The following is a 132,041-nucleotide window of genomic DNA, read 5'->3' as shown; positions in this document are numbered from 1 at the left end:
CAAAAATGAAAGCAATAATTTGCAAACGCAAACTACAGCATGATCATACATGGGCCTTTAGAGAAAAAACAAATGATATGCATATACATCATCTATATTATATACACACATCTGAACATCCTTCACAACTACTGAGAACTCTAAACTGTACAATATATCTGCTATAAGAACAGTTGCTCAAAATACCATTTTGATATACAGTAATACTTCTTTTCTTTTACAATGTACAAGTTAAAACTGTCCACACCATAAAATGCAAAGCACAAGCCCCAAAAGGCCACAAAAGTGCATGTTATCAGGTCAGTTGGAAGCCACTAGAGGAAAGGACTGGCACGAGAGTGGGAACGAAAGCTGCCATGTATCGCACAGGAGCTTTTCCACGCACACCCCCAAACCGCAGCGTCTTGCAAGATTAATAGTTAGTGGAGGGAAATCTGGAGTAGATATTAATTATACATGCAGGCACACATGACTACAGATGCACGCACACACACACACACACACACACACACACACACACACGCGCACACACACACACACACACACACACACACACACACACACACCATCACGGTGGAAGTTACCAACATGTTAGACATACATCGGCTCTGTTCGGACCTGGTATTAACACGAGTCCTGGGTGATCTGATCAGGTGTGAACGCACCCAGAACACATTTGACATCCATGTGATAATGTTGTTTTAGCAGTGTGAACACAATGTGTCCTGGGCCACGTTACTTTATACTCCGCTGACGTTTTGCAGGTACATCATTCGGTTCATTGTAATGCAACTTATGTAAATACAGCATTAAATGTAAATTGTTTCTTTCTTTGTAATAACAGTGTTGCACTCGGACACACACTTTTACTTTCTCTGACTCTTGTCATTAATGCCTTTCTCCGTCATCTGATTTCCACACAGTCAGAGGACGTAAAAGTTCGAGTCCTGCTCATAATTCATTTATAAAATCCCAGCGCACCACGGAGCATCTCCACCCGGCTGCTGACAGCGCAGGTAAAACACGAGGCTCATTACGGGCTGAAAGAGGAGGAGTTAAGTGGGCCGCTGAAGTTTAATCTTCCTATTGAACAACCAAATGGGCAGTAATGAACATTAAACTGACACAACAGCCCTCATGTTTATTTGCATATAGAGCGGGGAAGTGAGATCTGATTACAAGTGGTCACTTGAGACGCATCTGGAGAAGCAATCTAATGCTAGGTGAGAACTCAGAGCTGTCTACTTGCCCAAGATGCATGTTAATACCAGGTGTGAACAGGCTCACACACACACACACACACACACACACTCTCACTCTCACACACACAAACAGATGATGGGGTAACAATGAAACTCCATCAACATTCTCCCACTCCCAACGTTTCCCCACACGGTCACATTATATTCAAGTAGTGGCACTCCAATGGTAGATACTTAGTCATGGTACCTCTTGGACAATCACACACTTCACATCTCAAAAAGGACACGTTGGTCTTGTGTTTTCACACAAGATTTTCACAACCTGAGCAGTGACTGTGTGCAGGCAGAAGCTGGCCTCGTCTTCAGTTTTAACAATGAGAAACTATGGGCAGAAATACGTGGCACTAGAAACTGGACTGAGACATAATTTGGATTTGTATTGTTTAATTTGAATAACTGCGCTGAAAAAACAAATTGGAATAGCTTATTTTGGCCTGGAACTGGATTCTAATAAAAATGAGTGTCATATTATGAAACTGAAACTGTATTTGATTGCCACTGAAAATTGAACTATCTATATACTTTCAAATTCAGGTCTTGCAATTCAAAATCACTTCAACAATCGAATGCAGATTCACAAAACTTGTTTTTCCAAAAGCCTGAAGTGTTTCTCTATTTTATGTAAAATCTATAGTTTTATATTTACGTGCTGATTAGGAGAAAATCTTCTTGAAATTTGGCTCCCATGATCCGTCTTGTTTTTCCACATAAATCGATGCTTAAAGTCAGCAGGTCAGTGGGAGTGAGGGAAATGGTCAAAAAATTCAGCCAAATTTCAACATCAGGACCTTTGCCCAGGGACTAGGAACTGTTAGAAGAACTTAGTGCATTTCCACCACACGGACCAGGGTCTAAATTAAGTTCCAGAGACATTATTTTACCCCCCAAAAAGTCCTGCTCCTGCTCAGGGGGCAGTACTTTAAAAAAGCAGAGGAGTTTGCAGTGGTGAGCATTTCTGATTGGTTGTGTACTTGCAGCTTTTTATTTCAGACGGCTTTTTTTTTGTCTGTTGTCGCTGTTAAGTTAAACAATGCAGATTCAAATTCACTGTCAAATCAAATTATTCAAGATAAGCAATTCAAATTAAAATATACAAATTCAGATTCGAGTGACAAACGTTTCTGCCTGTAAGAAACTTAAGGCCAACTTCAGCCGAAGCATGTCACCACCAGGCACCGAGTTACAGAGGAATAAAACACTGAACGAAATTCAGCTTTTCAACCCACTCTTTGTAAACACAAGCTGGTTTTCTGAGGCGTGTGTTTGAGTGTCAGGCCATCACAAGCTCATCACTGTGTTTCCTTGTGTTGGGTCACTAAGCTCACTGTTGTGTATGAACTTCAGGCCATCGAGGGGGGAGGGTTGACTGCAGTGTTTTCGGAGGGGAATGCTTGAAGCCAAACCGTCTGTAGTGCAAAGATGGGTGGTTCAAGTGCCTCTGTTTTAAATGCCAACTTCTTTCTGACATTCTGCTTTAAATGAACATTCCTTATCTAATCGTACAGTAGTCTCACAGCACTGAGAGCAAGTGCAGACAAAATAGTACCAAGTAGAGATTTTTAGACTGTTGAAATTGGCTTACATTTGGTTATAAACCTGTTCTGTCATATTGAGTTGCCTCCAAGCATTCCCCTTTTACAATATCATCTCAATCCGAGAGTGAAAAAGACTTTTCACTCCTCACTCAAAGAGAAGGACGCAAACTAAAACCCTTCCGTTTAAGGCCACTGAATTGTGCTTAAAATCTTTTCCTTCAGAGTAACCCTTCGTTTACCAGGTGCCAAAATCTTTCTGTGTCAGTGCCTCCTTTCTTTCCCTACCCAAATTACCTCTTCTGTGAACTGTAGCGCCCTCTATCTGTTCCAGCAGTCTGATAAAGGGAACTGGAGGTGATGATGCTGATATGGTAACAAAGGACTTTCCTCCTTCCTTTCCTCCTTTGTCTTTTTGTCCTCTTCTGGTCCACTAGAGTATGTTTTTTTTTTCCTTTGGTCTTCATTCTGTCCTCCTTGCCAAAGGGCCTCCTTCTCAGTCATTTGCTGGCTGCCTCCCTCTTATAACAGGAGGGAGACATAGCTGGTGGGCTAACGGCCGAGCAGGTAGACCACAACTTCATAGGTGCACATCATGATGGCGGTGTTAGGGATCTGTCTGACGAGGTGGGTGGTGAGGCCGCGGTACAGGGCCCGGTATCCCTCCTCCCTGGGTACCGTCAGCAGAGTTTGGAAGAAGGAGCGATACTTGCTGCCTTCCTCTCGTAGCCGTGTGCGAATCACCTCTGCAAGTTGAAAAGAGAGAGAAAAGTGTGTTAAGTGTGTTGCAACCCTCCTCCAAGAAGACATGTGCAGCAGAAAATTATTATGCTCTGCTTAAAGTTTTAAAAGGATGTTACATCGCCCATTTTTGAAGATTAATTTTTTATTCAAGTGAACTCATCCCCTCTTCGTTGTGTGCAGCCAGCAAGGCATGTTTTTTTATTTCATTGTGCATATTTGCAGTCAATTTGTGTGTAATATTAGTGTCTGTTTATTTTGTACATTGCCATGTATTTTGAACAGTTTTACTGTGGATTTGATGACCATGATGTTGACTGAAGTCCAGTCCCACTGATTTATACCTACTGTTATAATCTATTTATTGATCCATCAACCTGTCTCATCTCAGCCTTCAACTAGAGACACTGACTGTGTCCCAGAATGACTTCAGACAAACCCAACAGGACGTATCTGAACTGCTGCATTCAGCTGCGGGCTGCACGGAGGTGTAGAGTGATCGTGATATTTATAGCATGAGTGGCCCAGGATATTTTAAAATAAGAAAAATGACTCACTGCCTCACTCAAAATGAAACATGTCTCAATGATTATTTATATTTGAACTTTTATCACATGTTTTGGACGCTGGAACAAATGAAGAAATAGGATTGGCCATTTTGATTCATACGAGTTACAGTGATCTAATTTGATCAGTGATTGACTATGAAGATTTTATTATTTTCAAACCTAAAAATAATCAGTCAGAGGGGATTCCCTAAGACAAACTGGGGTTGGTGATCTAATGATCTATTACTGGAGGGGTTCGTGATGTGAAGGTTTGGGAACCCTGGTTTTAACTGATGAGCAAAGACAGTGTGGTATTAATCTTCTCCTCTAACTAAAGTGAATATACTCATATCCAGGTATTAAATTATTTCTTTAATGGTCTCGCCAGTTATATTTAGGTAAAGTAATTACTATAATTGGTCTTGGTTGTATGCCACTCAAGTTGCAATTTGCATTTGTGTCGTGCAGATTTTGAAGGTATTAACTGTATTTTCTGGCAAAAAGACATTCATTATATTGACACTCATGACTCCACTTGTACTACTTGTACAGAGAAGTACAGAGGACTGACAGAGAGCTTCAAGTGTTTTTACTGAACATCGTGATGTCACAGTGAAATTGACCTTTGACCTTTTGGATATAAAATGTCACCACTTTATGATTTGATCCTATCAGACACTGGTGTGGAATTTAGTCATATTTAGTGTATGAATTCTTGAATTATGGCCAAAAACCTGTTTTGTGAGGTCACAGTGACTCTGACCTTTGACCTCCAAATTCTAATCAGTCCATCTTCAAGTCCTAGTGGACGTTTGTACCAACTTTGAAAAAATTCCACCCAGGTGTTCGTGAGATATCGCGTTCACAAAAATGGGACGGACAAACGGATGTTTGGATGACGAAAACTTGAGAAAAAAAGAAAAAAAGACCCTAATATTCTTATATTTACATGTTGGATTTGTTCTTTGAATTTAAGCATGACTTTATAACTAAGTATAAAAAAACTACGGGATAAGTCTATACTCTATATCTCTTTGTTTTGTTTTGTTTCTTAATGAAACCCATGAAAAGACCAAATCCAACAGAGTCCCCTGACGAGTATTGGCCATGTAACCGGAGTTGATGTCATGTTTTCCCATGTTTGCCGTGGACTTCATTTGTTTTTCAAAAACAGATCAATGAACCACACTGTTAACATGTTCCTCCATGTCGATGAACAGGTCCACTGTAGTTTGTTATAAGCAGACGCTTCATCCTGCTGCCATGGACACTCATTAGAGCACTTCAGGGAGACTAAAGGAGTCCAGAACAAGCGCTACCACAATTTTCTTCTGTTTAACAATCATTTAAAAACCACTGCGCCCAGCTGTTGGAGGAAATGAATAAGCATTTTTAAAAAAAACTAATGGAAAGTATATCTTCCAGTGCCACAGAGCAGACTGGACAAGTTGGAAAGTATTCAGAGACGGACTAACACATTGCTCGTTGTCTTTTTAAGGGAAAATAAGGTGAGCAGGACAGAAGGTTACCGTGAGGGTAGGCGATGGAGGTGGCGCAGGTCTTGGAGGTGGCTGCTGCGAGCATCATGCCCACAAAGTCCGAGGCGTCTTTGACGGACTCGTCCTCTTCGTCCATGCTGGCCTGGGCCTTGGACTCCAGCAGTTTACGTTTGATGCTCTCATATATGACAAAATGGATAACAGTCTCAGAGATGCCAGCGTACGAGGCCGACATGCCCCTGTAGAAACCTCGCAGGCCGTCCATCTGGTACACCCGCCGCACGCACTCGAATGCGTTCATTCGCCGCTCACCCCGGTTTCTGTAATCATACAGAGACGTTTTGTTTAAATCCAATAACGATTAGTTTTTATTCTCATTGTTAATCATAGGAAAATGAATGAGTCAACCCACTGAGGTTCCTCACCTGGTTTCCAGCTGCAGACGGGTCTTGATCAGCCAGATGGGGTTGGTGGCTGTGATGGCGGTGAACCCTGGGAAATTCAGAGGAGGTCAGAGGTTCAGACAGACGCAGAGACATTTGGAAGAACACAATCTAATCAGCTACATTAAATTCTCTATTACTGTACAAGGACAGTGAGAAAACACTTAACTAAACAGAATCAGAGAATTACTGTATAGATGATGTGAGAACATGTCTGTTAATTTAATCTTTCTCTGAAAAATCATTGAGTTCCAGACAAAAAAAAAAAAAAAAAAGCATGCTTTTCCGTAGTCAGATATTGATCCTCGGCTCTCTGATCTCTTCCTAAAGTAAAGTTTATTAATTTACAACAGAGCATGAAGGAAGCAGCTGTGAGCTTTTTTTTTCATATATTCAATCTATCATCATTAAAAAGAAAAGCTGACTGCAAACACTGGGAAATGAGAACAAGCAGCAAATTCATTTCAGGTTGTTGAGTGGGGCAGATTATTATTATACTGCTGTAAATCATTTATTTGAAATGTTAATGAGAGCTCTTGTGTTTCTAATAAAAAATAATCTGCTGTTAAAATGGACACAGTCTGTTTTTTGTTTGTTTTTAATATAATTACACTTTCAATGTGCTCTGTCATACACATATAAGTACTGACAAGTACTTCTGACAAGCAAATCTGTCATTACACAACCTCAAGTAACAACACAGTGAGTTTGATTCACACTGTTCTCTCATTGTTGGTTCTGCAATATGAATGTGTCACTGTTGTTAGTCAATTAATGAACAATGTTTAATGTCATTTTAGTGGAGACACTACAGTGAATATTATTAGCACAGAGATTTAACATATTAAGTATATATATGATATTTTATGTTTAATATGCAAATGAGGCAATATCTACTTAAATATGGTCTAATTTGCTGAACAGAAATCTGAACATTTGATAAAGCCAGATTCAAAATTCTTGTTTAATAATGTTGACATTTGGCTTTTAGACATCTCAACTTCCCCCGCTGATTGCTTACATCAAAAATATTTATTGTTTTCTGTATTAAAAGTTTTCTGAAATTTTATGTTCAAATGTACAAATGATGTATTATTTAATGCTATCTAAACTTTTGGTGAAGTCTACAAATGCAAAAAAGACAAATAGTAGTAAAATAAACATCTAAAAGTTTATTTTGGATGTTTTCTTTCATCTACTCTGAAAGAGAACATGTTATGAAAACAAAATAGACCACAAATTTGGCCATTGCACGAAAGAATGATGTTTTTGCCTGTGGTGCCTTCTTGCCGTGACAAACCAGCGGATAACTGTTTAGATATTAGAGACAAGCTGTAACTGCATGAAGAAACAAAATGGTGTCTGGAGGAGATTCTTCAATTATTCAGCAGGACTAAAGTGGAAAGTCTCTGACGTGAAGTTTACTGCAGTCTTTACTTTCTAATAGTAGTGGGCTACACTGTTCTATATGTTCATCTGCCTTCAGTAATGATTTTAATGTTAGCTTTGTTTAAAACTTGGCTCAGTCAATAATGAGGTTATGCATTAAAAATACACTTGAATGCACAGAATAGATTTCAAGCAGCTGTGAGTGTGTGCATGCACCTGCTTTGAGTTATCTGCAGGGGATGAAACTGTGTTTTTATTAAAAGGAGCAATGTGTAAGATATGGTCAAGTGTAACTCCTGCTAACTGCAGCTCACAATAGTTTTTGCTGCAGCCACATCTGGCTGTATCTTAGCTTTTTTTTTAGCCCTGTAGCTGGTGGCCCTTGTTTGACTTAAATGTGGCCGGACCTGTAGGTCAGAGCACTGGGAGAGTGTTCGTAAACACTGTGGGCAACAGAACCAGGCTCAGCAGCCTCTCAGTGAACACAGCCAGACCAGGACCCAACGCTAGTTTGACAACGGGGACTACTGTACTGTACCGAGGACTCTGATTACGGGACGACAAAGACACGGCAGGCAGGGACAGGAGAGGGGTCAGGCAGAGAGAAGCAAGAGTGGAGAGAGGCAGAATATTTTGATATTTAACAGGGTGGGTTAAGTATTTTAACCTAATTTTATTTTGTTTCTATCGAGTCTGAAGTGTGTTTTATGAACAAGCTCATCTTAGTTTGGTAAAAGAGAGAACGTTGAATTCAGAAACTGTACAATTTATCATGGACAATAGGTCTTGACATTTTGTGAGTTTGTTTTTATTTATTAGACCATAAAAGCTAAAGAAGCTTGTGGCAGACTCAGATTGGATTGGACTGCCGCCTCTTGAGGTACACAGTGGTACTACTAGACAGGACGGTCCAGGGCTAGCTGGTTAGCATGCTAACGTCAGTCGATATCTCTGCAACAGAATACACAGACATCTATGATATAGTATCATGATGATAATGTTAGTTCATTTTTGAATGTTTTAAATTAAAATTCTGGCCATATCTCACACATTGCGCCTTTAAGAGAGAGCTGTAGACAATATACAGTAAAGTTTGATATTGAGAGTGTAAAGCTAATTAATGAGCACTTTGTATCGTTATGAAATGACACAAAGACTCTCTAAAAGTTTTAGATACAAATGATGTGACGTAGAGGAATAAAGCATGGCCATCGGCAGAAAACAGCTAAGACGACGGCGAATCTATAAAGAGACCTGAGTCACATCTAGTGTAACAATGCAACAGAGCCCTACGTTAAGGCAACTGCGTGAAGAAGAGAGGATGACACAGGTCAGAGAAGAACAAAAAGAGGAAGAAGAAGAAAAAAGAGGGAAGTAGAAGGAAGTAGCGTCTATGGCGTGTACTCACGAGGGAGGGGCAAAGCTCCTCCAGCTCCTCCCCGCTGCAGCTAGTAGCCTGCAGATATGGGGGGCTCAGATGGCGGGGGTCTCCCACCCAATCACGCAGGGGTGAAAGCTTTACAGTAAAGCCCTAAAATAGACACAGGCTTTTCTGTACCACAGTCACACACAAGCAGCAGTCACATCCACCCCCAACCCCACCAACCACCCACCCCAAACCCACTGGTACTGTACAGGCAGATGGAGAAGAGATGGGAGGTGAAGGACTGACCTCCCATCCATCTTTCCCCAAACTATAAGCCCCATCCACTTCAATTTATATGCTGAGTTTATATATATTTTTAACATTTATTTTACTTTCATTCATTATAGTTTCTCTCTACCGTTATTCATTTTAATAACCGGAATAAAGAAAATATTGACTGATTAGAATCCAAAACTCCAGCTCCATCTCAACAGAGTGAGGTACAGTACAAATACAAAGGCAGAAAATAACATTTAAGATGTTGTCTTCAGTTAATAATCTACATTTTAGAGAAAGAACGAAGATAAAATGATAAAATGAGGCAAGTGGAAATGCTAACCTTGTCGTTGTGTATTACAGACTGAAAGCGGTGGACAGTGGTGATGAAATGAGTGAGGAGATCATTTTATGAACGTATGGATGAAGTGATTGATCATAGTGAATCAATGAGGTGGATCAATGAATGAATGAACTCTGCCAGATCTCCCTGGTCCAAACCGGATTCTGGAAAAACTGGGATAAATTTAAAAAAATGTCCTCACATGGGGAAAAATGTGTCTGAAGGAGTTATTAGATAAATCCTCTTTAATGTCACACAAAAATACACTGGAAACGGCAAAATGCTTTCTTTTTTTCTTACAGTTATTCACAGTTACTGAAGATACATGGGTACGACTCAATATTCAACATTAATACTGCTTTAAAATTAAAAGCTTAATCTTCATAATCGTGAATAATAAAACTGAGGGGCCTGTTCGGTGTAGCTGATAATTTAACTCTTTGATAAGAATGGTTTCAGTTAGAGCTACAGCGATTAGTGGATGAACAGTTTCGTCGTTTTTTTCTTCCAAAATGCAACATATTTCTTATTCACAATCATCTTAACAGGACAATATGAACTGATATGTGTTAAAATATCAGCACATGAAAAAACTATTACCATTTTGCCTCTGAACCAATGACGTAGGGTTGGAAATCTGATGATTTGAGATTGAAATCTTGATCTAATGCTTCCAAAATCTCCTCTTCAGGCTAATTTATGGTATTTAATGTCCTCTTACTTGACATAACCTCATTGACTAGTGGATCCACACCACGTGAACAAACCAACAGGCTGCAGCCACACATGTGGAGTTTGGTGTAATCACAGCCTCAACCAAAAGAAAAGATGTGCGTGTGTCGTCCCTCTCGGCCATAGAGGGATGACGCCAACCAGATGACTGGACAGATTACTTCATGTGGCTCTTCCTACAGTGATGTATTGTAAACAATGTACTTAAGTTGTAGTGCAACAGCAGTAAAAGTATGATTTTATGTTATCTTTTGGCTTCTGTTTACAGCTTAAACTTAGGCTTTAATCACCATTTTAGTGCGATACCGTGCACTGATGCAAATGGAGTAATTCATTGGCCAAGTCGGCCTACAGTTCAGAGGGCATTTCAACATTGAGAAAAAAAGACTGCTGTTTAGATGGTGGATCACAATCTCAACATAGATTTTTCACATTTATTGCATGATGGAACAAAGAAGCAATAGAATAAGTGAACCACACCACTTGATAATTTAGAGCCATGAAGAAGATACATACGGCGCCCCTGGAGGTTAACTAGTCCTTGAACTAATCCTTGAGGTGAACCTCTGAAGAGCTGCATCAACACATGCTGCTGCTGCATGCTGTGAATTATGATGCTTCTGTAAACGTAATCCCCTGTACGTTTTCTCCAGAGGAGTTTGACCTACATTCAGAGAAGCCAAACATGTTTTAGATTAACTGCTGGAAGGGAAAAGAAGTCCAAGTTCAGTCGTGGGACTCGCCTTCCTTCCCTCCCCCTGAGCGCAAGGAAACCCGCAGTTCACAGCGGGGGAGGCTGTGAGAGGCAGTGACTCCGCAGAGCTACTTGACTAAACTGGAAGCAATTATCCAGACATCAGGGGTAAAATTTAGCTGTTCAGTCACTGGGGATTTCCTTAATTCTGCTATGTCTCTGTGCTGAATATGCATTAAGTGCATATGGAAAAAAGAGACAATAGGTTTATCTATCCAGTCAGCTCAGGTTCAGATTACTTTATCTAAACTCTTGGGTATATTTGTAGTACAACTACACAGATACTCGCCTGTATTTAATTCAAAGTACTATAGATAAATCAATGCAACTGCCATGTAGATGCAACATGAAGAAAAGAAAACAATTCTCCAAAATTAAATATTTTTCCAGGTTGTTTTAAAGTTTCCTCAGTTCCAACAGTGACCTGTCTGTGTCTTCACTGTGTCTTGTCCACATTTGAGTATTAATTTGTGTATATTAAACTGGAGCCAATACTGTTCAGGTCAAACAGACGGTAAATTCTCTTCAGGAGTTCCAACTTTATAAAGAGGAAGTCATGATGAAACAGTGCCAGCCTTTTGGATGATGGACTGATACCGATTCTCCTTGAAAACACATGACTGAGGCGCGAATGGTGTTGATGGATAATGACAAGAGACAAAATGGAGCACATCCATTACAACCCTCTGTAGCAGTGACAAGGTTAGCATTTCTTTTGTGCTGCTGACAACATAAAATCCACAGAAGTATGTGTCATTACTTTACCTTTACTATTCTGATGGAACAAAACAACAGGCTAAGGGGGCTAACAATAACAAAACCTTATATTAAAAACCTAAAACTACAAACCAGCAGCAAACACATTGCCGTGAGCAATGGTAATATCATTACAAATGAATAACCATTATGAATTTTCTAATATTCATAAAAATCACCATGGTTTTCATCATACCAGTGTAAAGAAATGGGGTGCTACCTGACGTGTCCGCCCGAGTGCCAGGGGCCCCGGTTGACCTTTCGGGGCCGTGCTCTCTCCTCTATACACACAGAGCAAAGAAGGGGGCCCAGACCACACTGTTTAAGTAACAACTGGGATGTTAAACCATTTTACAGAGGCCTCTGGAGAGGCCTCAAAATGAAAGAATAAGAAGAGGGGAAAAAAAGGGCGAAGAGGAAAAAAAATATATAATGGAGGACAAGGGGGACAAAGGGGCTAGGAGAGGAGGAAAGCACAACCTAAACTTTGAGGACCACGTGGTTTTCTTCTTTTTGTCAAACAGCTAAAGCTGCTAAAGTCATGTGCCACACCAGCAATGGCATGTTATAGCCTGAAATTACCTTGGTGCTGCGTCTCATTTTAGTCTGAGACTGCTGATATAAGGATTTGCCTCCATGAAGAGATAAGATACTGTATTATCTATATAACAAAGTCGTAAAGATATGCTACGTGGCTGTGAGACCAGCTGGGAGATTAACTCCTTACTTTGAAATAATTTGATCGTATTCTGGTTGTACAGTGTTTGGATGAATGAATCCTCCATGGCTTGGTTGTACAGTAAACAGCGAGGCTGTTTTCACCACAATCGAGGTCAAGGTCAGTTTGATCCTGAGAGTCTCAAATTGTGCTTTCTGATAAACCCCCTGTTGTATATTTAATATTTCTATACATGAAACAGCTACGTAATGACTACCTATGACAGACGTTATTAGTTAGCTTTAGCATGCTTTAGGTATTCACAAGCTTTTAAATTTGTGAAGATCCCACCATCCCACACATGTATATGGAAAGGGGAGGGGGAAGAGGGGAGGGGAAAATGAAGTGCAACTCTGGGATACTTAAAATTGTGACCAAAAAAACAAAAGATGAGAATATAAAGAAAAATGAAATCGGTCTGATGAAAACAAACTGAATAATGTTTTTTATATAAAACCCATCAGTGAGTTACACTGCCCAGGCAGACTGACAGACTGACAGACAGACAGATATAACACTCAGCGACAGACAGTGACAAACAGACAGAAGGGAGGGGGAGAAGGAGCCATCATTACCTGCCATCCCAGCGGACACCATGTGCACCTGGGTAGAGTCTGGCTCCAGCACCCCATTCAGCTTCTCCTTGGCTGTCGAATAGGCCGCAAAGTAGATCGCCCTGTAGCAAAGACAAAGGTTAATAAAAAAAATAAAAACACTGGGCAGGTTGACTAAGAAATACTACTAAATAGTAAGGAAACATTTGGGAGGAATCAATGCTTTTCCTCATTAGCCTGTAGGGTTGTCACAATACCATTATTTTAAACTTTGATTAATTACTAGAGTAAAAAAAACAAAACACTGATGCATCTTTCCTCTTGTTTAGCTTTGCTACAAGCCAAATTTCAGGCAAGACAATAAAGACTGAACTGAGGTCTTGAATGAGGTCTTTCTGCTGGCATCACATGTAGTTTTCTGGTAGATAAAAATGTCAAAAAAAAAAAACAAAATCCAAAAAAGTCTAGTGTAAACTCTGGCACCATGATCTGTTTTTTTTAGCTTCAGTATTTTCGATTACTAGAATGCAAATTGCATCATTTTAACTGTAATACTGAAAAAGTAATACTTTTGCCAATCTTATTAGCTTAGTTCAGCTGATGAAAATTATAAATTTGACACTAAAAATGAGTGATGAGCATTCAGGAATTCAATTTCACTATAAAAGATGACTAACTGGAGCCACAAAGTAAACTAAAAACACAAATTTTAATAACTGCATGATTTCTATAAAGAAAAGCATTAAGGTAACTGCATTAAATAAGAAAACATTTCAATTGCCTGAAATAAAATAGTGCCTAAATTGTACATGTGGGTATGCAGAGCTAAGCTGAGCTAATATGCAGTCTAAAAGCAAGCCACTGAGAGACGTTTATCTCTGTGTGTGAGCACATCTCAATCTCATAGCACGCTTTAGTAGCAGATTTATCTCTCATGATTCTAGCTGCTCCTTGCTAAATAAAATCACAGGATTTAGTCAACATTTCTGCTGAGCGGAATTAAACCCGGCGACCTCCCTGCTCTGCCCTCGTTCTGAATTGAGAGCACGCATGCACATCATAATCATGCTGCACTGCAGATGAGGGACAAATTATGTGAGTGGATCTGAATGTGCATGTGCATCTCTCTTAAGTAATGACTGGTGATGCTGGTGCAAGCTATTCTGCATGCACACGTGTTATGTGTGTTTGTCTGTGTGTGTGTGTGTGTGTGTGTGTGTGTGTGTGTGTGTGTGTGTGTGTATGTGTGTGTGTGTGTGTGTGTGTGTGTGTGTGTGTGTGTGTTGCTAATGAACGCCAGCAGCATGCCCAGTGGACTGTGCGCTCATTAGCATCAGAAGATGTTTTTTCAGCGTCTGAGTGCTGTTTCCTAATTATAACAGCAGAGAATAACTTTGTAGCCCAGCAACTCAGACCTCCCCGTGTAGATAAAGTAATAAATCTGTTATTTCATTTAATTATATTGCATTGGAAGCTAAAGCTTTATCTAAATTAGACTGTGATTAAATGGAGTGGAAATGTTATGCGTTACGTTGCCATACATCTCCAAGACTGGAATCTTCCACTGTAACCGTGGAGACATTGATGGCAGCTTGTTGATCAATAACCAAGGTGGGAAATCAACACCAGCCAATAACTGGTAAAATATTAAAGTGGCTGGTACATTACAAAATGATGAAACTATTGAGTGCCTGGTGAATTTATTAAACATTTATCTGTCGGTGGCTGATGGTACTTCACATTTTAAAAAGTTAATTTCCCACCTTGTCAACAACCCAAAGTAACTTCCTGTTTCCATAAACAGTAAGTAACCATCTTCCTTGAAGAGTCACGTATACTTTTCCCGCCTGCAGCCGAGGGCTGAACTGATGATTTTGGCTGCTCTGAATTATGAATGATGAAAGATTTTAAAGTGTTACTCATTACTACTTGAATTAAGGAGTTTTTGAGCACTCAAATTATACTTGTAACACACCTGCAACATTTAAAAAAACAAGGCTGCTTTGCCACTGACAAACCAGAAGAAAATGTCTAAATCTAATGCACATCAGAATTAATTTTAAATTCTATTCAAGATCCTTAATTTTCCACAGATACAGAATAAACCATTGTGTGGTTGAATTTTGACATTTAAATATGATTATAGTACATAGTTTTATACCCTGGCCTATCATTTTGCTGAGTCCCGCCTACTGTTGGTTTCTATTGGTTACATAGCCTGTCAATCAATCAATCATTCCTGGGAGATGTAGATTGTATCTGTTGTCAGTCAGAGATTCAGGACGACAAGTGAGCAGTTATTTAAGTTGAGTGAAAAACTTAGTTAGCAGTGCATAGTTTGGAGAGTGGGAGCCTGTGTCTGTCCACTGAGAGGACAGAAGTTTAGCTTGGCATTTAACGTATGTGTGAGCTGATGCATATACGTCAGCTGTGATAAGCATCTTTGTCATGAAGCCTTAATGCCAAAATGCGATTGAGCCCGATTGAAAACAAAGTGCCTGGAGTTTTTGTGATTTTTATAATGATAATACTGCTGAAAAAAAAATGGTCTAAATTTGGTACTTTTAAAATCTATTTTAATGGGGAATATTGGAAAACATAAGTGGCTAATAAAACTGCACATGAGACAGTATTAAAGCTCACATGCGGCCAATGAGTTCATCAGGCTCATCTGTTATGTAACAATATCTTCCTATAGCACAGTTTGCTATAGCTGTCGTGTCCAGGAGACAAGCTGGCATTTCCACAGCTGGACAACTTGCCCGTGGGACACACGCATACACACACACAACACACATCCGAGGGCATTTTTTGCTCCTCAGAGAGTCTGAGCCAGACAGAGCGAGACAGCATAGACAGTGAAGGACCCAAAGGACAGAAAAAATCTGAATTGATATAGGCAAAGAAGGACAAACATGGCGAGTGAGAGACAGAAGATAAGAGTGTGGAAAGGATGACTCAGATAGAGAGACATAGAGCACAACGAACCAACGGGAAGAGGATGACAATAGCCATGTGATGCAGCAGTAGCTAGGGAGAACCAGACAGGTCAGGGAGGGGGATTAGACACAAACACAACTGTTTCAATATAGGAACTCCATTGTGATGATACACAACAACAACAACAGTCACATGATGAGAGTGTCACAGCTGGCTGGTGCCAGCTGTCGCTGCTGTTTCATTCAGACTTTGATTGACTGAGTTCAGGCTGTTATGCAACCCATACCAGCCATGCTAACCAGAGGGGATCCTGCTGATTTCCTACAGAATTCAAACCTCAAATTTACACTGTGCGTTTTGTGAGTTTATCTCCATTAATTTATATATTTGTGGGCTGCTATTCTTGCTGCCAACACGAGTTCAGAATGAGCCAGAAGCTTGAGAAGAACTGGCAAAAAGCAAATACATTCCTCAACGAAAATGTTTGCCCAGGTTTGATGTAACATGTGAAGTGAATGACGTAGAAATGCCTTCATTCTCCGATAAGAGCTTATACTAGTGCTGATAAGTGTTTCATGTTTAAGATTTCTTACACACATCAAAGATCGTGCTGACCCACTCTACTGTGCCGGCTATCAGATATGCACATTTTCATTATGTTCTTTCGGCTTCTCGGTGGACATTTTTGTGGTATTGCTAAAGGTAGGCAGGAGAAGACATGCAACACACCCAGACTCCAATAGTACAGATCGTACTCTACATACCTGGAAGGTGCCACACCCACAAGGTTAGGTCCCAGTCCTCTGAAGAGTGAACGGGGTCCCTCTCTCTCTAGAATTAACCTGCAGATGAGAGAGAAGAGATATTTCAATTCATTGTCTTTTATTCCATCATGCATACAGTTACATCATGTATAGAAATGTATACTATTGATTCTGAATTCACATCCACCACAAATTTGGTAGATTCAGTCAAAAGGTACTGTCTGCAAACAGATATCTGCATATAAATGTGACGACTTTGTTTTTTATTAGATTTTTAAAAATGTACCTGCATTCATATAATGATAACTGCTTATAGAGATTAGGTAGCTGTTGACAAGCAAAGTCTGAAGTTATTAATTAGACTGTAAACAATGACTCAGACACAGAAGAGGAATATTTGGCCTGGATATCCGCTACACCGGCTAAACCAGAAGCCCAAAACATTCACCACTGTCCCCAGTGGTTAAACTGTTAAATATTTTAGCCATTGGGTTTGGAGATCGGCAGAAAGGTGTCTTAGCCAAGCGTGCAGGTGTTGCAAATGAAGTTTCACTTTGTAAATTTTAAATCAAAATGTTCAACAAAAAAGTTTTGATGCTTCTACTTTTTCTTGCCAAGAGTTAGATTAGAAGATTTATGGCACTCATGTCCTCCTGCTAAATATGAAGCTAGCACCAGTAGCTGATTTGCATAGAACAATGACTGGAAACAGGAGGAACAGCTGGCTTGATTCTGTACAAAGCATGGCACTAGCTTTGTATTTACCATACAGGTGCGAGGCTGGTATCTTTCGGCATGAAAATAAATTGTCTACAGAAACACTTTCTGCATGCTGTACGATGACAGAAAAAAAACCCAGAGCTAATACTTCACACTGATGTTCATAGGGCTTCACAGGAAACAGAACGGAAATCCACCAAATCACAGCAGTCAAACTGTAGAGACTGCATTTCATTGTGCAAAACATCTCTACTTGTAGCTAAATTTATATCCAACGTGGGCACCCGGAACACGTGGAGCAGTAAATAATACTTTTTAGGAGGTCTGCCATAACCTGACAGCCTCAACCTCAGCCCAGCCTCTAACATTAGACACAGATCCATTATCAACATACTGGAAGATCCAGAATAAATAAAATAACAGGTGTCCTCGCTCTCGTTCTGTTTATGGTGGTGTTATGAGCACAGCTCACATGTCATCCTCTGTTGTCAACTGAGTTCAAAGATTGTTCATCGGTCCTCAACCTAACCCACTAACCTCATTTGCAATGACCTCACCTCTATTAACTGCACGTTTTCACATAAACTAACACAAAGTACAGTCAAAGGAAAGCATCAAGTCATCCTGGAAAAAAATAAAGAAACCCCAAAAGCAAGAAAATTGTCCTTTGGGTCAGATAATAAGCTGATCCTTTGAGGGTATGACAGCGGCTCAACTTTAGCTGTCCCACACAGTTAAAAACAAGACGTAGCTCTGATCTTTCTAGAAGTAGCTATGTAGCTCTGTTTTGTTCAGCATGTGGGCTGCGTCTTGCTATTTTGCCAAGTTCTGCTCATAGCAAAATACTCCCAACTGAAAAATGATTCATAGTAATATGGCATCTTGTCAAGAATAGAAGGATCACCTATACTTATAAAACACACAGAGCTTGGAATGACAGGGTAAATCAGTGGTTAACATGCTCGGCACCAAAATGGAACAATGCCTGCACCTCACTGCATGTTGACCCACTTTGACTCGTCTTTTTTTTCCTTTTCCCTTCCATACCGCTCTTCCCTTTTCTGCTCTGCTCTGCTCGGCAGAGCTGCAGTGGTGGTGTTCAGTTTCTACCAGTGGCTTTTCATCTCAAGGACAACACAAGAACCCTTGATTTATGTTGAGCCCAAAACAACACAGATTCAAGTGCATTCGGAAGAGGCCGTCAGTACAATGTTATTTCTCAAAATCCTGATTGTTAACAAAGCCTTGTTAATGCAGGCAAACTGACAGAGGAAACATTCCTGGTTATTGCGACAGCCACTGAGAAGTGAACAAGTCATTTTTAAGCCAAACAAATGTAAGAAAAAAAAAACAACTTCTGGTTAACAACTTTGGTGACAAAAAGGATTCTAATAAACTGTGCAAAGTGCAAGATTAGAATATACTGTATGTATATCTTAGCTAATCTGAATTTAATGTTAAAAAGTGATATTTTTCCTGAGATATGGGATAAGTAAAACATGAGAGGTTTCTCCAAAGATTTCTAATTTGCAAGATAATTAGCGCAAGCATTTGGCTGTGGAACATTCTACATACAGCAGCTTGTTGATTATGCCATCCTGTATGTTTAACACTGTGTGACATGCATTGTAACAGTCATCGAAACAGGCTGCCTGAGAGCAGGAGCAGAGCGCTGCAGCCATGTTGAACATTTACTTTAACACCCTCAGTGTCCAATGCCAAACCATCATCCAGTAGGTTCCAAATAAACACCTAACCAATGTTGGATTGCCCAACGCTCTCACTTCCCATCTTTCTGGTAACTTTCCACTGTTTACTGAGAAGAAAAACGACATATCAAGCGGCAAAAAAAAGGAACAACTCATTGTGGATTTTTTTACATGGTTTCTCAGTAATCGTTTAGAGAAAGAACCTAAAATATCACAGAGATTTAAGGTCAAATGAGGCTCAAAGCTGCAGTAGGTCATGTATTTTGAAAATATCATGTTATATTTGTCAAAAATTCTCTTTACATCCTGACAGCAATCCATAAATTAAACGCTCTGAAAAAATATGGAGAAAAAAAAAATCTTTTTTGTGGCTGTCAGCCAGTCCGAAAGATCTGATTGGCTGGCCTACCTGCCTTTCTGTTTACCTACGTACATGCCTACCTGTGCACGCTCTGCCGGTGCACATGGCCCTTGACTGGAGTCGTTGACAAGGCAAGGCAGACATATTACAGAAGCTGTAGCAAGCAGGTTGCACAAGAATTACAGAGAACATGCAGCCGAAATTTCCCAATACTAACATCAGTGCTAACAATAGCCATATTCTATGTATGCAGCTCTTTAACAAACAAATAAGTAGATGCAATAAAAGAAAAATCACCGGAAAGAAGAAAAAAAACAAACAACATGAAACCCCTTTCCCCAGGGCAAGTTAACCATTACTACAAACCACGTCATGTTTAGAGCAGCATGTTCTTTTTAACAATTTTAAGTTTTACAATATGGTGATGTAACTCTCTGTTTCCTGGTGCATTCAAGGTGTTGAGGCAAGTAATTATAAGCTGATAACACTTTGCTCTTACGAAGTAATGCAAAAGGATGTAGAGTAAAATTAGAGTCAATGCAAACTCACAGAAGGTTACAGTGACACAGGAAATTCAAACAACCTGTTTCATTATTACTGTGGATTCACTTTAGGGTAACATAGAGAAAGTCTGTGTCTTTTGGTCATTAAAGGCCTATGGACAAGTTCACTAACTGACATGGACATTTGCTGTGACAACAAACACGGACAGCCCGTCTGTGTCACACCTCTGACTGTTTACAAAACTTCAGCTAATTTCTTTTAAATCTTTCAGATGTTCTTCGCTCTTCTCCTGTCTTTGCACATTTATTCAGCATGTTACTGCGAATGTGCTGACACATTTTCAACTTGGTCAGAAGTGTGTTTGCCTTTGCGCTGCAGATTTTCATCTGTCCATTGTTTACATTTTGAGAAAGCACTGAAGCTATATCACAATATTAAGAAATCTCACATGATATTCATATAACAATGTTGACTGACAATTTAGAATATACTGTCAGAAAAAAAAAAGATTTGCACACAATAGGGTTGAGACCCCCATATCCTGAAGTTAATCAGAATTAATCGTCGTAAGGTTCGGTTTTGAAATGATCCCCAGTAAAGTAACATTAACACAATTAACATACAGCTTCATTGTGCTTACTTGAGACAGTGCAGAGGCCCTGGTGGAGCGACACGGGCCACACTGGCTCCGTTGACGGTGCTGAGCTGGACTTCAGAGATGTAGAGAGTGATGGAAGAGGACTGCAGTCTGGTCTTCACAACCTCCAGAGGACAAGTCAAAATAGCGCCCACTGTGCCACCACATCTGGAAGGAAGAAGAGAAGGGGATAAGGATGCAAAATAAAGAGGATGGTGGGAGACAGTTTGTTTTAGCATTCACGCTGGTTAAAAGAGAGAGGGGGCATAAAATAGTGATGTAAATGAATATCTATATATCACATATCATATATAGTGCTTGCATTGCATTTTGGTTTTCTAGGAACTTTTTCCTCATTTAGCTTGTCACGTTAAATGTTTCTGAGTTCTTAAAAAGGGCTATATAAATGCTATATATTATTATTATTATTATTATTATTATTATTATGTTTGGTCCAAGTCACGTCTATATTTTTTTATTTCTCCTCTGCCAGTGTTTTTTTAAACCCTTCTTTAACACTGATGTCCAAACTACTGGTAACACAATCTGTTATTCCTTTGAGCTCTAAAATTATCTAGGAGCAGGCAGACATCCGCACACCATGACCTGGTGTTATGATATGCAAGATACTGCAATGTGTAAGCTGCCAGCTAAGAAAAATACGACTGTTTTCATCGTGCAGTTTGGTGGAAACTGGCTACGGCGCAGTGAAACTGTAACCGTCTTGCTGACTTTTGCCACATGAGAAGGCAAGTATGAGGTGTCATGAAAGTTAGGACTGTTGTTTAGCTGGCTCACAAACCTCTCACAAACATATCGTAAATAAAAACATGACCGCATACACACAAACTTAAGACACTTGTGATCATGTTGCTCAGACTTTGACCTCTAAACCATTAGCATGTAAACAAACTAAAGCCAGTCTAATTGCAATCAATTTCAACCTTATTAATGAAGAGATCACAGATAAATATTATTTATCTGTTTTATTGATATGGTATAGAGTAGTACTTTTTTTTTTTTTTTTACAAGCCAAATGCTACCAGACGTCATCTCAAAACAATGTTTAGTCCCTGTGCAACATGCACGCGTCCGTTGATCCGCTCTGCTTTCACTAAAGGCTTTCCACAAAAGGACTTGTACAGACAGAGCTGCTCAATCCAACCCCCACAAAGCTGGAAAGTGCTTGTTGACTACAGCAGTGACAAACCATACGAATGCTCTACAGGTTGGGTTAAGTGAAAACTAGTTGTAACCCTCCAGTGGTGTATTCTGACATCCTGGCTGTTGGCAGTGAATTCCTCTGGCTGCAGTCTCTTTTGAGTAGCACCAGCTATATTTACCTTTCAAAAGACCGACCCACATTCATGCTCGCAGGCAGCGGTGACCCTTGGCCTACTTTCAGGGCTACACTGTCTGCTGCAAGCATGTGTTTCTCTGAGGCTGTGAGAGGAAGCACTGTGCCAAGGCCTCCAGCTCAGGTTTTTGGGGAAACCAACTCTGATTTTTTGCTTATTCAAGATTGCAATGTGCCTTCTGTTGTTCTCAAACTTTAAATCCCCAACAAAAGACCTACCAGAAGATAAGATTAGCATATTTAAATGTCAGTGGTTTGGTGTTAAGATGAAAGCAGAGGTTACAGACATGGAGAAACTGAAGACAAAGGATTAATGACAAGACAGACATACTGTGTCTACAAACTGTCTACTTTTACACCTGTGTTTACATTTTCTCTGATGAACAAGTTGTTGGGCCTGTCTAAATGACTGTGAATGAGAATCTGTTTAACCTTAGCAGTGGCCTTTTTTTTAGAGGTTCACAAAAGTTGCAGGCCTACTTTGGACATTTATGCAATACAGCCCAAATCTTCAGATGATATTTTTTATTAACAAATATTATCAGGTGGTTCACAGGGGAACGCTTGTCAGCAGTATTCTAGGGGTCTTTGACATCTGTCGATTATTTTCTGCATTAATCAATAAGTTCAATCAATCAATAAGCTCTTAGGTAGTTGCATAACACAGTTTGCAGGGCAATTCTCGTGTGCTGTAATTGGTGTGGAAACCCCTAAATGACACTAAAAATAAGTTACAGGAGTTGCGGTCTCTGCAGTTGTTAATATAAACTAATAAAGAAACAACATATAAAGAATTAAATTACACTGTTGGCTCCACTTAACCAGGGTGCAATTTTTTTTGTCCATAAGCCTAATACTAGTTAATGTTCAGATTTTACCAGCCACTAAATAGATTACTATTTTTAACTTATTTAGTCATTTATTGTTTGATTTTTGTGGCTGGTGAATAACGCAAATCTACTGCCCATTTGCATATTTTAACAGCTTTTGCCTGGTGGCTGGTGCTAATTTTGTGCCAAGCACATAATGTTACACAGACATGTCAGTGGCATTTAGTTTCATTCATCTAATTAATCTTTCAGATTCTTAAAATCTAAAACCTCTAGAAAAACAATGAGTGACACTGCTGCTGCTGCTGCTGTTAGAGAGAGCAGCGACGAGCCCGGAAATGGACTGAACCTGCCTTCAAGATAAAAGCATACAATCGTTTCACTTGAATAGAAGTCTTTAATGTCATGAATAAAACGACTAATAGAAAGCTAAAACAGACGGTGACCTCACTGAATCACATCTAGCCCTATATACGGTTATGTTAATGTTTTCTTACACAAATTTACTTATTTTGAAACGTTGACAGGAAGTTGGAATTGATGGTTTGGACGTGACTGACGCGCACACAGCTGCACGTGCACGCGCGGCATACATTCACGGTCCTTGTTAGCTAGCTAATGTCAGATAAACCAGACTACTGGTCGTTTATAAACGCGTTTCAGTTAAAAACAACCCGAATAAATGAATAAAATATGTCGTCTGACTTACCCTCCGGCGAACAAATGAACCAGTGTGTCCCTTTGGCTCATTATTTAGCATGCTCTGCCAGGCAGCGCACCTCGGGGCTGCGGCAGAGGGTCAAACACGGGCTGGAGTCCCGTCCCTTCCCGGTGCTTTCTTCCTCCAAGAGGATGCGCACGTAGATCAGACAAACGACGTCGATGATGATGATGATGATGATGAACCAGCGGTGGGGCGAGTCTCCGGTGATTCAGACTGCAGTGGGCCGACAAACCCACCTCCCCTGTCGCTCTCAGCCTGCTCAGGTCCAGGTTCCCCGCCTCTCTCTCACACACAGATAGCTTCTCCTCGTCTTCGGCTAAACCTCCAGGGAGCTGTGAGGTCCGCAGGCTGACCACCGGCAGAAGAATATCTCAGCTCAAACAAAACGATTTTGTTTCACATCCACGGGTTTGTCTCGGTTGAGCCCTCTGCTTTCATCGCTGCACCGAGAGGGAAGGAGGCAGAGCTCATAGTATTTACTGTACAATCATAGGCTGGAAAACACGCGCTGCTATTGGTCAGCCTGACGCGCGACGTCACCACGTCTCCGCCCTGATCATGCACTGTTCACATGCACAACACTGAATGAATCAGAGCCGCATCACGTCTAGGTGCAAACTCGAAACCTTTATCTTACAAGGCCAGAGAAGGCCATTTTTACTTCTGCTTAGTTTAGTTTAGTTTAGTTTAGAGAAGGGACAGTGCAAACCCACAATATATTTCTTTGCTCTTGTGTGCACACTTAACCTCTTCCAAAAATGTATAAAGTTGAGTGGGCGGCAGAGGAAACGAAACTACCCTTGTCCTGATGATATGCCTTGTACTATAAACTGCTATACTAAAATATAGATTTAAATAAGAGAACTAACCAGAAGGTTATTTTTCTGCAGTCTCATGTTAAAAAACGCTTCTAAAAATACATGCGAGGGGGCTGGGGTTTGTATTGTCTTTTAATATCTTCAGGCTTCTGTGCAGGCACCTCACTTCCCTGATATCACTGATGTTCTGTACAGTTTTAATCACCCGCTGAAGAGTTTTCCCATCCCGGGTCGTGCACATCCATTACCAGTTTTTGTGATGTTTCCAATCCAGTTATTTTGCCCTCATAAGTTTCCTTAATAAATACAGCTGTTTCTGAGTCTTCTTGATGCCCATGACAGGTTCTCTGTGATATTGATTCCCAGGAATGTAAAACTGTTCACCTGCATCTTTAGAGCTCCACTTATGTAAACAGGGGTCTGTGTGTTTGCCCTCTTTTTTTTTTTCCTAAATCAGCAATAAGGTCATGGTTTTGCTGACATTCAGCAGAAGGTTGCTCTCTTTGCAGCACTCAGCAGGATTGTTGATTTGCTCCTGATGTCTCATCATTGTCTGAGATGGTAAATCAAGTTTAGTAGCCAAACACACAGTTATACAAGTACAACATAGGCCTAGTGGAATGACTCCAAAACTTTTTTTTTCAATTTTTCAACCTTTTCTTGTTTTATTGTCATTTCTTTTTCATTTTAAGTCTAAGCTGAAGTTTCTTTATTCAACAAATAGCTCCGCCAGACAAAACAATGACAGATAAGGTGCAAACACAGCCATGACTATTGATTAAATATCCATCAATATATTTTTAATTTGTTAAATTCTTAATGGTGATTAATCAATTAATTATTTATTATTGTCATCTTCCCTCCAAACCTGCTGCTGCAGTGTTTGGTTTTGTTTCTATTGTCCATATGTCCTGTTTTCATTGGCCTGTTTGTGATCAGATCACCTGACTGGCTACTAAAATACAGATGAAAGGTTTTGATATTAATTCAAATTGTACTCAGTACTTAACTGTTTTTAAAAGTAACTAATTAGATTACATAGTGTAATGCATACTTACATACAAGTAAAAGTACAGACTTGAAAATCTAATCATCAAAGTACAAGTACCCAAAAAACTACTTGATTACAGTAATTTGAGTATTTGTAATTAGTTACTTCAACCCCTGTTGGGCAGCCACGGTGCATCATCAGGGGACAAACTCCAGTTTTAATCCAGTGCCTCAGTCAAAGACAGTGACAGGAGAACCTGTGTTGATGTGAGCGTCTCATTGAAATCAAGAGCAGATCTTCACATACAGACAAACACACACATAAAAATGTAGAACTAGAAAAGGCAGACAAACAACACCATAAATAAAATTAAACCACCCTATTATATCTAGCTGCATTAAGCCATTGAGGATAATCTTACATACCAATGACTATAGTGTAGCATTATTGGATTTACAGAACTGTGTCATCAATATAATGAAGTACCTTGATATGAGATAATTCAGTGGATTATCCATATCTGGTTATATAATCTAAAAGGGGTTCTCAATGAAACTTACATCACAATATTTAATTATTTTGCGATATAAATTTCGGTATGGTGGTGCAGTGGTTAGCACTGCCCTCAATCCCCTGGCTTGCTGGGGCAGGGCCTTTCTGTGTGGAGTTTGCATGTTCTCCCCATGTCTGCGTGGGTTCTTTCCAGGTTCTCCGGCTTCCTACCACAGTCCAAACACGTATGCTAGGTTAATTGGTGACTCTAAATTGCCCATAGGTGTGAATGTGAGTGTGAGTGGTTGTCTGTCTATGTGTTAGCCCTGCAATGAACTGGCGACTTGTCCAGGGTGAACCTCTGATGGATGTGATCACACATAAGGCTGAGAATGTTCGACTTCACACCACTAACACTCTTAAAGGGTTAGTTTATGCAGAAATGAAAATTCAGTCATTATCTACTCACCCTTATGCTGATTGAAGGTCGGATTTAGTTTTTTAGTCCACAAAACACTGCTGGAATTTCACAGGGAAACAGTACTGCACCGTCTCTCAAGCAATGGAAGTGAATGGTGACCAGTTTTCAAATGTAAAAAAAAACAAAGAAGAACATAAAATGCCTCCATACTGACCGCCTCATCTAATCCAAGTCTCCTAAAGCCCTGACATGTCAAGCTGACTTAAAAATGTTATGTACATCATGTTTTTAACCTGAATCTTCACTGTAGATCTTTAGCTTGGAGCCACGTTCACGTGCACATACACACTGTCTGAACTGGGTGTGTGTGGTGTGACGGTGTTGAAAATGGCATGTCGGGACTTTTAACTATCCCTTTAGTCTATCCCGTTTTTTTTTCCAGCAGCAGACTTAAAATGAGAAAAAAAATACAAAAACACTCCAGAAAAATATTGAAAATGAGGAGGAAAAAAAACATGCTTTGTGTCAAATAAATTATTAATGTTTAATCAGTTGTTTGCATTTTCAGTTTCTGGTTCAGGAAAATGTACAAAACTTGCAAAACTAGTTTGGAGAGGTGACTGTGACATCAGCAGTTAAAAGCAACTAATACTCTGAGGAGTTTTTTAGACGAATACTTTGTACTTTTACTTAAATATATTTCTAACACCGGTACTTTTACTTGTAATTGAGTAATATTTTAGCCATGTAATAGTAGTTATACTTGAGTACACATTTTCAGTACTCTGGTAATAGAGCTGCAGCTCACAGCAACATGCAGTTTCACTCTCTTTCCCCAGTGAGACGACTTTTACCAAAACTAGATGATTTTTTTTTTTTTACATTTCTGAAAGCTGCCACACAATCAGCTGACTACACTCAGAACAGTCAGCTGGTGATTTAATAACGGAGTTGAACGAATCCACACAGTTTTGTAATTGGGAGCACAGTATGACAAGTTGGAGTCATGTGCGTGGTTTCACTGTTCACATTTGTAAAGTCAAAACCAGTAAAGTCATGTCCTGCATTAGAGAGGGTATGTTCATCCCATGACTCAGAGATTTAGGATGGATGCTGAGTGAATGTCAGATGGAAGAAAGCGGATGGTGTGCATCTTGTAATTACACAACACACAAACTAAGACTAAATGAACTGGTGTGGCCTTGAATAAATATTTTGCAGAAAGAAATATTCCAGTGTGTGCGTATGTTATTTTTAAACATGGTGTTTGCAGTTCATACCAAACATAAACATTTAAGAGATACGATGTTTTTGATGATTAGTCATCTTCATCATTGGATTTTCTTAGAAGGAAAAGAAATGTCTGAAATTTGCAAAAAATCAATACAGCAACAGTTTTACCTCACATCAACAGGAATACTGTATTAGCCATCTTTTTCTTTTATCATACAATTTGCAAATGAAAATAATTTTTCTGGAGCTAGTCAATTTTTTTCAGTGCCTTCATGGGATAAACCGAGGCTGAACTCAGAAAGGTCTCATATGGATTAGATTTTTAAATAATTGCAAACTGCTTCACATTTTGTTTTGTTGCTGCAGGAACATTCGTATCTTTAAATCAATAGCTACAATCAGTACCAGGTGAAAGTCCAGAACATCAAAAATAAACACTGATGGATAGATAAAGACAGAGAAATACTCAGAATGGTCCTGGATGAAATTCTGCGAAATTCCAGTTCAGTTTCGATTGGCTCTTGAGTGAATGGGAAATAGGAGATTAAATAAATAAATACAAACCTCAACCATAGTGATTAAAATAAATTATTTTTCCCAAAGTATCAAGATTATATTAAAATTAAGTGACTTCAAGGTCTGTCAACGCTGCTGAAAGAGACAAAATAGGTCCAGAAAGTTTCTAATGCCAGTGCTGCATCATATATCTCCAATAAAACAATAGATCTTCAGCCATATATGATGATATTTGGTGTATCCTCCACAGACCATAACATCACTTCATGTCAGTCAAATGCTATGTCATTTACTTCACTGTCAGCACGGTGATTAGATGGATGGGTTATGATGGAAAGCTGCCAGCCCTCCTCTTATACAGTGAATTAAGAAAGTCATGATGTGTCTTAAAATGGAGAAGCTGAGAGACACTTTGAAAGGATCGCTTCAAAAATAAAATAATAACTTTTATTTATATAGCATCTTTCATACATAGCATGCAACTTAAAGTGCTTTACAGTGAGGCATTAAAAATAACATGGGTAAAAAAAAACACAAGGTAAAAATACATACATTCATAAAAATACATATAATCAGAATGAAATTTTAAAAGCAACAGTGTGGCATTAAAAAGAAAGACAGGAATTACAAAAAGAAATTCTTAGCAATATAAGATCAAATTAATGCAAGTAGTAAAAATGACAGAACAAGAAATTTAGAAATATATTACATTAACAAAAAGTAGGTCTTTGATCCATCTGAATCTGACCTGATTCAGGTTTTTCAGTCTCACTTATTTTTTGAGTGCAAATAACTTGTATGATGCATCTTCTGTACTGTGCACCCGCTGGTGTTTTTTTTATTTATTTATTTTTTTTAATTATTTATATAATTACAAATATATACCTGTCCAGGACAGAGACAGTTTTAAAAAATGTCCTTGTCTCATATTGAATGGTGTTAAATCCCTGCAGGGCGTTTAATTGTCACCGCTGTATCCTATTGGACAGCTGTACATTGAATATAGATCTGTAGGGTGAGAAAGTGTGGACATGGTCAAATCAGTGTCCTTCTCGCAAGGACAAGACGGCACCGGAAAATGGGGGAAAGTGAATTATTGCCTTCCACTGGCGCTCATGAGGACTCCTGCTGACAGTTTAAAGGATCACGAGATGGAACGGCAGCAGTTCAATTATACTGTTATTGAAAGCCAAACGCTGTGAATAAGTTCCTGTCTATCTCCACCTGTCTGTCTCTCTGTTTCAGTCAGTGGCTGTCTCGCTCTCTCTCATTTTTTATCTGTGGTATTGTGGTTAAAGGCAGACCATGCAGGATTTTCCAAAAAAAAAAAAAAATGTGCATAGGAAAATCCCCCCAAAAAATCTCAATCATCCTCCACAATCCTCCAGAAGTGTGCAGTGCTCCTGCATCCCCGCCCCTCCGCCTGTACCCTCTTATCATCTCCACCAGGCATGGCAGACCCAGAGCTTGTCCGCCGCTAATCTTGAATATTACCGGACCGATTAGCCTAATATTTTTTGTACACATTCATGACTGTGTGCTGACAGACCTCTGTGATTCACAAGTTTTGAAAAACTTTGAGAAAACTTTTTTTTTTATACCCCCAAGCCATCGACAGCCGTGGCCACAGGCTTTATGTTTTCAGGTCCCGTCCCATTCGTGTGAACGTGACATCTTAAGAATGACTTGAGGGAATTTCCTCAAATTGTGTCCAAATGTCCACTTGAATGAACTGATTAAATTTTGGTCAAAGGTCACTGTGACCTAACGTCGGTCCCATTCTTGCTAACAGGACATCTCAAGAACACTTGAGGTCACAGTGATACCAGAAGTGCTGGAGAGTAACTACATACATGTAACTAGTTACATGTACTTAAATTACAAAATAAATGTAATTGTAATTCTTCAAGTTTAGTGCAGTTTGCATGTAATTAAGTTACAGTTACTAATCAAAAAGTTACATCCAAATATTCTTTTCAGGTTGCCTGGCAGAGATCTACACTCTACTGAGTGCCCTCTTCCAGTTTTCTCATTATTTTACTGTACTTAGGACATTTTACCAAACCAAAACATTGGTATTTGACATCCTGGCAATGAGACTTAACAGGTCATTATCTTTCTCCTGCTCCTGGAAAAGTTCCTTTCTTCCATATCTTAGGCCAAACAAACCATTTAAAAAATGCATGACCACAAAGCTGAAAGCATGGCTATTTTTCTTAGCCACTAAAAGTTGGCCTTTTCCCGGGGCAGTGATGAAATCTTACATATTCTGCCTTTAAATTATATAGGAACGTAGCATTAATGTAAGTTACTGTTGTGCATGTATGTCAACTGATTTCCTCACACCACCCACTTCCTCACTTCCACTTGTGACCAATACATCTAACTGAAATGCAATTAAAAAAACCAATTAAAGTACCATAAATGAGTTTATTTGTGTTCATTTTATCTAATTATTCTTCAGAGATTTAACTTTACAATTGGCAGCAACCCTGCTCATGTGACAAAGGTTTCTGTGCCTGAGCCAGCAGCTGGACGGAGATAAAAACAGTAAAACATGAAGTAAAAGGATAATGTGCTACATGTTTATAATGACTGTAAGTTTACATAGTCAATGCAGACAAAACAGGCTTCTCCAGAAGCTGAGTCAGGTCAGTCTCAGGCGTCATAATTAGGAAAAACGCTTGCAGCAGTGGGCTGGAATTATGACTCGCTGACAATGAAGTAATGAAGCATTTGGTAACACTATTGTGACAAACACCGTCACAATCTCTGACACGTCATCTACACAGTTTGAAAACGTGTCTTTGCTTATTATAGCCTCTGAAACAAACTTTATGGTGATAAATGTCAACATGAATGTTGTGTAAATGAATTGTGCATGCACTTGTGTGTCTGTCAGTGTTAAAGTCCACTAACACATGTCCCATGATATCCCACACATGCAGAGAGGTAGTGTCTCATGATTTCTGTTGGACTTTGACCAAAGTGACGAATTGGTTAACAAATAAGAAACACGCTCCGAGGTGTGTGCGTGTGTGTGTGTGCGCATGTGTGTGATGGTCCTCGTTCTCGGTAATGTATACCCTGATCACTCTGACCATGAGTGGACGCTTCTTTATCAGTGTTTGGGGTCAAAGGGAATGAAGAGGATGAGGCAGGTGGGGAGGGTGAGGCAGGGTGATTTGACAAAAATAGATACTGTTTAACTAATGGCTAATAATTACATGTGGATTTTACTATTTTAGGTCACACTAAAGGGACATGTCAGAATTAGTGAGGGGGTACATTTTAAAAATCTCCAAAGTATCATGATTTTGAATGTTTCTGTTTGATGCAAAAAATAATTGGAATTGAGCATTGCATTAAGGATTTAGATTTGGTGTGGCAGGCTTTAATTTAAATGAATCTGCTTTTTATTGTCCGACGTTACAAATGTTTAAAAAATCACTGACCTGGCTTTTTTTCAGTTCCGTACCTTTGGGAATTCTTTTATTTGCTGATCATCAGGTCTGTTTGTACAATAGTCTGGCCAAATAGAAAAAAAAAAAAGCCAGACAAACAGTAACTCCAGTCCAGTAACCCAGTGGTACATCAAGGATGAAGTACTCATATCAACGTCAAGTAAAACTACAAATATATTATATATGATATTACTGGATTATCAGTGATGTGTAAAGATAGAAGCAGTATTTTAATATAGTGACTTGGGGTACTTTTATGGATTTTATTTAGGCCACTGTCACTGTACAGGAATACATATTTTCTAGATCTCATGTCTTTAAAGCCCGTGTCTCCCACTCCTGAATGTCCTTGGATCTCACCATCTGTCCCCACTGTCCCCTCTGCGACACCCTGAGACAGAGAGAGTTGACTAAATGCTGCCACCTAGCGGTTTTACTTCGGTATAAGTTACTACAGATGTTTTCTCGGTGGATGATATATCATCTCCGTGCTGAAATCAAACCCATATCGACAGGAAAACGAGACTGTAACACCCGAGCCACAGTTTCTCCGAACAGGAACGACCACACGTTTTGCTGGTGTTGTTTGCACCGTGCGCTGCATTCACGTCTCCTTGTAAACTGCAGTTGTGACGGTCGGAGGCGCTATTTGTGTCATTGACCATGGACATCACAACGTCAGGATAAAACTGCACGTTTAAACAAAATTTTATGAACGAATAGGCTGATGATATGACAAAAACTTTTACCGTTTAACCAATAGTTAATAGTTACATGTGGAGCTTACTATTTTAGGTCACAGGTTTAGTGAAGGGGTACATTTTAAGACTGCAAAGTATCATGATTTTGAAGGTTTCTGCTAGATGCAAAATGTAATTTTAATTTTATATCTAGTGACAAAGTAAGAAAGAAAAAAAAAGAAAAAGCATGGCAATGAGCTGATCAAAACAAAGCCAGATGTGCCAGAGCATTGCATTCAAGAGGTCAAATGGACTAATCAAAATATTTGTTATGGCAGGCTTTAAATTAACTGAGATTGCTTTTATTGGATGATGTTATAAATGTTTGAAAAGTCATGACCTGTTTTTTTTCCCATGTCCATAAACTCAACATAGTTCAACTGACTCAGTACGTTAATGAGAGCCAACCATTGGAAATTCTTGTATTTGCTGGTCATCAGGTCAGTTTGTACAACAGTCTGGCCAAAAAGGAAAAAAAGCCAGTCCAGTAACCCAGTGGATGAAATATTGTGTGAATTTAATCGATTTGAACCATCAATTTTGTCTGTTAAACCAACAATGCTTGAAGAATATTCAAACAAAAAGTGTTTGATAGTAACTTTATAACATTATAATATCAACTAACGATTATATTACTAATCAGAAAAGAAAATATTAATATAAAGCAACAAAAATACATCATAATATTACATCATTGAAAAACATGCAGTAACACCAGTGAGGTAACATGACACGAATTTATACAGGGACGTTTCAGCACTTCCTCCGTTTTTGCAGACTGACCCATTTGCCGCTTTAATAACTGATATGTGTGTAAAAAAAAAAAAAAAAAAAAAAAAAAGTCTCCATTTCAACAACATCGCTAATGACTGTGAACGCAGCATCGTGTCACGTGACCAGCGCACAGCTGAGGGATGCTGAGGTAGGCTTGCCCGTTGCTAGCCCGTTAGCCACATTTAGCTGTGTGTAGTAATCCTGGCAGAAGCAGCCGTTTCTTCCCACCTTTCCGAACAAAATCGCCCGTGGGAGGTTCTTCTACACGCCATGGCGAGGACGCAGCGCATGTGGTCGTCGTTTGTGTCCCCTCACACCATCATCTTGTGGTTAGATGTCAATGTCATAATTTGTAGCTAGGGCTGTGCAGTTTAGCTCAGCTAGCCTGTGTGTGGTTAAGCGCAGGGCCAAGGCCAAGGCCAAGCGAGAAAAGAGAGGCCGTCGGGTGAGTAAATTTACGCTAACGTCTGTTATTCACCACGTTTACTAGCTTTTTAATATATTAACATCACATATGAGCTTGTTGTTTGACAGGGGTTCAACTGCTTTACGTGGTTTTCATGTACTGAGATTCGTTTTGCCTTTTGTTGGCGGTTGTACATTAACGACAGTGTATCAATCATGTATCTACACAACGGCCAACATCAGCTGTGATTTTTAACTGATAATCCTCGATTTAAAAGCAGACAGTGTAGATTCACAGAGGTCACACACTCTGACAGCTCAAGGTTTTATTTTCTTGGTGTGTAACGTGATGATAACAGTCCTAAGCTGCTCGACATAAAAACAAATCGCTAATGACAGTCCTGTTTGGTTTACGCTGCTTGGGCTTTAAAAACTGGAATATGTTTCTATACGTAATGTGTGATTATAAAGCCTCTTTTTCAATGAAATTGTTAAGGAATGTATTGGATGTTTATTAGTCTGGAGGGCAAGTTGCAGGGATACACAGCTGGTTCAACCCCCCTGTTCCCAGGGTTTAGTCTGAATTTAAACTTTAAAATATTTTTTATGCACAGTAACGTTTATAAAAGTCATATTACCATTACTTACTGAAAGGTATTCATCACTTATATTAAGTAAAAATACTCTAAATACATGAAATGACATTTTTTATGGCAACATCATAACTTGTATGTATGAGCATGTATTGAAAAGGGACAGTTCACCTAAAAGTCAAAAATGCATGTTTTGTCTCTTACATGTAGTGCTATTTATCCATCTAGATGGTTTTAGAGTGAGTTGCTGAGTTTTGGCTGTAGAGATGTCTGCCTTCCCTTGAATATAATGGAAGTAGATGGCACTCGGTTTGTGGTGCTCAAAGTGGCAAAAAAAATGTATTTGAAAAACTGCCCAGATCGATGGGACGCTGATCGTTGTCTCGGGAGATCAAGATTAATGCTTTTAGATGCTGATTGTGAAAACCAGTGATGATGTAAAAATGTTGAGCCAGTTGTCAGCTGAGTCGGTTGCGTTGTCATATGCTGTTTAATCAGAAAGAGGATGTCACCCCCAAAACAATTTTTATATGAATTACTCACCCTGTGTTGCTTCCACATGACCACAGAATGAATCCAAAACATGCTGTCTAGGTTTGTTGGATTTGATGGCGCTCTTGTTTTTAAAATGGCAACTATATCAAAATACCCAATTAAAAACTCTCACACATCTGACGCAGTATAAGTCTATCCTCATTTATCTAGTCATATGCTCCATACTTCCAAAAATCCTTGCTAATGAAAGTGGTACCAGCTTATCGGGCTTACAGACGATCTGCTGCAAAAAAAATCGGGGCATCCCTGCTCAAGGTAATCCACACCTTGTTGTGAGCAGTTTCATGTAGGATCTATTTTCTTTTTACTGTACTACACCCGCCAAGAGAAGCTCTCATAGAAGTGTGCATCTGCTCATGGATGAGAGAGTCGTGCTCATAACAGTGTGAGATGTAAACATTCATTACGTTGTCCTTGGTTGACCTGTGATGTTAGCACCACTGAGCAAGCTAGCACGTTGAAACGAGGTGTGGGTGTTGTTTAGCAGAAAAAAGATGGATCTTAATTAACCCGGTTATGGTGTCTAGAAAAAAACACTGCTGTTGAGTTTTTTGGTACTTTGGCACCACAAGCCCGGTACCATATAATTCCATTATACTTGAGAGAGGGCAGACATCTATTTGGGTGATATCTCCAGAACTCGGTGACTCACATCAAAACTATTTGTGATGGATAAATACCACTGCATGCCAGAGGAAAAATATGTATTTTGGGGACGAACTGTCTCTTGAACACATTTCTCCGCAGCAGGACTTTTTCGTCATTTTTAGTAATCGTGACATCTTGATTTTTAACACATTTCTGTGGAGCTCAAGCATAACTAGACCTGACAACATTCCTTTGTCCTGATGGTTTTAGTAAATAGGGAATTTTGAGAATTTTCTGCTTTGCCTTGAGGCTTTTTGAAGGTTGTGTGTCTTGTTTATTGTGAGCAAACAATTTTCCAGCCTTTTTGGAGACCTAGAGCTGGAATGTACTTTGTTTGACTCTGTAGGATGTCGTATTGTCTTGTATTAACATGACATCACTGACCCCTATAACATTACTCAAAGTCACCCATACTCTGTCTCCTGTTCATAATCCACCAGGCGTTTGCTCCGTAGGTGGACAGAGAAGGAGACGAGAGGTGTAGGAGATCAGGTTTTGGATCAGACCCTCTGCTGAAGTCGCCTCCACCATCATCTTAGTCACCGTCACTCTCCGCTGAGCCATGTCTTCGTCAGGGTGCTGCCACCTACCAGGCTCTCTTTGTGATTACTCCGGGAACGCCGAATCTGATGCCTCCAAGGATTCGGAGGAGTCTGATTCTACCGCACAGGCCCAGTACATTGCCAAGGTTACGGCTAAAGATGGCCGCCCACTCTCCACTGTTGTCAAAGCGGTGAGCTTGCAGAGGTAAGAGAGGGAAGAACTCACATGGGGCCCTAATGAATATACAGTAATTACATTGTTCTCTGGTTAATCATCACGTTGTCGTCTTCTCTGCTTCTTTGCTCCGCAGCGATGTGGGCATGTGTCGGATCTGTCATGAGGGAGCTGGAGGGGAGACGCTGCTCTCACCCTGCGACTGCACCGGTACGCTGGGCAAAGTGCACAAGAGCTGCTTGGAGAAGTGGCTGTCCTCCTCCAACACCAGCTACTGTGAACTCTGTCACACAGAATTCACCATCGAACGACGACCACAACCACTCACACAGGTTAGACGGTTTTTACCACAAGAAAACTGCTCTCACTGTTGTTTGTGTTTGTACAAAAACAGGTGGAAAGAGCAACAGTAATTTGTTTAAAACAAGTGAGACTATTTTTTTCCTTTGTCCTTGTACTGATATTTGAAGTTTCTGTGAGCCATGTACAGTGTGTGCCAACAGGTAGCATCTAGATCATTTTCTCATAATGATGAGGTGGTCGCCTGACCTTGTTGTAAGAGCTCTCTATTCATAGGAACACTTCAGTTGTGTTGTGTTCATATCAGTCAGGCAGAAAAGTCACACCTTTTACTAGTCAGAATTTTGTTATAACAGAGTGCTGCAGGATTGAGTCCTGAAACAGAAATGAATGAGCATTTCTGCACCTCTTGTCCCCTTTTCTGGAATTTAGTGGGTTTTTTTTTGTTTTTTTTTTTTGGATTGGTTTTTGGTTGGATACCTGAAAAAAGGTCTGTGATGGTTCAGGGCACCCTGGTGGCTCAGTTGGTAGTGTACAAAGGCTGAGTCAGCAGTGGCCGTGGGTATGATTCCAGCCAGTGGTCCTTTGCTGTGTGTCTTCCTCTCACTCTCTCCCCGATTTCCTGTCCATCTAGGAAGGCCCTATCGAGTAAAGGCTTAAAAGCCCTAAAATATTCTTTATTCTGTTAATAACACAAGGTTAAGAGAATACTCACTTTTTGTTGTACAACATAAAATACATCATTAAATACCCCGCTTGTTAATTTTGAAGCTTTTATGTGTTGTTGCTAACAAGTAGCCAAATGAGGCTACAGAGGTTGTTTTGGACATTTAACGTCAGCATGCCAAACTACTGGTATAGTTCGTTAGCTAACATTAGCTTTTTACTTCTGGTGAATGCATTTAGCCTTAAAAAAAATAATAAAAGTGGTGTTTTTGTAAAGATTATCTCACTGAAAAGATGTGTCATCCCTGCAGAATAAGATGGATCAATCAATCAAATGAACACTGGTTAAGGTGATAATGTAGAAGGATAATTTTCATTTGTGCTAATGACCCCTTTCTTTTGCTCCCGCTCAGTGGCTGAAGGACCCAGGCCCTCGCAGTGAGAAGCGCACACTGCTGTGCGACATGGCCTGCTTCCTTCTCATCACGCCCCTGGCGGCCATCTCCGGCTGGCTGTGTCTGAGGGGAGCCCAGGACCACCTGCAGCTGAAGAGCAGACTGGAGGCTGTTGGCCTCATCGCCCTCACCATCGCCCTCTTCACCATCTATATACTCTGGACACTGGTAACTAACGCTTCACTTCAGTTGTTCTCCCCTAATTTAGAGAAACGTTATGACACATGCCCATGTTGTTAAAATAGCGTTATAATAATAACGTTCTTGTGCCCACCTGTGCACCCATGGGTGTGTTGGTCTTAAAATGATGTGTGGTTAGGTGCATTGCTATCAAAAAACCTGGTCTGAAGTCAATGGCACAGTATTTTCCTGCTATTTAAAGGACTAATAGTAAGATGAACCTACATAGGTGGGTTCACAACATGTGTACACACTTCTTCTAGGGCACTGCAGTTAATCCACATCATAAAACTTAATATTCTGAGTAATAGCGGATGGGTTGCAGGAAGAAGCTTTGTGCACATTTACAAACAGCATCTGTAACTTTGGTTGTTTAAATCAGACGGGATCAGGCAGGATGTGATGTTAATTATAGTTATGTGTTCTTCTACACAACCAAAAGGTCCCACACATTCACACACAGAGTCACAAATCCTGACTTCCATCAGAGCTCTCTGAAAAATTATTTCCTCTAGAGAGTTTCCTGTCTTCTCAAATTTATAACTGCAGTTTTTATTGTCGCTTCCTAAATATTAACAATATTTAACACAACGACATTACTGCACACCTGTTTATAATGACTGAAAGCAGCCTCTCTAATCATTAAATCATTTTTAAATGATGTCAAGCAGCACAAGCTGTCCAGGTGATTTCTATACTGTGTGAAGAATTGATGTCTGGGTGTTTTATTTATTGATTTACTTCAATGATTAGAGACACCACATGTTTCCATGCACACATTAATGTCACTGCAGTCATGCTGCTGTGCGTAAAAAAGCACACAGCATTTAATGGGGAGACGCTGCATCCCATTTCACCCACCTGCAGCCTACATACCATTAAGCTCCACCTGACCACAGATTAACCGCAACGCCTCACAGGCTGAATCTGATATTTATAAAGCAATGCAACAGAAGCTGGCGCACCTGGCTCTTAAAGAGAATATGAGATGACACTCTGACCCCCCTGATGACACCCCTTTTGTGCGACGTGTCTTACTTTGTGTCCAGATTCTGTACTAAATAGCAAAGTGGAGTTGGACATGCCTTAAATGCTCTTGCGCTGTGCTCCGGATCATCTAAGTAGGGCACAGATTGAATGTTTTTCTCTCTGGCATCTTCACACCCACAAGTTGGTTTGAAAAACAAATGTGAACTGAACAGACACAATAGAGACACAACCAGACACACAGATTTATGTTCTGCTGTTGATTATCAAAAAAAAAAATTATATCACAGTTTTCTGATCCAAGTTTGACCTTGAATGGCGCTTGAACAAAGTTAGATGGTAGAGAGAAGTGACGGCGTGCGCAACTTGATCATCTTTGGCACAGAGCACTCGCTTGTTTGAAAGTTGACCAGATGGTGCATGGCATACTCATACGTGCATGAGTCACAGAGAATAGAAAGAATCAGCTGTCTCTTATTCTTAAGTAAGAATAAGCTGCTTTTCCTTAACTGGATCATATTCTTTAAAAATAGGATGCATTGTGAATCTGAAACCTTCTTCAGGAACCTAATCCTTTAATCTTCAGCAATACAATCACTAGAAAAGGCAAATTGTGAAAGATTAGCCCTTTTTGCACACAGCTTGTGAGCGCCTGTCGCTCAGCAGTTGCAGCTTCACTCAGCATATTGTTACGGTCCTACTACTCTGTCTCAAATATCTTGCTGTCAGTTGTATTGATGTCAACCTCCTGTCTCGACCCCTCCCACTCTTCTGCCTCAGGTGTCCTTTCGGTATCACTGTCAGTTGTACTCGGAGTGGAGGAGGACCAATCAGAAAGTGCGCCTGCTCATGCCCGACATGAAGGGGGCGCACACCACCCAACGTTCAGTGCCGACCAAGTCGACCAAGAAAATGACTGATGAGACCATCGTATGAGTGCAGAGAGGTGCCAAGAGGAATATTTAAAATAACGCCCACTGGAGCACTCTCTAAAAAAGAAAAAAACAAAACAAAACAAAATTAATCATATTAATGAACTTTTGCACTTCATATGGACCATTCTGAGAGGAGAGAGCTACTCTCCCCTTCTGTTTTCTTTTATTGAAGCACTTGATGTAAACTACTACGGTATTGGCCGACCACAGAAAGTGGTTTTGGAAAGAACTCATTCCGGAGTCATGGTGTGAAATGTTGAAACACAGAGTTGTCACCGGACAGCCCGTGCTGGGATGTGAACGACTTGAACACATGGACAATGGACTAACCACCAGCCCAACTGTGTGTCCGTGACACAAACTTATGAAATACTAAGACACAAGCTAATGTAGCAGGATATAACTGATTCAGCATGCTACTACAGTATAATATGAAACATATTCACTACCTATAAACCCCCCCATGCCCCTTCACAATGTATTTAGCTGTTTTTGAACAACGGGCAGCCAGTAGCCCGGCAGAGGATAATAATCTAAAAACATGATTGACAAAGTCTATCTGTGAATATTCATTCTCGACAAGGTAAAGGGCGACAGTCGCTCATGAAAGCAGTCTTGTCTATAATCTGAAACCTTTTTAAAGGGACAGTTCACCCCAAAATAGACGGCACATATTTTTCCTCTTACTTGTCTTGCCTTTTTTTTTTTTTTTTTTTTTTTTTTGGTTTGTGTGAGTTGCAGAGTTTTGGAGCGATCGGCCATAGACATGTCTGTCTCCTCTTGGAATATAAGGGAACTAGATGGCACTCAGATCGTGGTACTGCCAACAAAGATAATCACAGTAGAGCTTTAGATCTGTGCCCAAACCTGACGGGACCCGATGGATGTGGGTCGGGTCGGGCCATCTTTCTCACATATTTCATGGGCTTATGTTGGGGTTGGGCTGTCTTCTTCTTCTTCTTCTTCTTCTTCTTCTTCTTTTCTGCTTCTGCTTCTTTTTCTTCTTGTTTCTGCTTCTTCTGCTTCTCATTATTATAATTATCAGTAGTAGTAGCATTATGTTTTTCTTTTCATTTTCCTTCCCAATTCTGTCATTGCCACTTCAAATCCCCCCACATGTATTGTCCCTGTTTGTCACTGCCAACTCCAGCTGTTTGGTACATAGAGAGAAGCTTGTTAAGAAAAATGTCGGGCTCTAATTGGGTTTGGGCTGAAATATGCTAATTAGGGACAGGTTCGGGTCGGGTTCAGCCAGAATTTTGTCGAGCTTGGGCCTTCTGGGGCTCAACTTTTCAGGCCCGATTAAAAGTTCTAAATCACAGATCTTGTTGTGAGGACTTTCAAGTAGGAACTATTTACTTTCAAGGGTAGTATGTACCGGAACTAGTTTGTTTCTGCTAGAAAGGAAGTAGTTCTTATATGAAATTGCTCACAACAAGGTCTGTGGATTATCCTGAGTAACTGGGTCATTTGAGGGCCATCTTGTTCCATTACATTTAAGAAAAGGCAGACATCTCCCAAGTTCTGCAACTCACATCAAAACAATCTACATGGATAAATAGCACCACAAGCCAGAGGGAAAGAATGTGTATTTTTGATTCTGGGGTGAACTGTCCCTTTAAAGTTTCCTGGTAAAGCTTTATCATTGCTGTCCGAACAGTGAAAATCAAATCCTTTTTCCTGTCCAGACAACAGCTGAGGCATCACATATTTATCACACCTGTCACGGGGTCGGTGCAGATTGTAGTATACGGGATAACACTACCTGCAGCAGCCGTTAAACGGCGGTGCGGTTTATGTATAAGGAAATAGTATTGAAGGTGTGGAAAAGTGTTTACATTCTAATTGGATGACGTCTCTACTCTTGTCATAAAAGTGCATTAGCAAACGGCCCTGCTCCACTTGTAAATGCACCATTCATTAAATGAGCTGCCTAGCGATGACCAGTAGTTATGTCCTACATCACCAGAGATGCAGTTTTAAATAGAAGAGATGCCAGTGTTCTGAATAGTGAGATTTCAGACTTTTGTCCTATATAAAAACACAAAGAGATGTATCAGAGCAGGCTGCTGCAAAAGAGAACTGTGTTGAGATGTCAATCAATGTATGCAGCATTACAGTATGCTAAACAAAGTATTTTGTGTCATTGTAGTCTTCCTGCTGCCTCCCCTGGAAAGTTGGGTTATTGTGCAATAAAACACGAGGGACTCCTGGACTAAATCGATGTGGAACGTGACTCGTCTGCTGGTTTTTCTGTATTCAGCGTCTAATGATCGCCATGTGGCCTCTGGAAGTATTACCTAATGATCGATCACTGAGGGGGGTCAAATTCAGAATCCCGCTTCTGAAAATCTAGGATTGTTTTCCCATTTTATTTATTTGCTCCTGTCACATTTATTATTTGTAGAACAGCCACACTGAATAATATGACATTTACTTATTGTATAATTAAGGCAGGAAACGATAGGTGATCAGGTGAAAAAAAATCAGATATCACCATGAAAATTTCCCAGTTGATTACTTACAATGAGGCTTTTTTTTTTGTATTACATGTTTTCAGAAAATGTTATGTTTAAATATTTAAATGATTCATTATATCATTAAATATGTGCTGATTTCCAGACATTTCCTGAACAAAAATCTGGAAATTGGAGACCGGGTTGTTGACCTTAGAGAGATCTCAAAGAGAGATATATCAGTGGATATATCTTTTATCACTCCATAAATCAGAAAATACTGCCCATAAAGAAAAAATCAATTTTCACCATATTTTTTAGGACTAAAATGTTATATAAATCAGGCTATGAATAATATATGAACAAACCCCTCTACAAAAAACCTTAAAAGTATAGATGGGAATAAAACTATAAAATTTAATGTATGTAAGTGCTACTAAAGTGGAGGAAAAGCCCATTTTGAGAAAACTAAATGTGTAAAATCCAGTACATTTTATTAGGGAAAAGTGAGACTACAGGTGAATAGAGCACACATTTTAACAAATAGATTTCTCTTTGAAATTTTATGTTTGTATGTATTTTATGTTCATTATAAATGAGGCGTTATCTAATTAAATCTGTGCTGATTTTCAGAGATTTACACAACAGAAATCTGAACAACTAAATATGTACTTTGGATGTTTTCTCTTCCACTACGTTGAAAGAAAACTGACCAAAAATCTGAACATTGACCAGGATCTGTAGGATCTTGTCATAATCAGTACAATCTCAGGTTCTTTTACGGAAATCGATATTTACATTTTAATCTGTTTTATACTTAAACCACTACAGTTCAGTTGTTAAATTTTTACATAAAAACATGTATCTGATTACTGTACATTGCTGGTTCCAATTCTTTTGACTGGGACACAAGTTTCTGGTCGGGGCTCTTTGTCACATTTAATGAGTTCTTATCAACTCAACCAAAGAATAAAATTCCCCTTAAGCCTCTCAGATGGTCTCAGAGGGTCCAAAATTAACTGTTTGGTAAATCTACCAATGGCTGATAAGCTGAACAAATTAACTGTCCAGAACTGACTGTGTTCTGCTAAACCTTCTGCAACTTTAATTACTTTATTAATTTTCATTTGTTCTTAATAGTTTTTAGGTTTGGACTGCTGGTTGGACAAGATAAGCGTTGTGGTGCTGTCATTTTCATCTCGGGGTAATTATGGCAGCATTCCTCGCTATTTTCAGAATTTTTACAAACCAAACAATCTGTTTAATCAGCAGCTTAATCCACACGGAAAATAAGTTTATTGCAGTCCTACACAAAATAGTTCAAAATGAGCTCAGCCAACAATAAAATCCTGCTTTCACATTAATGCATGACTAATAATCTAATAATAGAACAGCACAACAGTAACATGGGACATTGAGCACTTTCATTTTTAATATTTTAAGTTCATTTTCCTGGTTATTATACTTACTTTTACTTCACCCGTGTCTATCAAGGCAAACATGTGCTGCCTCGCCCTACACTGTGACTCTGAATTATTTACCCATGACCTCAATTTATTTTCCTGCCAAACCTGAAATTTACCCACATTTAACACACAAGAGGTGTTCATTTTGAACCCTACTTTAATTAAATGAACTACTTGAACCTTTAAAGGGATAACATGATCCAATATTTCATGAAAAGAGCATTGATTCTGTTAAATTTTCTTTTTTTTTTTTTATTACCCATGTAATCATTTTGTAACTCCCCAGAGTTATCTTGGGATTTTTTGGAGGGGCCTGACTCCTGTACTGGGTCCCACTAGACTTAAACAGATACAATTATCTGTATAAAATAGATAAAAGTAGCTCCACCTTAACCTAAATCAGTAAAATGGCACAAGTTAATAATATAATATATAAAAATATATCAGTTAGCATAACACTGTGGGTTAGGTGTGTGGTTGCTCAAAAAAAAAAAAAAAAAGAGGACACAGCATCATAATATTGTAAAATTTAATTTCATGGCATTAATATAATGTATGTGAGCAGACAAGCTATCAAAATCAAAACAAAACAAAAAAAGAATATATTTTACACAAAATGAAATAAGCATCAGCAGCGTCACAACCACTTTTGAGATGATGACTGAACGAGGAGGAGGAGGAGCAGGAGGAGGAAAGCCCAAAAACAGGACTGCTGGTACGACTGAAACAGGCAGGATTAAAACCTCAGGCCTCCACCACGTGGCGATAAACCGTCTACCAGGGAGATGTCTAGGCTTACAAGGTCTCAGGCAAAGCTATTCTGCTACACTATCACGGGTAACTGTGGTAGCTACTGAACGCGGTACCATCAGTCCTGTTTTTGCACTGGGATGTAGCAGACTGGACCTGGGTCCGATTACAATTTGAAATCGATCGATTCAAACACCTTTTTCTCTTTCTGGGATTGATCGTTTGTGACTCCGCTGATCTAAAAAGTGCAGATTCGGACAATATTGCACCCCAGGCGGATGGAAGCACACCAACACTGCGGATTTCAATTAATAATCGACCCAGGTGAGGAGGGACGGTTGCCATGGGTTACAGGTTCTGACAGCACTGCAGTTTGCTCCCCCTCTGGCCGTCCGTGGTGGGTGGCACGCTGATGTCCACCACGTTGTTTCCTGGGGACTCGTCATGGGCAGACCGCTCAGCGATCTGTTTCTGCGAGACGATGCGGTAGATTTCTGTTTTTGTTGGAAAAGATGGAGAAGAAGCAGATCAGATCAGCGACTGTTTTTGAGTGGATTGCTGAAGGTGACCTCACGGCAGCGGTTCCCAACCTTTACCCCATTTTATATTCAACACATGACAATAACAGCAGAACAGCTGATAAACCCTGAATATGATGACTTGAGGAAGTTTGTATAAAATGAGCGACTGGGATGAATTTGGAGCAGATTATTTCCTGTGAATAATGCATCAGATGAGTTTTCCTGATATTTTTAGTAACTTTAATACAATTCTTATTATGTCTGTATAATGTCTTTTTTAAAAATCATGTACACTTAAATTAATGGGCTTCTTTTTTGACAAATTCAGTGTTTTCTTCCCCCTAAGGTTTGAACTTTGTTCTACAATATGGATAATAAATTTAAAAGCCTTTGAATTTCTTGCCTTGAAATTATGTGTCTGAATTTTTTGCCTCAATTCTTTAAATTTTCAGTAACTCAGTTTCACTTTTATTTTCCACAGGGGTGGAAGTAACTAAGTATGCATTTTTACATGTATTTAAGTATGCATTACAAGATGTAAAAATCATAATTAATGTTAAAATCGTAATTTAGTACTGAGTAAAATTTGAATTAATAGTTAATAGCACACACCTGGATTATTAATCATTTAATTCCTGTAAAGAATTTAACCAATTAAAAATGTATTCATACATATTTAATCAATAGTCATGGCGGTAAATTGCACCTGATTTGATATTGTTTCGTTTGATGGAGCCGTTTATTGAAAATGAAAATGAATGTTTTGTATCTTATAAATTATTAATGATTAATCAATTGTTAGGGTTTTGGTTCAGGAAAACCGGAGAGGTGACTGTGACATTAACGGTTAAACGTAACTAATACTCTGAGTAGTTTTTGCAATAAATACTCTGTACTTTTACTTCAGTATTTTTCTAACACCAGTACTTTTACTTGTACTTGAGTACAGATTTTCAGTACTCTGTCCACCACTGATTTTCCAATGTCTAGAAATGCAAGTTCCAAAAACTATAATACAGTGAATCTAACATACATTCATGTTGGTCAAAGTTAAAAAAAAAAATTCTGATAAAGATCTGGGAAATCAAGGATAAGTACTCAGTTCTGTCTCAAACTGAACCATCATCCAGCCAATCAGGGTGTCCTCCACTGGTCAGGTGACACCAGTGCCTTCAGCTATGGACAAAAACCTAAAACAAAGTCAGTGTACTATTATTTGTATTTTTTAAAAACTTGAATTTTTGATTCAGAATTTGTGAAAATTAGTTAATGAAAATTTAAATTTAGCGGCAAAATATGTCAGTGCAATGCAAGAAATTCAGTGGCTTTTAAATTTAAAAATCTGATGAGACAGATTTGCTTTTCTGAGGTTTATCTCTTAAATAATTAAAAAAATAAAAATAATTTCAATTGGTTTTCTTTGCAGAAATTAATGAAATGCTGAGATACAGCCTTGCTTTTTTCACTTTTTAAAAAAAAAACTTTTCTTACACCCCTTAAAATCCCCCATGAAGCTTTGACGACCCGTAGTGGGGGTCGGGACCCCTAGGTTGGGAACCTTACAGGATCATGTTTCACATTGAGGTTTCTCAGACACTGAAACAACATGGTTGATGTGAAGCTGCAGCTGTGCTTCACCCTCACTCGGCACATCAGAACAAACATGTCAGAGAAACACCAACAACTTTACTGAAACCCTGAGGTGAGATATTTCACATGTTGACATTTTTCACATAGTTACAATTTTACACAAGATAAATGCAAAGAACTTTCCACAGTAAGAGGAAGTTACACAAGGAACGGTTAACCTGCAAATGATCTCTGTAGATATCAGTAAATATTTCTCAAACATGAGCTGCAACAAGCAGTGAATTAATCAAGTAGATGTCAACTATTACATTAATTTTTAAAGACGAAAATGTCAAATTTCTCTAATTTCAGCTTAATGAATGTGAATAATTTCTGGTTTCTTTAGTCCTTTATGACAGGAAACATTTGAGGAAGTCATATTGGGCTTTGGGAAACATTTTTCACCATTTTCTGACATTTTATAGACAAACAATGAATCAATTAATTATGAAAATGGCTGACAATGAATAGAATTGCTAGTTGCAGCCATATTTAAAAAAAAGTTTATCATCTCAGTTCTCATCTCACACAGAGTTTTAGTGCCTAAATGTGTTGTTAAGTTTGTAAAGTGAAATCTTAAACACAGTTTCAGCTTAGAATCACACAGCAATGATATGTTATTATGATGATTAAAATAAAACATGCTTTCATTTATTATTATTCAAGTACAGCATCAACAGTGTATCTCTGACATCTGACCTCTGTTCACAGACATACCTGTAAGGATATTCTTGAAGGCTTCTTCAACGTTTGTTGAGTCCAAGGCTGAAGTTTCTATGAATGACAGATTGTTCTTCTCTGAAGGGTAAGAAAAACAGACGCTTACTATTTATTATAAACACACTGACATCAGTTAATAGACAGTATAATGATGGCAGAACTGCCAGAACCAAACATTGTTACGTCTTTGTTTACATATCTTTCTCTTGCCACCTTCAGAGAAACAGTTGCTATGATGACTGGATGCATAGATTGTAACACATTTGAAATATCTTTAAAGGTTATACACACAATAGATCTTTTTCACTGCAGACATAATGATGGAAATATTGGAGTAAACACAGGTGTTACCAATGATACCAATTAAGGCCCCGCTCCATTTAGCAGAGCCTTTTCAGTGAGCCAACATGCACAATAGCGGCACTCTGTTTGACCTGAATGGAACCTTAAAGGGATAGTTTATTTTGTAAGTCAACAAAACGCTGCTGGAGTTTCACAGGAAAACAGTGTTGCAGAATTTCCCAAACAATGGAAGTGAATGGTGACCAGTTTTCAAACAGAATAAAAACACAATAAAAACAGTGTTTTGTGGACTAACAAAATAAACCTGACCTTCAATCAGCATGAGGGTGAGTAGATAATGACTGAATTTTCATTTTTGGGTGAATTAGCCCTTAATTAGTATCAACACTAACCCCACTATTTCATGTCAAAATGGCTGCTGTGAAAAATGTCCATATGCAAATGTCTATAAATAAACATTAATAGTGAACTAAATCTCTATAATCTCTGTTCATACTCCAGTATTTAGCCCTTCCTGTGTCTTTTTGCGAGTTCTGGTACCTGCGAAGGCCCGGGCCTCGTCTGTGGGCACGGCCCTGAGGTGGCGCAGGTCGCTCTTGTTGCCAACCAGCATGATGACGATGTTGTTGTCGGCGTGGTCCCTCAGCTCCTTCAGCCAGCGCTCCACATTCTCGTAGGTCAGGTGTTTGGCTATGTCATACACTAAGAGCGCCCCCACCGCTCCTCTGTAGTATCTGTGACAGGAACAGAGACACAGCGGTGACAACACATTTCTCTGGTGATGACAGGGAACAGCGGGGGCCTCTGCAGCACAAAGAAGCCTTTTCTTCTTCTTTAGGCTCAAAAACAGTTCTAAGAAGTCTTGTTATTTATCATGACACATAATCCAGAATATACAGTAGTTTAGTACAATCTGCATTCTGTCTACCTGACTAAACATTGTTGGATGTCATGTTATTATGTTAAGAACTACTGTAGGTTCCTGGAGTCTTATTCAGCCAATGTACAAGTTTACTTGAAGTGGACTCGTATTCTACTTCATTTTGATCTTAAAGGGATAGTTTGCATTTTTTGAAATGTGTTTGTATGAGGTATTTATCAATAGTGAGTGCATTAATTACAGAAGATGACAGTCGGCACGCCCCTACTTTGAAGACACAGCAGTATGCTGGTGTAGAAAATGTACTGCAATGGACAGGGTCAACACCAACACATATTTTAGATACCTAAAAAATGTCCACCTGAAAAAAATCAATATCAGTTTAAGTGTACTTTATTTCAGCGCCGGTAGACAGCCCTTTCCGATGGGAAGCTGCCGTCTCTCTCCAAAGACACCAAACTCCTCTTGCAAAATCAGTAAATTTACCTGGCAGAACAGCAGAGTTGCTGGTCTGCTGCTGCCTCGATCGGTTAGTTTGTTTGTGTTATTGTGTGACTTCTGTGATGTAAAGCGTCAGTCCTGATTCACCAAACTCACACAATAACACAGACTAACTGTCCGATCGAGGCAGCGATAGACCAGAAACTCACGTCTTCTGTGAGACAAAATTACTGTTTTTGCTAGAAGAGTTTGGTTGGTTTGGAGAGAGTGATATTTGGCTTATATAACAGCAGTTTGCCATCAGAAACGGCTGTCCGATGGCAAGAGAAAGTCAGTGTGTTACTGTAGGTAACACTGACTGTGGAGAAGTACCTGATACAACCACGCTACAAATAATCACTTTAAATCCTAAGTGAGTCTAAAGGTGAAAGTGAAAGTCTGCTGAAACCTCTAAATTTACACAAACTTATGTATCTGGGGCATTTAGAGGGCTGCCTGGGGTTTTAGATGAAACCCACTAGCTCCAGTGTTGTTGAGAAGCACCCATACTATTCACTGATCAAAACTGCCATCTAGATCTTTAACTAAATGTTGTAGAACATGTCCAAAAATCTCGTTTTAAGCGTTCTAGTTTGAAAGATCAAGTGTCGGCAGTATGTGCTGAAGCATTTCCCCACACCGATGAGGGGTTTTAGGTGACAGTAGGTGGGACTATCTGCTCCGCACAGAAGTGGACTCACGCCGAGGTGATGGCTCTGTAGCGCTCCTGTCCCGCTGTATCCCAGATCTGAGCCTTTATCGTCTTGCCGTCCACCTGAATGCTGCGCGTGGCGAACTCCACCCCGATGGTGCTCTTGCTCTCTAGGTTGAACTCATTCCGCGTGAATCGAGAGAGCAGGTTGCTCTTCCCTACGCCCGAGTCCCCGATTAACACAACTGTGGAGGGAAAAAGAAGGAGGGAGAGAAGAAAATGAGACGCTGTGTGTGTGATGGGCTTCATATATTAATAGATCCAAGAAGTGTTGATGATGCATAAAGCAGTGCCTCTAAACTCAACACAGCCCAGGGGCTTTGTGTTTGTGTGTGTGATTTATGGGATATGAAAAACACACACTTCTTCTCAAAGGGAGGACTGCAGTGACTGGTGCAAAGTAATTAAGTACATTTACTCAAGTACTGTACTGTACTTAAATACAATTTTGAGGTACGTGTACCTTACTAGAGTATTTCCATTTTCTGCTACTTTATTTTTCTATTCCACTACATTTGTGGGCAAAAATATTGTGCTTTTTTACTCCACTACATTTATTTGATAGCCTTAGTTACTAGTTACTTTGCAATTTTACATTATATGGACAAAAATACAACAAATGAATTATGTCATGTAAGGGGTCCTCCATCAAACTGTCAGGGTTTATTTTGTCAAAATAACCTGCTCACTGTACAAAATCAATAATTTTACACTAAATATTAATTTTAAAAATTATTTAACTGATTTAAAAAAGACGTTATTGCTCCTCCAGGATCTACAATCAGAACTGCAATGGTCTGTTATTCATATGATCTGCTCCTCAAACATAAGAGACCTTAGAAAGGCTTAATTGACCAATCAGAATCAAGAATTCAACAAAGCCTTAAAATAAAATCCCTTTATATACTGCCCATCAGTATATAAAGTTATTAAAATTATTACACAGCCTTGTTAAATACCAGAGAAACTAAAAAAAGTCAAAAGTCAAAGTCAATAAAATCATCTAATCCTGTAAAATAACATGTTTCTGGGATGGGCTATTCTGTATAATGAGTACTTTTACTTACTTTAATTATATTTCTATCCTTATACTTTTGTCATTTTAGTAAAGTAAGATTTTGAATGCAGGACTTAAGTTTTGCTACTTTTACTCAAGTGAAATTTTTTGAATACTTCTTTCATGGCTGAGTGGAGCAAATTACAAAATAAAAGTCCTGAGTCAGTAGAAAACCTCAGTGTTACAACTGAACAATCTGCCTTTTCCCTTGAATTCAACACAGCTTTTAACTTCAGTATAATTTTGGAGTCTTTGGAACGAAACAAACAAGTTTTTTTTTTCTGGATCTATTCCAAGCAGCTTTTCAGCGCCGCCAGACAAAAGCACGACTTTATGAATACAACACACATAATGTGTGACACGCTGACAAAAAAAAAAACAAAAGCGCAGCATTGTTTGACAAAATATGATAATTTGTGTGTAGTGTGTTGAATATGGATGTGAAAATATATCCAGTATCACAATAAAAAAAATGCCTTAACACCAAACTGCTGTAGTTTGACAATATCCACTGGGATGTTTCATTGTTATTTTATTTTGTCGTAGAAGGACATACATAATACAAACATTCATGCCAATTTTTTGCACATATTTATATTATAGCTGGCTACTTTCATTTTATTAAAGGACAGCAGAAGCACTACAAGTTAAAAATAATTTTATATAAACAAAAATGCTGTATACATCTTATTTATTATTATAAAGTTTTCATTTTCTTTGGTTTTTTTTAAAATATCAGGATAACTATAGTATCGTGGACTTTTTATCGTGGTATTATTGTGTGTACCTTAGATTTTTGGTACTGCTACATCTCTAGTATCGAACAATGAACTGTTTGTCTGATACTGTCCATCTTCCCTCTGGTTGTTCTGCATATCCAACCTGTTTTTAGTGTCACTGAAGAGAACCAGTCGCATGAAGACAGAGGTTAAACCAGCTAAAAACAACATGTGTCTGTTAGCAGCCAAACTCCCAAGACCATGAAGAGGTAGGGTTATTTAATTTGTGTCATCATCCACCCATCAAATGACCCAAACAAAAATAAAGCCTTCAAGTGCCTGAAGGATTATCCGTCAAATAAAGAGGAGCTTTAGTCTGTGATGGTTCTCTGCAGATCCACCAAAAAAAAAGCAAAATAATGGAATATGGGGGAAGGTTTTCTTTTAAGAGATGTTTTTTCATTGAGTGGAAAATGCTCAACTGAATAAATGAGAGTTTTGTTTTTCACTCGGCTGGCGACTGGCTAAAACACCCTGAGGGCGGGGATATCAACTAAATGAACAACTGTAGGCACTCAGGTAGGAAGGCTTTAACCTGATGAACCTTCAATTTTGTTTGCCAACCTTTAAAAACTTCGAGATTCAAAAGCCATTTACAAAAAGAACCAGGAATGTGGCACCAACACTGTGAGTACAGGAATTACTTTCTTTCTATGGTTTTCTTTCCTGGTGGGCTGGGACAGTAAACACAATAATTTCATGAAGAGGTCGTGCAGGCTACACTCGCAGAAGCCCACGAAGCTATGATTGGTCACCTGGTTAATGGCGTAATTGTGTTTGACCTTTGAGTCTGGCTGACACCGCCCCTGCTGCAATGAGGGGTACTTGGTAGACGATTCTAGTACGACATAAAAAAAGACAAGACGGAGAATACAACGAGAAAAGCGGGAGATGATAAAATACTAAAAAAAAAAAAGCTGATGCAGCCAAATGTGCCAAACTCAGCAACTTATTTCAGATAAAAACGAGCTTGCAGTTTGAGAGCGAAGGTACAGAGCGAGTGCCAGGAGTTGATGGTGACAATGAGGCAGGCATGCTTGCTTAGGCTACAGAGCCAAGATGTCTAGCGTGCAAAACAAAATATAAGGTTGCCGACAAACCACAGATACATCCAGTACAAAAGGCTGTGAACTAAAGTTGACTAGTTTGATGCATGGCATTCATGGAATGCAAATGTGTCCCACTCCAGGCCTGGTTTTTCTTGTTTATGCAGCTTTATGCACCACAAAGCTAAGTGCCATCTAGTCCCATTATATTTAAAGAAGGCAGACATCTCTACTGCCTTTATCTCCAAAACTCTGCAACTTACTCCAAAACAATCTAGATGGATAAAAAGCACTACATGTAAGAATAAATATATGTATTCTTGATTTTTGGGTAAACTGTCCCTTTAACATTGAAAACATCTAAGTTCACTACAAAGTCACTGTGGAGTTCCAGCTGTGGCGTCCACAGATTATCACCAGGCCTTCCCTTTCACATTGTCTTCAGCTGCGTTAAATGAGACATCAGAGGGAAGCGATCGATCAGTGATCAGGCTCGGGGGCCGATCTGCCCGGTGTCAGGGGCATCCTGAGGTGGCTGATGTTTCCAGCAGCAGTAGTGGCAGCAGCAGAGGTGGAGCCCTTTTGTTTTCTCTCTCCCCCGCTCCGACAAAAGGAAATAGAGCCGAACTTTGTCCCCGTCAACGTTGCGCTGGTCCGGGCTGCAGGAAGCTGATAACAGGGCTTCATCAAAACCTGAATCGACAGTTTCAGGCCGCCTTGCCCTTCCTGTTTCGGCCGGGTACACAGACGATGGCTCGGGCAGAGAGAGGGAGACAGAGAGGGAGGGAGGGAGAGGGAGAGAGCCTCCGGCAGATGCCCTATTCATCCCACAGAGGATACTTTGTTACATCTAAATGGCCCTTTGGCTTCTACAGGCCCAGGATGTTAATGTGCCACAGGAGGAGCTGATAGCACCATCAAAGGAAGGCTTTTCTGGAAGATAAACACGGACCTGAGTCTGGTACCGCCTCAACATCTCAGTGACAAACTGATCACGCCTATTGATGCTGATACACAAAGTTATGGGCATTTTCAGAAAGAGCTGGCTGACTAACAATCATCTGAGGATGAAGCTCAGAGCTGGCGAGAGGCAGAAGTGAACTTAACACCTGCTTAGGACCCCTGTGGCCACCAGGGGGCCCCCGGCGGAGCTTATCAATGGTGACAAATCACACAAAAGTACAATATTATGTTAACAGGCTGGTTAGCTAATATTACTGATTTAATGCATCCAGGCTGCCTCTGTCAGAGCTGGTGTCACATTCATGCACACAGCGAAGACCTGAGTATTAAACTGAAAATTAACACAGTTACCAGTCCTGTGAGGTTTCTACTTTTTTCACATTAAAAACCATAGAGGGGTAAAAACCTACAAGGGGTAAAAAGCTACAACTAATAAAAGTTTTTTATAATGGTTGTAATGGATTTAGGACCCAACTGATACTGGACACTGTACACGCTGGAGAGGTCACCAGTTCATCGCACAGCCCAGTATTCTTTATACAGACTATAATATACATCACAATGTGTTGTAAGTATCGATTCTTTGGGCAATGATCAATATTTGCTGATAAGTCTGTCTCGATTAGATAGATAGATTCAATTCAGGGGCCTCCGATTGATATCAGATGATATCATTTGTCCATTCTTCAACTGATAAAAAGCAACTAAATTATGATTTGACAGTTTTATGACTGAACTCCTCCAGACATCTGTGATACAGACGTGCTGTGGGAATTTCAAAATAAAGGCGTATCTTTATAGATGATGATAGAGACTGATATTTTCGTTTGCATCGATCGCTTTGAGTGGATATATCGACACCTGTAATTAGGAATAGAGACATAAAGACAAATTTTTGCGATAATCCCTCAAAGTGGTGACACTTGTGACACAGATGTGTAATAGAGGCAGGATATTTTACAGTTTAGCAATAAATGTTATTGTCCAAAACTATAATATATGAACCTGACTTAAAGGAAAAATATTTTTAGAAAATATTGACGGATTTCTGATTATAAAGCTAACAATACTGATACAGCTGTGACAGGCCGATATCAGTCAAACAATATATATTGGTCAGGCTCAAGCATAAACAACAGTGAATGGCACTGGTGGCAACGAGGGCCCCAAAAATCAAATGTATGCGTAGGGCCCCATAAAGGCTTGGGCCGGCCCTGATGAAGCTTATTGATCAGTGGAGGCTAATGGGCCTTTAATCAACCTCATGAGGAGGAATGAGCAGCTAGAAAACATCAAATCATCCAATAAAGGAGGAAGCCGTTCCCTGAAACGACCGATCGTGCTGTGTGAGTTGATGAAAGTTTAATACAAAGGCTGAACACGGATAGGGTGTTGCATCCCTTACCTATAAATATAGCTGCAGGCGCTGTACTGTTACAGTGACAGCGTTATGTTGTAATAACAGCAACCGATCATCATCCGGGCAGCTTCTGACAAAAACATTAGTCTACTTCCTGAGAAAATGCAGCGAAAACGACACAATAGGAGATTTATAGGCATTTATAACGCATAGCTTCGTCGGTGAGAGCCTGTGTAAAGGGGGAATGCAGTCATCTTTTTTTTTTTTTTTTTTTTTTTTTTTTTACCTTTGAACAAGAAATCGTATTCATCGTCTCGGTTCCCCATTCTAGACGAGGCCGCTCCAACGCTTGTCTCCGGCCGAGGATGTGTTGAAGAGTCTGGGTGTGAATGGTCGTTATATGCCAGAAAAAATATGGGAAAGGTTGGAGCTGAGACTCTGCGCCAGTTTTGGCTGTCAAGGCGAGCTGCTGCTGCTGCTGCTGGCCGCAGAAGGGGAGAGCTCCCAACTCTGCAGAGGGAGGGGAGGAGTCCCTGCGCCGCGCATAGCTTCCTCACGGGGGCGCTCGTTACTGGCGTGCCGGCAGACAGCATCCAGCTGGAGCCTCACACAGTCATTTAATTCTGAATGAAGAGAGTAACAGGGTCAGGCCACAGAGGATGTCCACATCATTTAACTTAATATTAACACTTAATAATCAGAGTGTAAATCATATACTGAAGTAATGCATGACTCATTATGTTTTAATGCAGCATACAGCACCACGAATCCCTGTTTCTCACCAATAACCAGTGTTGGAAGGAGTACTGAAAATTTGTACTGAAGTATAAGTACTGTTACATTGCTAAAATATTACTCAATTACAAGTAAAAGTACTGGTGTTAGAAATTTACTTCAGTGAAAGTACAAAGTATTTGTCTCAAAAACTACTTGGAGTATTAGTTACTTTAAACCGTTGATGTCACAGTCATCTCTCCAAACTAGGGTTGTAAATTTTGTGCGTTTTCCTGAACCAGTAGTTGAAAATGCTAACAACTGATTAATCATTAATAATTTATTAGATTCATAATACATTTTATTTTCCTAATTTTCTTTCTTTTTTTTTTTTGTTTGTCTTTTTTTCCCATGTTAAGTCAAAGTTTAAGTTTCCTTCTTCAACAAACAGCTCCACTAGACAAAATAATATCATATGGGGTGCAGTTACTTCCATGACCATTGACATCAGTGAATACACTTCTAATTGGGTAAATTCTTAATGGTGATTACTTGATTAATGATTAATCCTTAACATCTTTATTCCACATGTTTGCTTCTGCACCATTTTCTTTTGTTTTTCATTTGTATGTCTTTGTTTTCATTGGCTTGTTTGTTTGTAAATAAGGCCTTGAATAAGTGATATATTAATATATTAGGACATTTTCTGACCCATAACTGTGCATTCAAATTCAATGTTAGCTTCAGCTTCACAAACAACTCGTGGAAGAATAAAAGTTTTAACTGCTCTGATTTCCTGTTTACGGAGACGGCTGAGTTGGTAAACACTGTACTGCACTGCACTGTATCATCATATAGGCATACTATATATTATTTTTTGGGTGGATTTTCCCTTTAAAGTCGTGCTGACAGCTGGCCCCGCCCCCAGCCCTTCCAGCCCTGCTCCTATTGGTCGAGCGGAAGGTCAGCTGCTGCACCAAGGATGCACGTGCTGCTCCGCGCAGTTCAAGATCAAGATGGCAGCCTCCGTGTGTCGGTGCTACGAGGTGAGACACTCATACATGTCCTTCACTGCAGCTCTCAGGTCTCCGGCAGATCACTTAGTGAAGAAAAAAAGTTACTCACGTCTTTTTTATTTGTATTTTAGCCTTCAGTTATGTGAAAACGATTTTATAGGGTGTTTTTAATTCAGCTGGAGCGCGCGATGTCCGTTAAAACGGGCCTTGTTGCATCAGATTAACGGCAGGGTTCTCAATGTTCTAACTTAAATATCAACGTCCACAATGAACATTTTGTCTCAGGCTTTAAGTGGAGAGATTTCTGCGTGTTGGGGCTTAAGACTGGTGATATTTGGCTTAAAAAGAAAGGCTTTTAGACTCAGTCATGTAACCAGGTACTGACTCATCGTCTCAGTGACCAGTTCATATAAGACATAACAGGTGTAACAGGATCAATAATGTTGGTATGATCTCCTGTCTTTATTGAAACGGGCGTTAAAGCAAATTCTCTTACCTGACGAGGAATGTCAGCTATCTGCTCATTGCAAATACATTTTTTAAACACTCAATCACATACATTATTGTGACAGCTATCAAACATTGTAGTATTAAGCTAAGTCTTAAGTTTTTAGATGTGTGATTTCAGTGAACCTACATCTCTGACCCCTCAGATTATGTGACACTAAGATCAACCGTCTCACGTGAAGCAAGTTACACCAAATATCGAGGGTTGCCTGATATTGATTTTTTTTTCAGCCAATAATTACATGCATCTCATGGCTGATGATAAAAAAAGAAGTTCATAAATAGGGGTGTAAATCAAGTTTCATCACAATACGATATTATATCGATTCTTTGGACAATGATATGATATTTGCTATTATCTCAAAGTGTGCCACGATATGATTTCGATTTGATTCACTTCAGGGCCTGTGATTGATATCAGATGACATCATATGTCCATTTAACACATTTAGTTACATTTACGTCCACACACACACACACACACACACACACAAAAACAAAAAATCCCCCAAAAAATTTCTTCCAGATGTTGTGACAAAGATATGCCATGGGAACGTCAAATTAAAGGCGTATCTTAAAGATGACAACATAGATCAATATTTTCACTTTGTATCAATCATATTGAATAGCTGAACATTGAATCGATATATACATATATACATATTGATCCAGATCAATGTATTGTTACACCCTACCATATAACCTGGGGTTTATTTACCCCTGAGGGTAAGAAAGGCTCAGATGTCTAGAGACCAAAGATGAATGATTTAATATTCCAGCTCTGGCTGAACCAAATCTAACTGACATCACTATTGCACAAAAAAAAACCAAAGCAGTTCTGACTCTTGAAATGCTCATTTAGTTTTTCTAGTGTACATAAAAAAAATAACAAATATACTTGATCTTTAATAGAGCATTTTGCTGAGAATTCAAATTAGATGTGTTGGTGTAATCTGTCAATCACATCAGCCAACAGCCAAAGCTGTTAAAGTTTGTGTTTCTAAATACTATGTGGGCACCATTGTAGGTAACACAAGTATATTAAAGCCAAACTATGCTGGATTTTCCCACCAAAAAACAATGTATAGAGACCCCAACCTCTGTCTGTACCTTCTTACTACCAAAACAAGGTTCTTACAGGTAGCGCCACAACAACATGACTATCTTCCTATTTTATGTTCTTGCTCCTTGTGGCAGCTGACTCATTAGTATACGATTAACCACCTGCATCCGTCCACTGCAGTGTTGGCAGAGTTGATGTTTGTTATTGACCGTATCTCTCTCTCCATTGCAGCTGGTTGGCAGACGGGCCCTGGCCCTCTGCTCCCGGCCTCTTGTCTCCTCAGCTTGGAGAGGAGATGCCTACAGGTTACATGGGAGCCCTGCTGCAGCTGTGCAGGTACATACTGACAAGCTCCCATTCACTCTTTATATGACACATAATTTCTGATTACATCATAGAAAATATCATGCATGATGATTGTAACCTTAAAGTGTTCATTTAAGTTAAGAATTTGAAAGGTTTCATATAAAACAAAGTACATTTAACCTGGTTTATTCTGTCTCTCAGTGTCATGTATAAAGGATGACTCCCCAGTGGAAAAATGTGAATAATCTGTTCACTCTATATATGTGTCTGTTTGTCCTACTTTCTTTTTGCTTCAATAGGTGCGATACGCTTCAGGACGTAAAAGTTTCCTGGGAGAGTTTGTGGACAACCTGCGTCAGGAGTTTAACAAGAATCAGGAGATGAAAGAGAATATTAAGAAGTTCAGAGAAGAGGCCAAGAGGCTCGAGGAGTCAGACGCTCTCCAACAAGCCCGCAGGAAATATGTAAGAACATTATTTGGTTTGTAGCCTTTCATATTATTAGACATTGGCCTCATGAATGAACATTTTCTTATTTTTCTCTTATTTTTGTTCTTGCACAAAGGAGTAAGAGGAAAATAAGAAAATCCTACATGGGAACCATGCAACATGCACTGGTATCCAAGTGTCTTCATACACACCATAGTATGTCGATGAATCGATCTTGATGAAAACTGGGATGCATGTACTTGAACATTTGCAATTAGCACATGGAAATGTCCCACCATATAAAGACTTAAGTGCAAACCACAAAGCAACAAGCCACTGTGTTTGACCAGTAATGTTATACTCAAAAAAGAAGAAAGAAAAAGGAAAGGAAATGACACGGTTTGTAAATTGAATGTGATTTGGTGTTAACTTGAGAGCTTTGCAGAGCACTTGAACTGTCTGTGGTGTCTGCAGCTGTCTGTGTACGCATCCATTTAGGAGTAATCCAGCCTTAATACTGGTTTAAACAGTGGATTAGTATACACTGGACCTATCACCAATGTCTCTCTGGACGGTCCCAGTAGCAGAAAAGTGATGGCAGTGAGTGCAGATTAGGAGGACCAGATCATTTTGTTTCCGAAATAAATTGAGGCTCCAGAATGGCACACAGGTTTTGAAGAATTTTAGGTTTTTAAATTGTGTGTATGTGCAATTTAAGATGAAATCTGTGCGTATGAACAATTCATGTATGTGGCCCAATGTCTCCTTTTTTTTTGTTGAAATGTTCAATTTAGCTTTTCAATCAGCTCAGTTTTTTATTTTTGTGACACGCACTCATTATTTTTTATTCCTTCTTTAGAAATCTATAGAAGCTGAGACAGTGAAGACCTCAGAGGTGTTAAAGAAGACCTTTGGCTCCCTGTCAGACACCGTCAAGGAGGTACAGTATCAGCACCAATATTATCAATAGAACAGTCTTACTTCATGGGTACAGACTGACCTCATTAAAACTATTGTATGCTTGTACACCTACAGTTATGTCATTTGGAGTTATCATATCTGTAATGGATAGTTTCAGTCTGTGAATTTTGTCTAACTGTATGTTTCTTACATGATTTGATATAAAATGTCAAAAAAAACATGACCTCAAATGGGAAAATAAAGGTTTCTTGATAAGTCACATACTGTGTTAAAACTTACTTTCAGACTAAACACGTCTGTCTTTATGTGTTTGTGCATTTATTGGCATTCTGGCCATAGGGTTTTGAGGAGGTGAGCCGTACTGACATCGGGAAGAAGATCAAGGAAGGTGTGGAGGGGGCAGCCAGGACAGCCATGCACTCTGCAGAGTCTGTGTCCAAAGGAGGAGAAAAACTGGGCAAAACTAGCGCGTTCAAGGCCATCTCACAGGTCAGAGGAGAAAACATCATATCCATAAGTTTTCACCGTAGCAGCATCTTCTAACATCGTCATCTTTACATACCCAGCTACCAACCTCCTGCACTGAATGATGTGGTATAAATACATGTTCTATTGTACCCCAGATATAATAAAAAACTGTGTTATCTCTGTAGAGTGTGGAGAGCATGAAGAAGGAGATTGATGTCGGTGATGCCGGCCCTTACAGAGCTCCCTCTCAGCTGAGGAAGAGAAGTGATTTCTCCTCCAAAGGAGCAGACAGCGACTCCAGAGTGTTCGAAGCCAATGAGTGAGTAATTGTTGGAACTGAAACCTGTTTCTCCCTCTTCTGTAATCATGTATCTTCTCTTGGACCATGGCTGCACTTGTTGTAAACCTCTCTAATGATGACAGTGATTTTCTTGTGTTTTGCGATGCAGAGAGGCGATGGGTGTCGTTCTCCACAAGGATTCAAAGTGGTTCCAGCAGTGGAAGGACTTCAAGGACAATAACGTTGTTTTTAACAGTAAGAAAATCCTCTGGTATTATTGTTATTAGCTTAGATACGGTGGAATTAGTGTTATATAATAGATCACCTACAACATGCACGTGTGTAATTTCCTGTAAGGTCAGCAGGTGGCACCAGATTCTTTAGAGTAGATTGCATAATAAACTACAGTTCAGGTGTCAAGTGTGCATCTTTACAGAGACACATGTGCCCTCACTGCTGCAGGTTTTATCCTCTATCGTGGCTGAAAACAGTTTTTGTTCAGCAATCTATCCTCACCACTGTTTTCCCTCCATTGTTTCCCTACAGGGTTCTTTGAGATGAAGATGAAATATGATGAAAGTGACAATGCCCTCATCAGAGCGTCCAGAGCTATGACTGACAGAGTCACTGACTTCCTGGGTAATACTAATTCATACTTGGTATTGATGTTGCAAATATTTCTCATTCTGAAATCTGCTTTGAGTGAGTACCAAACAATACAAGATCATGTTGTGTCCTGTTTTTATGGATAAATGTAGGTGTTGGTGAATGGGGCTGCATCTAACTATTATTTTCATCATCGATTAATCTGACAGTTATTTTCATAATTAATCGTTTCTGTGACTGGAATGTCACAAAAATGTGAAACCTGCTTCTTTGTCCAGCCGACAGTCCAAAACTCAAAGATTCTTCATTGATATAGAAAAGCAGTCACTCATTTGTATTACTGAGTGATTTGTGTTGTTGTTTGTTTTCCAGGTGGTCTTTTCTCTAAGACAGAAATGTCTGAGGTGCTGACAGAGATCGTGAAGGCAGACCCCACCTTTGACAAAGACTCTTTTCTCAAACAGTGTGAGAAAGACATCATTCCTAACATACTGGAGGTAAACGGACTTTTCTTTCAACTTCTTCCACTCTTTTTGTCTTTGACTCTGGCTGTTTCATTCACATTCTTCTGTTTGCTCAGTACCTGGGGGTATTTCACTAAGGAGGCTAGGAAAAGACTTCGTGATGAAGTTCTCGCTCCTGTTACAACGAATAAAGTCAGGCTGCAGCTGTCAGATTTTAAAACAAGTTCTGAGCAGGCTGAGCAGCAATAGATAATTCAAATTACAGAAACATTCAAAACAATATCTTGTGTCTTTCATGGTTACAGAACAAGAGCTGATGATGATGGTGATAATGTGGTTTAATGATATGAAGATATTGTGATTTAGGCTAAAAGACACAACCTTACCATCCGAACAAGCGATAAAATGCTGTCTTTTTACATTTTTAAAACTACCTTGGACAGGTTTTGACTGAGGCATAAGTCACTACTGTAATGTAATCACAAGAAAAGTAAAATTTACTGCATTAGCTGACTTGTGAAATACGCCTCTGTTGTAATCCTCAATAAACGTGTCACTGTCCTTTCCGCAGGCTATGATCCGTGGAGAGTTGGATGTATTGAAAGACTGGTGCTATGAAGCTGTGAGTTCAATGCTGCTGGCTATAAGTTTTATACTTAATCAACTCTAAATAAATACATCATAGAAGGTGTATAACTCCCTTTGTTTTGTAACAGAATTTGTGAGAATTTGTGTCTGTCTGTCAGTGATTTTGTTTACAAAGAGCATAGTCACAATTTCAGTAATAGAAACTTTAGCGAAGAAATGCTGTACCAGTCTGTCTACTTTATTTGCTTCATCTTCATGTCAAATGTGTGTTTTCTTGTGCCTGTCCTCAGACGTACAGTCAGCTGGCTCACCCCATCCAGCAGGCCAGAGCTCTGGGGCTGCTCTTTCAGTCCAAAATCCTTGACATTGATAACATAGATGTAAGTGATTTCACATATGTACATCAGCCAGCACACACAAGAGTGTTATACAGTATTGAGTTTGCAGATTTGCAAAGTAATATTTGCTTTTCGTTTTTTATCCTCTCAATGAACATTTGCGTCATTTACATGCACAGTAGCAGACATAATTTATTGTTTACACACTATTTAAGAAATCGAGTTGGGGCAGAAAGTGAGAATGACTCTTGTTTATTGTGTTCTTCCATTTAATCTGACTTTTGTAGCTAGCGATGGGTAAGATGATGGACCAGGGCCCGGTGCTTATCATCACCTTCCAGGCACAGGTCGTCATGGTGATCCGCAGCCCCAAAGGAGACATTGTGGAAGGAGATCCGGTCAGTAAACTCATAGTTACTACACCAGCATAGTGAGTCTGATATGACCAGACTCATTTCAAGGAAGTAAACAATGCAAATGGCTGAGATTACATCAGAACGCTGTAACACATGTCCCATTCACATCTCTCTGTGTTACTTTGAATTTGTTTGATTTAGCATTAGGACTCTGGCTTGTTTTACTTCAAATAGTTTGAACCATCCCTTTAACATATCACATCTAGTCTGTCTAGCAAGTTGCATTATACATCCTCAACACAAGTCAGATCAGACCCACTCTGTTTCTGACATTTGAACCCAAGTCTAGAAGACCCCTCCGCTGTCTCTTTGGGACTGACCCTCTGCTCTTTTCCCCCCCAACCTGCAACAGGGCAAGGTGATGAGGATGATGTATGTGTGGGCGTTGTGTCGTGACCAGGAGGAGCTGAACCCCAACGCAGCCTGGAGGCTCCTGGACATCTCCGCCTCCAGCACAGAGCAGGTCCTCTAAGAGGAGGAGGAGGAGGGGGAGGAGCGCAGGTGAAAAGGTCAACATAGGACAAACAAACTGTAAAGAGGGACCGAAGATGTGCCTGAAACACCTGCACGTACTGACTCATACGCATATATACTGTATATATCAACATGTGAGGGCATAGTGTCCCTATGCTCCTGTGTTATACCAGAGACTGTTTGCACACACTCACATTGCCGATTACTATCCAGAGGATTTACGTGCACGTTTGATTTTTGTTCAGTCTAAGGTACAAAAATATACATGAACATGGAGGTAAACTACCGACATACGATATATCTATAGAAAACTGTGCATCCACCAATAATATGTGTGTAGTCTTCTGCACTGGTTAACTTACCAGGTTGAGTGTGAATATAGAACATTTACATTCATTTTGAATGGATGGAGCGAACATTTTCACCAACAGACTAAAAGACGAGCCTGTGCCATTTCTTCCATTGTTTCATCAAATGGTACAGTCCATCCATATCAGCCTGGTGGCGAGATCCGAGAAGATCTGTGGGAAAAACAATGGACTTCACGCCTGTGACTTTACCTGTTGGTCTGGAGACTAAAACTGGCTTTACAGCTCACCGCTGTCTTTGTCAAATAATGAAAACAAATTAATATTTGGGCAGTGGCATGGAGCCTTGTTGCAGCAACCAACATAGCTGAGTGGGGCAGCATGAGAGGCCTTATTAATCAAGGCAAACAGTTCCCATACTTCAGGTTAAAGGGCCACTCCATCAATTTAATTCAGAGTTACCTCAGATTGGACTTGAGAAGAATAATGCAGCTTTGGTGGTTTCTGCTTGGTTCCTGCTGGTTTTCACATCATAACACTTAAAGGTGCAATGTGCAAGATATGGCCAGAAATTTAGTTTAAATTATCAACACAATGTGAAGAAGTTAGTCTTGTAATACCACTTTGTAGCTTAAGATGGTCTGATCCCCTTGTAGCTTCAGCTGGGAGATTTGTGCTTTTTTTTTAGTCTAATAAATAAACAAATTAAACTCAAAAACTGTCAAGAAAGGAAACAATCCTACACATATTTTCCTCATTAAACAGTTTCTCTTGTTTACCAAACTAAACTTAGCTTAATCACCTTCTTAACTCTTTGTAAAATGAACTTCATTCAAACTCAGTGGAAATAAAACTCACCAAGATCATCTTGGTGGGGTTGGTGAGAAAAAAAAAATATACTGGGACAACCGTCGATTGTGCCTTTAATGTCACGTATTGAAACTGAGAGCTTATTTTTATTCATTTTGAATTTTAATATTGAAATTGTGATGACCCCTAGTAGCTACAGCCACAGATAGCTACAGCAAAACGTATAGTGAGCAGCACTTAGTGACATGCTGCTCCATATGTGTTTGTAGTGACTTTTGACAGGTTGCCATATCTTACACATTGCTCCTGTTTATACATGTGTAAGTAAGATGAAGTCTGAACCATGTAGTACAGGATTTAATGTTCTGTGTTGTCAGGGTCTTTGCAGTCATCAGTGCCGTAGCTCAGAGCGTCCAGAGCACTAAAACCTCAAGCAGCTGGATAAAAGGTTTCAAACGCAGAGTGTTGTAGTGCACTGGACCCCTCATTCTGCACACTCTTAATAAGAAGAAATGTATTGTATCTACAGCTCTTAACTCTTTGTAAATATATTAAATGTTGAGTATTGCTTCTTTGTAAGCTTGGATGGGACCACGTTCGAATATGTCATCATGGCAGCTCTGTTGTTTGAGGATCATTTGCCATCTCATGTTGCACATTGTTCAGCTGTACTAAAATGTCTGGTTTACTTTTATTTATGTGGCTTTTCAAGGAGTGAGTGCTGAAGATGAAAACTTAATGAATGAATGCATTACCGTACCGTTGTGTCGACTGTATTTAACATTTATTCTGTGTTCATGTGGGTCTATACTCGCATGTCACTGATTGATTGAACACATTGCGATTGTACTGTAACTCTCTTTCTTGACTGGTCAATTAATCAACAAAAACATCCATACTTGTGAAGCAAAGTTGAGCTCATGATGAATATTTTTAGTGTCCAGATTATACCATGAGTATCGTAGCATGTTCAGTATCTATGACAGTTGTCATTCATGGCCAGACCATGTGATGTGAGATGGTCTGTTAATAACTAGAGTTCATGACCACCCCGAGGGTCACACTATGCACACTAACATCTCTGTGTCATGGGTCTCTGCCATGTGATACTCCATTGTATCTGCTCAACCAACTAAATTATCTGTATCTGTTTTCTTAATGGTTGGCTTTTAAACCAGAAGCAGGTGGTGTGTAAACCTAAAGTGGGTTGGATTAACTGGAAGTTGATCATTTAAAGGGGAGTTGGAGCCATAGACGGTATATTAAATAGGTTGAAATCCTCTTTAAATATACGATCTATGGTTGAACAGAGTTGTGTCCCCACCTCCTCCTCCTCAGACTCGAGGAAGCTCAGGCAGGCTGCAGGAGCACAAGACAAACGCAGTGATGTAAACCGATCAGCTGTTTGGAGCTGTCAGCTGCTGTCATTGTGAAGTTACGCCGGTTATTCTGGAAACAAAAGTCCACTGCTCCAAAAATACACACTGTGCAGGTTCAGTGGCTGCCTGTAGCATCGCCTGCCAGACTCCATTAACATTTTCCTCAATTTAACTGTTATAAACATCTTTTCTTTCTAAGAGATTATTAATCATTTCTTAGGACTCATAAACAGACACTGACTCATTCGGCAAACATTCGGCATTCATTTGAACAATAATCAATGTGAAACGGGCAAACAAGAACAGTTATTCTGACCTGGAATCGAAATTTCAAAGGACACCGTGGCTCTAGTGTTACTGTCAGAGAAATGAGTATTTCAACTTTGCATGTTTCCTTAACCTCTGATGACATATGGTCATTTTATGATTAATTGCAGTAATTTTTAAAAAAAAAATAAAAGTTGCTATATTTATTGTGTCTTACAAAACTACACAACAGCCTCAGAGTTGAGCTTCAGAAAATGTTTTTCATCTGAAGAGTTGGAGAACTATTACAGAACCAAAAGTATTTTAATAAAATTCAGTGAATCCATGAACACGACATGCAGTATTGGCTACCAAATGAAGATTTTCCTTCATCCTAAGTCCAAATATTGACATATTTTACTCTGATGATACATCATCCATACCAGATACTTGTTTCAGCTGTGTACTAGCTCAGCTCTAATGCTGATGCTACAATATCCATCACATGGATGTATTTTTAGAAACGACGTTCAGTGATACAGAACCTCCTGTGCATCTTGAAAATTATACTACCAGCAAGGTTCTCACCATAAAATGTGCACTCAATTATAAAACTGAAACTGCAGGCGAGAGACCTCATTAATAAATATGCATAACAAGCTGTGAGGGGAGAGACTGACGAACCATGGTGATACGTTTTCCTGTTACCTAGTATAGTGTTATTTATCCGTATGGATTGTTTTGGTGTGAGTTGCAGAGTTTTGGAGATATCGCTCGTAGAGATGTCTGCTTTCTCTCCAACATAATGGAACTAGATGGCACTTGGCTTGTTGTGATCAAAGCTCCCAAAATACACATTTGAAAAACTCAGCAGTAATGTCTCTTTTCAGAAATCATGACCCGGTTGTGAGCAGTTTCACAACAAGGTCTATCGATGTCTCCAAAACTCTGCAACTCACACCAAAACAATCTACATGGATAAGTACCACTACAGGTAAGAGGAAGAATATGTATTTCTGATGTTAGGGTGAACTGTCCCTTTAATTAGAAATCACTGGGGTAGCTTGTACCTGCTTCCAGCTGGTCCACAGCAGAATGTCTCAACAGGTATTTGCCAGATTGCCACGAAATGTGGTCTAAATATTTTTGGTCCCAGGATAATGAATCCTAATGAGGCCTCACATGTCGTCTCGCATCTTTGTTGTGTTTGATCGCCAGGAAAAATCTAAATCCTTTTGAAAGATCGCATGAAATTTAATGAGCTCGCTCCTGTGACCAACTTTTTCCATGTTGGACATTTAATGAGTTTTCTGTGGGAAGAATATTAGGACCAGGCATAAGGGGGAAAATGAGAGGAGAAAAGATTGTTTCTTTTAGTTGAAATATCCAGAATAGAATTGTGTGGAGGATGGAGGTTGTAATGTCAAGAATAAAGTTGAAATACCATTTTGACTTTACTCTCAAAATGATATTTCAGCTTCTTTCCTCCTCTGATTTATTTAATACCTAAAGTTTCAACTTTATTCTTGACATTTTGACTTTATTCTCAAAATGCTGAATAAAAAGGATCTTCCTCCTCTCATTTTTCCCCTTCAGAGTATAAATCTGTTTGAATTAATGACCATATAGCTTTTCCTCCTACTCCTCTACTCATAACAACAGATCACCATTATGCTTGTTTTATGAATCTCATTCCCATGGTGGCAACTAACGGGACTTTTAATCAGTTTTAGTCTTGTTTGACTTATTGCTTATATTAAGTCAGGAAGAATTATAAGAATTACAATGAACTAAATCAAATCTAGCTCTTAATGTATGATTTTTTTCTATTTGATCAGAATAAAGTTATATTCTAAATATATTTTGTCAACAGTATTTGAGGAAATGACCAGGTTTGCTTGAAAAATGATCCGGTTGTTGCCATATATTCCCATAATTGTGACAAATTATATATAATACATCCATCCTTCAACTTAACAATCATTATTTTATCATTGAGTTGATCAAAGAGAAATATATTTATAAGGTCTTCTATTTTTATCCAGTAATATGTCTGTCTGCAGAATAAAGATGATTTGCTTGGTCCAAGCTTTCCTCCAGTCAGCATCTTTGTATGCATTGTGTGTGTTTGTGCTCACAAGAGAAAATTAAACTTGTTGTGTTGTGTGTATGTGTGTGTGTGTGTCCTTTGTTTTCTCATTTCAAAACTGACACGCTTTGATAGATGTCCATGGATCTGGCCATTGACACTGGTTGATAAACCTATGGATTTGGTAGTATAGGGATGATAGATCAGGCTTTAAATAACACGTGCCTGTAGATTCACACAGAGGGCTGATATACTGTAGGAGACCTCATCCCACAGCTGTCTGTGGTGATGAATGACTGGGGACGTCCTTATACTAACTAACCTCCTTTGCTCCTATAAACTCTGCTCGCTTCTCTTAACTGAAACCTACTGAGGGTTCATGTGTTAAACAAAATACATACAACAAAATACAACCCCTGCAACCTTGCAGCACATTTCACACACAGTTTATTTTTTTTAAATGTGCAGCACAAATAAAATAATTTAAATCACAGTAATAGCAAAAGAATTGTTGTGGAATAAGTCCGTGTTTTCCCTTGAGCAATGAGAACTCTTATTGTATGTGAATGAAAGGGGTTGGATGCACCGACACAACAGCCTGGAAGCAGAAAAAGGCCTTGGGGGCAGTGCAGTGCTTTCCTTTATCTACTTCTTTAGTTATACCAGTATGTTCTTGGTGACCCACTACCATGTTTACAACAAGCTGTGCTCCAGCCTACATAATAAAAAGGCTTTCAGTGTAGAGTCAGGCCATTATGTAAGCAGATATTATACACTGTTTAAATGTCATAGAACTCAGGGTGGTTATTTTGATGCTTATGTTTACCTGCTGTGGTTGTTTTTGTTTGGGATCAGATGAGAAGCAACATATTTTTCTCACACAGTTTGTGATTTCATTTCTCTAGCAAATTAAACTTATTACTTACATAGTAATTTTATTATTACTTACATATTTAAAAGAGTATAATAAGTAATAGTATAGGTGACAGTAGATAGTAGCTTGATAGGAATGTAAAACATTTACTTTTTCTAAGCTGCAGACATTTAGGGGAAGCTGCTCTTCTTTTTAAGCTGCGATCTACAGGTCACTCTGACGGCCAGTTGGTGGGTCCACAAAAATTTCCCCACCCATTGGCGGCAACAGTTTTCACCCTCGGAGGCTGAAATTTAGCATGGAAGTCAAGTATGTGTGTGTGCATGTGTGTTTGTGTGGCAGTGGCCTGTCGCAAAAAGCTGCATAACTTCCAAATGGATTCACAGACTTCCGAATCATTCGCTCCCTCTGCAATCCCTCAAACAGGAGAGACTGAAATCTAGGACTGGGTATCAGTATTCAATACTTTAAAAGTATCAGCCAAAATAAGGCAGTACCAAGTAGTATCGAAGGTCTCCAGTCAAATGATACCTGCATCCATCCTTTTAGGACCCAGATCTAGAAAAAATTACTATTTTTCTAGTTTTCCTCGCAGCCAATCACCACAAGTCTTCTCCGATTTAAGTGGATGCTAGCTACACCATAAACAGCAGCTATGTACAGTCTATGGTGGTGAAGTCAAGCACACTGTATTTGACAAACATGGCCATTCAGCGTCCTGAGATGCCATCAAAATGAAAGAAAAGGTATCAAATGAAGTATTCTACTGGTATCAGTATTATATTTTCTTAAACAATACCCCGGCCCTACTGAACTCACAGGAGATGAATCCTTGACAGCATGAACAAGGGAATGTTTGCCATGTTGGACACGGACATGGAAAGACACTGGATAATAATTTAGAATGACATAAACTTTAAGTTGAATCTCAGAATAGTTCTGGGTTATCCCTTATTCAATCAGGCGTCACTGAGTTGTTCAAAACATGTTCACATTTAGACGATAAAAGGTCAAGTTTAGGGTGGAAGAAAGTGAGATGCGTCTTAAGGTAAAGACTGCCTCAAATTACAAAATCAGGGCAACTGAGACTCACCTGAAATAATCTGGAGCGGTGACCTACGTCTGCTCTCCGAACCACAGCTTGACCTCCCCGCGTACCATCTGTAACAGTAAGGATAGTGACGGTGTAATGTTGAATTTCATAACGTTGCAAGCTGGAGACTCTTAACAATTATGGGCCCAGTGGGCGGCATGCTGGAGCGCTGCTCAGTGTGATTTGATTACGAGCCCCGTCAGGACAGTGTTACAATCCACTGACTATTAATTAAACCTACAGGGGGATCCCATGCGGCCTCAGGCGGGGGAGATGTGGATGTGTACGGACGGCAATCTGTCCCATTGTTTTGTAAGGTTTTAATTGTGTCAATTAATTATTTCTCACAGTGAGCGTCTGAATCTGAGCCACAGGCGCAGTCAGGTTAAACCACTTGTTTTGTTCCACATCTTGATCATCTATTTTCACTCAGGTCAGCAAATGTGGTTAAATATGCAGTGACATAAGATGTAACTAAGTCATCTTATACAACCTACAGGAATGACGTCTCTAAGCATCTGCAGCCCATTTGACTTAGTAAACTTTATTAATTCATTAATTCATTGGGGGCCCACAATTCATTTTTGCCCCCGGGGTGTGATGGGAGGTTAATTCATCCATGCATGTTTTGTGTCCAAACAAAGGCATAAATACTGAGGTCATGAGTCAAAGTCCTCTCAGCCCGACCCAAATACACACAAAAAAACCTGCATAAAAACTGTAAAATTATATTTCCTGCAAGTTGTATTTATATTGAGCAGCACTTTTAAAAAAATCCACAGAAAATCAAAAAACCCTCAACAACACAACAACAAAAACCAGTAACAACTAAAACAATAACAATCTCAGAACTTTATCTATATTTACAACCCAATTATTACTACAAAATTACATAATTCTTTCTAGGAAACATTCTAGGAAATTTTTAGACCCTTAAAACAAAAAGCTACTGTTGTATCTACACTGTTTCAAAGCCATCTTGGATAATGTTCACTTAAGTACAAGTAAAATTACAGACTTGTAATTTTATCTGTAATTAATCTACTTAGTTACCCTTAAAATCATAATTGAGTATTGAGTACAATTTGAATTAATGTCCAAACCTTTCATCTGCATTTTTGCAGCCAGTAAACCACTGAGCAGAACAGCACAGGACTACTTTAGACTAAATATTTGAAAAAAACAGAACACCCATAACACCAATAGTTTTACTTGTAACTGAGTAATGTGTCAGTGATGTAACAGTACTTGTACTTAATTACAAGCACAGATTTTCAGACAAATGTGGATACCATGTATAAAAGTTCTAGCACAAACAACCACTGAGTTACTGAACAAAACATGTTACTACCATCCCTGGTCTCCCCTACTTGTACTCTTTAATGCAATTGCAGTCAATTATAAGTGTTTACCTTTATGGTCCTCTAGGGAACAACTGACTGTCACATGTCAACCAGCATGTTTCAGCGTGGAAAAAGTTGATGTTTATTGGGATCATCATTCTATAAGAAATATTTTGAAGTAAACAACAACAACAACAACAACAAAACTCACTGGCACTTCTGTCTGTGCCATATTGGCTGCATGGCTACAAGGGCCCTCAGTGTCCATGCCCCACGCAGTCCTCTTACATAATGCAAAAGCCACACACGGCTCTCGGCGTTTTACTCATCCAGACGAAAAGATTATGTGTGCAGTCCATACAGGGACAGCCATAAGTGGACAGAAAGGGATGGAGGGAGGGGGAGGTGGGGTGGGGCGGATCCCTCAAAGTGAACGGACTTAAAGCTCCTGGCCGAGCAGAGGAGGAAGAGGAGGAGGAGGAGGTGCTGCAGAGCGAGACAGAGTTCAGACCTGAAGCATCTGCAGCTGCAGGAGGAGAGAGCCCGGAGCTGGAGCTGGAGCAGGAGCTGTCCGCGGTGCTGAACAGCTGCTGCTGCAGGATCATCATCATCATCATCACTGATTACACCACCTCACCTGTGACACCAGCCGCAGAGTAAGTTCTCTAATCTCATTACTCTGCAGTTTGTCATGGTAATTATGTTTTTGTTGTTGTTGTTGTTGTTGTTGTTATAAGTTAACTTTTGTATGTAAAGTCAGCGTGGAGCTGTTAATGTCATGTCATGCATGGCCTCAGGTTGCTTTATGAATCACTGGTTTACAAGTTGTCATGTACAGGCTTGGTGAAAAATACATATACATACATACATACATACATACATATGTTAAATTTTAGCATGCATGAGTGTACTTGCAGTCAGATTAATTTGACAGATTAAGTTAAAGTTGACCTTGTCTGTTTGCTATTTTTTCAAAGCACACTGAAGTACAGCTTAAAATAAACTTACAGCGAAGTGCATTTTTGTAAGTATAAGTGCACTTTTTAAAAGTAAACTTTAAATATACTTTTAAAGTCAGCAAAAAACAAGTATACTTGTAATAACTTTTGTATTCTTAAATCATATTTCTAATACGTGAAAGTATGCTGCTTTTTCACCAGGGATTTAATGTCACATTTTATTTGAAAAAGCTATAAAAATTGAGTGTTTTAGAGAGAAAAATATTTAATGTATTCCTTATTTATAAAGGGGTGGTTTACTTAATGTAGACTAACCAAGGCTGTCACAGTGTCACATTTCCACTACACAATTTTCACATCCAAAAGAACTCATAATACAATGTTATTACGATATCTATAGAAAATTTGAAAAACACAACAAAACAATGCTATCAGTCAAATTCATCTTTCAACTTATTATTTTTTGGAGAGTGAATTACACTCAAAATACGAGTGTAGTGAGGTGGAGGGAGAGTGTGTAACCATAACTGTAAATGCAAATACATGTAATGGATAGTGAAACAGCAACCAGATGAGCTGATAAACAAAAGATCCACAAGGCCTAATGATATTATGTGTATATTATATCAAGACTGATATATCACAACATCCTCAGCACTAACATTTCAAACTGTGCTCATGATGTCAGGGCACAATATAAAGGCAGATTCTCTGCACAATGTTCGTCTCAGGTCCTGCATTTTTGAAATGCAGTGGTCATAGTTTGTTTTAATCATCTGCTTCTTCCTTCTTTTGTTAAACAAAAGTTTAAAATACCTGTCTTTGAATCTTTGAACCACTTTGTCTCATTTCTGTGCTCTGTGTAAGATTTATTGTTTTTTAACAGAAGAATAAAGAAAGAGCAGAATGTCTGCTGTGATATAATCAGAGATCACCACAAGGCAGCAGGGATAAAAGAAACATGGAGGCAATAAAATAACATTTTTAGATGCCATAAATTCAGAATAGTTAGATCACAGACAGATATTTGGCTTTGTTTGGTCTGGCAGTCCTACACTTGGGGGTTATTTTGCACAACATAATTTTACCCTTTTATTTGGAGAAGTCCTTGACATTTTCAAAGCTGCTGTCATAATCCACAGGTATAAATGGGAGGTATTACAGGTATTACAGCCACGAGGAACACCATATGTCACTGCATGTGCTCTGTCGTCAGAATTCATCGGCGTGGCTGCTTCAGGCTTTTGTAAATCTACTTTTTACCCTTTTTTTATTGCTGCTTTTAAATGAAAAACTGTGACATTTATTCACATTTTGTGTCCAATCTGTGCTGCAGGACAGTTAAGTCTTTTTTTTTATTGTATGTGTAAATCAGATGAGGTGAGGTACCACGGTGTAATTTATCTGCTGCTTAGGAACCTGAGCAGGTCTCTCAATGAGGATCCATGAGCCATGAAATTGATGTTGCCTGTTCCTTTATATTCTTTAAAGCTGTATTTGTTTTGCTTCTCAATGTGCCTGGACTTCCATCCTCGTCCTCGGCTCTGTGGTGTTTGCATATCATCATGACCTTGGCTAACCTGCAGAATTTGAAACTGAAAACACACACTGACGTCCACGGTCAGTTCGAAACCCTCCATCTTCAGTGGGCCCACATATCTGCTGAGTTTGCTTGTGAATAACAACTAGACAAGTTTGTGATATAAAAATTCCTCCCCTACCGCTATATATTCTGCCAATGTAGCATAAAGTACACTGTCAAGAGGAGCTGCAGTGACTAGCAAATATTCTGCCTGTGTTGCGTAACTCTATATATATTTTGTCTGGGCAGATACTCAAAAGGGTTTTTAATCTCAGTTAACTTTAAATTCAGCCTTGATAAAAAAAATTAGTCACGTCCTAAAAATATATATATAAAAAAAAAACCTGCAGGAAAAGTAAGGTTATGCAGTCTTCAAAAGGATGATTTGGGATGATTTGGATTTTTTAATGTGGAGTTGTATGAGGTACTTATCAATAGTCAGTGTATTACCTGCAATAGATGGCAGTCGGCACGCCTCCAGTTAGGAGAAGCAGAGAGGAGCACCAGCACGGAAGTTAAGCAATGTACTGCTGTGGACAGGGTCAGCAACAAAAGGTATTTTAGACACACACACGAAAAAAAAAAAAACTCAGTATCAGCTTAAGTGTACACTGTATTCTTTTCACCACATTACTTTTCTAATGAGGAACCAGTATTATATAAGCTAAATATCGCTCTCTCCAAACAAACCAAACTTCATGTGTGAAATCAGTCATTTTGCCTCAGAGAAAACAGGAACTGCTGGTTGACCACTGCCTTGATCTGTTTATGTCTGACAGCAAAATCAATTAGTGAAAATGTTCTAAATATAGCGTACCCTTAAACCAATATTGATTTTTTTGGGTGGAGATTTTTTAAGTGGCTAAAATGCCTTTTGTTTCTGACCCCGTCCACACCAGTTCATTGCTTAGCTTCCGTGCTGTTGCCCCTCTCTGCTTCTCCAAACTGGGGGCGTGCTGACTGCTACTGTAGCTGACGATGGATAAGTACCTCGTACAGTTAACAGCACCAAACATCATACTGTTCACCTAATATTCTCCAGCTCTAGCAGCCTTGATCTAAGTGGTTTGCACTCACTGACTCTGACTAATGTGTTGTCCTGTTGTGTAAACTTCATGCCTACTTCATGGTTCTATATTGACTTCTTGTTGAGTCTCCTTTTAGCTTCCTTCTATACACGCAGCTACCTGAGACGTCCAGCCTGATGTAACCACAGGCCATTTGATAATTAATTCTGAGGCAGGCAGTTTCTTTCATTATGTCTTCAAGTCTCCTATTAAAGCCGCGCTTGGCCCTTCAGTCCCATCAACCGGAGAGCGGGGGAGCTATCAACGTGTCTTTTGCGAGGATCGGCGGGATGGTAAGGAGGGAGACTGAGCCTCCTGGAATAGAATCTGCTGACTTGGGAGTGCACCTACAGCAGGAAATGTCTCTCCACTCCACAGCCCATTAAAGACGCTACGGAGAGTGTTTCTGAGCAAGAGTGCAGCAACTCTCTAAGGGTTTCCCCCACATTTTTCTTTTCCCTCATCAGTGTCTGATTTATTTATCTTGTACTAAGCTGTACCTGAGTTCAGGAGAGGGCTGGTGCTTCTGCCTTGTCTCAGTTATGTTTCTCAGGGATAAAATTGGACAGGGTATGTAATAACAGCTTTAAAGTGAGACTGTGCTGGCAGGGGCACCGCAGGGTTTCACCCCGCTTACACTCTAAGAAATAAAAGTTCCAAAAGGGTTCATCATGAGGGGTTTAGGTTCTACCCAGAGACATCTGCTTCTGAAGAGCATTTTCTTAAGAAAGGATTGCTGAAAGCATTTGTTGTTAAAAGATCTTTTCTCAATTTAAAAAATGGTAAGTGTAACATAAACTGAACGATTGCCACAATAATCAATCTGTGGGAATCAATCATTTTTGCCTCATCGTAAAATACAATATGGTTCTTTGTAGAACCCTCAAAAGATAAGAGGGTTATAGGTAAAATCCTTATTAAATATGCCTTCAGATTGCCCTGGTTGGGTTCTACATGAAACCTTTGGCATATAAAAGGGATTTTGGAAGAACAAGCTGGGCTCTAAATGAGACCCTTGGAATATAAAATGGTTCTTTGTAAATCCTTCTGCTGGGTGCTTGTTAGCACCCTTGGAAGGTGGACAGGTTCTGGGTAGAACCTCCACAGAGGGGGAGAGGGGGAGAGGGGTCCCTGTAGAACTTCTCATAAGGAGTTCTGGGTGGAATCTTTCACAAATGGCTGTAGGTATAACCCTTTGTGTTTTCTTCTAGGTATAATAACCATTTATGTTGGGTTCTAGATATAACCCCCTGTGTTGGGTTCTAGGTATAACCCTTTCTGTTGGGTTCTAGGTATAACTCTTTGTGTTGGGTTCTTGGTATAAAATGTTATGTTGGGTTCTAAGTATAACTCTTTGTGTTAGGTTCTAGATATAACCTATTATGCTGAGTTCTAGGTATAACTCTTTATGTTTGGTTCTATGTATAACCTGATATGTAGGGTTTTAGGTATATCCATCATGTTGGGTTCTAACCTGTTATGTTGGGTTTTAGGTATAACCCATCATGCTGGGTTCAAGGTATAAACTGTTATGTTGAGTTCTAGATATGACCTGTTATGTTGTGTCCCAAGTATTAACCAATACCTTAGGTTCTTTTATGTTGGGTGAAGGAGTTCTGAAAGACCCACACATGGTTCAACTCATGACTTGGGCCCCTGAAACAGCATAAATCAATTATCCTTGACATGTTCCATAGCTCCTGTCGAGCTCTGAACCCCCTGAATCAATCAGGCTTTTCCCTCCATTCAGCACCTCTGCATGCTGGAAACTCACTCACTCATGTCATGTCTTATCTTTGCTTTTCTCTCTCTTAGGCATCTTGATGAGTGAATCTCCACATGAGAAGGTTCCTGGAGATGAAGATATAAAAGTAGAAGCTCTAAATCAACAACTCACTGCAACACGGCCAAACCGTTCCGGTGATTCAATACAAAACCGTTCTGTGAAGCACCACAACACGGATCATTTACAGCCTGCAAGCATTTTGATTGATCCACGGAACATTGTCGGCCACTCAATTGAGATTTTTACATCACTTTGTTATCACAATAAATGCCCCTCTAGGGCAACTATTGGATGACACTTAGAATATTGACAAACGAACTGAAGGGCCGTGGAGATGATTTGAAGTTGTAGTAGTGACCTCAGCATTTGTATTGTTAGCTTCTCCTGAGTCCATGTGTGAGAAAGCAAGAGGGACACATGAACAGCAGACAGTTAACTCTAATTAAACCTCAGTGAGCATGCTTCAGCTTGCTGCACTGCTCACAAGAGGGCTTATTAATTTGCACTACTGATTCGCCTCGCGTTACTTCTGCAGGAACAACTTCTTCGCCCTGTGGCTGGTGGGAAACACAGTTGACATCTGCCATATTCCACTATGTGACCTTCCTCTGGCTTCAGAAATCGCGCTCAGTAACAAAGATGACCCTGCAGAGCAATGTCATCCCTCACAGCTTCTGACTGCTCTAAAATAAAACCCACGCTGTAAACAATTTCAACCTTCAAAACATTCCCCTGCTTCCAAGATGAGCGACACAAACTACTGGGTCGTGGACTATGATCTCTCCTCTCCTGCTCCGCCCGGGTTCCCCAGGAGCCCGACGGTGCTGCAGCCCATGCCGGGGCACCCCGAGCAGGGATCGGCCCTGTGTTTCGTCGGCCTCCTTGTCCTGCTGCTGCTCTTTCTCCTCGTTCGCTGCGTCCGTATCTTGTTGGATCCCTACAGCAGCATGCCGGCATCATCATGGACGGACCATAAGGAGGGGCTGGACAGAGGACAGTTTGATTATGCCCTGGTGTAAAGACGAGGAGTGAGCAGCGGGCGAGGAAGGGGATGTGTAAAGGCTCTTTTGAGGGACTTTTGATTGATGTTTATTTTATGCCCAAAGTTTTGGCTCTGGAAAATGAGCAAAACTGCAGTATGTTATAGTATGTTTGACATTTAGTCGGGGTAATGTCAGGATAACAGCATTACAACCATTAAACCGTTTCTGTATAAGGATTTAATGCAGCAGAGCAGAGAGACAAGGAAGTCTGGCTGCATCCATTTTAATTTACAGTAATTCATGTATTATCAGACTCATAGTGCATATGAAGTTACACTCCAGCTTTTAGAGTGACAAACACTGCAGGAAGACAACGATCAGTATCGCTGGCATTAGGTTTATCATGTCATTTTGTAATTCCATAATGTTTTTATAAATCCCAGAGCTGAACCATAAATAGAGAGCAGAGCTGCGGCAAGAGAGGTCCTGATTGAATAAAAGAGAAATTAAATGAGTTTAGGGCAGACATGGAAGTCGTTTAGACAGAACTATTACACACTGTTATTGGAGAGTTACAGACAAGAATGACAACTTTATATATTGATTTATTGTTTAAATGTAAAAATGACATTGCAGCTTTTATTTTTTGAGCTTTTCTTTGGAGCTGAACCAAAAATATTGAAGATGTCACATTTTCTCTGCAAGTGGAATCTTTTTTAAAAATTTATTTATTTGTGATGTGAATCATGCTGGATATTATTATTCTCAGACAATCCTCAGGTAAATTATTTATAATTAACCAAAGCCTCTGAAACTGAGCTCTTTTTTCTTTAAAATTCACTGTGTCCTAAATTTCAATCTTATGCCCCTATAAAAGCGAAATTTTCTAATACATAACAGTTAATACAGCATATTTTATTTGGGGTTGTCCTGTTTCATGTCGCTCTCCCTTTAAGAGGCTTATGAGGCTCAGTGCAGGGGGTCACAGCGTCGGCTGAATATGTGTCATATAAAGTTCTGATTACGAAATGCATGTACACCAATTTCCTCTGCCTAATCCCTTTTGCCTCTAGGCCCCGTCCTGTGAGTGCACCAGCCAAATCTGTTCAACAGTGCCTGTAGAAATGTGAGAAATGCTAATATCTATTTCATACTAATGATGTTACTGATCCTTTTGCCACTTGTTTTGTAATATTGTTTCTGCCCTGTAAAGTCCTTTGAAATGTGGCTATGAAAGACTCTTTATAAATAAAGTTTAGTATCGATATTTTACTGATTTGTTAGGATCTGATTCTTTAATGACGACCAAAGGACTGTTTGTTAATACCAAACTATTGTATATGGTCCAACTTCCTGGATGTAGACTCTTGCTTGTAAAAATTAGATATTTTCCTAATGTTTCTTTTAAGTGGCATTCAGTTTTTTAATGAAATAAAAGCTTTTGTCTGGTCTTGATTTTAGAAAGTTTCATTTTTATTTATTTATTTTTTTTTTTACAGATCTGCAGTACACACACAAACACAAACTTCTACTTGAGCAAAGGCGGTCCTCACTGCTGCCCTAAAATCAATATCAGCAAGATTTAGAGCAAATGAAATCAATCGAATAATCAATCGGAGGCTCGTAAAGAGACACAGTCAGTTAATTTACGCGGATCGGCCTTCACAGAGTCAGATCACTCCCCTCCTAGAATAAAATATATCCCTACCCTGAGTGACTTAGAGCCTCATCACAGCAATCTGCTTGTTTGAAGAGAGACATACATACATAAGAGCAACTTCACTATCACCGGGGGTTTCTCCAAAAGATCCACATCAATCATCACAATAAAAGTGACAAAAGCACAAAACAAGAGTTTAGACTGTAAGAATTGGACTCACATATTAGATATTGTCTTTCTAATCTCCCTTATCATCTAGAAACATGCACTTACAGGTGTAGTTATATAGTTTTAACTTGCATTTTCTGAGCGCATTTTCATTTGGGATTTCAGTAGGATTTCCCCATATTTTTCCTTTTCAATTTGATCCTTCCCAGTAGATTTTCCTGGCTTTGACTCTTACTCAGGAACCTGGCCATCTGGTTAGCTGTGACCTCCTCTGGATACTTTGAGAACTGCAAGTGTGAGTCCACTGATCACTGCAGGATCAGTCAGTGCTCAAATGTGCTTCTACATCATGAGGAAGCACATAATAGATACACAGCACACAATCCTTTACACAGTGGTATGCTAGATAGATAATATTTTACAGTCCATCTCTGTGGCACATTTGTCTGAGTTATTCTGATATCATCTTACATCAGCTCCTGCAGAGAATTTTATTACTTAAAGGGCGACTCCATCTGCGTTCTTTTCTGTGTTTTTCAAATGGAAATGCCCACTGAGCTGTGAGCAAAGAGCAGTGACGTAGATTAGAGTGCTGATGCCCTCACCTCACCTCCCTCAATCTAGGGGGTTTATAACGTCATCATGCATACAGCTACATTGTGGAAAAACATGGGAAGACATTTTTAGAAAGGCTTGAGAAAATAGCATTTTGATACCAAAACATATGTACCTCAACCAAAAGTTGAATTTTCAGATTTGAATGCATACAGACTACTATTGCAAAGTTACAGAATTATATAAAAAAATGAAACAAATAACCCGCCTTTTAATGAAAAACATTACCACACAACGGTTAGCTCTGCAATGACAATTTTGGCTTGTCAGTTGGTCCTGACTGAAATATTTCAACAACTTTTCAATGGATTGCCATGAAATTTTTAGCCTGGGTCAAGACCTTCAAATCCACCCACTCCACTGAGTGTGCAGTTTCTCTGAATGTGGAAATTAAGAGTAATGAATAGACAATTCAGTCTGATATAAGGCTAATAGAATTTTGTGCATACATTCATTATCCAAAGGATGAATTCTAATTACTGTTTTCTTTAAGTGCCAACAGCAGGCTGAGGTTTGTAATTATGCTGTAAAATCTCTTTTAAAGATTTCATGAAATTCTGTACAGACATTCAGGTACCCAGAGTGAATCCTATCTATCATGATCCCTTGAATTTCCTTGAAGTGCCTCAGTGAAATGTCTCAAACAACTATTGGATTAACCTTTGGTGACCTTTCATCTAGTGCAATCATCTGGTGAAAATTTTAACTGTTCCAATACTTTGTTTTTCGACTAAATATCTGCAAAACTAATGTCATGCTCATCAGCCTAAGCCGTGCTTTGTGTTTAGTGCTAATAGACCTTTTTCACAGCAGCCACATTGATATGAAATATTCAGGTAAACACAGGTGTTACCAATGACACTAATGATTTAATTTAGTGTAGCAGAGTTTTTCCAGCGAGCCGACATGAACAATAGCAGCACCCTGATTCTGTTTGACCTGAATGAAATGAAACCCTTAATCAGTATCATTGGTAACACCTGTGTTTACGCTACTATTTTTGTCAAAATGGCTGCTGTGAAAAAGGTCTATTAGCAAATGTTAGCATGCTATCATGCCAAACTAAGATGATGAACATGGTAAACATTATAACTGCTAAACATCTGCAAGTTAGCACTGTCATTGTGAGCATGTTAGCATGGCAAAGCACTGTTTGAGAAGGGTTACTGTAACAAACTCAGTTATATCACTTCAACCTACCAACACTAATCTCTCTACATGGAGCATACAAACCTTGATTATAATGTTAATGTTACCACTGTCAGTAAGAAGTGAGGAAGTAAGTCAGGGCATGTTATTTGTGGTAATAAATGCAGCACAGCCAGTGCACAGGCAGACTTTGGTAACTGGACTATTAACAGTCCTCCACAGTTTATCAGGCTCCAACAGATGGTTGGCAGCACAGTGCAACACCCCCCACCTCATTAGTCCAGCAATTAACTGGACAGATTTTGCTTCAGTGGGTTCTGACAATTTACTTCCTTGATAAAACAACAAAGGCACTCAGTTCCCATCACCCTCTCCCTCACACACACATGCATGTGCACACAGATATGAAAATAAGGCCTTATCATAGAGACGTATGATGACATGCCTGGCAGAAAATGCTTGGTGTGACCATATGTGACACTTATAACGTGCCACAATAGTTCTATGATAAATGCTATTACTAGTAATGCTTCTGCAGTTCTTATAATTTTTAATTAAAAGCATCATTGATCAAATTTTAAAAGACATGAAAAAGACTTTTGTGCCATAATTTTAAGTAAAAAGCCTGTTTCTGTGATGCCTGTTGTAACATGCTCATCTGATTTAACTCTTTTATATTTCATAATATGCTGAGACAAGACATCTGTGTCTCTGCCTCAGTTTGTGGGCATATAGACAAGGCAGGTGCACACGGTATGCAAATACCTTCCTGAATGTGGACAGGCTAATTTTCTGGTAACATGACTCCATCCCACATAAATGCACAGAAAAAAACACACTGGTACATCAACCCCCCCCCCCCCACACACACACACACACACACAGACAGACACACTGAAATACAAACAGAAGTTAAGCACAGCCCACACACATGCAAAACATGTTTTTTCTGTTGTTAAATGTACACAAACTCTCTCTCCCAGTACACACAACATCCTTTGAACACATTTATCACACACTACCTATTTACAACTGAATAATACACCTATGATTGAGACATAACACAGCTGTGATCCTGATCCATGAGCATGACAAAACAGTATAAACAGCATAACAGTAACGATGTTATCAGCAGACAGGCTGCTTATCTCCTTCCATGACAATACTATCAGCTGAGAGGCTGAAGAGGAGGATGGTGTGAGGACCACTGGAGTGTGTGTCTGTGTTGACATGGGTTTAGAAGGTGTGTGTCCCTGTTTCTTTGTGTGGGTTTTTTAAATGGGTGTGTCCCATCAGAGTTTGTATTATAGCAGTCAAACACAGAGGCCGCCATGACAGCACACACAATTGTTTAAAGCAAGGTTTGTAAGCTTGATGGTGGAGCAATGCACACACCTGGAGAGCTGTGTTTACCTTCAAACTATGACATCCTGGAAGCGTCCGGGATTCTTGCTGTGAGTGTCATCAGCTGCTTTCCAAGACAGTGGTAACCAAGAAGAAGTCTGTCATGAGTACAACCTACAACAGAATACAAGGAAATGTAATAAGATATACTATTTCACATCAAGCATTTTGTGGTTACTATAGAGTACAACTTCTGGTAGAATACAAGGAAATGTAATGAGATATAATGCATGTTTTAGTCTATTCACAGGCTGTTCCACTAAGACAATTTTTGTGTCTACATGTATCCGCAAGTTTTTAAGATTTTTTATTGCCACTGGTTTAAAAAAGTCCATCAAATATGACGCTAATGTACTGGAGATTGGGTTCAAATTAGGCAGAAAATAAATCCATAGAGACAGGAGTGCTTTCAGGTTAACCTTACTAGCTAGCGCCTCCATGCCATCCAGACAGACATTTCAGTGGTCACAAAGGGATAAAGTTAGATATTTGTTAGATAACAAACTCCTGTTGATATCACCAAAGGTTAAATGTACAGGCGTTTTTATGCTTGGGGTAAAATTTAACAGCATGAACAAATACATGTTTAAAACCTTCCTAAACAGAATGAAAACTTTTTAATACTTTCAAGGCCTTTTTTATGGTAAATGTGAATTTAAAGCATTTAAAGACCTGTAGCTACTCTGGTAATAACATGAGAAGCACATATGGGCTGGGTTTAGTCAAGCATATTCTGCAGGCATTAGCCACCAGTCAAATGTTGGTAAAATAATTATATGACTGGTAGATTTCAGATGTCCATATTTTTAAAAGTGAATTTCCCACCCTGATTTTGTGTGATACATACTTCAGTCAACTTCAGTTTGTGGCCACAGGAAGCAATTAATGCTAAGTCCTTAAGCCACATGCTACTGTCCAAGCCAGAACAAGTGTGGCTGTAGCAGCAAAACTCCTAACTTGGTTTAAATTTAGCGCGTTTTTTTTGTGTATGAATGCAACTTTCCATTTGTGAAAGGACAAATAAGTTGTCTCTTCATTCTTCTTTCTACCTCTAACTCATAGTATTTCTGTCTGGAGTGTGTTACAGGGGTAATATAGCGCCCATTTTAGAATAAACCGTTTTAATTTTTGTTATTAGACCGTGTAAATTGTATAATACCCTGCTAATGCCCAGTGTTTTCGTTGTTACCCCTGCTGAGTTAATGGGTTATGAGCAGGAGACGCCCCAGGTGTTTCATTAGCCGCTCAACCGTCAAGTTACATCATCCTGTCAGAAAAAGACCGAGAATACCGGAAGCCTTCAGAATAAAAGCTTACTTAGTTGTCTTTACGAGCAATTATCGTCGAAAGACTGAACAGAGTTATGATGTAATATTGGTTAAATTTGTAAGACAAATGCTTTCAGGTTTCTTGGTAAATACCGCCATTAAAGGTCCTTAAAAAGTGCAACCGTCGCTACAAACGACTTTTATTTTGAAATCCGTGGCTCCAGCTTGTCGTTATGGTGCCCAACTTAACGGTTGATCCGTGATGACTGAACGGTTCACTTCTCCTTTGCTGGAGTCGTTAGGATACAGCGACACTGAGGCGCATCGCCAGCCGAATAAAGGCTGGAACAAATTCACAATTAAAAGTGGATTTTATTCTTCTCACTTCAGGATTGATAAAGTCATCATTTCCGTAGAGCTGCTGCCAGGTGAGTTTCTGTTCCCCAGCACGTTTATTTCAACAGGTTAACTACAACTTGGTGCTTCACCGTGTAAATGAATCAACTGTACTTTTGTTTGTTTTCAGTCTGGTTTTGAACATAGACGAGAGATATAGTATTTCTAGTTACATGCCTGTACAGACTTTTTTGTATGTTTATGTTTATATTTTGTATGTTTGTGTTGCTCTTTAGTTAAGTTTTTTTTTCTTCTTTCCTTTATAATCTACTACTACAAAGACTACTACTACTACTACTAAGTCTACTACTACTAGTCAAGCTTTAGGGCCTTTCTTAAAAAGGTTATTATTTAGATTTATCAGTATTATGTAATAGCCACATCAACAAAACAAGAACCCACAGTCATAACAAAGCACAATAGGGCTGCAAGTAACGATTATTTTCATGGGCGATTAATCAGTTGATTATTTTCTCAATTCATTGATTAACAGTTTGTTTTCAAATGACAGAAAATGGTGAAAAATGTCAGTTGTTTCCCTGAGCCTAAGATGACGTCCTCAGTTGTCTTGTTTTACTTACAATGCAAAGATATTCAGTTTAGTGTCATAGGAAGAAGCTGAAATCAGAGGATTTTGACTTTTTTTTACTTATAAAATGACTCAAATTGATTAACTGATTATCAAAATAGTTGCTGATTAATTTGATAATTTATTAATTGTTGCAGCTCTAAAGCACAACAAAACAGGAATACAAAACAAAACATGCAACCCAAGTTTAAGGGCTTTGTTTGTTTCACATCTTTGAGAACTGCATGCATGGTTGTTTTATGACATTATTCACAGACTGACTGAAGGATGTTAACTTTAATGTATTGTTTATAGCTTTGCTGTTACTTAATTAATGATTGTATTAATGAGGGACGCACAATTAATCAAAACTCTCCAAATCGCAGGAGCTGCAACTTTTTGATGAAGGAAAAATGTGAAAAACAAAACTATTATAATTAAGTACTGTGGTGCTGCAGAGATGCCCTGACCTACAAATCTTGTTCTGCAGATGTAAGAAAACATCCTGATTTTTTTTTTTTGTTTCAGTGAAAATGAAAATTGTGATGCAGAAAGGATCAAGCAATTGGATAATCACACTTTTTTTTTAGAGTATTGTGCTGCCATAGTATTAATATTTTGATGTATTTTTTATAGTTGAGGTATAGACAGATATCACACCATGTTGTCTAGAAGCTCTCAGGATGTTTGTTATATGCAAGAATAATATTCCTCTTTTTATTTCCCTCTCATGCGCACCCCGCAGTGCCTACCCATGGTACTAACACACACATACACACATACACATACACACACACACAAACAAAGAGAGATTCAGAGGTCCCTGAGGTCTCCTGCTGGGTACTTGGAAGTACCACACCTCCCAGATGAAATCACATCCGGTTGTGGTTTAACTGTTTGTGTTAACCTTTGTTATAAAACATCATCTTCACCATGTTTACCTGTTTACTTTTTCGTCACCTCTGCCTGTCCACCCACAGCAGAATGGACCTGCTGCCTGACGTATGGAGGCAGGACTACTGGCTTCCTCCAGGTGTGACCTGGAGAGACATGGAACAGCTGGCAGACTCTGACCGACCGCTACCCCAGGACCTCTTCATAGCTCTGCCCCTCGCGCTGGGCTTTGTAGCCCTGCGCTACGTGTTTGAGAGGTAAAACACACCTGCTCTCTTTGTTCTGTAAAGATCTGGGTGATGTTTGGGATATTGTGGGCATCACAGGTCCTGCCATTGTTGTCTGTGTGTTTTTTTACTGTGTGGTTTATTATTTGACTTTAGACAGAGAAGAAAAGAAGTAGAAATGTTCTCGCCTCAATGATTTTCGTGGAAGTTATTTTAAAATATAACAGATGATTTTCAGTTTGCAAAATCTTATGAAACACAAGCAGTTATCAGCTTGAAAAAATCTGTAAGAGAAACTGTAGGTAGCAAAGATGGAGCAGTGGGCTTGTTATGATTGCAAACAAGCCTTATAGGCACTTTTTACACCCACACACAACAACACACACACACACACACACACACACACACACACACACACACACACACACACAGATTGTCTTCAGGGGTTTGATTGGTTGATTAAATCTCCAGTGGGTTCACTGTTGTAACACTCACAGGAGTGAAGAGCTAGTGGAATGAAATGGCTTGTTAAGCTCAGTTGATATGTCATTGTTACGTCATATTATTCCACTACACTGATACTTTAATGTCGTATTCTGTTATCTCATGTTTATTATATGAAGTATGTTTATGTAAACATTCATCATTCTTCTTGTGCTTCTGGTTCTTCTGTAAGGATCACGTTAGCAGTTTGAGTTGGCTTAGTAAACCGAGACTTCAGTAGCCCGTAGCTAGCCCACCTGATGAGACCTGTTGGATATTTTTGCAGACTGCTGAGCTAAAGGAATCGGGATGTTTGTGGAACTGGAATGTTGTGTTGAGAAAGGCCCACAGTTTGGATAAAGCATGGTGGCAACAGCAGGGGCTTGCACCTATACCGAATACTTGCCGGCCACAGAGTAACTTATTGTTGCCACAGGCCACTGGGTCATGTTGAACCATGAGGAATATCAGAAAACTAAACTATCAGTTTTTCAAATTCATCACGTTTGCACTCAATGTAACATGTATAGTTTACTAGATATTTATTTTTCTACTTATATTTTTCTGTTTCCACTTTCTTCTATGGACTCTTTGTTGTGTGGAAATGCTGAATCTCCCTCCTGATAATCAACTGAATTTGATCTTATCTTAAATACAAATACTGGTATGTGTCAAGCTTAGTGATAATACTATACACTCACACACTCACTGCTTTGTTACTTGATGTAACACAGACATCGTATCCACAGGAAAGCCTTCATCTATCCTTGTTCTCAAGTCTTTTCTTTTTAATGACTGTTAAATGGCTTTTTATATACAATAAGTATGGCTAAACAATGGTGGGCCAGAACCTTGACTGTCCCACAGTGGGTGTTATGTTATCAACTGAGTAAGCTCTCTTTTGTCTTCTTGCCCCCAGGTTTTTGGCCCCACCCATGGGCAAATGTTTGGGGGTGAAGAAAAGACTGCAAGTGACTGCAGCCGCCTCCCCAAAGCTGGAGTCGTTTTACACCCAGAGGAGCAGACAGCCAACACAGGTTGGTCTGAAAAGCATGCATGCAGCTCAGCTCGACGTGTAGCACATTTTTTATTTAATCCAGATGACGATATCTAAACACACTGAGAAAGGATCAAGAGGATCAAGGGTGTTTAATGTTCATTTTAAGCTTTTACTTCCTCTTGCTAATTGCAGGTGGGATAATGTTCACAGAGGAACATGAGTGTTGTGATGGTAACACATCCTTGTTCCTGGAAAATCCAGCCTGAGGGAAAACACACCATATTTATAGACATTAAACACACACACTCATTATTCTCTCACAGCTTTTGGATAAATTAGAAATGCCGCAAGAAAAATGTTCTTATGTGCATGTGCTGGGCTGTTTGTTTTAAGACGATCATTAAAACCAACAGGACCAAAGATTACTTTACTTATTCATCTAACACTTTTACATTTTGTTGTGACAATACTTGAACCTCTCCCACAAATCTTTGCATGTATCCCAATATCATGATAAAGTGTTTTTGAGAACCGATATAGTATCACTGAAGATAATATCGTGATGTCTCTCAACCAAACTAGTGCTGCTAGCCAAACGTTAGCTTAGCAGAGTAGCAATAACTGCCAGATCAGTTTTTATTCTAGGGGAATTCACAATATTGTCTGGTCAAACATATTTTAAGTAACTTAAATATATTGATTATTAATTAATTGTATTTATTACCTAAAGATTTATGCCTATGTCAATGATTTTTTTCATGGTAAAATGTGTTTAAAAGATTTTAAAAAAATAAAGGAATTACATCCTTTCCATCTGTTATAGTTCAACCAGTCAGCTTGAAAACTTAAAACCATTTTTCCTCAACTTCACCCTGTCAGGACTTGCTCTCTGTTTTTGCAGTATGCCCCATTTAATGGATTTCTCCCTCCCATTATTGTTTCAGAGTGAAATAGTTAGTTTGATGTCGCTGTGCGGCAAAACCCAGAGGCAGATTGAGACCTGGTTCAGACTTCGCAGGAACCAAGACAGGCCGTGTCAGACCAAGAAGTTTGGTGAGGCTGCGTAAGTGTTTTCCCTCTACTGCTCTTTCATTGTTCATGTTCCAGATGACTTCCCTTTAGAACATTTCCTTCACCACCCACTGTAAAATGCCCTTGAGAACTTGACTTATTGTCCAGGAGTGGCCACTGCAAAAAGATACACTCTACCCAAGCTATGCTGATTCATTTCTGGACTTGGTTACCCTTTTGTTTCAGTGTTGATTTTTTTTTTTTTATCTTACAGATGGAGGTTCTTTTTCTACCTCACAGCCTTCACAGCCGGACTGGCCTGTTTAATTGATGTGAGTTAAAAAAAAAAAAAAAAAGCTTTATAGAACTAACGTATTAACAAAACACTACTATTATTGATTTTTTTTTAAAAAAAGCATATTTTTGTCAGTGAATCAAAGCACATTAATATAATCCAATAATTAATGTATTAAATTATGTTGTGCACTTCCACTGGTACAGCTGTATTCTTAAAACTTCTTTTGTCTTTTCTGTACAGAGGCCGTGGTTCTGGGACCGCAGTGAATGTTGGAGACAATATCCAGTTCAGGTGAAAACATTTAAAGTACATCATCTCACTGCTTTGGATTGTCCCCTTTCATTTTCCCTTTTTCATTACTGTCCTCCTCCTATATTAAAATGACAATGTGGACAATCTTGTTTTATGTGGAATCTGTTAATTGTGATCAGTTTTTAAGGGTAGTCATCTGAAGGAAACAGATTAAATTTGATTTAAAGAGGAAATGCAAAACAAGATGAATCTGTTTCCTAAATGATACTACAGAGAACAAGAAAATATTCTGCCTCACTTTAATTTAGATTCAATTACTCAACGTATGGATAAAAAAAAAAATCTAAATTAGTCAAGAGTTAAGGGATGTGAGCAGAAATGCAGCAGCAGTTACCTTCTGACATTTAAATGTGATTGCCATCAAGCTTGCAATGAAAAAATAGTCTTTCTTTAGCTCTATACACATCGATATAGACGTCAGCCTGATTGTGCATCAATGTAAACTCTGCCCTCACAGTCTGTCTGTGAAATTGAAGCTTCATTTTAAGGCTGTAACTTTCATTTTCATTAATGAGTCAATGAATCTGCAGACTATTTTCTTGATTTAAAAAAGCCCAATCCTACAAAAGACTCCAAATGCCTTTTTTTGTCTCATCAATTCCAAAACCCAAGGATATTCAGTTTCCATATAAAGATGCTGACTTAGCAGAGGATGGTTTCGATCCATCGACCTCTGGGTTATGGGCCCAGCACGCTTCCGCTGCGCCACTCTGCTGCACGGTAACAAATGTATTCAGTCCCCATTTTACGAGGCCAGTGCCTTATCCATTAGGCTGCTAAGGCTTTTTGTGTTCATCCACTATGGGAAAGAATAACAGTCTTGATGTGAAGTAAAATCTGTAATTCTAATGCTGTTCACTGTAGTCTCGCTGCAGACTAATTGTTTAGTCTATAAAACATAAGAGAAAAGTGAAAATGCCTCTTATAGTCTCACAAAGTAGAAGAGGTGATGTCTTGTTTTGCCCGACCAAAAGTCCAAAACCAACAAAGGGCTTTAAAGGACCAGTGTGCAGGATTTAGTGGCATCTAGCATTGAGGCTGCAGATTGCAAACACTTTATCTCACTGTTCTCGTCCAAGCCAGTGGAAGACCCTAGAGTGGCCACGAAACACATTAAAGGCCCTATCCAGAGCCAGTGTTTGTTCAGTCCGTTCTAGGCTACTGTAGAAACATGGCGGTGCAACATGGCGGTCTCCTTGGAAGAGGACCCATCATTAGACTCTTTATATGCAGACGCCACAGTGACTGCTTCTGCTTGTTGCAGCGATTCGTCAACATTACTGCCATACTGCTCCAGGCAGTACTGGCCTGTGAACAAATATATGTGAATGGAGGGAGCTGCGTTTTTTTTTCCTGGATAAAAGGCACTAAAACGTTTGCATATCTCAACTGATTTCAATGAGTCCATTTAATATTAAAGGGTTTATGATTTTTTTGTAACTTACTGCATGTAGATCATAAACCCTTGAATATAAAAATGACTCACTGAAATTGGTTGTGAAATGTAAACGTCATAGTGCTTTTCATTCACAAGAAACACACCTCCCTCATTAAAGGCAAAGTTTGTGGTTTCTTATCTGAAAGGATGTACCACAGCTACAAACAGTAATTCTTAGTCTACATTTTAAGTGTTGGTCAGTAGAACTATTACAATATATGTCTTAATTTCTGTGCCAACAGTAAATGTCCTTTCTTTTTTTTTTTATCACTTTTTAGTGGCTTTTGAATACTAAATATGAATAATGTTTCATCCACAGCCCATGGAGAGAGCTCATTACTGGTACTACATGCTAGAGTTGGGTTTTTACGGCTCTTTGCTCCTCCGGATCTCTGTGGACATCAAGAGGAAGGTGAGGACTTTAGATTCCCCTTTGAGTTTCTAAACTTCACTGCCTCACAACATGTTTGCCTTTTAGAGAAGGACATGAGTGAAGGTATTAGCCTCATGATTACTTTAATCTGATCATATTTCAAACATGATAGTTTGCACTTCTACTTTTCATGAGAGACTTCATGAACACATGGTTAATAAGTGACTCACTTCATGAAGTATTTCCTCTATATATGGTTACTTTGCCAGGATTTTAAAGAACAGGTGATTCACCATTTGGCCACCATCTTCCTGCTCAGTTTCTCCTACTGTGCCAACTACATTCGCATCGGCACCTTGGTCATGCTGCTTCATGACTCCTCTGACATCCTGCTTGAGGTAATGTGGAATCCCACATACTCTAGCCTAAATAATTAGACTTGCTTGCTCAAATTTATATGCAGTGTGGCTTTCATGTAACCTTGGGTGGAGCTGAACAACTTGTATGTTAAGAGTTATATGTCTCTCTAGAGCCACAGCCAAACAATCACACGGGACGTCACAAATGTAATTAATTTCTTCAGGGCACATCACCATAGATTCATTTACACATTGGCTGCTTTTCTGCCTCCCTGTAGCCCAACCAAAGAGAGGAAAACTGGCTGTATAAATGTTGTAAACTACAGTCAGATCAGATGTTCACACTGCGCTCAAGGCTGTTCTTAGAAAATATTTATCCAGTTTGACATCTCTGTAGTAGCCTGCAGGATGCTCAACTTATTTCAGCAGATGTATCCTGTGACTGAGTCCTGAGAGCTGAAAATACTTCAGCTGCCCCCAGTGACTGTTTTTTTTTACCTGGACAAAAACAAAGGATTGTACATGAGAAACAAATTAAAGAATATATTAAAAAAAAAAAAAAAGTTGTGCTGGATTCTTGTACCCAGTAAGATGTATGAAAAATTCTGGTAACATTTCAGATATAGTATATATTTATATATTAGTGTATGGAGGTCTGGTTATGTTACAGACTCATCAGGGACTGAGTTGACATTAATCACGTTTTCTTGTTCATCTATTCTCCTGATCCACTGTCTTGGCTCACATATAGCTTTATGGTTTGTGTTTATGGTTTGTGTTTGTTTGATCATGATATTCACTGGTATATCTGCAGTCTGCCAAGATGTTCAACTATGGCACTGGCTGGAGGAGAACGTGTGACACACTGTTTGTTGTCTTCGCTGTGGTCTTCCTCGTGACTCGACTGGTGATTTTCCCCAGCAAGTAAGGTTAACTCCTGAGATGTTTTTCATTTTTGTTGTTAACACTATACATTTTTTCTTTCTTATATTTGTGTCTATCTCTGTTCTCCACCAATGATTTCACTGTTTTTAAATTATTAATCACTATTAGTTTTTAGTCAATTTGTATTTACAAAAGGGCATCGAGGGTGCTCTGTTTATCTTCACATGCCACTCTAAATGTTAAAACTGTTGTATGTATGTAGGTTGCTCATTGTCTACATACATACATACATGTATAAAAAATGCCAGGGCTGAAGAATTTTGAAAAAAATATTAAACTGTGATTATTCTTACTGATATTGCACTTGCAATATGAAAGAGAATAATAATTTTTACACTATTATCCTCATTTTCATTGAAAAATATATTAAAATGATTACGATGTGTTTTGTGCACAAATTAGTACCAGACAAAGATGTTTGAAGTCTGTGGAATATAATGTGAGGGCCAGGACATCTTTGCAGCACAAAAATATCTATTTTAAAATAGTATGTTGACACACAACATGAAGCCTTCAACAAATATTATGCCTCCTTTGACTTAAAAATTGCTGTAGACCAAATTGCGATTTCGATATAATTTTGATTGTTCAACTTTAGTGCATGCCTGTCAGTATTTCCAAATAAAAAATGAATGCAGCATGGGTGACTTGCAAGTCTGTTGTCAAAAAACTTGCTCCAATTATGTGATTATTTTCAGAATCATCCATACCACCCTGGTCCTGTCCATGGAGGTGTTTGAACCTTTTGTCGGCTACTACTTCTTCAACGTCCTGCTGATGGTGCTTCAGGCTCTTCACATCTTCTGGGCTGGGTTAATCTTGCGCATGGTCTATAAGTTCCTGAAAGGCAAGGTGAGAATCAGCAGCAAAGCTGAAATTAACCAAAGACAAGCTAACATGTGTAACACTTGTATAGGAGCTTTCAACTGGAGCCATTTCCTGAGTTAGTTTTAACATCCATCATACAAGTTAAATCCTGTATCTGCTTCTGTCTGCAGCTGGAAAAAGATGAACGCAGTGATGAAGAGAGTGAGGTTGAAGAGGAAGAGGATGATGAAGGAGGAGAGGAAAATGCTGATCAAGGAGATTATTGTTGGGAGAAAAGTAAAGACACACTGAACTCCAAACTGTCTATGCTGACCAACAGTTGTGTCCTAAATAATTTGACCAATCACAGGGCATCTGTATCCGACAGAATGCGTAAAGCACAGTAAAGTTTGGATGCTTTTTATTACATGCAGTCACAGTTTTGCCAGTTTGAGTGATACGGGATGGATGTGATCCATTAACCTCTTTCCTGACATAACGCTTCACTTTTAATTGAGAGTGGAATTAGAAACGCACAGGAGTGAGAGTTTAATCATTAGTCTTTGTAAAATGCTGACATAGCAGAGGATAGTTTCGATCTATCGACCTCTGGGTTATGGGCCCAGCACGCTTCCGCTGCGCCACTCTGCTAGTCACCCCAGATGGGACTCGAACCCACAATCCCTGGCTTAGGAGGCCAGTGCCTTATCCATTAGGCCACTGGGGCTGCTGTAACTGTTGCTGAGCCGCTGTGTACAATTCATGGTACAGTGGGGGTGACAACGCTGACACTATAGTCTTTTTTTTGAGTCACTGTTATATAGATAGGGATGGTAGTCTGTGTGTGAAGTAAAACCAAGAATTCATCAAAGTGGTCAGTGCCTGCCTGTTTTTCTTCGTTGTAGCCTACACTGAAGGCTGTTTACACTGTTCGTCATTAAGCAAGTTCACAAAGCACATGTCTGAAAACAGAAGAGACTGTAAATAAGAAACAGCACAACAGCAAAGGAGAAGATACAAAATAGAACCTAGGTAGCTGATGTAAGACCCTAAGTGTTTTTTAAATACTGTAAAATAATAAAATTGTTTGAAAACATGTTGTAGCTATTTAAATACAGGAAATAAAGTCATCATTTTACTCTTTCTATGTCTGTCTCTTGTTATGATTTAAGACATTGTAATAGTCTTAATCCTAACATTTTGTTTGTTCATTGTTTTATTATTGTCATTGTTAATTTGTTACCATTTGCCTGCTTATAGCATGAAGCAGAGCAGATTTTGGTGATAGTATCAGTGTTTTCTATATTTGTTATTTACTATATATTTAATGTGCTTATATCGCACACTGTGCAATCACAGACAATGAAATCATGCTGTATAACTTCTTCTGTACTGCAGTGCCACCTGGTGGCTTAGACCAGAACGACACTAATAGGCTGGATGCTGTGCTGAAGTGTTTATGGTTTACCTGCAATAGATATGTGAAATACAGGCTAATACAATAATACTCAACTTGTGGGGCCATGAGCCTAATCTGGCCCCCAAAAGGAAGGAGGGACAGATATGCCAGTTTGGTATGATGGGATAAATGAGGCTGTTAGTAACAGAGAAGACTGATCTTTGTGTGGTGGTTTTTCAGGCTGCAAAGTGCAGTAGGACAGACACTGAGCTCTGCAGGGGAAGACAACTATTAGCTGAAGAAGAGCAAATGAGATTAGAGATTAGAATAATTCTGATCCCATAAATCCTTGATAAAACCTGTTTATGTTTTATCTTGATGAATCATTCTAACATTTCAGTGACTGCATGGTGGAAGAAGTTCCAACAATGTTTAATGTTGTACAAAGGTTTTCAAATATTTTGCATTGCATTGGGTGGGAAATTGTTTGCATTACTGTTGCTCCCATTCAAGAAGATTAGTATGTGTATGCACATAGAAAATATAAGAATAGAAATAGAAATTGTAAGTATGGAAAAAATATGTAAAATTAAAAAATGCATTATGATATTGTACATCACAATAATGTTCAAGATGGGGGATTAGTGTGTTGGGATGCAAGTACTATAAATAAGTGTACAGGTTGGTTTAAATGCACTATAAAAATAAATAAATGCAGTAATGAGGCCAGTGTAACTAATGTATTGATTTACTAGTACTGCACTGTATTAAATAGTTGAATTATTGCATAAATAACATCTGTGTCTTAAATGCAGTAAAATATCTGATTCATCTATCATATTAGTTTACTTACACAAAGTCGATTTAGTTAAAAAGTTAAGTTAATAAGTCAGCTTTTTTAAAGTAAAGAGTTCTGGGTGTTTTAGTGTTAGTTTATTTTATTTGATCAATAACGTTATTATTTATGTTTGTTTAGTAACTGACCCCTGGCTCCCTGTCATTTTGAAAAAGTCCCCCCGGGGCAAATAAAGTTCCATACCCCTTCTGTGTATCTTCTTCAGCACCACAGCACCACCTGGTGGCTCGGCCCAGGATGACACTAACAGACTGTGTGCTGCCCTGACATGTTTATGATTTAGTTTCCTGTAATCGATAAGTAACACTACTTTAAAAGATGATGCAACTGATAATGTTAGCGTCAACAGCATTTGGCTACATATGTACATAACATGTGACCGATTAAAAATAGTTAATTAAATGACATGAATAAGGGTGGAGCCGCACCTTCACCAATCGAACACGTGATCAATTTTGTTCGCTGTTTCAATAATTTTCTTAGCTGGTCATCAGTCAGTCATCACTACAGATGAAGTAATTTGAGGTTTTAGTTTTACGGCTTCATCGTCGGATGTGAGTTTTGCCCTTAGTTGCATGTGTTTTGAAACAACCAAACAACCAACTGCTTTCTAAAATGTTTGCATAGTTAAACTACTTTTTACAATTAGCCGCACACCTTTCCACATGCTGATGCTAGTGTTAGCTCACATTAACGTAAGTAGCTTGAAGAACCTGCTGGCTCGGCAGAAATTTATCATGGACAAACCTCGACCCTCAAATATGTTAGCTAGCTATAGTTTTACATGTACGACAGTTTGTTAGCCAGTTATTGAAGGTAGCGGTAACTGACATTAGCTAGTGGCATTTAGCTAATACTAAATACGGAGTCTGTTAGCTTGTCGCACCCGGCGGTTTTGCGCTGAATTTATCTGACGCAGGAAATCTGCGTTAATGTTAGACAGTTTACCGTTTAACGTTAGGTAACACGGAAAGGCACTTACCGTTTACCGTCATTTTACTGACTTCTTTAGCTTTAGAAAGAGTTCTTCATATTTCTGTACTTCGTTTGACGGTCAGCCACCTAGCGGTCGGAAAGAGAAATGCATGCACTAGAGCGCGATGCCGGTATGGTCGCTGTCACAAGGGGGCGCTATAGCCCCCGTGATTAACCTGATCCCCAGTTAGATATGTTGTACTGTATAATATCGTGATATGTATAGTTCATAAATGTGTATGGGTTTTTTACGGATATGGTTGTCTCTGTGGCGCAATCGGTTAGCGCGTTCGGCTGTTAACCGAAAGGTTGGTGGTTCGAGCCCACCCAGGGACGACATACCTTTATGCTTTTTTTAAATACAGAATTTTTCTTTTATCTTCCAATAATAGATATTTTGAGAGAAGCCGTCTGAACGTGAATGGATTACAAAACACCAGCTCGTCGTCGCCAATAAATCTACAACATGTCAGCACCTGTGATCACCGCATCAGCCCTCCTCCATCTGTGCAGATGTGTCGGTGGAGCAGATAAAAAAAAAAACTGGATGAGCTTGTTTCTCCTTTTTCTCATCAAGTTCCTGTTTTGTCCAACTGCTGGTGAATCACGACGTAAGTGAACATTTTATAAATCATAAAACGATCGTTTTCGTTTTAATTTGTGAATTGCATTATAATATTAGCAACAGTCGGTTTAACTGCAATAGTTAACTCTATAATGTGTTTTTGACTGTGCACGATTGGTATTTCAACTTTTACACGTTTATAAATGTGGTTTTGATTTCTAATTTCGTTCCCTTTATGTTAAGTATTAAAATTTTGTGAATTTAACCTGTCAGTCTCCACTGGCAAACTGCTTGTTGGGGGGAAAAAACAGCTGGAAACAGTGAAATTCAGCAGATACAGTCACCTGCATTGTTGATTATAAATATGAGGAAGTAACTAACCATCAGATGCACAGGAACAGTCTCAGCAGCAGGTCTTGGCTTGTGTTTTTTTTCCTCACCTGGCTTTTAGTTTCATTTGCATGTGTTTATTTGATCGGGTCAGTATTACTGACACAATGCCTGGATTCTTTTTAGTGAGCAGCAAAGATGCAGATCTTTGTGAAAACGCTGACGGGTAAAACCATCACCCTCGAGGTGGAGCCGAGCGACACCATCGAAAATGTCAAAGCCAAAATCCAGGACAAAGAAGGTACTCTAAAGTATGAGCAGATGTGAAAAAATTAAATAGCCATGATAATTGGTCCTATGGATCATTAACAGCATGGTGATTTGTCTTAGTTAATATTTAAATGTGCAGCAACCTAGGATGGCATATTTTTATTTTTCTGCACAAATTCCTGTGTAAATGCAGTGATTTTATTGTGTAATTTACTGAGTATGTAAACCAAAAATCTTTTAATATTTGAAATAAACAATCCCGTCGTCATATTTGTGATTTAAAGCTAGATAAGTCCTCTGTTGGTCCTTTATTCTGATAAAGGGGCAAGCATTAAAACAATTATGATTAGGACAGAACAATTTTGAAAAAAAAAAAATCTAATTGCAATTATTTTGACTGTGGGATTGCGTTCTTTAGTCTTTATCAGAAATTGCACCTCCTACTTAAAAATAACTGGAAGGCAAAATGCGATTGCAATAAAATTTTGATTGTTCAGCCCTTATAATGATCAAAACAAACAATCAAAGTTAATATGAACAGCTGGTAAAATAAACAAAGTAACAATATACCATACATGAATTAATTTGCCATTTGCATTTATGGTAACTATTAAAATGCGATGATAAAGGCTTTTAGAGTTTTGGTTTTAGGTACACTGACAAGTACTTGAATTTTACTGTACAAACCTTGAATTTCCCAAACTTACATGTTATAATTAAATACATTGCAGTGTAGTGTCACATTTTCAACACTGACATCTGAATAAACTATATATAAACAAGTCAAAGATGCATTTAAATATAATTTAATTTTTTATGTAAACATGATGTAGTGTTTTGTTTTGCATCAGATAAAGCTGTTTTAAATCAGTTTTGTACAACTTTATGTATCATAAATGTTAATTTGTAAACTCAGTTTACTTGTGATTGTAATAATTTCTATTTCCATTCTTTTTTTTTTATTATTTTTTGGCAAAGAAGCACCTTGAGGTCCAGGGAGATTATTCACACAGCTATTCACACAACTTGCTCTGATTATATGGGTCTTCAAAAACTTTACAAACTTCTCACCAAAGGAAAATGTAATTAAAGATAATATTATATCTATTTCACATAAGAGCAAATATAATGTAATTGTATATGAATGAATGGCTCATTGATATGAGCAGTATTTAACTTTATAATTTCATCCATAAGCAAAACGTGTACTTACAAGTATGGGTTACACGTCATTGATTGCAGGGATACAGTTTGATTGGCAGCTGTAAATTTTAAATGACACCTTCCCTTCCACCAGCTCATCACTGTGTGTTTTGTTTCGAGGTATCCCTCCTGATCAGCAGCGTCTCATCTTTGCTGGAAAGCAGCTCGAGGACGGACGCACCTTGTCGGACTACAACATCCAGAAGGGTGGGTTCAGCTCCCACCGTGCAGAGCTGTCACCAGCATTATAACGTGGGGGCGTTGTTGATTATTTGACCTTTTCTTGTCCTCCCCCAGAGTCCACCCTGCACCTCGTCCTGCGTCTGAGAGGCGGCATCATTGAGCCCTCTCTCAGATATTTGGCTCAAAAGTACAACTGTGACAAGATGGTCTGCCGCAAGTACGTGTACACACAGCACGATGTCATGTTAGTGAGACGGAGACAGCAGGGAGAGGACAGGCTAATGGATTTGATTCATGTGAGAACATATGATCACACAAGAGTGAAAACAAAACAAGAACAACATATATTTGATAGGGAAGAAAAGAAAAACTGCTGATGATCGTAGCTTGGTGCAGCAGAGGAGCAGACATGAGTATTAATACCACAGAGTGGAAATGCTCTGCTACGTGTTTAAGTCCTGCATTCAAAAAACTACAGATTTAAATTTTCAGAATACACTTTAAGCACCATAAATAAAAGCACTGATCATGCAGAAGGGCCAATTTCAGAATCATGTGTAGATGCATTACCCTGTTCATCACATTAATGCTGCAGCTTGTAAAGGGGGAACTTACTACTTCATATACTGCTGGGTGGTTAAATCTATAATATTACACCATAATTTATTAGTTAATTATATTTTTTTTATTGATAATTAGAAACACTGAAGTAACTGATGTCATCAGATAAATTGAACCTCTTTCCTTCTTCCTTATGTTTCACCTTTAATCAAGAATCATGCAGCAGTGAGAGTTGAGTCATTATGCTTCTGTAAAACATGGACTTAGCAGAGGATAGTTTCGATCTATCGACCTCTGGGTTATGGGCCCAGCACGCTTCCGCTGCGCCACTCTGCTAGTCACCCCAGATGGGACTCGAACCCACAATCCCTGGCTTAGGAGGCCAGTGCCTTATCCATTAGGCCACTGGGGCTGCTGGGAACAGTGGTGAGCCGCTGTGTACAATTCATTGTTCAGTGGGGGAGGAAACTGACTCTGTAGTCTTTGTTGACACTTTGCTGTGACGGAGCTGGAAGTCTGTGTGTGAAGTAAACCTTTTTTGCATGTAGCGCGGGTGCTACGGAAACTGAAAGTCTTGTAGTGCAAGCCACAAAAATTGAAGCACGAGTACAAAACATCTGTCACATCGCTAAAACATCACTTAAAGAGGCCTGTGACTGACGGGGCATTAATGCTGCATACAGGGCCACAGCTATGACGAATATTGTCATCATTTGCTCATAAATGGTAGATTTCAAAATCATATATTACGCTTCCAACGGGCAGCACAAAACCCTCTCAGTAAATTTGTATCATCATACATAAAATATTATTTATTTCATATTAGTCATACAGGATAAATTGGAAAGCATTTTTGTTCTCTGATTAGTGATTTACACAAACAGTCATGGGAAGTCGTGTAACAACTAAAACGTAGAATCCAGAAGGTTTTCAGATCCATGAAATATTTGAAAGAATACACTATGATGCAGACACAAGTCTTATGCATGATATCCTCTTGCTTAAAGACAGTTCACCCCAAAATCAAGAAGTTGTTGTTGATGTTTGACAGTTTGTTCCTCTCATGTCAGGTGCTACGCTCGTCTACATCCACGTGCTGTCAACTGCCGCAAGAAGAAGTGTGGACACACCAGTAACATCCGACCCAAGAAGAAGCTGAAGTAGACAGCTGGTATCAATGATCAATACTGTCAATAAAACAGTTTGACAAGCATGATTGATTTTAGTTGGTTTCTGGTTTACAGTTTTCTTCAGAATATTTTCCTGGTTTGTGGACGTATTTCATTGATATATTAGCTACTTATGATCAAAACATTTCAGCAGGTTCATCTGTAGTTACCAGCTCAAGGTGATGACAGAATTAAATCATTATTAGTTGGTCTACAGTATGTTGTGTTGACTACTTAAGGAGGATATATCAACTTTAACGATAATTTAGAGTTGTTAATCAGTATTTGATCAGATTTCAGTCAGATACGATGAAAGGTGTGCTGACAGCTGTGTCTGTGCTGCATAAGAGTCTTTTTTTGGATCTTGTGGCTCCAATGACAAAACCTTCTGAAGGACGATGATATGACATGACATATTTTCCAAAGCAAATAATTTACTTTTTTAAAAACACTTTGTTTTTTAGATAGTGATGTTTTGGTTTTTTGGGTTTTTTTTTCTAGAAATGGCATGTTCAGTGTTGGGGTGTAGTTACCTACATGTAATAAAAATTACTGCATCATCTTGTTTTGAGAGAAATTTAGATGTAGTTTAACTACTTTTCATTGTGAAATACCAAGTAATTTGGCAAATGACAGTTTTAAAGTAGTTTCCCCAACATTGGCCGTGGTTACACCGAAGCAGTTACACACTTTCACAACCAAAAGCTACTAAATATAACAGTCGGATCTGTTAGCCTCTGAGCATCCGTCACCGGTAGAACTGGTTGTAAGGGAGGTTTCTCAGTAGAAGTTAGGCAAGAGGTTGAAGTACTGCTGTTTCAGTGTTGCCCACATTTATCCTGCTGATGCCTGGGATCGAACCGGCAACCTTCTGGTCACAAACCTGCCTCTCTAACCTGGGGATGCACTGCTCCATGTCAGTGGCTGCAAAGGACAATCAACAAAGGAAACAGAACAAAAAAGGAAAAAAAAATCAGCACTTTTCACGTAGATGTACCAGGATGCATTGCACACCAGTTTCTGAGGGCCATGATGTGTATCACCAGCTTCACCTTAAGGTATTACTTTGATGGCCAAACGTAGGAGACAGAAATACTCACTGGGGAATTTATTGCTACAATCGACTACATTACCATCAATACTGACTGAACATCCACCTGAAAAGTGCAGAATTTTCCCTCAGTGGGCATCTCACCTGTATTAATGCAAGAGTTTACAGTACTGCTCTTTCAATTAGACCATCTACATCTGTGTTGCTGATATCGGGAATCGAAACAGCAACCTTCTGGTCATAAACCCGCCTCTTTAACATCACAGTGCAACTGCAATTTTCCCATTACAACACCTGGTGAACATGACCAAATAAAGGACAAACAAACAAAACAAACCCAATAATTGGGACTTTGGTAGTATCACAGTAAATTTGAATTTTTGTGTTTTGTTCAGGTAAAGGTCATTATTGCGGTGGGGAGGGATCTGGACTCACCGTGAAGGGGTTTATTTTGCAATAATGACCAGCTCACTGCACGTCATTCTGCTTAGTGCACGGCTATTTGACACAAAATATTAATTTAAAAATGGTTTTATTGATGCAACTGATCAATCAGAATCGAGTATTAACAAAATCATGTAATAATTAATAATAATCAATTTCATTAACTTGCTGAAACCATGTGGATTTATACTATGATAGAAATAGTTTGTAACCAGATGGCTGACAGAGAAAAAAAACACAAAAAGAAGTACATCAGAATAACTGAGTGACTGTATTCTTTGCTTTTATTTCCAAACAGTCATGACAGCAGCTCAGAGTTCAAGACACAGAGCTGGTGTGACTCATTATCAACATCCACCCTTAAAACAGAACAATAAGGCTTGAAAAAAATAATCCAAACATAGCATTGTAGACTATGTTAAACAATACAGTCTGTGTGATAAAAGACTCTGTGAAGGCGTATGGCGTATTTGTCCACAGCTAAAGGTAACGTGCTGAAGAATGACAGAAGGCAGAAAAAGTCTCTTAGATTTCCTCGAATGCGTCTCTATTGTAAATAAGTTAGAATAAATAAGTCAGTGGTTTGTAAAGAGATGATGCACAGGACGAATAATCAGACTGGGCCAGTTAAACTTATCTGAAATACTAAGTGATGCCTTTTATTTCTCTTTTTTTTACTTAATAACTGTAGCATTATTGATTTATATCATGTGGAAAATACTTACTTATCCTAAATGCAATTACTGCATGTATCTTATAGACTAAAATTGATCTTTTAATCTTACATTTAAAGGTTTCTTACGAGTTTAAGTGAAGATGTGACAATAGGCGAGCTGCTGAAAGACCTTATCAATGACTCTGCTCTTAACATTTGATCTTTGGTGTCAATATTTAGATCTAATGTTGAATGTTAAACTTTGTCCATGCCTTACCCAAATATAAAACACTACTAGCGCACTATTTTACTGACTTTTGTGTACACGGCGTTGCTTATTCCTGTGGAAAAGCACCAACTAGGACCACTCTGTTATAGCTGCTACATTATGTGTGTGTAACTAAGACCATACACAGGTTTATTTCTGCATAAATTAACTGTTAATTCAGCGATGATGATGCTGTATGCAGGCTGTTGAACAGGCAAAATGTTAATTAAATGTAATTTTATCTTGTGCACTTTTTTATTTGCATTCACTTTTCACTAAATGTATTGTCCCTTTCATTGTTTGCATCAAGGAAACTAAAAACCTGTCTTGTTTCCTTGGTTTGCATGGACTCATTTTGTTGTAAAGATGTTTAAATATCACCTGTAAGTTGAAAAAAAACAAAAAAACAAGGCCTCTTATAATTCATACTGACACAGCATCGCCATTTTGTGTACAAAAGTCATGAAAAACTACAAGCACCACTTGTCAATATCGAATGTCTAGCACTGTGAAGCACTTACCTTAAAGTTGGTTTATTGCATTGAATGTTACCCTTGAAAGCAACATGAAGCGTTTACATTAGATCAGACAAGCAAAACCATGTAGCCTATATGCTGCTGCTGCTGCTGAGGACAACAACAGCAGAGCAGCCGCTGCTGCAACACACGCATGAGAGAAACCTTCCCGCAGCCGAGGTGGTTCTTGTGCTTGAAGAGGACATGATGGGACCAGCTCCATCTTTGTTTTCGTTTACTCCCCCGCTGTGTTGACCGCGACAAAATTTAACCCTGTCATCTCCACCTCCATCCCTCCCTCGGGTTGGATTTTCCCACGTGTTTTTTCCTCTCTTTATTTGTCGATGAGTTTCACCAGGCTCTGGCGGAGGTCATTAAGGTCAAAGATCTTGATGTCCAGAATTTCGATGGCCCGCTGGATTTCAGAGTCCATGCGGTCTCGTTCCTCCAGGGAGTTATTCAGGTTCTGCTCCGAGTTCTGGATGCGACGCTCCAGCTCTGAATTGCGCATCTCCGTCTCCTGCAGAGAAGAGGAAGCAAAGGAAGACGACAAGCAAAGGAAATGAAAAGTTAGTCAGGAAATACTGTTGTGTGAAGTTGCAGTTCACATCCATGTCTGGCAGTTCACATCCATGTCTGCCCAGTTTGTACTGGTGTATAGTAAGCTAAGCAGCTGAACATTATGATGTCACAGTGAAGTTGACCTTTGACCTTATGGACATAAAATAAAATCACCTCATCTTTTTATTCTATTAGATATTTGCCTGTATTTTTCTGTCATAATATATGACGTATGACATCTTGAGTTATGGCCAAAATGTGTTTAATAAGGTCACAGTGATCTCTGTCCTATCCTTCAGTCTGGTTGGACATTTGCACCAAATTTTGAGTGATTCTTTTAGGGCGTTCCTGAGATTTTGCATTCACGAGAGTGGCCACAGCTGTCACTGGTGCTTAAGCATAAAAACTAAAGCTGTTGTCAGTTTAACTACTGCTGGCTGGTTAAATCTATAATATTACATCATAATTTATTAGTTAATTATATTTTTTATTGATAATTAGAAACACTGAAGTAACTGATGTCATCAGATAAATTGAACCTCTTTCCTTCTTCCTTATGTTTCACCTTTAATCAAGAATCATGCAGCAGTGAGAGTTGAGTCATTATGCTTCTGTAAAAGATGGACTTAGCAGAGGATAGTTTCGATCTATCGACCTCTGGGTTATGGGCCCAGCACGCTTCCGCTGCGCCACTCTGCTAGTCACCCCAGATGGGACTCGAACCCACAATCCCTGGCTTAGGAGGCCAGTGCCTTATCCATTAGGCCACTGGGGCTGCTGGGAACAGTGGTGAGCCGCTGTGTACAATTCATTGTTCAGTGGGGGAGGAAACTGACTCTGTAGTCTTTGTTGACACTTTGCTGTGACGGAGCTGGAAGTCTGTGTGTGAAGTAAACCTTTTTTGCATGTAGCGCGGGTGCTACGGAAACTGAAAGTCTTGTAGTGCAAGCCACAAAAATTGAAGCACGAGTACAAAACATCTGTCACATCGCTAAAACATCACTTAAAGAGGCCTGTGACTGACGGGGCATTAATGCTGCATACAGGGCCACAGCTATGACGAATATTGTCATCATTTGCTCATAAATGGTAGATTTCAAAATCATATATTACGCTTCCAACGGGCAGCACAAAACCCTCTCAGTAAATTTGTATCATCATACATAAAATATTATTTATTTCATTTTAGTCATACAGGATAAATTGGAAAGCATTTTTGTTCTCTGATTAGTGATTTACACAAACAGTCATGGGAAGTCGTGTAACAACTAAAACGTAGAATCCAGAAGGATCCAAATTCAGATCCATGAAATATTTGAAAGAATACACTATGACACAGACACAAGTCTTATGCATGATATCCTAATGTTTATTTCAGTATTACTCAGCAAATGTGTGTATAACTTCTGAAAGCACACCACGCTACCGTAATAATGCCATTCCTACCCGTAATCTGTGGATGGCCTCATCCCTCTCGTGTTCCATCTCGTGGTACTCTGCCTTCTTGCTTTGCAAAATGTGGATTTCCTGGAAAAGAACGAAAGGTGCACTTGTGATCACCTGCGATGAACGTCGCAGCCTCCCACCTCTGACTCCTGCTGAAGATAAGATGGAGCGTTTAAGTACCGACCTCATCTTTGGCCTTCAGCAGGGCCTCCAGCTCCTCCAGGGACTGGGTCAGCTCATCCTTCAGCAGGTCACTGGGGCCCTGGCCTCCGTGGGCCTCTAATTCAGCCACCTTACAACATACACACACACACACACAAACACAGAATTACATCACGTTTAGCATGCGGGACATGGCTTTACACAAAGATATATAAATCATTAAGTATAGAAAATTTCCTCTGAAACGCTGGGGGCGTGTCCACTCCACTGTCTCAGTGTCAAACACCACTACAACCTGAAAACAACTTGAAAACAACCTTAAAACAACCTTCAAACATGGACGCTCCATCTAGAAGTTTTATCGGACATGTCCAGACATGTTTGAGCCACCGGAGCCCGAGGACGGTGACAGGATGTGTTTTTTTCTTTGGTGTCAGGTTGTTGGAGCTGAAGTGAGCTGAAGTGAGGTGTTGTATCGTTTGTGTGTCCGTTTGTGAGGCTCATATGTTGGGAGACCGTGACTCTGGCATGTCACAGAGCCATGTTTCAGGTTTGTTTGTTTTAATCTTTGAACGATGCGCTCTCCCACTATTTATTTTTATTTATTTATTCATTTTTGGTGGTGCTGAGACAAAATTCATGCATTTCTGATATTAAATACCCAAAAGTAAAAACGTACCATATACACAGATCTTCAGGATAAACTTGACTACTTTCAATTTCACCAATTTATTCTGGTCATGTTGACAAACATACAAGCATACACAGTTTATTTATCAACAACAAGTTTCCTCTTTGGTGTTAACTGTTCAGCCTAGTGGCTTTCATCAGAGCATTGAGGGGAAAATGGGAATCACGTCATGGGGCTTTTATGCCTTTAATTTTACAGGACAGCTTCATATATGATAAGAAATGACATGCAGCAAAGGGCCACAAGCAGGAGTCGAAGCCACGGCTGCTGCAGAGGACTCACTGTCTACCAACAGAGCTACGTGGCTACCAGTCAGCTGATCTGTTTAAAGAGTCACATGGTACTTAACTTCCTAAACTTGTGAATTGTGCCCACGCTGTAACACAGGCCTGTTCAACTGGCAGCCCACGGACCGAAAAGATAGCAAATATAGCATCGTGTTTATTAAAAAAACAAGCTATTTAAAGTTCATGTGTGTTTACATTGTTTGATCATTAAGATCACAATTTTATTTATGAGATCATTTATTGTTTAAGTCTGCTGTTGAGCAGCATTTTAAAAAAGTTTAAGCAGAGGGAGTTTAGGAGAGTCAAACTACCTGTACTTTTGTAAATAATGTTTCTTTTCCAATTGTGAAAACTAATAAAATGAAAAAATACAAAGGCGCATTATTTTACATATTTAAATTCTTAACTTTGCAGGTCAGACATAGGAAATATAAACCTCCAGTATCTTGGTACTTTGCTTTCTCAAATCTGTCTCATCTAATCTCTGTAAATGAATATCTGCTCAACACAGCTCCTCACTTTAGGTGCTTCATTTTCTTGGTTTTTATTAACTGTAACTACAAATTAAAGCCTGTTGCAACTTGCTGCAACTACAATACATCAGCAGGCAGATGAGTGACTCATGTCACCATTATGAGGTAAACAGGAATATGAGGTAAAAGGAGTGAAAACAGAAGGACACCCCTAAAAATGCCCCTGCTGTCTGCCAGAGACCGGCTGGATTATTTTAAACCATGTATGGTTGAGGCGAGGAAGAGTGTTAGAAAGAAGAAGGAAAAAAAAAAAAGAAGAAGAAGAAGCGAGAAAGGAGTGGATGCCAGCTCCCTCTGGTGATTTTTCATTTTTTCCTAACTGGGGCATTGAAAGTAGGATATTGCTGTCCTACAAACCCCTCTCCCTCTCACACCACCCCAGAGACGTGGACCATTTTCTGCCACCTGGTCCCCTTCCTCAGATAGAGTGAGCGAGCTCGGTCCAAAGGAGACAGACACGGGGCTCTTCTCACTTGCATGAATTAATTTGTCGATGTGAAAACTGTTTCTGAATAGCAGACGAGCGGTGGAGAATTCAAAAGCGGTGATCGATACTGTAAAGCCGGCCTATAATGGAAAGGGATCAAGGTATTAAATAAAGCATCGAATCAGAGAGGTTTGTAATTGTCAGCCTGAGGCGAGGTCGCTCCCACGGGAATCAGCTACCAGCAAACGTGAAAATACTTTTTATTGATGACTGGGGATGGAGGCATCTGCATCCACTGGAACCTGAGAGGTAATTCAAGTGTAAAACCCTCCTGAGGCTCAGCGTATTTAGACCAACCTCCCTTGTGGTGAAAAGTGACATTCGCTGTGTGCACGGTGAACCGGTTCAACCAGCAGAGAACACCTTGATTAAAGCCCCGGAGGGAAAACGCCCGCAGTGCAAGACGTGTCGAGGTTTGACGAAGTGTGTTTCCAGCCTGACAAACGTGTCCAATTTTTTTTTTATTTCTGAATCTGAGCAACTTTCAAACTGAGGAAACGGAGACTCTGAAAACGACGATCCAATCAAAACCAGCGTGACCTCGCTCTGCGGAGTTCTGTCAGCGTCCCGTCGCTCTTGTTTGAACTGAGTGTCTGCTCCTGTTCCACGGCTTCACGGCTCCAGCGTCGATAATTAGGTGTGACCTTAACCATCAGCTCCCGCCCCGCAGGTTACTACAGGATGAACAAGGACATGGCTGCACACACGAAGCCACAAGAGAGAACAACTACTTTTCAGTGTTTATGGGTTTTTTGGCCTGATTTAAAGGGTAACTTTGGTGGGTTTTTTTTAACCTGGACCCTATTTTTCCATATTTTTGTGTCTAAGTGAGTAATGGGGACAATTATTGAGACTGGTCCAGTTTTGAGGGACACGCTGCAGCCGTCAGCCACGAAATGTGTACTGTCAATGTACAGTATCAGTCAAAAGTTTGGACAAACTTTTTTTTCTTTTTTTTTTATAAGAAATTGTTCAGGTTTTACCAAAGCTGTCATCAAAGCATAAAGTGGCAACTTTGAAGAATTTAAAATATCAAAGAGCAAAAAACTTTTGCACACTTGTAGGTCGACAGGTGTGTAGAAGAAGATCATGGGATGACAACAAAAGACTTGCAAAGATTTAATAACAGCTATGTTAGATTGCAAGTGCAGAAGACAGTGTGCGAGTCTTTTATATTTTAGAATCTAGAAAGCAAAAACATATTTTGCCTTGTTTTCACATTTTTTGCTTACTACATAATTTCACATTGCATACTTCATAGTTTTGATGTCTGAAGCATTAATCTACAACCTAGAAAAATAATTAAAAAATAAAAATAAAGAAAAAACACTGAATGAGAAGATGTCTCCAAACTTTACGTCCACTGAAATTTGTTGTTTTTCCACTGGCAGGCTTGGATTATGATAAATGCCTGACAACATTTTGAAAAGATCCTTTTTGTTTAACCGTAAACGGACATTTTATCGCTCCGTCAAAGTCCTCAGACTACATTCACAGAACGGTCATTTTATCGTTGTAAAACACTTCATTCAAAATCAACAGAAACAAATAACAGAGAGGTGGAAGTAAATCACACGAGTCATAAGTGTCTCATTACTGTGGTGAGAATTAAGCAAATCGAGTAATTTGAAATTCTGATGATCTGTCCTTGTTTCCACACTTAACTCCGTTACGAGACAGTGGTCACGATGTTTTCAGCTTTAATGAAAACTGTTGCAGCACCTCATAAATCTTACTGATGCTGACATTACTCGTGACTTTAGTCTGACTTGAGTCCCTCACTTTTGCAAAATAAAACTGACCAAAGCCATCTTGGTTTGTCTTTCCACTATTCCAACAGTTACCGGCTTTGATTTGCTCCAAATAAACCTTTAATTCCCAGAATTACATGTGAAAAGAGAAGAGAAGAGAGGAAGAATCAGAGAAGCAGCAGGGAAAAAAAATATTTTCACATCTAACTCTGTGAATTAAGGGTTTACGTCAAATAATCTAGAGTTGGTGATCGCTGGAGAAGTGAAGACGGACCAAGATTCTGTGTCTGTTGCGTTTGAATGAAGTGTGTGGCCATTTTAAAACAAAATATGTATAGCTATTGTTTTTTTTTTTTAAATATATGTTTGGGATTTTTATGCCTTTAATTTTTTTGGGACAGCAGTGAAGACAGGAGAGAGGGGAACGAGTGTGAGGGGGTGCAATGAAGCAAAGGGCTGCAGCCTCAGTGAGCCCTTTACTCTTAAATAAAAAGGTTTATCTCTGTATGGATCCTTTCCTTAATGTTAAGAATAACAATCTGTTCTATCAATCAGTTTTAGAGGACGTACACTGACGACTGAACAGATCTGTTTCAACACTCACCTCTGGCAGTAGGAACACTGTAAAGATCTCTATAACACATAAAATATGCAGCTTTGAGGGCAACTTTCCAGCTAAGCTTTTCATGTAACAGCTAATCCATCGACCATCCTTCCATTCACCTAAACCTCTTATCCTGCACCGGGTTAGAGATGCATCACAAAGCTAAAACACACTTACAGGCATTTTTATTATATTTACAGGACAAGTTAGACAGGATTGAAATGTTAAAATAAACCACCCCAACACAAGATATCCCACTTCTCTCTCTTTCCTCTTCACTCAGAAATGACCATTTTGATATAATGTTTGATATTGATTTTTACTAAGAGGGAAGTCGGCATAATAAGAAAGGGAACAGGGTGTGAAGGTTGGTTTTGATTTGTGTTGTTTTGTTTTGCTTGTTTTATTCTGATTATTTGCTCTCGCTGTGTTTTCAGTGTTTTCTCTCTGTTTGATTTGATCAAGGGGTCGGATTTGATTAGTATTTACTTCTTACACTTCCTTTTTGGACATGAGTTATTTATTTATGTTGTTTATTGTGAGTTTGCTCCTAATTTTATTGCTTATTCTGGATTTGTTTTTTCTTACCTTCATGTTTTTTTTTTTAACAATCTAACATGATATGTTTGATACTAAGCACCTTTTAGGTTTACATTATTTACCCTTTTAGTTATCAACATATACAAAAATCTACATAACTGATCATTCTGCTGTTCTGACAAAAAGCAGCTCTAATACATTTAGTTTCTAAAAATGACACTCTAGATTAAACATCCATGTCGTTATTACAAAGTAAAACTAATTTAATATGTGACAGGATATATTTAATTACTTTTAATTTTAGAAGGAAAATTGAGGAGGATATGAAGGCAGCAGCACTTTTTTCCATAACCTGAGATTTGTGATTTGGGCAAATATAATGTAGGAATTTTACATATTGAAGTTCAGGACATTAAAATATGTTGCTCTAATGAATGAAATAAGTCTTTTTATGGTCTTTATTTGTAGTTGTGGGAGATGACAAGTCATTTTTGCTTCTGAATTCAAAGTTCTGTAACACAGGCAGTTAAACAGAGCTTCTTCCAAGTGTCTTCTGTCCCCGAGTGTCGGTCTGAATACAGCGGAGACTCACCTGGTCTCTGAGTCTCTCCGTCTCCTCCTGGTACGCTGCCAGCTGTTTCTTCCACTGCTCCACATTAGCATTAGCCTCATGCAGAGCTGCCACCAGTTTGGAGTTGCTGTCCTGCAGAGTGAAGAGCTCGGCCTCCAGGTTCATCTCACAAATAGACCTGAAAGACACAAAAACAAAACCAGTAAACCAGTGACGCACATCACATGATACACATTATACTGTACGTACGAGCCTCATGATAATACGGCACACGATTATTTTATGGATGAGAAGTCCTTAAAGCAGTGTTAATATTAGCACCTGCATTAGTTTTATTCAACTTTTAGTCATTTGATCTTTGTTAGTTTTAGTCTGGTTTTCATCAATTAAATTTGTCTTTATTTTTTTTTTTTGTTTTCAATTATACAAGAACAGTTAAGCTTATTCTCACTAAAAATTCAATAATAAAATACACCGCTAGCAATAAAGTAGAATGTAGGAGTAGAAAGAGACGCATTTTGAAGCTACAGGTTTTGCCATCTTTGTTGTGTACAGTTACCATGGTTTGTCCCAGCTGTGTTTTATTTCCCTTTTATTTTCTAATTGTCTGTGGGTTTGCAGATAAATTTAGTCCGTAAATCTGTTTCTTTCAAGCCCCGAAAGCTTTGCTGACAGTGACAGAACGTTTCTGCATTGAAATTAATATTGAAATTTATTGAAGGAGTCCCTTGAGATGCAGCATCTCATTTTCCTATTCAATCCTACAGACACAAATGCGAAAAAAGCATATGAACAAAACAGCATTACATAACAAGTATACACTACAAATGTACAAATACAGACATCTCGCTCACCCTCTCCCACCCACACCCCACCACCCTCAGCTGCTGTACAAGAAAAATTGGAATTGGACTCCATGACCTGGATAATAAAACCGTAACATTAGCACAGAAAGGAGTTCTGGTTACTGAGAATTAAAAACATGAGCAGGTTGTTTTGAGATGAGAATGTAAAGAAGTCCTGAAGCAGCAGAAAGAGGTCAGCAAAGAAAAATGGACATTGCATATGTCTGAGTGAATATGTTACATGAAATCAAAAACTGTATTGATTAATTGAAGGTGCTTTATTTAGTTTTAGTCTTAGCTAGTCTTATTTTTCATCATTGCCTCTGCTGGTGAAATCAACTCTGCCTTAAAGTGCTCAGACACACATTTATAATTACCAGGATGACTGGACAAACTCCATCTGTTGATGAGGATTATGTGATATGATAAAAGCTCCACAACAGTGACTGCATGGACCGTGAGGGAAGACTGATTTCCCCAAGGTAAAGAATGAACTTAACTGCTTAATAATAATATACAGTACACACACAGTTGCTACTATACAGCAGTCATTCCCAAACACTGGTCCGGGACCCACAGGTGGGTCACAGGAGATTTTATCTGGGTCACCTAATAAATTAAAGGCTGTGGGAAAAAATGCGCAAACTTAAGATTTAAAATGTGTATTTTGTTTTAGTGATGAGAGGGGAAAAAATGCACTTATTTTGTCCCATTTAGGAAGCAGGCCAAAATGTCCCATGTTGTTTTCCTGAAAAGAAATACGATGGCCTGTAAACTCAGCCTGAATACATTTATTTCTCATTTATAAGTATTTAAAATGTGTATGAAATCAATTACACGCGTCAAGATAATGCCAGATGATGCAGAAATGGCAGTAAAAAAATGGTCGGGAATGTTCATTTATGCACAAATAAACTCCTCCCAAGATTAATTGGTAAGGTCTGGGTCGCGATGGTTTGGCAATTTTAAAAAGTGGATCCCCAGAAAAGAAGTTTGGGAAACACAGCTGTACAGTATATACTCAGTCACTGGCCAACAGCCTTAATTGTACCTGAACTAATGCAAGTCTTTATGAATCTCTCAATCAGAGTTCAGCACTAAACCACTGCAATATGAGGAAAATGTTTACTGTACAGCTGGCTGTGTCATAACTACTGCTGCCAAGAGTTTGGACCATGATGAAAAACTGTTAACCTTGTTAAGACAAGCAGCGAGCCACAACAACGGTGTTAAGAAAGACGGACTGCAGCAGCTCTCCTACTGCCCAGACTGAAGGTCATTTCACAGGTCTTATAACAAAGCAAAGATACACTCATTAAAATGCCCAGAGAGCAAACAACAAGAGCAAACTGTTCCCACAGTAATCCTCTAATCCTGGATGGGTTTTATTTTAAGTCATCTTCATCAAAAGACTGAATGTGACATTGAAAGACTACTTTGTAAATGGAAATTAGAGTACTGATGTGTCCCTAACTGAGTTAATCAGATGTGTAATTTGTAAGAATAGTGGACATGATCTTTTAACAAGATGATTGGCAAGTTAATTTAGAATCTTCATTTGTGTACTTACGTACTGATGATGTATGTAGTCCCAATATAATACAGTAAATGTATATACCCACAAGTAAAACAGAGCCATATTACAGAAACTTCCTAAATCAATGTTCCTATGCTAACTAAAGATAGGAAATATGTATTACACAAGAACTTCCCAAAATCTCATAAACTTTCCAAACTTTAGGATAACTGTTAAACTGTCCTACCTTTCATTTTTCCACCTGTTGCAGGAGCTAGCTTACTAACTAGCTAAGGATGGCTAACAGTAGAGTTTGCAAACAGTAGCTACCGGTGGTGTTCGAGTGTTGCTAGCAGCAGCTAACAGTAGAGTTCGATAACATTAGCTAACCGTAGTGTTTGCTAACAGTGGCTAATGAAAGTACTGCTAATAAGCAAGAATTTGATACATATCACAATACAGGGGTTATGATTCATGCATCTTGTGATACTTTAAGTATTGAGATATATTGCTATTTTTCTAACCAAATCATTTTATGAAGTCTGGCATAAAATTATACATAGTATAAAGTAGCTAACGGTAGTGTTGCTTACAGTAGGTAACAGTAGTGTTCAATGTTTCACTGTATGTTTCAGTATGTCAAAAAAAAACAAAAAAAAAAACAACAGTTACAAAGTTTTTTAGCTCAGCGAGATGAGAAAAGTTGTGTTAGTTGCTAGGTAACAGACATAAAAGTTGATAGGCGATGTTTGATTGAGTTTTAAAGATTTCCTAACCTGAGATAAGATAGAATGATGTAAGATAAGACAGGAACCCTAAAGTTTCTATGACGCTAAATTGGAAAAAATCCTATCTTAGACTCCTCATATCATAACTTGAGACTTAGGAAGTTTCTGTAATACTTTCTGCCACTTAATTCTACAAATTGCATGAAAGTCATTAAACAATTAAATGTTATTAATTCTAATCTGCAGAAAAGATCAGTCAGATTGTCTCTTCATCCCTGATGCTTCACCTTCGCTCTGTCCCTCTACATCTAGGAAGCTTGAGGTTGTTCCATGGCAACAGTTTACCATGGCAACCATTCCGGTCGTAATAATTGAACTGTAGGATATAAAAGCATTGTGGGCGGCTCAAAGGACTGATCGAGGAGATGTTTACGAGCTTCATTTGATGTTATGTATGAGTTAACACTTCAACAATGGGCTCTTCAGTTCCTAGAAGGCTGAACAAAACGAATGACGTCAGAGTGTAATTAACCCGATAAATGAAAACCATGTTAATACTCAGTGAACACGGCTGAGACGGAGGGAGTTAAAGGTAATGGATAACCTGCTCGAGTGCAATCAATAGTATTGATTAAATGAAATCTTTAGCAACTGCAAATATCTCAAATTCAGACTACTTGATAAAAAATCACACTGTCTCAACAACCTGACTTGATGACAAGAAATTTACAAATAATGCAGCTAATATAAATTTATTGTTTGTCTGTTTGTCTTTAAAGGTATGGAGGTATATTTTGGGAATTTTTCTCATTTTGTTTTTTAGCCAAGAGTTAGATGACAAGATTAAAGTCACGTTAGCATAACAGCTCTGTCCAAAGCAAACCGATTTGACGCTTTTCTTCTCCACATCCTCATTTCTACACTTTGGTTTTTGTATGATTCAAACAAATAAGATATAAAATGTTAATTATTGAGCTTTAGAGGTGCTGGCGGGTTGATTTTGTTATCTTCGGACCGAGCCAGACCAGCTGTTTCTATCTTTTTCCAAACTTTAGCTAAGCTGCCCAGCCTCTGACTGAAGCTTTATATTTAGTGTACAGACACGAGACTGACATTGATATTCTCATTTATCTCTCTGCATGAAAGTGAATTGGTGCATTCCCCAAATTGTTGAACTGTTAATTTAATTATATCACTGTCAAAAAAAAGTTCTTTCCATGCATTTTGCAAAAACAAATTGTAATGCACAGTCCAGTTGATGAAAATATTTTGGAACTTTCAGTGACACTGAGAGCTCGTCGTGAAGAAGGTTACCACCTGTCATCACTGCTGCTTTCTAATGGAGTCGTATTTGTAGTAACCTCTGAAGTAGAGATGCAGAGTTTGTACAGTTTCTTTAACCATTAGTTGAACATGTTAACAATAAATGATCAATTAATCATTAATAATTAATAGAATAAAAAGTGCATGTCTTTTTCTCAGTTTAATTTAAACAATTCTAGCAATGCATCAGTTGTGTGAAACATTAATTCATGAAGCATAAACAATTAAAAGAAGCAGAATTATAAAACAATAAGGTTCTCATTTGCTGCGACTACTCTTGCCTGTCTGTTTGTTCAACAAATGGTGCCTCCAAACAAAACCACGTCAGAGGAGACACAATTACCAAACCAAGTCATGAAAAAAAATGTGACCTCTGCAGAAATGGCACACGAAACATAAATTGTGGGTTAATAATTTTTTACCTGGTTTAAGTCTAACCAGTGATTAATGGATTAATGACTAATCATTAACATCACTACTCAGAAGTGAAAATTTTCACAAGTTGAGACACGTTTACTGACATTTCCAGAAATGGCGGCGCTACATTTTTGTGTGGATGGTAAGTTAAGATATTATGATTTTAGTTATATAGAGTCTGAGGAAAACTTTGATGTTTCCAACTGCCTCATGTTTTGATTGTGGCTTTCCAAGACTTTCCATGTCGTAACCACAACCTCACAAGCTGCATTTGAAGGCAGCATGTGACTTAAATTCTATACTGATAAACAAACTTTGTGTTTTCTTGTCAAACTACAATTTCCATGGTGAAGTTACATAATGAACCTTTATGCTCAGTTTCATACATGTTTGTGAGCTTTGGAGCTAAGAGATTAATTTGGTTTTTCATCTTGTTTCCGCTCAGACCTGAAGTTTAAACTCAGATTACAACACAGGATTGGACACAACCACCAAACTGAAACCAGTTTCACCTACTTTATACAAAACAAGATTTCACAGAAGGATTCTTACCACAGTATTTAACTTTTTGAGCAGAAGGTGAGATCAGAACAAGAAGGAGAAAGTGTTTGTGGCATCTACAGTTTCCATTCTGTTGATCTGTGTGTGTGTGTATGTGTGTGTGTGTGTGTGTGTGTGTGTGTGTGTGTGTGTGTGTGTGCAGAACTCAGTTACCCTTCAGAGAGCATCTTTTTAATGCGCTCCTTCTCAGAAGACAGGGTGATGTCTGCGCTCTGGCTGCGGAACAGCTTGTCCTCCGGTCCGTTCACGCACATCACCGGTGGAGACTGGAGTTCGTCCGAGAGGTCCTGAGGAACACATCAGTAAATGGACTCCACTAATAACACACATACACACACAGCATGACAACAACAAATGGACTGATTCACAGAGGAGGGAGGCGACTCTGTTCATGCAAAAACACCTTCACCTGTATAACGTAGCAGTCACACGGGGCATTTTTCTGCATTTAGCACTTTTACTTTTAATACTTTAAGTACATTTTCCTGATTATACTTCTTTATATATGTATAGAGCGTGTAGTACTACTTACTACTTAGGTAAATAATACTGAATACTTCCTCCACCACTGATCAGGTGTGTTAATGAGACAGTTATGTTGTCAGTTTTGGTTTGATAAATTAAAGAGCTATGAGCTCATCACAGCAGGTATAAATAAACACAAAATTCAGGGCCAGACAGACAAGAAACAAAACATTTTCAGAGTGTATTTGCAGACATATATTCCTGTGCTTTATTACTTCCAGAGACAGTTTCTGTTTTGTGCCAAATCATAAAAAAACAACAGACTCACCTGTGAGAACTACAGACGAAAGCCACCAGGTGGAAAAAACAAACAAAAAACAACAAAGAAACACGTCATCACAAAGCTCACAGTAAATAATGACCTTCTCAGAAATATCACAAGCATATTTAGCTGTGTGATCAGTAATGCGGCGCAGTGCTACTTAGCAAGTATCAAGCACAATTAATTGACGCAGTTGGCAATTTTCTGGAGCTTTGGCTGCTCCAATGTGTTCATTAAATCGATAAAGACGTAGAGTGAGAGACATCACTTGGAATCTGTTCAGCCGGAGAATTAAAAGGAAATGGGCATGTTCCTCATGACCAAGCAGATGTAACTGATGGGTAATTATTCTCTATTGATCAGAGGAGGCCCTGAGCTGACTACATTTTCATCATTACAGTGCCGCTGTCAGAGGTTTCTGGGTAGCGGTGGGTAGAAAATGCGGATGCGGTGCACTGCTGAGCGGCACGGGATAATTTTACCATCGTCCTAGTTTTCCTCACTTTCTCTTCCCTCCGAGACAAGTGACCCAGCTCATCTTTCTTTTCTCTCTTTCTCTCCCCATCCCTCCTTTGATTTAATCACAGCGGCTCTGGCTAATACCTGCAGAGCAACAGAGGTGCGTTCACCTGACCTTGGCCTGCGCTCGCAGTGTCTGCCCGCTCCTAAAATGCCAAATGCATCACTGGATATTTCTGTTGATCGGGACAAAAGCCCGGCCCGATACCTGCAGAGGTTTGCCCCACTTTAATGTTGCTCACCTGAGGAGCAGCGATGGTGAGCGCCGTGTTGGCCAGCTCTTTATCCTGCGACTTTTCTCGTGCCAGGCGAGCTGCATCTTTCACCTCCTTAAACTTCTCTGAGAACTTTTCAAAAGGAGGACAAGAGATTAACTGTTTCAGGTAATGAAGCATTAATAAACGCAGCACTAATATGCATCTGTCAGACCTCTGTTACCTGATGCAGCTGTTGCTCTGTGGCAAAACCGAGACCGTACACAGTGTTGGCCCTGCTGTCCGCCCACTGTCCAAACTTCTGGGACGTCTTGGTAAATGTCATGCTGGGTGTAACGGTGCAGTTGATGATGGCCTGCAAATGCAGAGATAACACAGATGATTTAGTCATCATTTGAACAAAACAGAAAGTTCAGCAGCAGAGCCAAGAATCCAGACAAATTAATGACCTGAAATGATGAATTAGTATTAGTGGAGGTATTACCTTCCTTATTTTAATTAACATTTCATAACTCAAAGCCTTGTCTGTAGTTTACTTTGTCACTCCAGACCCTATAGCACTATATCTTCTGTAGATGCTGTCATTTTTTATTGATTATTTTCTTATTCCTGAGCAGGAAAATAATAAATGTGCAAAAGCAAATTAACAGATGAAGTATGATGAGTAAAATATTAAGTGTGGAATTTCTAATTCAGTTTATAGATTGTGCTGCAAAGGGTACGCCAGTGATTAACTGTTGCACAAGAGGAAGATTAAGAGGAAAATGCTCAAATTTGAACGAAAGGAGGCCAACATGACCTCATTTTTGGTCTTTATCGTGGGTCAAGCTCCAAAAGCACTGGATTCTGGATCTTGCATAATGCAACCAACATCATATTTTTGTTGGACCCTCCACGCCACCAAAGTGCCCAAATCTTGTAAACTTTTCCATTTTCAGTTCTAAATTTGTAACAGTACTCATGACAAGTAACCTGATCTTAAAAGGACAGTTCAGATTATTTTAAATGGGGCAGTTTTTAAAAAGGTAAAATTCTCCTTGTGGAGCTGCAGTAAACTGCAACAACTACAGCTGTAAAGTTCAATTAATCATTTTCCTATTAGCAATTTTATGTCATTATTTGAACACAGCACCTGCATAAATATTGGCAACACTGGGATAATTTCATGCTTCACATGATGGCTGGAAAATAACACAGAAAAACAGAAAAAAAAAAATCTGTGCTTATTGTATTAACTTCCCACTGGGATTTCTGGCAATCAGCCATTTTCAAGTACTTTCTCCCCTGAGACATGTTTTTTTTTTTTTTTTTTAAATCAAAAACCAAAAGCTCTGCCACATCACAGGCGCTTATTGTTGAGAGTAAATTCAGAGCAGAGGCAGGGACAGCAGTAAAGATACACAAAAACAGCACATCCACCAGGTTCACGACCTTACTCTCAGAGAAGTGGCCAGAGAAGCCACCTCTCTCCCCCCTGAGCTCATGAGGAAAAAAAAGATATTAGAGCGGACCTATTTATAAACCTTTTTACGTCATCTCCAGCCGTACAATAATGGAACTGATTTAAAATCCCAGCATTGCGGGGCAACGGCAGCTTAGGAGGAGGAAGCTTTTTCGTCCTTCTCTGCCGTCCAGCGAACGATTACATGAACGCTCCGGTTGGCGTTTCTGCGCTGACATGTTTGACATAACATGTTGGACGGCGGAGGCAGTGGTGGCGGCAGCAGCAGCAGCGAAGATTACTGGGGAGTCAGACACCAGTCCTGGCAGGATTGGGCTGTTGACCGACCAACTGCCACCTCGCACAGCCTTCTGGGAGGCAGAAATGTGGGTCAGAGCAGAGGTGCTAAGAAGAGATCAGATAGACCCCCACCCCCTCCTCCTCCTCTTCCTCCTCCTCCTCCCCAGGGATGGATGTGGCCTCTTCTTCATAATCTAAATCCACAAACATGCAGGAAAGACGATGTGGCTGCTGGTTTGTTGACACCCACTGTGCTTTTGTTCAATACATATTCCTTAACCGTACAGATGTTCTTATTAGGAGGAAGTGATGTGAAGCTTTGTTACAAATACTGAAAAGCCTCCTCTGACGCCAAGGTCGCCATCTTCACTGCAATCAAACAGAGCTCCCCTCAGAAATCCTGCAGGTTTTTTTTAATTATGACAGATAAAGATTTTAGTCCTGGATATCAAATCTACAGGACCTACATGTGTTTGGGTAGCACTTTACAGCTCGGCAATAACATGACAATAATTGGGTAATAGTTTGATGATAAAAGGTAATAATTAAGTAATCATCTATTTGCACAATAGAGCACTGTCCTAAAACCTGGACATGAGTTAGCATATTAGCACTTCTGGTTCCCTTGTTGGGTGTTTTTTTTCGTTATGTGGCTGAAATAAAGTGGTTTACACAAACTGAAGAGATTTATGCATTTTGTTCTGCTGCGTAAAATAATCAGTGAATACATCACTCATGAATTTTGAAGGTTTTACGTGTCTGTAAATGACATTTACATGAAAGCAGTGTTGCAGAATCTCAAAAACAACGTAAGTGAAAAGTGACTAGTTTTCAAACATAAAAAACAACGGGAAAAACTGCCCCGACATGCCATTCATACACATCCATTTCAGATGGTGCACACACGTGTGAACGTGGCTCCAAGCTCAGGATCTACAGTTAAGATTCAGGCTAAAAACAACAAACATCTTTCAAGTAAACTTGGTATGTTAGAGGTTGGATTGAGGGTAGGTAGATAATGACAGAGTGGTCATTTTTGGGTGAACTATCCCTTTTAACGTCATCTCGCTGAACACTAGTCACTTAGTAGTCATGACGTTTGGTCACGCAACAGTGGTGTAGTTCCTTTATAATCTAACGTTAGCTTTTTACTCCTGACGATTACATTTATGCTCCAAAATCGTAAAACCGGTGTTCATTTGCTGATCACACCATGTCAGTATCATGAACTTCTGTTTGCCACAGAGATTATTATCCTTGTTAATCCAAAATCACTGTGGCGGAAACCAGAGCAATGCTAACTTCTGGGTTGGCATAGAAATATGCATCATCCCATCATCCCTTCCTGTCAGTGCTACAGTAATGTTACCTTCACCTTCAAACTTACTGATTTTTCATCCTCAAGTTTGTCACTTCTCTTTTCACAGTTAGCTTGGTACATATTGTTAATGTTATTTATCGTTTGTTTTGTATATAGTGTTTTTGTTCATATTCATAATCATCTCAGCGTCTTAGAAAACCATTAGCAACATGAGCTAGCTAGTTAGCATCGTCAGCTTCATTCAAACTTGACAAAAACAAAATAAAACTGACAAACAGAAACAAAATAAAACTGACCAAACTGTCTTGACTCAGCTTTCCACCGCTCCAACAATCACTAACTGTGGTTTGGCTGAAATTAAACCTTAATTCACCGAGAGAGATGTGAAACTATCGTGAGAGGAGTGAGGCGGAGGTTGGACATCAGAGAAGAAGCCAGGAGGAACAGCACGTACCGCCAAAATATTTTCACATCTGACTCGGTGAATTAAGGGTTTATTTTGTCCAAACCAGAGTTGGTGATTGCTGGAAGAGCGGAAAGACGAGCCAAGACATTTTTGTTGAGTTTTATTTTGTTTCTGTTGAGCTTAAATGAAGATGATCATACTAGCTAGCAAGCTAACGTCATCAACAGTCTATGACACTGAGATCAGCAAAATGCTCAAAACACTATAACACTACAAAATGAATGGTAAATACTACTGACAGTATGTACCAAGCTAACTGTGAAATGCAAAGTAAATAACTTAAGGATGAAAAATCACTAAGTTTGTGGGTGATGGCAACGTAATTATAATGCTAACAGGAAGTAAACAGACTTGTAACGCAGATCTATGTCACACTACATTGTGTGAGTTCAGAATACCATTTAATTAAAGTAAAAAAAACAGGTAATATCCTGGCTATCCTGGCAGTGGTTAACATTAAACTGAAAAGACAAAAGGGTATAACAGTATATTAATAGAAACTACCACAAGTGTTTCCAGGTAACAAGTCACAGCATCAAACATTTGTACAATATTAAAACAATAATCTGTTACCTACAATTCAGTTAGATACACCAATTGTTAATACCAACTATTGCCTGGGTATTACACAGTGTTACTTGTATTGTTACCTCTTTATTATCAAACTATTACCCCACTATTACCATGTTACTGAGCTGTGATATAAAGTGACCTGTGTATTTCTGTTGAATTTACAACCTCATCTACCATCAACATGATCACCATTATAACCATTTTCCTCTGCCTCACCTTGGTCCCGCCCACGCTGATGATGCGGTAGACGTTACGGTTGGCGTCGTAAAAAAAGGACACGGTGACGGCATGTTTGCTGGCGGGGATCCAGTTCCTCTTGGTGGTGGGGTCGATCTGGAAAACATGGGCCCGGGCGCTGAAGATCGGCTGCTCCCTGGAGGAGGAAACACAGAGACGATGATGATGATGATGATGACGGCAGGAAAATGATTATTTCTGTATAAAGGAAATGTCAAAGTGCAAATCCTTTCACAGTCTGTTAACTGTGGATCAGACGTAATAAAATAAAAAGTGAATAAGGTGTTTTTAACTTTGAATGAACAGTAGGACACAAACAGTAGGACCCTTTTAAAGTCTTAAAAACAAGACAAAAACATTTAGAAAAATGTGCTTTTGCTCATGATTTGGGCTTTAAAACATTTAAAAACAGCTTAAATTAAAACTCATTATCATGCAACTCTGTTCAAATGGTGTCTCTCCTATATTTAAAAAGGAAATCCTTCATTATTTTCATAATGGCACATCTCCATCTGTCTCTCTGCCATCTAGGGACAGATGTTGGAATCATCCTTTGGCTCTCTCCCACACTTTTCCCTGCGTCATTCACCAGCCATACAGGGCTGTAAGTGACTTAGCTGGCAAATGATGTTGACTAAAAACGCTCTGAACCCTCTCCGCCCTCCGCTCTGCTCCTGCCAGTATTTGCAGAGATGTATCCTGGATACGAGGTAAATATATCAAAGCAACAAAGTCAGTAGTGTTCAGCCACTGTCATGTGGTATGAATAGCAAGACTGCTAACGCTCTTTCTCTCTTTTTAACTCCCAAGTCCAGTCAGTACATTTACAGCTCTGTGTATTCCAACACTTTGATAGAAAACAGAGCAGAAACATGTGACAAAATATGAAACTAAACACTTGTCCATTAGACCAGATTTCACCCTGAAAGCCTCTGAAGTCAAAGTGCAGAACAATCAAGCTGTTATTGTCTTTTCTACATGCTACAAATTCCCATTTAAATCAATGAAAAGGCAAAACAAGACTAAGCCAAGACAAGAGACTACAGTCATGTATACTTTGGTACAAAACGTCAGCATGTCAACTTGCTCACATGTTGATGTGTTACTTTGGTGTGTTAGTAGTGTGACATTTTGCTAATTAGCACATCACACAGTGCAGAGCTGAGGCTGTCAATTTTACAGTAAATTATAATTTTGACCTGCTGGTGGCGCTAGAGGAAAAGTCAGTGGATCACCAAAGTCCGTAGGCACATGGGAGAAGTTAGCCTCCAGGACAAACAGGGCTTTCTGGTAGAAAGGCTTAAGATGTCAGGTGACATAGTATAAAGAGCAGCAGAGTCCACACCAGAAGCAGTGTGAGTGTGAGTCACTGTTTGTCTCTGGCAGTGTGTCCAGGGTGTACCACGCCTCTTGACCAATGTCAGCTGGGATGGACTCCAGCAACCCTTCAAGGATGAGTGGATACAGACAATAAATGATATTTTCAGTTAGGTGGTCTGAGGATTACAAAGCTGCTCTTTGCAGATGATGTCTGTGACCTCCAGAACTCACTGGATCGGTTTGCATCTGGATGTGAAGCGGGTGGGAAGAGGATCAGCACCGCTAAGTCTGAGGCCATGGTTCTCTGCAGTCTACTCTTCTCAGTCTACTCTGAGTAGGGAATGAGTCCTTACCCCAAGTGAGGGAGCACTGGGAGCAGTGGGAGCAGTGGGAGCGATATCGTATTCACTTTACCGCACCGTTGTGACGAACAAGAGTTTAGCCAAAAGGCAATGGTCTCGATCTACTGGTCAATCTTCCTTCCTACTCTCACCTGTGGTCATGAAGGTTGGGTCGTGACCGAAAGAATAAGGCTGGTATCTCCCTTTAGGGATAGGATGAGAAGCTCAGCCATCCACGAGGGACTTGGAGTACAGCTGCTGCTCCTTTGCATAGAAAGGAGCCAGTTGAGGTGGTTCGGGCATCTCGTAAGGATGCCACCTGGTCACCTCCCTAGGGAGGGGTTCTGGGCACGTCCAGCTGGGAGGAGGCCACGGGGCAGACTGAGGACGAGGTGGAGGGATTATATTTCCTCTTTTTGTTCTGTGCTCCAATTGCAGCTGAGCAGACTTGGTACCACCAACAACTTTCTCCTTTTCCTGTAAAAGCAACACAAAGCCATACAGCTAACTGTCTTGCTAATGATTGATGTAGATTAGCTAGCTACTTAACCAGCATTTTGCTAACATAAGCTAATTTACGATGTCAATATATGCCACTTTTACAGATGAGTCTTGCACACAGCACGTATAAGTTCAGGAAACAGGAAAGGAGAAAGTTGACCATGGTACAAACTTTGCTCGACTGTCATTGGAGCACATAGCAAAAAAGGTCAATTGATCAGCACTGCTGTCCCTGGAGCCGTGCCGCTAATGTAGCTAACAACATGAATAAACTGAGACAGAATAAGTCATTGACAAGGTCACAGATCAATGCCAATGTGAAGGCAGAATAACCTCGGTAAAAGAAAGCTGAGAGACTGGACTGACTGTCTCACCGTCCGTCCCATCACACCACATGTGACACAGAGGGCAGAGGTGTGAACGACTTCTCTTTAGATTGTGGCAGGCAGATTATAAACCCAGCCCTGATGTGTTTTAGGTGCAGACAGTATCGACACTGATTAGACTCTCATTAATAAAAGACAAGACACGATACTGCTATTCATCACTCTTATCTTAGCTGGTTGTCTCCCCCTCATTAAAATGTTGCCTGACAGAGGTGCCAAGTAAAAGTGTGAAACGTCAAAAACCAGGACACTGCTTCTTCTTCTTCTATGCACTATTGTAAACTGCAGTGGCTGCTCCCAATAGAACTGTAGTATTTTGGCCAGTCATTGTACATTTATATCTGACCCCATTAGTGACACACAAATCCAGTAATGGTCTCGCTGTGTGTTTCTCACCGCTGGAGAAGATAAAGAAGAAACATTACATCGACTCTTTGTACGTACACCGGGCTTCAAGGACTGACTGTAAAGATGTCGTTGTTGCTGTTGTTAGGAACGGTGGCATTTCAACGGCTGACCCACTCCAGTCTGATAATAACTGACGCTATAATTCTCCTTCTCATCTCTCAGTAATCCTCCCTGTTGTCAGTGGATCTTCTGCTGCAACCACTGATACACTGATCTGATGTCTGACTGGGACGAGACACTGGGATGAGAGCAGTCTGTTAGCAGCTGGGGGAGAGATTTGTGCTCTGGATTTATAGTGATACAAGTTTTGGTTATGTAGGAATTTGACCTTCGTGTTTTTCAGACATTGTGATCAACCATCTGATGCCAGTGAATGAGACGACAACCTGACGTACAATCACTCTCATAATGTTGGCGGCCGTGCACGAGTCAAATTAAAACGAGAATGATCAAATTTGAAGCAGCAGAAATTGAGATATCCTGACTCTTAATCCCTGGTGTGATTCAAGCTTCAAACGGACAGGATACTACAATTCCCACAATGCAATTCCAAGACCTTCCATGCCTGTTAAATGCCCTAAAATCTTTCAAACTCCATGATCCCAGTTCATAAAGTAGGTTTCCTGTCAAATATTTGAAGTTGAACTCAAAATAAGTGTTTCTTAAAGGACCAGTGCACAGGATTCAGTGGCATCTAGGGGTGAGCTTGATGATTGTGAACGCCTCTCTGATACTTGAGGTGGCTGAAAAACTCGTAAAAACACTAGAGCCAGTGTTTGGTTTGTCTGCACTGTGCTACTGTAGAAACATGGCGGTTCAACATAGCGGCCTCAATAGATATAAACTGCTCATTCTACAGTAACAATTATACAATTATTACATTCCATTTACGCCACATCCTGCCAATAAATCCCCCGAAAGAATTATCACAATCAAAGCTCAGGAAACATCACAAACTGGCATCAGACAAGAGATACAGAAGTATTCACTGCCGTACTACCAGACTACAGAACAACAGCTTCAGATTAATTTATCCTCAGTTCCACATACAGAAAAATTTTGTTTAGTTTTTATCTATTAGCTATAAGGGAACTACAACTTAATTGAGTTCCAGGTCTATTTGTAATCAGGGTGTGGCACTCCTGCTAGGATGTGAATCACACTTTGTCTCTTTAAGAACGGAGATTACGATTCTCTCACACAATTCTTATTTAAGCAAAAAATAATAAATAAGTAAACATTTATTGCACTCAAGTTTGCTCCATGTGCTGAGGCTGTGAGTCCTCTGCAGCAGCGGTGGGTTCGACTCCCACCTACAGCCGCCTCTCTCACTCCCACTTACCTGTCATATCTTCAGCTATGCTATCCTTTACACTAAAGGCATAAAAAGCCACAAAAAATAATTAAAAAAAAAAACTTAAAACTTAAAAGTCTCTTGTAATAAAAATACCTCTAGTCCTTATAAGTCAGGCATGTTCAAACTCTTCCATACAGGGCCATGTAGCTGCAGGTTTTCATTCCTACCAGGCTCAGCTCATTTAATCACCTGATTTCAGTCTTCAAACAGCTGATTAGTCGAATCAGGTGTGCTGTTGATTGGTTAGAACAAAAACTTGCAGCCGCTCGGCCCTTTATGGAATAGTTAACTTAAATGCTGCTGAACATATAAAAAATAAAATGGTGATGCACTGTATAACGTTTGAATTATTGAGGTTTGTGTGGTCTGGCTGCTGGGATTTTGTCCTAGAGGTGCAAGTAAATCGCTGTCATTTGGAAATGAGTTTGCATAGATGTATGAATCATGAATCATGATTTTTTTTGTCTGTTTATGGAGGCTCATATTACACAACCAATCAATGACTGTGACACTGAATTGAATAAAAGGCACAATAAGGCGTCACAGATTCAAAGGACAGCGCAGAATCAGTTGTAAAGTTACTAAAATTACTGCCAGGCTTTGACCTCGGCTGATGTTTGGTGTCTGTGCTCCAGGAATCAAACCCGCAACCTCCTGTGGTTGGTGGGTTTGAACAGAGGACTCTTGGCTGTGGGTGTGTCTGCCAACACTCGCTCCCTTCCTGTGCGTGAAAGTTGCCGTTGAGACACACTTAGATGGTGTAAAACAGTGTGTGTGTGTGTTGTTGCTAACTGGTCAGCAGCGGTCTCACTTCTCAAGGATGTTCAGCTGCTCGACCTTCATCCTCAGCAGATGGATGTGGCCTGCAGGGCTTAATGGGGGTGTCTAAGTATAACAAAGCCTGGCCGTGATTGGATGGAGGTCGGGGCCTCACCTCAGGATGAATAACCCCACTAATCTAACAGTATCCACAAGCTGCTTTACTGGGTCTCTCCTGTCTCCCTCTGGTCTGATCTGTCTAAATCTTTTATACACAGATGTCAAACATTAGAAAGACCGAAATGATTCATTTAGAGGACGGCAGTTCGACTACATCTGCTTTCCTTCTGTTATTACAGACATATTTAACACATCAGACTGAAGTTTTTGCATTAACTGAGCAGTTTCGTACGCTCGTGCCTGCTATGATGGTCTGTGCGATCGCTCCTGGGTCGTTTTTTTGGTTGCAACTGCAATAAAAGCATCCTAAGCAGAGTCATTACCAAGAATTATGGATCAAATAATCTGAAGGCCGTGGAGCCACGCAGAGGGAAAACATTACAGAGGACGATCGACTTAATTTAACAGATTCATCATGTCCAAAAAAGACCCGAATGCTGGATCTGTGTTAGCGCAAGGGTGAAAAAGAAACCACAACATTGCTCCAGATGTGCTGTTTCCTGAATCTGTGTCCAGGTTTACAACATTTTAACTTTATAGCTGACTTTCACTTGTTATTAAATCAAGAGTATGATTTTTTAATTGATGGATTTTAGTTTAAAGCACCATCAGATGGGAATAATTTGATCATTTCACTATTGATTTCTTCCTTTAAGGACTTCAAGACTTTGTTGTTTGTGCATTTAAAATCCACCTGTACTTGTTTTTGATTGTTTTTGCTTATAAGTAGACCTTTTCTTGTTCTTTTTTTTTTTTTTTTGCTCAGATTGCACTTTTTTTTTTTTTTTTACAGATGTAGCAGGTGTGGTATGGGATGATGAGAGAGCCCTTATGTGTATGTACTTGATGATGATTATTTGTTTTTGAATTATTTAATGTATTATTATTACAATTATGTATGCATTATTTACTCAATTTTTGGTGAATGTTATTAATTTTAATTTCCATGTTTTCTACCTGAGAAATCCCTTGAAAATTAGATGGTTTACCCTTTTTCTGGCTGCAACTAACGATTTTCTTCATTGATGATTGACCTGTTGATTATTTTTCTCACTTCTTGTCTATAAAATGTCAAAAAAAAATGTGAAAAATGCTCATCATTTTCTCAGAGCCCAGACTGACATCTTCAAATTGCTTCTTTGATCCAAACAAGAGTCCAAAACCCAAAGATTCTCCATAAATGACAAAGAAAGGCAGTAAATCCTCATTTTTATAAAGTTGGAACCAGCAATGTTTTGACATTATTGCTTGAAAAATGACAAACTAGCAAACTAGTTGGCAGCTAAACAATTAATTGACTAATCGTTGCAACTCTGGAGATTTGTATCACATTTTGAAATGAAAATGTGGATTTATTTTGGTTAATGTGAGGCGTTAGGCATGTTAAGGTCACAAGTACAAGAAATCAAATGTCATGCAGGAATAAAAATGACAAGGACAAGCTGGTAAATGTCCAACTCAGGTTCTTACCTTTCTCTGTGGTGAGGAAACATCTTACAAGGTGACTGAGGCTTCTTTTCTGTGAGGAGACACAGAGTTGAAGCTCCATTAACCCAACAAGTATTTACTCTCGCTCCAAATCTGAACGGAAAACAAACTCTCAAATGTTCACTTTGAGCCCTAATTAAATCTCTGCATCACTTACCCCATGTCTGTGTAAAGCCTCGGAGGTGAGGGTGACAGTAATTCCGCGCCGGAGCTGCTGTTGCTGCCCTGTGGTCTCCTCTTTTCTCTCAGTCTGAGCTACCAGATGCTTTATTCTCCGGGGGGGGAGGAGGAGGTTTTCTCTGCAACAGCCTGCTGCTGCAGCCTGCACACAGTGTCCCTACCGTCCTGTCCCGGCAGCCACCGCCGAGTGTCCAGCGAGCCGCCCCTCTGCGGAGCCCGGAGAGTCACAGCCCGGAGGAGGCAGAGCGGCTGACCTCGGTGCCTGAAGTGACCGCGGTGTCCATATCCACCCCAGAGACGCACTTTTCTTCTTTTGTCTTTTTTTTTTTTTTCCTGCCTCTATAAGCTCGTCCCGGTCCCGGCGGTGCTCACGGCTCTCTGCTCTTCATCCAGCCGGCTGCACGCGGTTCATCAGCCGGACACAGCCGACGGTAGAGTACCACCTGCTGGCTCTTCAGGCTCCGAGCAGCACCCGCCGCTCCAGCAGCTGCATGAGGAGGCAGTGAGGCAGGGAAAGTGTGTCAACCTGCCTGCAGCCAATCAGCCTGCATGTGTGCATTACTGCAAACTGGATCTTATAGGTCTGCTCTGCGCTGCCGGTTTCAAGGCTTAATGAAATAATGTCCCGGAGGACAAGTCATGACCTAAAAAGACTTCTTCTTCTTCAGAGTCATACTACAGAACCACGTTTAGGACTACAGCTGTAATATTAGTGCGCTGTAAAGAAAAGTTAAAATTTTAAGTTGACTGAATTTGAAAAGTCAAGTTGAAGTAATTTTGAAAAATGTTCTAGTCAAATAAACTTGATATTAATTTAGCAATTAAGAAAACATGCTCAAGAAGTTTAAGATGTTAAAGGGATAGTTCACCCAACAATGAAACTTTAGTATTTATCTACTCACCCTCATTCCGATTGAGGGTCGGGTTTAGTTTTTTTTAAACTAAACTAAATCCAACCTTAGGTCAGCAATGAGGGGGAGTAGATAACAACTGAATTTTCATTTTTGGGTGAACTATCCCTTTACGATATTACGTTGAACTAACAACTCTTCTGACAGACATTGCAAACAAATTTAACTTCCTTTCATATTTGTCTCAGTTTGAAAAGTCAGTTCTTCATGTCACACAAAGAACTGAAAGTCGTTGTTTAAGTGTTTTTATTCCACAAGTATTGTGCTGTACGTCACCTATATGTTAGTTTGCGGCCCAACAATGACCAAAAAAGTTATTTTTGTAGATATTCTCAGGTATTTCAGAGTCTGTTGAATGATGACTCATCCTGCAGCCTACTGGTGAACATGGCCGGTCACCGGGACAAAGGCAGCCTGACTTACTTTAAAAAGATAAGTTTGTAATGATTAAAAACAACTTTTCTAGTCAAATGAAATTAACATTAATTCAGAAAACATGTTCCATAAGATTGAGATATTAAGTAGAAAAGTCAGTTCCTCATTTCAGAAAAAAAAAGTCACAGCTGCAGCGGCTCCTGTTGGAGCTACTTTGTTTTTGGGTCTCAGGAGAATTTTTACTCAAACAGTGCATGCTGGGAAGTCTGCTCATATGCTCATATTTCTTTAGAAACTTAAGTTAATAATTTAATGAGCTGATAGAACTCATTTAAAGTCAAGACTACAAATGAGAAGAATTTATGTTTATAAGTTCTGAAGTGTTCTGAAATAAAAAACTAATTTTAAGTTTAACCAACTTGAACAAATAAGACAAGTTTATGAAAAAAGATTAGTTGCTTCCACTAAATTCCTGTATTTTTTTTTTTACAGTGTACTACTTTACGATAAGACTACCGTTATAAATGGTTTATAATTAGGTTGGAAACACTATAAATCATTAATAGACAATTAGAAAAAGATTAAAACAGTTTCATACAGAGATGTGGACTCACTATTTGGTGAAATCCAGTTACTGCTTACTACTAATAACATACTAATAAAATCTAACATTTATAGCTGGCAAAGGGAGCCTTTATTGTAAAATGTAAAACTGTTAATGCTGAAAATGTTGAGACAAACAATATTACCAAAGGTTTACTGTGTGAATCTGGTTATTTCATGTTAATGTGATGCCTTGCTGACGGTGGTTAAATGCTGGTGAATTATTAACAAATATGTGATGAAGCTGACAGGTACACCTGCTGACAGAGTGTTTACAACCTACGTAATAAAATAATTATAAAACATTTATAAACTATTTATAAGGGTAGTCTTGCAAAGTACCAAAATGTTCAGTATCACCAGAGAATTCGTCAGTATGTCTGCAAAACGAGTCAAAAAAAAAGAAAAAAAAAAGAAAAAAAAAGATGAACACAACAGTAAAGTCGAGCTGAAGGAGCAAAAAGAAGCAAACTTTAATTTTTCCAAGATTATCAACAGGAGAATCTTTGTGAGCATAATTTTACTAACATCAATCAGTGTGGGCAGAAAAACAAAATGGCGCAGCCACGTGGCCAACACAAAGCTTCTTCATGTTCAGGTCTGTTTTCAACAGAAACAAGCCAAACAAAGATTATCAAAGCAAAGTGTGGAAGAGGACAACATCCAACTCAAAAACCTCTAGTCATAAGACATGCAAAAAACTACTGTATATGTATGTGTTGGTAAGGGATGGGGAGGGCATTTATCAGTGATTATTTTATTTTAAAAAATGGATGCATGACAATTTTTATAGTTAGACTATAAATATGATAAAATATGTCAATGAACAGGTGCATCTAGCTAATGACCCAGATAGGATGTAACATAAATTTAGACATCAAACAGATAATCTACTAATCTACAGATATTTCACACAGAAACAGGGAATAAACATTAATTTAGGTCCTGTACA

The 132,041-nt window shown here is 39.2% G+C and overlaps 8 protein-coding genes and 5 non-coding genes across 16 annotated transcripts; 6 read left to right on the top strand and 7 right to left on the bottom strand.

The window, feature by feature from the left end:
• Nucleotides 1-2,610: 2,610 nt before the first annotated feature.
• On the bottom strand, nucleotides 2,611-23,924 carry slc25a36a (solute carrier family 25 member 36a). The gene is made up of 7 exons (XM_084732682.1): nucleotides 23,445-23,924; nucleotides 20,552-20,716; nucleotides 16,618-16,695; nucleotides 12,935-13,035; nucleotides 6,008-6,074; nucleotides 5,613-5,902; nucleotides 2,611-3,540 (listed from the first exon to the last, which is right to left on the bottom strand). The coding sequence occupies exons 1-7, from the start codon at nucleotides 23,483-23,485 to the stop codon at nucleotides 3,347-3,349; spliced, it is 936 nt and encodes a 311-aa protein (XP_084588808.1). The 5' UTR covers nucleotides 23,486-23,924; the 3' UTR covers nucleotides 2,611-3,346.
• A 9,098-nt stretch (nucleotides 23,925-33,022) lies between these two features.
• LOC146317470 (E3 ubiquitin-protein ligase MARCHF2-like) lies at nucleotides 33,023-39,776 on the top strand. 2 transcript variants are annotated; one of them, XM_084733103.1, is made up of 5 exons: nucleotides 33,023-33,353; nucleotides 35,565-35,856; nucleotides 35,963-36,158; nucleotides 37,206-37,415; nucleotides 39,195-39,776. In XM_084733103.1, the coding sequence occupies exons 2-5, from the start codon at nucleotides 35,672-35,674 to the stop codon at nucleotides 39,348-39,350; spliced, it is 747 nt and encodes a 248-aa protein (XP_084589229.1). In that variant the 5' UTR covers nucleotides 33,023-33,353; nucleotides 35,565-35,671; the 3' UTR covers nucleotides 39,351-39,776. The 2 variants fall into 2 exon arrangements, with proteins under 2 accessions (XP_084589229.1, XP_084589228.1); XM_084733102.1 differs by having other exon boundaries at nucleotides 35,550-35,856.
• A 4,010-nt stretch (nucleotides 39,777-43,786) lies between these two features.
• On the bottom strand, nucleotides 43,787-55,042 carry LOC146317469 (ras-related protein Rab-11B-like). Its single transcript, XM_084731402.1, has 5 exons — nucleotides 54,758-55,042; nucleotides 49,256-49,451; nucleotides 47,735-47,928; nucleotides 46,889-46,969; nucleotides 43,787-44,515 (listed from the first exon to the last, which is right to left on the bottom strand). Exons 1-5 carry the CDS (start codon nucleotides 54,795-54,797, stop codon nucleotides 44,370-44,372), a joined length of 657 nt encoding a protein of 218 aa, XP_084587528.1. The 5' UTR covers nucleotides 54,798-55,042; the 3' UTR covers nucleotides 43,787-44,369.
• A 1,036-nt stretch (nucleotides 55,043-56,078) lies between these two features.
• On the top strand, nucleotides 56,079-63,657 carry LOC146317468 (mitochondrial import inner membrane translocase subunit TIM44-like). The gene is made up of 13 exons (XM_084732821.1): nucleotides 56,079-56,231; nucleotides 58,003-58,107; nucleotides 58,377-58,541; nucleotides 59,365-59,445; nucleotides 59,766-59,915; nucleotides 60,080-60,213; nucleotides 60,344-60,429; nucleotides 60,721-60,813; nucleotides 61,153-61,277; nucleotides 61,816-61,866; nucleotides 62,123-62,212; nucleotides 62,458-62,568; nucleotides 62,939-63,657. Exons 1-13 carry the CDS (start codon nucleotides 56,202-56,204, stop codon nucleotides 63,056-63,058), a joined length of 1,341 nt encoding a protein of 446 aa, XP_084588947.1. The 5' UTR covers nucleotides 56,079-56,201; the 3' UTR covers nucleotides 63,059-63,657.
• A 12,971-nt stretch (nucleotides 63,658-76,628) lies between these two features.
• Nucleotides 76,629-78,383, top strand: ctxn1 (cortexin 1). The gene has a single exon (XM_084733155.1). It carries the CDS (start codon nucleotides 77,340-77,342, stop codon nucleotides 77,613-77,615), a length of 276 nt encoding a protein of 91 aa, XP_084589281.1. The 5' UTR covers nucleotides 76,629-77,339; the 3' UTR covers nucleotides 77,616-78,383.
• A 5,749-nt stretch (nucleotides 78,384-84,132) lies between these two features.
• Nucleotides 84,133-94,101, top strand: LOC146317464 (ceramide synthase 2-like). Of its 2 annotated transcripts, none has more exons than XM_084732737.1 (11): nucleotides 84,133-84,271; nucleotides 85,791-85,958; nucleotides 87,331-87,448; nucleotides 88,356-88,474; nucleotides 88,697-88,754; nucleotides 88,961-89,011; nucleotides 90,790-90,882; nucleotides 91,113-91,241; nucleotides 92,017-92,126; nucleotides 92,846-92,999; nucleotides 93,146-94,101. In XM_084732737.1, exons 2-11 carry the CDS (start codon nucleotides 85,792-85,794, stop codon nucleotides 93,359-93,361), a joined length of 1,215 nt encoding a protein of 404 aa, XP_084588863.1. In that variant the 5' UTR covers nucleotides 84,133-84,271; nucleotide 85,791; the 3' UTR covers nucleotides 93,362-94,101. The 2 variants fall into 2 exon arrangements, with proteins under 2 accessions (XP_084588863.1, XP_084588862.1); XM_084732736.1 differs by having other exon boundaries at nucleotides 85,788-85,958.
• On the bottom strand, nucleotides 89,676-89,747 carry trnam-cau (transfer RNA methionine (anticodon CAU)). The gene has a single exon. It is a non-coding gene; the product is annotated as a tRNA-Met (tRNA).
• trnar-ccu (transfer RNA arginine (anticodon CCU)) lies at nucleotides 93,609-93,681 on the bottom strand. The gene has a single exon. It is a non-coding gene; the product is annotated as a tRNA-Arg (tRNA).
• A 2,345-nt stretch (nucleotides 94,102-96,446) lies between the features above and the next one.
• Nucleotides 96,447-96,520, top strand: trnan-guu (transfer RNA asparagine (anticodon GUU)). Its single transcript has one exon. It is a non-coding gene; the product is annotated as a tRNA-Asn (tRNA).
• A 123-nt stretch (nucleotides 96,521-96,643) lies between these two features.
• Nucleotides 96,644-100,509, top strand: LOC146317461 (ubiquitin-ribosomal protein eL40 fusion protein-like). The gene is made up of 5 exons (XM_084732025.1): nucleotides 96,644-96,795; nucleotides 97,266-97,380; nucleotides 98,673-98,759; nucleotides 98,850-98,952; nucleotides 100,367-100,509. Exons 2-5 carry the CDS (start codon nucleotides 97,278-97,280, stop codon nucleotides 100,458-100,460), a joined length of 387 nt encoding a protein of 128 aa, XP_084588151.1. The 5' UTR covers nucleotides 96,644-96,795; nucleotides 97,266-97,277; the 3' UTR covers nucleotides 100,461-100,509.
• trnar-ccu (transfer RNA arginine (anticodon CCU)) lies at nucleotides 99,636-99,708 on the bottom strand. Its single transcript has one exon. It is a non-coding gene; the product is annotated as a tRNA-Arg (tRNA).
• Nucleotides 100,510-103,681: 3,172 nt separating the features above from the next.
• Nucleotides 103,682-129,495, bottom strand: LOC146317459 (homer protein homolog 3). 2 transcript variants are annotated; one of them, XM_084732966.1, is made up of 10 exons: nucleotides 129,178-129,495; nucleotides 129,003-129,051; nucleotides 122,260-122,416; nucleotides 118,166-118,297; nucleotides 117,970-118,074; nucleotides 116,575-116,708; nucleotides 111,053-111,209; nucleotides 105,590-105,697; nucleotides 105,406-105,486; nucleotides 103,682-103,918 (listed from the first exon to the last, which is right to left on the bottom strand). In XM_084732966.1, exons 2-10 carry the CDS (start codon nucleotides 129,023-129,025, stop codon nucleotides 103,733-103,735), a joined length of 1,083 nt encoding a protein of 360 aa, XP_084589092.1. In that variant the 5' UTR covers nucleotides 129,026-129,051; nucleotides 129,178-129,495; the 3' UTR covers nucleotides 103,682-103,732. The 2 variants fall into 2 exon arrangements, with proteins under 2 accessions (XP_084589092.1, XP_084589094.1); XM_084732968.1 differs by having other exon boundaries at nucleotides 116,575-116,687.
• trnar-ccu (transfer RNA arginine (anticodon CCU)) lies at nucleotides 104,662-104,734 on the bottom strand. Its single transcript has one exon. It is a non-coding gene; the product is annotated as a tRNA-Arg (tRNA).
• Nucleotides 129,496-132,041: the final 2,546 nt, after the last annotated feature.

This window comes from Lutjanus erythropterus, chromosome 12 (assembly GCF_056507025.1).
Source record: "Lutjanus erythropterus isolate fLutEry1 chromosome 12, fLutEry1.hap2, whole genome shotgun sequence".
NCBI lineage: Eukaryota > Metazoa > Chordata > Actinopteri > Lutjaniformes > Lutjanidae > Lutjanus > Lutjanus erythropterus.
This window is presented reverse-complemented; position numbering and strand designations above follow the sequence as displayed.

Bases quoted from the DNA above. Each gene is read 5' to 3' on its own strand.
- slc25a36a (XM_084732682.1), bottom strand. From the start codon at position 23,485: ATGAGCCAAAGGGACACACTGGTTCATTTGTTCGCCGGAGG. The intron at 6,075-12,934 runs GTAATGATGGCT...TGAATTTCCCAG, and splicing joins GGTGTCCGCTGGGATGGCAG to GGTTCACCGCCATCACAGCC. The intron at 3,541-5,612 runs GTAACCTTCTGT...TTCAACTTGCAG, and splicing joins CTCCATCGCCTACCCTCACG to AGGTGATTCGCACACGGCTA.
- LOC146317470 (XM_084733103.1), top strand. From the start codon at position 35,672: ATGTCTTCGTCAGGGTGCTGCCACCTACCAGGCTCTCTTTGTGATTAC. The intron at 35,857-35,962 runs GTAAGAGAGGGA...TTTGCTCCGCAG, and splicing joins AAAGCGGTGAGCTTGCAGAG to CGATGTGGGCATGTGTCGGA. The intron at 37,416-39,194 runs GTAACTAACGCT...CTTCTGCCTCAG, and splicing joins TCTATATACTCTGGACACTG to GTGTCCTTTCGGTATCACTG.
- LOC146317469 (XM_084731402.1), bottom strand. From the start codon at position 54,797: ATGGGGAACCGAGACGATGAATACGATTTCTTGTTCAAAG. The intron at 49,452-54,757 runs GTAAAAAAAAAA...TTCCCTCCACAG, and splicing joins ATACGATTTCTTGTTCAAAG to TTGTGTTAATCGGGGACTCG. The intron at 47,929-49,255 runs GTGAGTCCACTT...TTCCTGTCACAG, and splicing joins TACAGAGCCATCACCTCGGC to ATACTACAGAGGAGCGGTGG.
- LOC146317468 (XM_084732821.1), top strand. From the start codon at position 56,202: ATGGCAGCCTCCGTGTGTCGGTGCTACGAG. The intron at 58,108-58,376 runs GTACATACTGAC...TTGCTTCAATAG, and splicing joins GCCCTGCTGCAGCTGTGCAG to GTGCGATACGCTTCAGGACG. The intron at 62,569-62,938 runs GTCAGTAAACTC...AACCTGCAACAG, and splicing joins ACATTGTGGAAGGAGATCCG to GGCAAGGTGATGAGGATGAT.
- ctxn1 (XM_084733155.1), top strand. From the start codon at position 77,340: ATGAGCGACACAAACTACTGGGTCGTGGACTATGATCTCTCCTCTCCT.
- LOC146317464 (XM_084732737.1), top strand. From the start codon at position 85,792: ATGGACCTGCTGCCTGACGTATGGAGGCAGGACTACTGGCTTCCTCCA. The intron at 85,959-87,330 runs GTAAAACACACC...TCTTGCCCCCAG, and splicing joins CTGCGCTACGTGTTTGAGAG to GTTTTTGGCCCCACCCATGG. The intron at 93,000-93,145 runs GTGAGAATCAGC...TTCTGTCTGCAG, and splicing joins ATAAGTTCCTGAAAGGCAAG to CTGGAAAAAGATGAACGCAG.
- LOC146317461 (XM_084732025.1), top strand. From the start codon at position 97,278: ATGCAGATCTTTGTGAAAACGCTGACGGGTAAAACCATCACCCTCGAG. The intron at 98,760-98,849 runs GTGGGTTCAGCT...GTCCTCCCCCAG, and splicing joins GGACTACAACATCCAGAAGG to AGTCCACCCTGCACCTCGTC. The intron at 98,953-100,366 runs GTACGTGTACAC...CTCTCATGTCAG, and splicing joins GACAAGATGGTCTGCCGCAA to GTGCTACGCTCGTCTACATC.
- LOC146317459 (XM_084732966.1), bottom strand. From the start codon at position 129,025: ATGTTTCCTCACCACAGAGAAAG. The intron at 111,210-116,574 runs GTAACTGAGTTC...TGTGTCTTTCAG, and splicing joins AAAAAGATGCTCTCTGAAGG to GTCTATTTGTGAGATGAACC. The intron at 103,919-105,405 runs GTAGGAATGGCA...TCTTCTCTGCAG, and splicing joins AGGCCATCCACAGATTACGG to GAGACGGAGATGCGCAATTC.